The 143,057-nt window shown below is 46.7% G+C and overlaps 2 protein-coding genes and 1 long non-coding RNA gene across 13 annotated transcripts; 2 read left to right on the top strand and 1 right to left on the bottom strand.

Annotated features, from left to right (window-relative positions):
* Positions 1-4,357: 4,357 nt before the first annotated feature.
* Positions 4,358-17,430, bottom strand: LOC140661649 (uncharacterized). Of its 2 annotated transcripts, XR_012045837.1 has the most exons (4): positions 16,598-17,430; positions 8,215-8,383; positions 6,600-6,792; positions 4,358-5,083 (listed from the first exon to the last, which is right to left on the bottom strand). It is a non-coding gene; the product is annotated as an uncharacterized lncRNA (long non-coding RNA). The 2 variants fall into 2 exon arrangements; XR_012045833.1 differs by lacking the exon at positions 4,358-5,083 and having other exon boundaries at positions 6,017-6,792.
* A 15,216-nt stretch (positions 17,431-32,646) lies between these two features.
* On the top strand, positions 32,647-83,094 carry NTN4 (netrin 4). 5 transcript variants are annotated; one of them, XM_072865678.1, is made up of 11 exons: positions 32,680-32,786; positions 35,989-36,143; positions 36,388-36,917; positions 54,877-55,164; positions 65,685-65,811; positions 67,150-67,338; positions 73,615-73,831; positions 74,535-74,647; positions 75,819-75,887; positions 77,697-77,867; positions 81,377-83,093. In XM_072865678.1, the coding sequence occupies exons 3-11, from the start codon at positions 36,444-36,446 to the stop codon at positions 81,511-81,513; spliced, it is 1,785 nt and encodes a 594-aa protein (XP_072721779.1). In that variant the 5' UTR covers positions 32,680-32,786; positions 35,989-36,143; positions 36,388-36,443; the 3' UTR covers positions 81,514-83,093. The 5 variants fall into 5 exon arrangements, with proteins under 5 accessions (XP_072721764.1, XP_072721779.1, XP_072721760.1 ...); XM_072865659.1 differs by lacking the exon at positions 32,680-32,786 and adding an exon at positions 33,266-33,712 and having other exon boundaries at positions 81,351-83,094; XM_072865649.1 differs by lacking the exon at positions 32,680-32,786 and adding an exon at positions 33,273-33,712.
* A 37,073-nt stretch (positions 83,095-120,167) lies between these two features.
* On the top strand, positions 120,168-142,555 carry USP44 (ubiquitin specific peptidase 44). Of its 6 annotated transcripts, none has more exons than XM_072865635.1 (6): positions 120,168-120,276; positions 126,063-127,577; positions 138,967-139,165; positions 139,644-139,752; positions 140,553-140,758; positions 141,154-142,555. In XM_072865635.1, the coding sequence occupies exons 2-6, from the start codon at positions 126,144-126,146 to the stop codon at positions 141,354-141,356; spliced, it is 2,151 nt and encodes a 716-aa protein (XP_072721736.1). In that variant the 5' UTR covers positions 120,168-120,276; positions 126,063-126,143; the 3' UTR covers positions 141,357-142,555. The 6 variants fall into 6 exon arrangements, with proteins under 6 accessions (XP_072721736.1, XP_072721719.1, XP_072721703.1 ...); XM_072865618.1 differs by having other exon boundaries at positions 120,197-120,276; positions 126,069-127,577; XM_072865602.1 differs by lacking the exon at positions 120,168-120,276 and adding an exon at positions 120,499-120,593.
* Positions 142,556-143,057: the final 502 nt, after the last annotated feature.

Here is a 143,057-nt window from a genome sequence, read left to right as displayed (position 1 = left end):
TAGTTTGGGTAATAAAACAATTGAAAAAAACCTGCTTCTCTGCCAACAAACATATTCTGGTGTCTGAGCTGGCTCGCACTGAGCAGCATGTGCAACTACAATAATTTGGAGGATTAGGGTATGTTCAAGGGTTAGACTGTGGCCACATCTCAGCAGATTTTCACAAGCATAGCGAAAGGTATACCCTTAACAAAGACCATTTATTGTGACACGCAAGTCTTTGCTCCCAAGCTCATTATCCTTTTTCCAGGAGAAACGTGTTTTGGTTTTTTTTAAAATAAGGAAAAAGGAACCTATTTTTTTCCCAAGCACCATTCTTGGAAATGACCTTCTTGGCTGAAATTTTCTTGAAAAATATCAGCTTCGTGCAGATATTTCCTGCTTCCAGGAAAGCTTTTCTAGAGAGCTGCCTCCTGTAAATGTTTATACAAACAGTTAAAGGCTGCCAAAGTTATAAGGAGCTAAGAAAGAGGAGCTTAATATGGAAAACAGTGAAACCTTAATAATAGCATTCCCAACTTCACTTATTAAACAGATGCATTTAATATGGATTTTATATAATAAGTGCTAGCTTAGATATGAAACTATTGTACCATTTTTTTGCGACACAATAAACAAAGATCTAGCATATCCATGCACAATGTTGAGTATTTTGTGGCAAATGTTGTATTTCTAAAATTATCTTTAAGGTTGTTTGATCAGTTGTAGGTTGCAATGGACTGATATTGGTGTTCCTTTCATATGATGCTTCATGTAAGGCAAGTGACTACTTGTTTTGACAGATTGTAAAAGGTCTGTAATTAGAAGGGGAAAAGGGCTAGTTCATACCTGTGACACTTTATGGATTTACATGCTTCTGTGAATTGGACATAAAACACTTCAGCTCATCTGTGGTTTTGTGGGTTCTTGCTTTAAATGCTCAAAAAGAAGCTCTTGTCATTTTTTATCTCTGGGAAAGGAGATCTAGAGGATTAAATGATACAATTAAAGATTTATTTAACAACAGACATCAAACCCCCAGCTAAACAGTCTTGTTTAAGTTTAATTCGCACTACTATCATGTTGACACCCCAAGAATTTTAATGGAGCTATGACTTTACATTAAGTCGTTGATAAGATAATTCATGATAGAGTCAAGTGGATGGCAATCCCTGTGCCCCTCTGAACTGGGCTGTGCAAGGAGAAGCACGGTTGCGGCAGTGGGTGACAGTGCTTCTGTCCCAGCGCTGGGACACCAGCTCCCACCAGAAGACCCCAGCAGACACTTAACCCATCCAGAAGATAAGAGTGGCTGGAAACCTGACTGCCATGATATTTGTTCACCATTTAATAATTAGCTGAATTTAGGTCTACGGAGGGGCTTTTCCACAGGCCATGTTGACAATGACCTTTATAATATGGCTCTACTTTTTGTGGTGTTTGGGGAGCAACACTTACCAGACTTAAGAACCTGTATTTTGTGAGGTAAATTTGAGGTTATATATAACTGATCTCCATTCCTCTAATACACTATTTATACAGTAGGTTTTCTTTATGGGTCCATTACTTGCAGTGCTAAACTTGGCAGAATTTCAGGGAGTTTATTCTGAAAATAAAAAGTTCATCTGCATGAAATTGAATTTTTTTTTTCCCCTGAATAGTCAACCTCAGTAAATTAAGTATAGATGGAAAATACTGTAGACCAGTGTTTCTGATGCTGAGCAAATATATGAGTATATAATAGCTTATACAAATGAAAAATACAACCTTCTTCATGTTGCCAAGTTGACTCCAGCCTCAGAAAATGGGCTAAAAGGTGCAAGCTAAGCACATTGATTGGAGCTGTAATGTCTTTAGCAAATGAGGGAAATTGAATACCCTTTGCCTACATAACCTTTGCCTTCACTGGTTTTGCTTTATTCACATCGTCTCCAAGTCTGTTTAAATAGCAGCAGGATTGAAGTAATGACTGCGCTTTCAAGGGCAGAATGCCCCTGAGTTCCATGGGAACTGGATGCTAAATTATACTAAAAATTCGTAGAGCACACATGACTCAGACTGGAGTTGTACATCTGGAATGTTGTTGTAATGAAAAGCATCACTTAATTATTTTTTTATTATTATTTATAGCAAAGGCAAATCCATTTAATATCATTTAAAAATATGTTTTACTTTCCATATTTTCTCTGGTTTAATATTCATATGTGTATTTTATATATATGTGATACCACAAAACAGTGCAGACAATACCATGCATATTAATCTATATTTCTGTGCTACATACGTATATATACTCTATATTATTTACTAAGAACCATTTTATTTCAGACATCAGAAAAATGTGGGATTCTGCTGTGTCTGAGAGCACTGATTACATTCACAATGGTGAACAGATTAACCATTTAGTTGCAGGTATCAAGGTTGTCACTCAAACTGGCAGCACCTCAGAATAGCTAAAGCTTATCAAAAATTGTCTGGATTGGAAATGACAGCCATACATGCATGAATGCGTCTGTATGGCTGGCAGATTGTTGAAGTGTGAAGTGAAGAAGTTCACTTCAGTTTATTTTTTATCATAATTACTGTATTTCATGAGGGAACATTGACTTGCCACATGATAAATACAAGGGGAAACAGAAAGAAACTTCATTCTCTTATCATCTTTGTCTCCCAAAGGTCATCACATTTGAACAAAGCATATTTATTTCATTTCTTATGCATTTACGTAGCCATTTACTGTACTCTGTATAAGTGAAGCAGAATAATTTTTTGCGAGACTAATTAAAAGTTGCATGGTAGAAAATGTTTTTGTGATCACACCACCGTAACGAAATTGAGCTGTCTTTACTGACGTGTGCTCCATTTACTGGGTTTTTAAAACATATTTCCCACACTTCCAGCAGATCGTTGTTTTTTAAGAGCAAAAACATTGTAAAGTTTTTCATCCTAAGCAAAGTAATATCCTTAATGAACATATTTAGAAAAAAAATCATGGCAATTTATCTCATCTTTGTTCTATCTGTTGTGTGGCTTTATACTGCTTCCTAGCTCTAGAGCATCTTAGAAAACTTCCATGCCAAATCAAGAACAACTAAATTGTCTCTGGATTGAGAGAGTCAATGCTTAAAGTTTATTTGGTTCCATCCACATGGTGTTACAGTCGCCTTCAGTCCCAGCGTAAAGTCCCAACCAGACAGTTTTATCAGGGTCTACATTTCTGATCCCATGTGGAATAAACATTTAGTGAATGGAAGAAGCCATTAATTTAGTTACATGATTTCATCAAAGACTGTTAATGGAGTTGAGGGTTGCACTGAGAAAGCCTGGAGGTTTTAGCACAACAAATGGACAAAACCAAGCTTTTATTAAAAAAAAAAAAATCAAATCCCCCAAGTTAGCTCAAACCACAGTCAATTCTTCCCAAAGACTGCCGTAAGTGGGGACAGGACTTAGTTCTGTGGCTGATGTTTTTGAGGACAAAATGGTCTACCAAAGAAAGGGGAAGGTCCAGTTTTAACTGGCACAGCACTCCAAACTGCCCATTTGGCTTCCACAGAGAATTTGGGAAGTTTTCCTTTTCAGGTGTTATGTGCCTAATTAAAATGGAAGAATTAATACTGTCTGGATATATACTCAAAGGCAACTCCTGTATCTGAACTGGCCAGTGGAGAAAGTGTTGGTAATAGCAGAAGTTCATGCTATGCCCCAAAAGACTAAAATGTGGTAGCTGTGATGCACTCTGTCATTATAGGCGTGGGGTCGGGGACCGGTCTTACCCCTACTACTGGTCCAGCAAGTGGCCTTCAGCAAGTTGTGAAACTCCCGTTTGCAAAGCAGGGACATTTTTTATTGTTCTGACCATCATCACGTTATTTTATTGATGTTATGAGGGCACCTAGAAGACTTATGCAGGATTGAGGCTCTGCCATATGGGGCACCCGACAAACATGAAGAGGGTACCCTGCAGAGATATCAAACGATGGGTGGGGAAAAGGAAGCATCATTGAAAAGGTGGAGAGTGGAGGTAAGAAAGATAACGTTTAATACTCTACCTGCCGTTCAGGAAGTGAAAAAGGCATTGGCAGGATATATTCATTTTTGTTGCAAAGCTGTGACTGTCTAAAGCGCAAACGCATACATATATTTTTCCCTTCTTGGTGGCTGACCACAAGAGGGAAGACGAAATGTCTCCCTTTCCAAATGCATGCAAATGGCTCTGAGATATGGATAGATATGGGATTGTCAACTCCAATTAGTTGGTGAAATGACCTACTGTACTTCTCTTCTATAGGTATTACAAAAGCCGTTCCGCCCATGAATTAGGCGTCGGTGAGAAGCTGAATTTAAGCCCACTATTGTATGGGAATGTCCACTCCGCTTTGCCACACTAAAGACATTCAGGCAGGCAGAACACCCTCCGCCGACTCATTAGGGCATACATTAGAGGCAAACTCGCTGCGCTCGCCATGAACCCACAGCGCTCTCTTGAATGGTAGCCCTTGGTGGACGCTTGCAGGGCAGGCCAGTTCCCACAGCACCCCGCTGATCCCCTGTGAACAGATTCGCAGCTCCCCGCTGGCTGCAGAAATGGATTGCTTGCCCCATCCTCACCCGCCACTGACAGCCCTCATAATAATAACCTGCCCGGGAGGCGAGGGACGGGGACGGGTTTCTGACAACTCATTAGCCTGAGATATGGTCGGTTCCTGCCAGGGATCGCCACCACTGCTGCAGAGGGAACGGGACGATGCTGGGCAATGCCAGTCGGACCCTTTCAGGGCCATCGTTTCCCAAAAAAGTTAATTTTGTCCTCAGAAAGGAGTGCCTGCGGAGGGTGGCTCCGTGAAGAATCCCGAGGGGGGAAAAAACAGAAAAATTGGCAGCGCACAAGTGCTGAGGAAAAAAATGAGGCCAGCAGGGGGTCGTATGATACTACAATGAAACCACAGCTGCTCAGAGGGATGGGAGGCTGCCCTGGGCTTAGGCACGCACGCACACATCCTCCGCGCTCCAGGCAGCAGTTCAGTTCTGAGGTCCTGGGTCTGATTTCTGCAGTGCTGTCCCTCCTTTGGCTTCACCAGGATGTCATGGTCAAGGTATCAGTCTGGTAAAAGAAATCAAGAAAAGAACCAGGAAGACTCTATTAAATATTGCTTTTCACTGGTCTCTGCAGTTTGTCTTTTAAAATCCAGGTGCACTGAACTACCCTGTGATTTTTTGGCCCAGTCGAGAACTACGCGTGAGATCCTGCCCGCTCCCCTGTGTTGCTGGAGCGGTAGACGGCACTTCTGAGTCTGGCAGAAATGCTCTTGGGGTGAAACTGGTCTATGAAAACCACCAACTAGCAGTTCCTCAGGCTGGTTCAGCAGGAGGGGATGTGGAGAGCTGTCCATGAAGAGCCATTTTTTTCTGGCTGTCATGGAATATTGTTACCTTACCTCCAGCTTAGAGGGTGATGCTTGCAAAGGAGAGATCTCCACTCAAAGCACCCATCAAGAGCAACGTGGAGTAGATTGGTCACTACAGGCAAGAGATGCCCTTGCTTCTAATGGGATGGAAGCAAGACATGGGGAATCTTGTAGGAGGTCACATATTTTGCCTTTGCTTACGTATGTCTTGTGTGATATCGGAGGCAATTTTCTATGCAAACTGAAATCCTGGACTGCATGTCCTCTAACTGATGTTTTCAAGTTTAATCATTAGACTCAGAAAGAGCAAAACAGTTGATTTATAAGGTCTTTGTCTGGCCGCATACTGGTAGATAATGAAAATTTAATGAGTTTTCTACAAATTTTAGTGCAGAAACAAGAAACAGCTTCACTAAGAGAAGTCATTTTCAGCACTACTGCGGAGAAATGCCATCTACCAGGAATAGTCCCACTTAGTCATGGAAGTAACAACATGTAGTAAATCATATTGAAGGCCAATTAAAGGTTTTTAACAACTTTATTAATGAACTGAAAAGGGAGGAGCATGTCAATGACATTAGTAGAAAATGTTAAATCTGGATGTGCTGCAGGCAGAAAAATTGCTCAAAGACAAATGTGGAGATTAAAATGATCAGGCAGACTTGAGATGAAGTCATTCAGTTTCAGGAACTATAACTGTTGAAAAGGAAGCCAAATATTTAGATCTAGGCTTTACATTGCTCCTCACAACGCATTGCCGTCTGTCCAGAGAGCCAGAGGAACTGATCTCTTGTAAAAATAGAGGCCCAGCAGATGTACATCAAGGTGACATCACCTGCTGGCAAGTGACAGCTGGTACTGTCCCGCTGGCCTAAAACATAGCTATTGATGGAAAAAGGTGAAAAGAGAGAAAAACAAACTAAATTAATCCAAATGAAGAGGCTGGCTGACATGGGCTAAGGCTGTGGTGAGATACTGCTAAGTAAACAAGGCACACGTTGTTCCCAAACTGTCTTGAGAAAGACGTGGAAAAAAACCCCTAGATGCAGTCCTTCATGGGAGACTCAAACAGGAGAGCAAAGAAACGGCTGTGGATGTGGATGTGTGCTTTGTCAAAGGCAAAGAAAGTCAGAGTCTGCTGTTGGGATAAACCACAGAAGCATCTTGTCTTTCCCACCAGGAAGGCTCAGTTGCTAGAGGGAGAAACTCTACCTTTGCGAGGAAGGAATTACGATCAGCGGTGTAGGCAGGAGTGCAGCTGGGGTTTTGTACACAGTAAACTGGTCTTGGGAGGGAGGCAGCCACGTACAGCTGAGAGGCTTTCCTCTGGAAACTTTCCTCCAGGGGATTCACCAATGACACCAGTGTCCAGGTTTCTGGAGCAGATTCATGTTCCTGAATTGCCCTTAAGCACACAGTAAAAAGCAGAGAACAAGCTTTATTATCTATTTCCAAGGAACTCTGGCTTACCAAACTAATCTCAAAGAAGCTTTCTTCAAGTACTAAAAACTTGCTCATGCAGAAAAAAAAAATAGCGTGACTGTGAAAACGCACATTCTGGTGGATTTATTTGTCTTAAAGTGTTTTGTAAATAATGATCTTCTTGGGTGTGGAAATTTCTTCTAGGGTGGAAAATACTGATCTTCCTGGAGATGCCTGTGTATTTCTTAATTGCCTTCCAATGTGAAAGTGGTTGCACTCTTGCTAAAGGCTGTTGTTTGAAGTGGTTGCTGCACTTGCACATGGATGGACTCCGGCTGATGGTGCCGCATCTTCCAACAGTACAGCTGTAACAAGAACAAGGGTGCTTTGCTTCCAAGTTCATCCTCAGCACTGATTTTGAAATGGGCTCAAAAAGACTAAGGAAAAAGGAAATACAAAACTTGACTGGGCCAAAAGAGACATAGTCCAAAGGAGCAAAGATTTCAGCGTTGCAGCTCAGAGCCGCTAACAGAGCTGCGTTGGTTGCAGCCCCCCAGTGACACACACATCTTAAAATCTCAAATAAAAGATCTGCACCAATATTCTCCTCACTGTGATCCAGACCACAGATTCGCAAGTGAGGTGGAGTCCAACGTTTGAAGCCGAAAGTGCCTAGTGAAATAAATGCAGGAGTCTGGAGGGAAGCGAGTCAGCAGGACTCCACAGAGGAGGAGGATCCTTTAGAGGAGACTGATGCTAAGGGCCACCACCTCTGTGAAGGCAACAAACAGCAGCTCATCTGATATTCCTCAGGGCAAAGGAGGGAGCTGATCTTACTTTTCCTAGTGCGTGAACAGCTCCAGTTTCTGGGTGTGTGTTCATATGGAAGTATATAAGACAAGGAAAAAATCGTTTCAGGAGATGAGTCTTCCCACTTTATGACATAGAGGCTATATATAAAATGTATTTTAATAATGTTTGGAAAGCCTTCACAGCTAGCCATTTTGATATGTTCCACTGAAACTACTTTTCAGTGGGAAAACACACATGTAAAGAAAAAAAGAGGATGTTTTTCAAACGCTCCAGGAGATGTTTTTGGCTTTTGTATACTTCCTTCCAAGCCCATTAAACACTCTTTCCCAAAGTCAAAGCACTTCTTTCACTGCAGCAGGCTGAATGAGTCCAGAAAAGCAGCGAGCCCTAAGTTCTCGGTGCCATTTCTGACCTCTTTTATAATATTTTAGATACCTCAGATATTTCTCCGCCAAGCTCTCTGAAGGCAAGAACTGTTAAATCACATCTGTAAACCGAAGCATGGAGAATTCTTTACATGTGTAAAATTCCTTCTTATTACATATAGAGAAATAGTTTACAGACCGCTCTAAGTACAAGGCAAATAACTTACCAGAACAATAGGAATAGTATATACAAGCCCCTTAGCCTTGATGATCTTGTTTGGCAACAAATGTCTGAATGCCTTGACTGGATTACTTGAAAGTAACTAAATTAAATGCTGTCTTTTGTTCATCAGCTGGGAGGTTTCTTCTAAGCACTCTACTGCAGTCCCGAAACATCTGCAAATAAATGAGAAAAAGAAAAGAAGGCAAAATAGCACATAAAGGGGATTTAACTCTCTCTTAAACAGAAATGCAAATGAAGCGATTCTGGCTAGCTTGGGAGATCCCTGCTCTGGGAGATCGATGCTGGAGACTGGACAGGAATGATATGAACATACATTTCTATGAGCATCCATGTCACCCAGAGCTGCAAAACTGAGAGGCATCCATGATGTTATTCAGAAGACATGATAAATTATCATTGAGTACTTACATAGGGAAATGTCAAGATATCAGATCAGAATCTGGATTCTTGTGTGCTAGGCTGATTTACACATATGAAGACACTCTCTTGGAAGGCTACTCCCCTTCTGAAAGCTTGAATTTCTCTCATTAAACTATACTTGAGATATATGGAACATACTAAGCTGTGTACATCCATAGGTGCATGGGTTTGAGTGCTGTCTGACATATTTTCAGACCTATCAAGCTCCACGCATTCTTTGTGCACTCCTGCTGAGTCGGCAAATCCCTGGATAAATGCAACACACCACTGAGTGGAAGGCTCCCGTATTTTATTTCCTCTGGTGCTCCCTGCATCATGTCTGTACCTCGGTCAGAGGCAGTGCCGCTCCGAGCCCTGTGGTTGCGTGGTTCATGATCTCTGAGGTCCAGCAATAGAAGATCTGGATCCAGGGAACAGCCAGAGCGCTGTGTCGCAGACGTGGGGTAAACCTCACAAGGGTTTTTTTCTTCCTGGACACTTCCTTTGTTTTCCACCTGGAAGTTTTGCTCAGGTGGATTTTACCAGCTCCCATACAGGGTTTCCTTGACCTCCTTCTCAGCAGAGCGGTTGGACCATGCTGCACCTTCCCAGGCTGCTCCGTAGCACTGGCTGCTCCAGTCTCTGCAAAAGTGCAACGCCATCCCACGGCCCCGTATTTCTGAAGGGGATGGCCAGGCCCATGCTCAGTGGGGGCTGTCGGCAGTCTCCCTCCCCGCTGCAGCTGAGTGCCACTGCCCTCCCAGGCACGTCATCCCACCTGCAAGTGCTGACGCCCAGCGCGGGACCCCAGGCACACCATGTTCTTACATGCTCAGAGATAGATGTTGAAAGGTGTGTTTTTTAAGAGTTACTAGCCATTTTTGTATGAAGCATCTGCTCTACTGTGTGTTTTCTTGCTGTCTCTTATTCCCTCAAACAAGGAAGAAGCCAAGGTTTTGCAAGCCAAGTCTAATCCCGTTTATGTGATGCTTTTAACTCCTGTATTACTAGTTCAAAGCACGTGTCCAAATTTAGAAGCAAGACTAATACAACCTCAGGCTTAGCACTTATCAGATCTCACTAATTAAGCATGTTCAGGCCTGGTCAGTACTGGATGGAAAGTTGTCAAAAAATTATCTGCCTTAGCTAGGAGTGGTCTCAGAGACTGTAGGTGATGCACTTCTCTCAGTAATCAACTACTGGCCCGGCCACGCTTAGCTTGTCGGTTTTGAACGTCTGGAGCAGACTTTGGTTTAATTACATGCATAGTACTTCACACTCATTTTTCCATGTGGAGAGGGAAAACCAGCCTGATTTTGAAGACCAGGGCAGGGCGACTTGGCATTTAAATCCCCAAATTCCTATCCAGAGGACAGAGAAGGACTTTGATGCTGTAGAACATGTGCTGGCCATCTGCACAGTGCCACCTCCTAGTACCATCCCCTGAATACATAATGAAAATGCTGATGGTTCAGGCTGGGCTGGTGCAGATGCTCATTTATCATCAGTAAAATACTGAAATATTTGTTGCTAGAGGAATGATGTCGATTGAGGTGTCAAGCTCCAAAGAGGAGAATGATTTTCTTTTTTCCTGTGCTCTTTGTCCTGCTTATCCATCTGACCCCTACTCTCATCTGGCCATGCTGCTGTTACACACTTCTCACGTTTGAGTGAAACTCAGCCTCTGCTTAAACGACTAGCATGACACCCATGCATGACCTGTATAGGACTTCAGTATGAACCAGATTTATCGCTTCACACCAGATAGCTGAGTCTAGCCCTAAAGAAGGTTTTGCAAACAGCCTAGCGATGGCCATTACAACACAAGTGGTTGTAATAAACCACTTTACGTAGAAGACACTATTTTGCCAATGACAAATGCTTTACAATTGGAGAAAGGTTAGGGTTACATAGCTATGTAACATAGCACAGCTTTGCTCATGCTTTCCATCATTTACTGGGACTTCTAGGACATCTGATTGAACAAGATCGTGTGCTAGCGGTGGAATGTAATGACAGATCCACCTGCTATGCAGTAGTCCAATATTAATCCGTAATTTCCCTTTCTACTTCTCCCCAGTAAGAAAGTACTCATCCAAAACCTGAGTGCCTTCACAATTGTCAATGACCACTTAACAATTAACAGTTTAAATGCCCAACCTTTCTCAGGGATCATACCTCTGAGAGCAAAGGGCCATTTCAGTGTCTAAGGTAGAGTACTTCCATAGCCCTGGTGGGAAAGCAAGAAAAGGAAGGAGGTCTTAGTGGTATTGGGAGTTTGCCACTGCAGTTGTAAATTAGCTTTGCTATTTCCCTGGCATACCAGGATTTCAGCAATAACCCCTTACAAAGCATGTATGGAAACGTCTTGACTGCTGCAGGGGAAGAAAATCTTGGCTGGGGCAGGTACCATCCACCTTCAGTCTTTCCGAACAGAGACATCATCATGTTTCTGGTAAGGTATCAAACTGTCACCCTTAAAGAGGGTTGGGCTTGGGGGTAACTTTTCTGGTGTGGATTTCTCCTTCTCCTCTGCTCCGGGCATGCACCTTTCGGTAGAAACTGCTTAATCTGACAAGCCTTGCTCTGAATCCTTGCTGCCCTGGGGAAGCAGGAGCTCGTCACTGTGGGATGCCACCAGCACCATGGGATGCCCCGAGCACCGTGGGATGCCCCAGCACCTTTTCACCCCGCAGGAGGGAGGTACGTGTGTGGGAGGGCTCCCGCACCCTGGTGCCCGCTCCATCCCCTCACCCCTCAGGTGGACTTCCCCAGCCTCTCAGCCCACCACACATGCCGTCTCCTTTTGTAGACCTGTCAGTCAGGATAACGTCCTTGACCAGGGAAATCACAGCCACTTTTCAGCTGGAAACAATGCTCGAGCCACAACACGGCATTGTGCTCAAAGTGGATTACACAAGCAGAGCTTTCTGCTTGGCATGATATTATTATATCAATAAGACTTTTCTTTCTCCCGGAAAACGTAAGCTCTGTCATCTTTTAACAAAGAAACCCAATGTCAACCTGCTGCCAGCCAGCACTTTTAGCAAAACACTGCTGCTTTTCTTGGAAAGCGCTAACAACTATGGCTTGTTCGTGACAAAAGCGTCAGAGGCTCCAGCGGGGAGAGCGGGGAGAACTTCATCAGTGGTCTGGATTCCTCTTTCCAAATCCAGTGGTGAGCAAACCAAAATAAGGGTTCATGGGCGCAAAACCCTGCCCTGATGCAAACCCCTGTCTTGATGCAAACCCCTGCCCTGATGCAAAACCCTGCCTTGATGCAAAGCCCCTGCATGTCAGCGGAAAGCCCCCAGCCAGCGGGTGCATGCAGCGGAGGCAGTCCACGGACGGTGGGGTTCATATCCCTGCAGCATCAGCGAGGTCCACGTCTGGTGCTGGTGGTGAGGCAGGAGGAGGAGGCCAGCAGCTTTATCAGCAGAAAAATAGCACTTGCCAAGAAATATCTTTTGCTATTTCAGGGCTGTGTTTCTTGCTGCTCCTGAATGCTGTGGAGACCTTCGCTGCTGGCTGATGGGGGATCAGCAGCAGCCAAAATGTCCCCACAGGTCAGTTTATTCCTCTCAGTCCTTGGGTTTGTTACATTCACAACTTCTAGATGCATTTTTCCCCCCTGAAAAATGTCGCACCGCCATTGCCTTGCACCCTCTGTTATCTCTGGCTCAGTCTGGGCTATTTATTTCTCATGACATAATTCCAGTCAAGTTTCAGAGCGCTTGATTCCTGTAAAGCGGCATGAAAAGGCTGTCGCTGCTGTGCCTACTGATTGTGGATTAAAACAAACATGATTCCATCTGGCTACATCAATCTGTCATGTTTGCCCATCTGCGGTTTTGCCTGCCAGTTAAATTCATTTATCATTAGAATAAATCCCTCTCAAAAAAAGGGAAAGGGAAAGTGAGGCCATTTGTTGGGCTGTGTTTAGTTTAATTTGAGATGCCTGCCTGAATCTACCCGAGGAAATTTGTGAGCAGCATTCCCAGCCCATGCTGGGAAATGTGCCTGTCTTCACAGATACTGGATGTAGCTGCTTGCACAGGAGGGCTGGAAGACAAGCCAGATACGTGCCCAGGTATTGCAGGAAGATTGCCTGAGGGACGGTCTGGTCATATTTGTCTTTGTGCACGTCAAGAGAAACCCTATTGAAATCAGTGCAGGACATTGATATAAATCTAGCATATGCCTCATCAGGAGGCAGCGTGTTAAAAAATGCTAAGTCACCCTAGGTCCCATTTTCAAAAGTGACCCAGTAGAAGGGGCCAAGATTTACTGGTGCCGATCAGCATCTGTAAATACATACATTCACAGTATAGAATCTATGCTCTTTAGCATAGATTTTTCCTGTCCTTCTCTATTGTTCATCTGGGGTTGTATTTCCAGAGAATAATCCTCTTCCCAGTTCGAAATGATCTAATCCTAAATCTTGCAGTCCCTGCTGGCCTGGCTCTCTCCATCTCCTTCACCAACTTTAGTCTTCTCTGCACTGCTCCTTGTACGAGGTGAGGCCACTGACATTTCCTAACTTGATGCTCAGTTGCCGTCTTCTGTGTGGTACCTACTCTCCTCAGTCAGTGTTTGTGAAGCTGCTTGTGCACCTTCCCTTCCAGATATGAAGGGGCTTGGAGCCTTCACACAAGCCAGAAGTCCTGGTTGCCTTGAGATGGAGCATGTGCGTGATGCAGCTGAACACCGGTGCTCCTGTGGGTCCCCGTCCTGCAGCAGTGCTTGTAGCATCCCCAGGCACCCACCACCTTCCAGACATGAAGAGGTGACCCAGCACTGGGCCAGAGATGCTGGATATACACTGGAATAAACTGCTGAGCCTCTGAACATGAACAAGCCAGTCAGCTGTAGTTCATTACCGCCTTAGTCACTACTTTGCAAATATTTGGACTTCTGCCAGAATTCATCAACATATTTCTGGATTCCAGGAGTGTCAAGAATTCATACCAGCTGTTCATTAGTCACTGCTCACCACTCAACTTGCTCATGCTAGGAAACGTCGATGTCTGCTTAGGGAATCAGAAACCGCACTGGCTCACCCACCAGGCACACCGGTCACCAAGGTTCATTAGTGGAACATGGTAGCCAACATTTTGTAGGACACCCATAGCTGGAAAATTATTTGCCCAGATAGTCAGCTAATGTTTAAAAAAAAACCAAATGCTTCAGACTCATTTCCCAAAACAATACACTCTCTGCTGCGTGACTGCCCTGAGTGGCTTTGGCCAGGGGATCTGCAGAAGGCCAGTATTAGGCTCCTGCCTGTCACTTAATTGCTGCTCAAAGCCTTTCTGAGTGGTGACATGGCATTTCAGGGTTACTTCAGGGCCTAAAGTCCACATTGAACAAGGCTCTGGAGCAGCGCCCCAGAATCAGCTCCTGCTTCATTGCACTGCTGCATCTGGCTCTGTCTCATGAGGTGACCTGACAGCCTCACCCAAGTTCAGTTGTCCCTCCTTGAAGATGAGGCTCACACGCTGAGGTGGCTCTGAGCAGGAGCCAGCTGCTTCTCAGCGAGGACTCCCACTTGATCAGACCAGCCTTAAAGCTTACCATCACCCAGTGATGGGGCCAGTGCTCTTTGAAAGGAGACGGGAGAAGAGGTGAAACAGCGCGATCAAAACAGGGTTCTTGGTTCACTGCAGAAGTACATCAAAGTTCCCAGTATGGGACTCGACGTGCAAGCCTTGCACAGACATATTCCCCAAAGACTTGCACACTCCTGTCAGGCTTTTCTTGAAACTGGAGAGGCTGCAGCAGCTGCTCCTTTCATGTTTTGATCCAAAACAAGTAAATGGCCACCTCCCAGCAACTCTGCTGCGTGCAGCTTACCCAAAGCTGCTGCCTGCCTTGAGTCACTGCGGAGTGGTAACATCAGCTGGGGTACAGCCTCTCCCATCAGCTGGTCCTGGACGGGTTCCCTCCTCAAAGATAGCCCTTCGCTGGCTTTGTTTAGTGCCAGCATCTCCTTTCTCCTGTTTCACATGCTCCTTCAGTGTTATGGACCAAAGTGCATGGCCCTGGCTTACCACTGAGCACTGCCCAGGGGAATAAACTTTTGCAAATGGGCATGTGGTCCAGCTCAGCTTCCTTACCTTTGCTCTGGGCATCCTTGTGCCGGAGGGATGGCACCTTCTGCCCTGGGCCGCCCGAGGATATACAAGAGGGAGGGTGACTTCTAGGAGATCTCTTTATGTTAGGAGAATCTGCTCCAATGGGCAGCATTACCTGGTTCTGGTATTTTGTGTTGGATGTTTATAGATGTTGGTCATTCACAGGAGGTGGGTTTGGCTCTGGGCCAAATGTCCCCAGCGTCTAGAAGGCTTTTCCGTAAGCTCACTCATGCCCATCTTTGCTAAAAGATCTCAAGTGGGAAATTACTGAGGAGAAACTAAATGGTAAATGTGGAGTCCAGTGCACTAAATATTTGTGCAGATGAAAGGAAACTGCCTCTATTATAGGGAGATAAAGAAGATACAAACATAGAATTTACCTAAATGGTTGATTTTCTCCAGTCAGTCAAAAAGAAAGCTTTAATTTCCCTAAAAAGGGCAAAAGAAAGAAAAAAGCACGGCCCAAGGGAAGGGAGGAAAGAAAGACATTAAAAACATAAGACAGTATTTCCCATTATGAAAGGGGCTTTTTGGAGACATAATGCTCAGGACTACATTATTACAAGATTTCTTGTGATTTATGACAAATCTTATAGCTGACAGAAAATACTTGACATAATTCAGTTAATATTACAAAAGGTCTTTGGAACAAGCTAGCACACGCTTTAAACTTTTAACTTAAGATAAATTAAAATTCTTACACCAGGAGCCCGTAAAGACAGCGCATGTCCCAGCAACATTATGAATGTTACGGTTGTTATGTGGACCTATGCAAACCGGTTGCTGGGTTTTGAGGATTGTGCTTTAATCGTCTTTTTTAGAATAATCTTGAAAATTAACTAGGGAAAAGAAACCCAAACTGTGTTTCGTATTCATTTTTGCTTTCAAAAATACAAGCAATCATCACTGCTTACTGAACACTAAAATCTGCTGTCAGGCAGTTCAGCGTCAATCCCACCGGACATTGCTTTTCATAAAATACAGAGCTTCTGTGCGTAGGAGGTCACAGACAAACCCACATAATTACTCACTGAAAAAAACATTGTCCCAGGATAGAAAATATAAATCACTGCACTGAAGATGAAGACTGGGGACTAACCCTTCACAACTGCAATCTAATGAGTCACTGTTGACTTTTCTCCAGGGTCTGTTTCGAACCTGTGCTCTTGGTTTTGCCTCTTCCTTCCTTTGCAGGCTGGGATAATTTGATTACTTTCATTGTGTCTGCATTCTTGTTCATAAAATGTATAAAAAATAATGTGTTCCACGTCTCCTTGCCTTTCAAAGAATGGTGAAGTTTGCTCAGATTTAGTGATGTATTGCTGCAGCAAGAGGGAACATGCTGTATGTTAAATAAAGCAGCAGATCAAAATGAGTATTACTTGCTGTTGGAACACTTTAGAACAGAATTTTTAGTGAAATGGCTTAAAAACCATGGTTTCAGACAAGTATAAAACTTTTTTTATTTAAGCCATTATAGAAAAAAGGAAGTGACTTGCATTTTTGCTTCTTCCTTTTCTCTGGCCTTTCTACACTAGAAAGGAGAAATAAAGCCTACAGGGTAAGGGAGATGATACTTCAGTTTAGATCAGCAAACGTGAAGACAATATTGCTTTATACATTGGAGGATGGGAAGAGAAAGAAACATGACCGCTTTAATTCCCTTTAAACCATATCAAACCCCAAAACTTGTTCTGCTTCCATCCAACCTGGAAAGGGAATTCATGGCTTGAAATGTATTTAGAAATTAGAAATTATTTTCTTATTAAAATCAGAGACATTTCAAATGCATCAACCTGTTTTTATCGAACGAAAAATCCTTTTTCATCTGACCTCATTAGACACTAGTGCTGACATGGCAGTCCTCTGCTAGATGCACGTATTGAGCTGGTGGCTTCATGCTTTTTTCCATTCTCCCTTTTATCTCCTTCTTCTCTCCTTTGTTCTTCAGCAGGTTTCTGAACAGCAGCTTGTTTTTCTTGGCTGCCTCTCAGGAACGTCAGTCAACATTGGATCACTGGATCTCATCTTCTTTGATTTTAAACCTATTTTAAACCCATTAAAAATCTAAGCCACTTGTCCTGTGGTGTTCCCACTCCTGCCTGGTTTCCAGAAGCTCAGACATTTTTAGGCAAGGGCAGTAAGATGCCAAAATACCTCCCAGTTTGTGGTCTGAGGTTTGTCCTGGCTGTCCCCTCCCTTGCAGGGTGCAGTGCTACGAGTGCTGCGGTTACACAAGGCTGCTGGAGCCCGTGGCTGGAGATCGGCATGAAAAAGGGACCTGGGGGCACCCCATGTCCCTGCCAGGGTTGTTAGAAACCCCCTCCCCAAAGCAGCAGGGGGGCATCGGGGACGGATGGGGTTCAGAGCTGTTGTTTTAGTCTGTAGACTCTGGTAGGCATTTCTGTGCCAGGTACCTACAGGGGGGTTAGGATATCACTGGCCTAGAGGAGCAGCAGGAACTCATTCCCACCACCCGGATCTGCAGTGGTCCATGTGGGACATGGGGAGAATTTTGTTACCCCCTTGCACTTGGGAAATCCTCCCCTTGCCGATGGCGAGGTAAAGCCCTGGCCTCCAGCCTGGCTGCCAGACTGTTTCCCTGCTGAACTTCTGACAGCTTGCGTCCACAGCTCTGCCCAAGTCTCACAGTCACTCCAGCTGTTAGAAATGTCCAATTTTATCCTTTATGACATGTGAATAAGTTGTTTCTTATCGGCTCATATCTCTCCAGATGTTTGGGGATCTCATCTGTCAGGAATGTATTTAGAATTTTGTCTGATGCCAAAATCGCAAAGCTATAAAAAATATTCCCAGCCTTACTATCTCCTGGATCATTCTGAATTTTCCTCTTAAGCATTGCTTATCTCTCTTCATGCTTTTCCGGTGCTTTCTGTTTTTAAACTGAGGAAGAACATTATCTCAGTCATAATTCAGTCATTCAGTGTCCCATCCCTGAGAATGGCCGAGACCTGGTGAAGAGCCAAGTAAGCCCAGAATGGAAAACTATGAAATTATTTGACCATAGTTAGAGATATTCCCCAGAGTTTTGTGTCTGCTCTGTGTCTTAAAAAGGTTTTTGATCCTGCCTATTGCTACAGACTGTTCATTCATATGCAGCTATGTATGTGTTTATTTGCTCCCCTTAAAAATCCTAGCTCTGCAGATCAGCACATTCTGTTATATGGTCTGTGAAGATACAGAAACTGGAAATGGAAAAAGGAGTCTCTCATCTGTCTCACTCTCTCAGTGCTGTGATATTCCTATATTATCCATTATTATGTTTTTTAATGGAGCTGGAAATTCCCTAAACTTCTTTTGTTTCTTCTTTCATTTCATTTTTCCTGGCATTCACTTATGATTTTCTTTTGCTCAGCTGCACTGCACTCTGTCCTGCCTTGAACAACCATACCATGACTCATATACCGTCAGTATGCTGTCAGTATTTCTCTCCAGTTGTTGTTCAGCCAGATCACGCTTAGTTCTCTGTCCGTCTAGCAGAGGTCTATCCTCCCCCTTTAATTCCTCCTGCTCTTATACGAATCCCTTCAGCACGTCAGCATCTTTCCAACAGTGCTTCCCAAGGCTGTGAACAGCCCTCTAGGTCCTGTCTAAGGAGTTTTTCTGTTACAGAAAAGGTCTTAGGGCATAAGGAACATTAATTCATTGCCTGTGTTGTTGGTGGGCAATGAGCCCAATCCCCCTGGCATCATAAAATTCAAGCCTTTAAGTCCTTTAGGACTAGGGTTGAAGGGCTTAGCGGTGCTTCAGTGTGTAGGAATGCAATTTCCACTGGGACTGGGGCCACAAATAGACAGAAGTGTTGCAAATCTGAGCGTCCTGTCATCTGCTTTTTAGGCATCTTGCCACCTTCTTGTCCGTATTGCCCTGAGTGAGCTGCCTGTGTTCCCTGTAAGGGGATGGAGAGTGCTCGGTGTCCAGGAATGGGACTACAGGGGTCAGGGCATTAGAGATCCAGAACATGAGCAGGTAATTCATCATGCTAGACAGATCAGTAGATCACAGCAGCATCTACCCTACCCACGTCCAAGGGTTTTTCTTTGGACTCTAATGTCCCTATCATGCATGTGGCTTGCTTACAGCTGCCCGAAGGACCGGTCGTTTGTGTGAACCCGTACGTGCCCCTGGGTGCTGGAGTGCTGCTGATGCTCACCTGGAGCAGAGCCTCCGGTTTAGTAGCCTTCGAAGGAAATCTCGTTCTCATGTGCCAGAACCACTCTGCAAATCCAACCAGTGAGCAATAAGTGGAAATTATCAGGGAATTTGTTTACAAACTGCACTACTACTCCTGCAGTGCCGAGACTACTCCCGTGTTTGCCTTTCAGCAATTTTATGGGCATAATGGTGGAAACATGCCACTGCATTGTTGGACTTCATTGTTTTCAGATGCTAAGCACAACAGTTACTTTGTCACTGCAGTACTGTGCTTATCCTGTGAAGGAGGGGTTTCAAGGCCATCAACAGACACTTTCCAAGAGGTCTAGACTCATTTTATAAAGACAGAAAGCACAAAGAGTGATTGTCTCACATTTTTTAGTTCTGCAGATCACTTGGCTTTTGAACTCATGCTTTATAGCACAAAGTCAGGAATGTTATAATGACCCAGAAAAGTACGGTCTGTCATGCTTGAGAATTTCCTTTCTTATTTGATTGTCTATAAAAATATTCTTTAGGGGTAACTTCTTACACACAACCTTATACTAATTTGGTAAAAAAGATACCAGCAGAAGGGGAATGAGGGAAGAGAGAGAGATGGGGATGCAGAGGGCGGGTATGAATGAGAGATCAGGGATGACAAGACAGATAGCAGGTGTAGGCTACAGGGGCAGGACGGGTAGGATTGGGTTTGCGAACAGGAGGGAATTAAAGACCATGATGGCAGGAAGTAAAGGATGGATCTAGGCTGCAACATGGAAAAGCAGAGAAAGTTTGAGACTCAAGAAGAACTGATAGTAAGGAAGAAAACAAGAAGAGGAGATCAAGAAGAGACACAATAGAAATTAAAGTTCATCTATGTTTATTTTCCAGCCCAAACAGACCAATCTTTTTCTTCTTGGAGTATATGGTATGTGTATCAGCTGATCAGTTTAGGACAAAGAGGAAAAAAATCCCTGTCAAAGCTTTCATTCACTGAAAGATGCAGTTTGGAGTAGCTGAAAATATTTGTGGATTAAGCACATAGATTTGGCTATAACAAGAAATAATGATTTGGAAATGCTGGAATAAACCTTTTCATAATATCCACAGCAACTTTTATTACTCATTTGTGGTAAAGGCAAAAGTTATAGTATCAACGCTGACTGCTACTGGGGTCATCCCAGTTGAAATAGCAGTGCATCCAGGATGCAACCTTCAGGATGCAGGAGACGTTGGTTTGAGCCCTTTTTCTACCTGCAGACACTTGCACTCGTTATCTCCTACCACACTGCTCTGGGTTTTGGTGGGTGTTTTGGGGTGTGCTGCTTTTGCCTGCTTGTGCTGACACTGTGCCTCTTTGCGTATACGTTTACTTTGCACTTGGGTATATATCGTTGTAGAGATGGGCCGCTCTTCCTAGTGTGGTGCCCAAAGTACCAGGTGATAAAGCCATCCTCTCATGCACAATCTCTGTGCTGCAACAGGCTGCGAAATTTGCTAAGGAAATCTAAATGAGCAAGAAAAAACATGGAGAACAATTCAGCCTACAATAGCTGGTTGGTGAGGATGCTTCCCTGAGAAGGAGGTTTAATTCTGCCCAGGACTCAAACCAATACTTTACTGTTCATGGGTGAGGGCATCTTTCACTCCTTCAGCTGCTTTGGGAACTTGGCGTTTCAGTATGCTGAAAATGGCAAATAGCAAAATTTTCAGGGACCATAACCAGTAACAACATCTAAGGATATGAAGAAGATGCTCCAAAAATCAATGATGTTCAGATTTTCATTTCAGGAATGAGAAACTAGTATGATTAGCTCTGTTCCTTTTGTTTAATGTGAGGTTGTCCAAGAAGAAAACAACCACATTTCTGATCAGATGATGAACTGAAAAAACAGCTACCGATTCAGGCCTAGGTAGTGGTTTTGATTTTCTTGAAAATGATGCTTCCATGGCCTTGAAGTGCTACAGAAGCACCCTGACCCTCAGTGACTGCAGGGGCCCGCCACTGAGACAGCTTGGAAATCCATGAGGATTGATGGTGTAGTGTATGCCAAGAACCTTCAGCAGTTTCAGTAAATGAATGAGCTGAATCTCCCCAACCTAAGCATCAAAAGCAGTCATACCTTAAAGGGCAGCTGTGCCAGCTGACCCCAAGCAGAGATCCCACCTAAGGCTTAACAGCAAACCTGGCAGGGAACCAAGAGCAACAGCAAAAAGAGAGCAAAGCCCCCCATTTTTGGCATGTCCCAGTCTAAGCATACATAGCAACTCAGACTCCTCCTTCAAAAATACTGTGAAAATGTCCCAGTTCCCCACTGAATTAACATACCCTTGTGAGCAAGAGTGTCAGGGCTGTTTATAGGATGGTCTCATTCATACAATCTAAGTAGCGTCTGGCTGGTATCTGTCCCTTTTTGTGTGCTTTTCCCTCGCCTTCCAAGCACAGTCACAGCATCAAGTAATGCTACTTGAAGGAGGTGCCAGTTGCCCAGCCAAAGTGGTCTTCAGCCACCAGCTATCAAAATTATCTTGCAGGTTTCAGGCAGAGTTTAAAGCAATCGCTTAAAGAAGGCTTGCCTATTGAAATGTCTTTATATGAGTCCACAGGGCCTTGCTGAAAGACCTACATGAACTATTGCACCTGGCTGCATGCAGATGTGGCAGTGCCTTCTTCTCTGATGTAGGACCCAGGCAAAACGGGTGACTTCTCAGTAGTGCCCAAAGCCCATTTTCAGAAGTGACCTGGGCATTTAAGGCCTCCCAGCCCTATAGCAGCTATAGTCTCTGTTCCTCCTGTGAATTTACCAGATCACCCTGGGTCTATGCTGGATGTGAAGAGGCTGTGCAGAGTGAAGCTGCCTCAACTTCTCTTTCTTCTCTAAGAGCTCCTCCTAAACCTCTTGGGTAAAGGCACGTGGCCAGCGTGTCCTCTGGTAACAATCTGTCATTTCACTGGTATGTACTGCAAAATGTTCCTGCTGGATGTTGTGGAATCAGAGGCACACCCACCAGGGCCTGGAAATCTGCTTTGAGGAGGATGGAGATCCCCCAGAGGACTCTCTCAGAGGAGACCGGGCTTCTTTCTGGCCATGCTGATATTTCATGTCTTCACTGCTGCCTGCAGCATTCTTTAGAGGTACCAAAACTAGCTGTAAGCAAGAGCTTAAAAGAGGCTAATTTAGCTTAATTGCTCAATTTTCAACCAGAGCAAAAGTCACGAGGCCCCTGGCATCTTTAACATATGCCGGAATAAAGCAGCTGGGAATAGTGTTATTTAGGCTGGTTCCCTGGCTGTCTTCCCACTCCGTACGTGTCCTACATCCATGGACACACTGAACAACCATGGCTGTCATATTTAACTACCTATAAAAAATGATGTTTAAAACTCCCTAGTGATCCAAGCTTGAAAGCAGCCAAAGGGTGACTAGACTAAATGCAGACTCACTTGGACGAGCTACGTGAATCCGTAGCTCTGCTACGTTGTGCTGCCACGACAGTACAGACACAGCACGTTCCACATTTATGGAACTCTTCTAGTTTAAAGAGCTAAGTGGTCTTCCGTTTCCACTTACAAGAAGCTAATTCATTTGACTATGTGATATACTCCAGATAATTTGCTAGACGCATGTTAGATGTACAGAAGAAGAAATTCCCTTTTTAAGGTGTATTTTCCGCTATAAATTATGCCAGCACTCAGTGATACTCACACCCAGTAACCTGCAGCATGAAGTTCGACTGTAATAAATGCACCTAGACTAGCATGAGCTCTTTCTGGCACCGGGTCTTTCTACTGCACTCCAATGTGATGAGTCTTACTGTACACGTTTTCCTGCATATCAGTCTCATATGGGTCAAGGAATCATAAATATGAAATGGCTTTGTCCTCTGCCTATCAAGAGAGAGGAGATTATTGTCAGAGACCAGAAATAGCCATGATGTAACCCTGTGTGTACATCCAGCAGAAAGCAAAACAATGTCTAGAATGGGTGGAAGGGCTGCCAAGACCCCACAGGAAAAGCAACATCTGAGCTGAGATTTTGATACTAAGGAAAGGGATATGGGGTTAGACAGACTTCTCTAACATGCTGGAGCTCCAGATTTTAAAGACAGACTTGTGGTTTGATCAAGAGTGTCATCTCTTTACCCTGTATATTATTCACACTCTCCTTAGTATATACAAACTATCATCTCAGATGTTTAATTTTCTGGTGGGGATGCTTAAGTCCCCTCAAATGTAAAGACCATAAGAAGCACTGATGATATGACTGCATCACATGCATTATGTTTTGCAGTTTACCTGCACAAATGTTAATAATTTTGTATAAGGAGAAATAGAAGTGTAGCCAAATTCAGTCCCGATTTGTGCCATAAGAGCTCTAGCTCTTAGATAGATAGCATGATTTACCTGAGCCCAAAAAGAGGCATGACCAGCACACCAGGACTTCTCTGTGCCTATGTGCCTGCATGGGTATCCTCGTCTGTGCCCGAGAGATTCCAGTACATCTCCAGGCTGCATTTTTCTGGTTCCCAGTATGCCCACTCTACCTTGCAAATCCATAAATGCTGGCTGTAAAAGCGGCATTTTGGACCCTGAGCTAACAGAGCAAAAGATGATGTTGACCCAGCAGGACAAATTACACCTCTTCTGCATCTTCTGCCAGCACAAAAGGCATAGCCTGAGCCCACTGTCAGATCCAGTGCCTGGTGCTCCACCATATCCGTGCTGCCACATCCCCTTTCTCTTAGCAACACTATGTGACACTTTCACTCGCAAGTGGACAAAAAGACCAAGCTGCACAACAATGAATTAAGACTTTGTGTGTCTGGGGATAATGCAGGGCTTTTTCTTGAGTCTCACAGAAAGGAGCAGCATTAGCAGGAAGCCCTCTAGCAATGGGCACCTTCCACCATGCTGGGGCTCACCAGACTGCACGGGTAACAAGACTGGGACTGGTAAAAGTGACTGTGTGACCAAGCTGATGCCCCAAAGACAGATTCAAAAGCAAAGAAATCATCACACAATTCTCACTAGTAAAAAAGCAAAGCAGGCAAGGAGTGGACAAGGACAAAGGTGAAGGTTTTCCAGCTCCGCTTGACTTTCAGTGCCTGGTTTTTGAATGCCCACCAGAGACACCAAGAGGGTGCATGCAGATTGCGAGTATTCACACTGCATGTGTGAGTTTTAGGTGCCTGAAAATGGGGGCATTGCAGTGTTACTGAAAGCCCTGGTGCCAAAGTGCCACCATCAACCACCATCAAACCTTTCTGCTGTTTCTGGCATGCTGAGATCAGCAATTCATGTGCAATAACTGCTCTTACTGTCATGCCAGGGTCATGTTCAAAGGAGTAGTTTTTAGGCTGTTCTATGTTGCGTCCAGCATATGCCTGCTCCTCGCTGATACTGGGAGACATGAGTGAGGTGCACTGGTCGGGTTGACACTGTGAAAGATGGCCTGGAGGCTTCCTCTGAACCAGATTAACCTGAAATCCATGTTGTGAGCCTGCAAATACAGCCTGAGAAACAGCCAGAACGGGACACCCATAGAGCCCCACTAACCTAGCCATGCTCTGCATCTCCCAGGCAGCTGCCAGGTGCATTCCCAGAGCATCCCTCCATGAAACGGCCACTGGAAAAGACAGTGGCAGGACGCAAAGTCCACTGTGCTTATGGCTACTTAGAAGCCAGACTTTCATGCCAGCATAGGTGCAATCATTAGAAGAAAGGACCTTTGCGTGACAGGGCTGGTATCCTCCTCTGAGCAGGGGGCTGGCTCCTTTGGGTTCTTCCTGATGTCCTAGCTGCAGATCCTTTGTTTTCCAAAGAAAGGAGGGAAAATAGACCTTCTGCAACACACTTCTCTGTCAGGAGAGCTTCCCCACCAGCACATGACAGACACCATTTCTGACGTACTTTTGTGGAGTCTCTGCTACACAGAGGAGAAGGAGGAGGGCAGCCGGTCATGTCCCTGCCCTGTCTGGCCATGCTGTCGCCCTCAGGACCGTGCCTCCTTCCATCTTTGCTGCTGGTTCACCAGCACAAACTCCCCATCGCTTCTGTGTGGGGCTCTGCCCGCCTTTGGAGGATGCACCGCATGCCCTGCAGCAAGTCTGCTGGGCCCGTGCGGCAGGAGCCCTTGCATTCCTTTCTAACGGGGCTCAGGCTCAAGAGGGGACCGCTGCTCACAGTACCTCTTAGACCCAGGGAGGAGCTTTCTATTCCGACAGCTTATTCAATCATAGTGCAATCATTTAGTCAATGTTTTTCCACGTTGTCCGACAGTCATTTCTGTTTGTTTTTCAATTGAGTCCAGTGAGATCACAAAACGATAACCTACTTTCTCTAAATGCTGCCTTAATTGCTATGTTTGATAAAATGTCATTATTTAAATTGACCTGTAATGCCTGAAGGGGGTGATTTACAACCACCTAACCCTCCCCAAGTTTGCCATGGAACCACTGCCAAATGCTTCTTTGAGCATTTCTAAACTCACTTTGTCAGATTTCCATTGCTCATCCTGTTGATCAGGCAGACAGAGGCACATTTTTCCAGTCTTGCTTCCTATTAATACCATCTTTCCTCCACACGAGTAGTGATTGTAACTGAAGGCTATTCAACCTTATTTAATACAAATCTAATGTGTTCTCAAACAGTCCTGCTGGGGAGGCAGGTTCAGCAGTGAGTCACTGTCCTGGAGGAAGCCCTGACCGTCCAGTGCCTACTCCTGACTTAAGAAGTTACGTTTTAAGCCCATTTTCTGAATGAATTCTGTGTTTGCATCTGAGAGTCCCTGCAGCTGTCTCCGCTTAATTACCTTTCTGTAAGGTGCACTGCAATAGGCTTGTGCATGTGCTTCGGCACCAAATTCCCATCAATCAGGTCACCATGGAAGAGCTGGATGCCACGACAGTCCCCAGGGCGCCCAGCCTGCTCGGCAGCCCAGAGGTGAGGAGGATCACGGAAGGGTGACACTCAGGGACTGAACCAAAAGGCAAAGAGCAGATGCCAAAGTGGGTGGCATGGCCCCGCCAACATCTGTATCCCCATACACCCAAGGTCCTGCAAATGGGTCCTGCTGGCAAATGCCCCACTTGAGAAGCGGGAGCAAACGCAGCTGCCTTGCCCTCCTTTACCGCTGGAGCAGGCATGGAGGGGAGCATGGCACGGTGGTTTCTGTCTCCACACACATATTAACGCCAGCTGGCAGAGGACACCTCCCTCGGTTGCCCTGAAGCCCAGCTGTGGGGGTTTGGCTCACCTCACATCAGCGGTGAGGCAGAGCAATGCTGAGAGTCATTCCCCCATCAGGAACTGAGAAACAGGCTGCAGTACGCCATGCCGGACAGGCGTTTCTCAGAGACAAAAGATGTGCTGACCCTGCTGCACTTGGTGGCTTTCCAGCACAGGGCAGCGTCTGGACCAGCTCCCCGTACGGCTTGGAGGGTGGCAGAGAGGCGACAGCAGGTGTCCTTGCCTAACCCCTCTCCCTCTGCCCCCCGGCTCGCTCCTCCCAGCCCCACATCCCACCACTGTGGCTGCTGCTGGCTGCTGGGCCTCCGGCACCCCACTCCCAGCTTTCGGGCCAGGCGCCAGGGCTGAAACAAGAGCCAGCGAGGGCCCCGGAGGGCTGTGCCTGGCCTCGTCCCGCTGCCAGCCCCAACGCTGCTGGCCAGGACGGCTGCCTTGCCGCCCCGGCCGCCTCTCACTGCCCTGGCTGCTCTCCCTAGCTGGTGGGAGCGTTTCCGAGGCTTTCTGCTGGCTAGATGCTGAAGTTGGCAGAGGTGGCATTCAGGAAGCAGTCAGCAGGTTAATCCTCCTAATAATTTGTAGCATGCAGGATGGAGTGGAGAACTGATGTAGAAAGCATCGCTGCTGTGGGTTTCTATGGCATTTAAATTTCATCATTGTCTCTATATCTACATATAAATTAGCCAGAAAAAGAGAGAAGGAGGAGGGGCAGAGGTTATGTGGGAGCTAAGAAAACAGTGACGGCAATAATCCAGCAAGCGCAGGTCCTATTGCAAAAAATTACGCCGACTGCCTACCAACACTCTTCTTTCTTTAGTAAGTCCTCCCCATCTCTTTATCTCTTTTGCTTTGCTTTTTTCCCTCCTGAATCCCCTGTAAATGGAACATGGGCAGATTAGCTGGTTCCCCTTCATTCCTGCTTGTCCAAAATGGATGGTAAGAAGGGAGGGAGAGAGAGAGGGAAAAAACCTCAAAATGCCTGGAGCTATGGCTTGTGGATAAAAACCAGCTGCACGTGAAAAATAATTGATGTGGTTTTTGAGCTACTACAGTTTGGAGAATAAAACACCAACTCACCCCTTACTTCCAGAAAGACAGCAGAACCTTTAAAAAGCATTGTTGAAAATAGGGTTTGGGGTTGGTTTTTTTTAGCAGTGGATGCACAGAATCTAATGCACCTGGATCCAAGGCTGTGTGCTACCAGCACTGTGGCACTGGGCTCAGGGGCTGACCTTCCTTCCTAAAACAAATCCCTGTCAGAAGGCATTTTGGTGCTATTAGTCAGAGAAGTGTGGCAGCTCTCACACGTCCTGGACACCAGAACAAGCCTTAACTCTCTTGTCCCTCCCATGAATCCCAAGAGAGGACTGTAAGTGGAAGCGATACCTGATTTCACGAGCAGGTGATGAACCCTTGCTGGAGAGCAGGGGCCCCTTTGGGTGCTGCGGGAAAACCCTTTTGTGCACTAAAAGGACCAATGCTATAACCAGAGGGAAAAGGATTCAAATCTTTACCAGACAACATAGTAAATGGGTTTGTCTGTGCGCAATAAAGGGATTTATCATTACGTGCAATGTGCAGAAATCTACCCAAAGACTGTGATGGTCTCAGCTTTGCCCCCATATAAAATGAACCACAGTGAGTAACTCCAGGGTTTCTTCTTCCTCTCTTTTTCAGGTTCCCTACTGACCTTTTGCATTTTTCCCCATGGTGGGCAGAAATAGGGTCCTTTCCATCCTCATTACAGGCTTCTGAAGAGCAGCGCTATCATTGCCATAATGCTTCTGTGATTTGACTTCCAATTACTAAATCCCATGAAAGTGCTCTCATTCTTGTATGCACACTGGTCCAGCATGCAAAATACTTGGCTCCAAAAAGTCGATTGCTGGCTAAAGGGAAAAGTAAGGGCACTTTGGTTCCCTCATTTTCTCCAGTTGTCTCTAGGGTGATGCCTGATATCAGAACTCAGCTTTAACAGGAACTTAAACAAGGAAATATGAAGCTTTAATCAGTAATGGTTGCTCTGGATTATCCTTTGGTTTATTTTCATACAGAAAATTTAGGAATCAAGCTGTTTCAAAGTACGAGTCAGTGAAATGTTTTCATTGCTCATTTGATGACAGTAGGAAGATGTTCAGTGATTTGCAAAAAAATGGGACGTTCAAGACTTAGCAACAGGTTTTAATAGAAAGGATTAAAGATGTGGTACCAAAACAGACAAGAGGGAGGTGGCTTCAGACCCCATCCAAAATCCACTGATCAGATGTCAACTTCCATTGACTTCTGTGGACGTTGAATCAAGACCTTATTTTTTCTTGAGGCAAAAAAAATTCTATTCCTTTCAACAAAGCTCTTAACATGTTTAAATGTCTATGTCATACATTAACCTCTGTTCCTGGCTGGAGGGGTGGATCATCTCTTGAAAACAGCAACAGCCACCAGATCTGGATGAGCCAAATTGTCTCTGAAGTCAAAAGGACTGCTAATCCAGTAGATCCCACGTAGAGACAGTAGCATCGCCATCTCCCACACGGTAGAGCAAAGGGCCAGTACCATATCACTTGTGATGTCGGTCACCCAAAACATTGGGAAAAGGCAAAACAGGTCAGTGAAAATGATACGGAGCAAGGCATAGCTGCCATGGAGGAGGACTCCATACAGGAGTGTGGAGGCTCTTGTGCAACACAACACACTGTGCAACAGTGTGAGGGGGGGATCCTTTCGCCCCCATCTCTCCACCAGCAATCTACTGCTGAGCAGTGTGTGAGGTACATTCAGTCCTGCCCAGAGGACACCTGAAAGGGCCCCTGAAAGGGCCCCTCAATGAAAAACAACAAACAGACTAAAAATAAGCATCTCTAGAGCTAAAGCATGTACATAATTGTTCAGCTGGAATTGCTGCCCTGCAGTTATGCTCCATGGCAGAGAGCACTCCAATCCAGCCTCTCATCTTCCCGCCGAAGGGCAATGCTCCGTTTGGATTTCACCTCCACTCCCTGCACAGAACCGAGCGGGCCATGCCCAGTCCATGCAGGAGCAGTGAGTGCACGGGCAGGCAGAAGATGGCACATGTGACACCACTTAAAATAGTCAGACGTGCCTGAAGGACTGCGTTGGCCCCAAGGGCCTCCTGTTAAACTGTAACAGGAGTTCTGCATACACAGATGCCAATAGAGAAAACGGTGATCTTTGAACAAGCTTCTAGTTAAAAAGTAAATCTGATCTTTTGAATTTTTGAGATTTTTATGACAAAAGTCTAAGCCAGACGGCTCTGACTGGGCGGTAGGTGAGGTATTTCCCCCATGGTTTGCTCCTAAAATTAGCTTCACACACTGACTTGAAAATGTTAATCCCGGCTCATCCCTACCCTTGGCAGAGGGCTTGGGGGAAGAGACTCGCAGAGGATCCTCTCTCATGCCCTGATTCAGGGGCCAGGATTTCACCCTGACAGAAAAGGCCTAAGGGCTTCTGCTGCCTCTCCCCAGGGATGGCATCACACCCTTGGGGACCTCTGCCAAAGCAGCAGGCTCCTTCCTCCAGGTTACCTCCTCAGCGTCTCTGAGGAGGCAGAGGCCATCTCCCAGGCCTGTCACCCCTGCTTATTCCCCTCTAACTTACTGGGACACGTATATTCAGGGAACATAATCACTCTTTAAAGACTTCTTAAGTGTAATCAAGAAATGCAAACACCAGACAAAGATAGGTAATCTTCACGTTTCTGGGCCTTTCCATCTACCTGGCTACCTACAACCACATTGCAGGAACGACTGCTGGAAACATCTCTTGCTCTTCCTTAACCAGCAGTACAGTATGAACCCAAAAGCCTATGGTCCTGAAGAAAGTTTGAGGAGAGGTGAACACTCTCCTCCTTGTAACTATGTGATTTTCTCCTCCGGTACCTCAAGAGGCAACACTGACAGACAAAGAAAATAAAACTGTGCTGAAACATCTCTGTGCGCTTCCTACCCTCTGCTGAACTCCCAGCAGCGCTGCAAAGCAGCAGGCAGCCATGCCTGCCCTGGGGAGATGCCCGCAGCTCGTGGCCGTGCACACCTCTACAGGCCACTGGCTTGGGTGCACTCACGGATGCGTGTTTGTGCAGGTCCCATGGGGCGACCAAGAGCCAGGGAGGGGGTGTTGGGAGGATCTGAGCTGCCCATGGCCAGAGTTGCAGAATGTGTGGCCTCCAACAAGTAAAACAAATTCATCTAGGAAGAGCAAACAGGTTTTATCAGGTTGCAGAGCTGCCTGGCAGAAAAGAAAGTGAAACTCAATTATTTGGCTTATGGGGACCAAGGCATGTGAGCCAGCAGCATCTCAAAGGAGCAGGCTTATGCTACCAAGGTGAGGGCAGTTCATCAGCTCTCTCAAATGTTTGGATACTCAGGCTGACTTTTGGATGTCCTACCTGGGGTTATCTGGAAATTGTCCTTTTATTCTCTCCAGTTTTCTATGCAATGGATCTGTTTCAGCAATATCAGACCTCCTGCCCCTGCCACTGCTGTAAGCATGTCCTTACCATGCGCTTTCTCTCTCCTATCCCCGTGATTCCATACCCACCATGTAGCTTCTCTCCTCCCATTTTCCCTCGCTGGCCACTGCTGTTCCCTCTCATTTCTAACTCGAGCCCGAGCCTGGTTGCACTCTCCCTCTCCAGCCGTTGATACCACCATCCATCTCCCTCAAGATTTTGTTCTGCATTTTTTCAGTCCACATCATCTCCTTCCCTCCTGCCCCAGGGGTTTCTCCAGAGCCATACTCTGCTCCAGTCAGCCCTGTCTTCTCCTTTCAAGACAATTACTCCTCCTCCTCATGGACCTCAACCTGCCCTATGTTCCTCACGCCAAATGGGTTGACACAGTAGTGTGAGCTCTTGCTCAGGTCTGCCCAGACTTATCACCCTACGGCAGACTTATCTGGCAATTTTGACGTAGGAGGAACTATGAGTGTTGAGTTACAATGGCGATAAATTCCTCGCCTGTGGCTTGCACTTTTCCTTTCCCAGCCCTGCATGGTGTGACTGCTGCAACAACACAAACCGCCATGTGGTTCCTCAGCAACACATCACCCTTTTGTGAGACGTGAGGCAGAAACCCTTCAGAACATCCTTTTCCTCCATGGCCACTGCCCTGAGGAGCCTCAGAAGCATGGGTGCAGCCTTGGCCGTGGCGGGCAGGCTGCAGGACAAGCCCCCAAGTAGCTCGCGAGCGGCTGTGGGGGTTCAACGGGTGCCCAGGGGCTGGAAGTCCCTGTCTAGACGGGCTCATCTGGAGGGCAGAGAAAATGACAGCGGCAATGCGAGCAAAATGCTTCTCTGTGGTATGTAAGTCAGCACTGAAAAATTAGAAAGATGACAAAGATCAGCCTACCTGTACCTTTTAAGGTATAGATATAGAGCTAACACCGCCTGTGAGTCAGATGTTTGACTGCTATCAGTAGATTATGGACTAAATACCTCTCAGGGAGCATTTTGGTGATGACATAACCCTGAGCAGCCCTGAATACGCAGAATTTTTGAAATGCATTGCAGAAGGCAGCATGGTGGTCTTAAGATACCATCATGCTGTTTTTTGAAACAGAGCGGTTCTTAAGTTATCCCAGTTCAAAGTGCAGAGAAAGAAGCACGAAGCGTTTTGTAACGCTTGCAACACGCCCACCTCCCAGGTTAAATTCAGGTAAGTAGAAAAAGTGACTGCCCAGAAGCGCTCCACCCTCGCTCTCCTCCTGTCCCTCTGCTGAGACAGACCTAAAAAGGTAACGGTCTGGCAGCGAAAGATAGATGTAACTGTGTCTTTTCCTATTTTCGGAGCCCAAAACTTCTGCTGAGGTACGATGACCAGTGAATTGATCAGACTAGATGGGGCTTTATGGCTCTTAAAAATTGTGAGCCCAGCCACAGATTGCCGAGTCCCGGGACAGAAGGGGAAACCGCCTACGTTTACGCGGCTCCGTCGCTCAGCCTGCAGTACCAGCGAGGAGCCACTGAAACGAGAAACGTCTTCAGAGTTCTCAGCGACTCGGGCGTAGTCAGCGGCGAGTTAGGTCGCTCTCTTAAAACCGGGCCGGGCCGGGCCGGACCGGAGGAAGGCCGCGCTTCAAAGCTTAGCGTCCGCCCCCTCCGCCCCGGCAGCGCGCCCGGGCTCGGGAGCCGGCGCCTCCGGGGGCCGGCGCGGGGCAGGCCCCTGTCCCGGGGCGCGGGTCTCTTTCCCGGGCACCAGCCCGCCCCGGGCTGCCGCGGCGGAGCCGCTGGGGCTGCGGGCGGCGGGGCGGGGCGGGGCACCCCCCGCTGCAGTACCGCGCCTGGCCGCGCACCGGCAACCGCCCCCCGCGGCGGGAGGAGGAGGAGGAGGGAGGGCGGGGCGGGGCGGGCGGAGCGGCGGCGGGGCGGGGCGCGGGGGCGGCGGGGCGCTGCGCTGCGCGGCGGGCGGCGGGGCGGCGCGGCGCGCGGCGGGCGGCAGGGCGGCGCGCGCCCGCCCGCCGGTGCCGCGCGGGGCGCTGATGCCGCGCGGGGCCGGTCGCGCCGCGGGGCGGCGGGGCGCGCAGGGCGGGCGGCGGGGCGCTCGGCCATGGGGCGCGGGACGTGGCTGGCGCTGCTGCTGGGCGCCGCCGCCGCTGCAGGTGGGTGGCGACCGTCCGCGCTCGGCGCTTCGCCGCCGCCGCGCTCGGCAGGTGCGGGGCGGGCGTGCGTGCGTGCGTATGGGCGCGTGCCCGCGCGTGTGTCTGGGCGCCGGGGTGTGCGCACGCCTGTGCGCGCGTCTGCGTGGGCGCGCGCGTGCACCGCGTGTCGGATACGCGTGTGCGCACTGTACGCCCAGGCGCGTGTCTGCCTGCGCGCGTACATGCATCCGCGCACGTATGCGTGTGCATACGCACGTACGTCCGTGCATGCTGCGTGTGTGGGGATGCGGCGCGCGTGGATCTCTGTGGAAGGGCGGGAGCGCGGGTGGGGGCCGGGGCTGCGCTCCCAACCCAGCGCCCCTCGCCGCGGACAAAGAGGGGTGCGGGCGCGCCGCGCTGCCCGCCGAGGCTGCGGCGGGGGGAGCCGGGGCCGGGAGAGGTCGGGCCGGGGGCTGAGCGCGGCGGAGCCGGGGGGTGCCACGGGACCGGGGCCCGGCCGCGGAGCGCTGCGGGGGGCAGCGGCGGGACGCGGAGGAAAGGCGCTGCAGGCTCCGCAAGCGCTGTCGGGCGGCGGTGCCCCGAGCCGTCGGGGTGCGGAGGGCGGCAGGCAGGGCGGGCAGGACAGGCAGGGCGGGCAGGGCAGGTTTTCAGAGCCCCTTCCCGCAGCGTAAGCGCTTTGCGCTGAGATCTGCCCGCAGCGGGGTCCTGCCGCGCCGCAGCAGAGACAATTGGGCACAAACAGTTTGCATAACGCTTCCTCGGCCGGTCGCAAGCCGAGTGCCAAATTTCTTCTTTAAAAAGAAGAACAAACCCAGATGGGAAGCAAACATTTAATCGGGCACAAGATACAAATGAAACATCACAAGGCAAGTATTGCTAAAATGGCTTAAGCAGGAAGCATATGATTTTCCATGGATGTTTTACAGGTGAGTCATGGTATTCGCTGCACGCTCTTACTCATTACTGAAGGTCCCGGTCCGGTGGCATGTACAGTATAGAGAATGGGAGTATTTAGTTGGGCAGATTCGTTAAGTGCAAGTAAGGAAAAGCACCTTTTCCAGGGCTGTGGCAGAGCAGTCGTGAGCTTGGGGCTGACGCTGTGGAAATCTTTATGCTCTCATTTGTCCTTTTACTGAAGTCCTGTGGCAGCCAGCATTACACTAGAAAGCTGTCACTTTTCATAACATGCGGTGCTCTGCATCTGTCATGCAACTCTTTCCAATTCAAGTGAAAACAAACACCCTTTCAAGGGGGTTTCCTCTCCCCCTTTCCCCCCCTGGGACGGGAAGCGGGGTCTGCGTGCCAGCAGCATTTCTCAAGTCCTACTGAAGCCAAGGTCTCTGGCTCCAAATCTGGCCCCAGGTGAGGAAGGGACCCTCCGTGCCTGGCCCGAAGACAGCTGCAGTCGGTGACCGTGCATGACCGGGGCCAGAGCATACCAGGAGCTGGGAGCAATCAAATACCCTCAGCTCCCAGGGTCTCACATGGAAATTTGGTATCCGGCCCCTCCCGGCCGGCCGGGCTCAGGCAGAGCCTTGCCTCCCCCCGGGGACAGCTATGCCGAGCCCTGCCACCGCAGCAGTCACCGGGACACCTTCCACTGATCAGGTCCTCCTCTACTGCCTGCCCAGAGACAGTAATCCATGGTGCGCAAAAACCAAAAGGACTCGATGAACACTAGCAATAATCTCGACCTGTCTCAGGGTGCTGACTGAGCCCTGCTCTGTTTACCTCTTCCCAAATCCACCTTTCAATCCCGCAACTGAGGGAACCACAGTAAATGTTCATCTATTTGTTTAGCAGCTAACTGTGCTGTGTTACATGTAGCCAAAGAATCCAGGAAAGCAGCCAAAGACATAAATTACGCCAACTTGTGACAAGCCTAACTGATAATATGATAATAGCACTTACTTACCTACCTCTCAGGAGAGCTGCGTAGGTTAGTTAATGTTTATACAATGCTTTGAAAAGGATGTTCAGGAGATGTAAGTGATATTACATTAATTTTACAGTTATATTTGTTTACTTTTCTAGAGTAAATGTATTCTGCACAGTTAATATAGATCATCTCAGACACAGTTTTACCAGGTCCCTGTAGAAAGATAACTTGGCTGAGCATTTCTTGTTCACTAAAAATTTCCCAAGGCTGCTTACCCGGTGAAATCCAGAGACTGGATTCAGAAGTGCTTTTTAATGGGTGCATAACCAGCAGCGGTCCACATCTGTTCTGAATAATCGGTATAGAAAACCTGTATAGACATTTGGTGGTAGAAATGTTTTCTTTCCAGGGTGTTTCTTGAGGAGCAGAAGGAGTAGGGAACACTGTCAGGCTCTGCAGGCTTAGCCTCTGCTAGAACGTAATACAGCTTAATTGCAACTATGACACTGTAGACAAAAGCTGAATAAACCCCAAATAAAGGATTTATTGGATGCTAAACTGAAATGACCTTTGGACATAACAAAAATGCCAAGAAGAAGCCATAATGATTGGTGCACAAAGCTGAGTGTATGACTGGCCTGGTGATAAAGAAGACATTATGCACCTCAGATGGTTTGGCCTGCCCACATCCAAATCATCAGAGCTCTTTTTTTTTCATCTTAAACACTTTATGGTTCATCAAATACAGCCTTGACCTACTGTTACATTTATTAATAAAGAGGTGGAGAGCCCCTAATCAAACATTCCTGCACCAGGAGGGTTACATTGCAGATGGTTTCACACCAAACCCCATGGTGATTTTATTTTTCTTTGACACTTTAACTGTGGATTTTTAAATTGACAAGGCTTTCAGGGAAACTTGAACAAAAACCACAGAGCCTCAGCTGCGAGGCAGCTTGCCAGCATCATTTCAACCAAGGATTATTTTTTTTTTTACCCCCTTTACACACATCAGTGACAGCCTTCCCAAACTTAACCGGTGCTTCAATTCAACCCTGACCTCAGCAGCAGTTTGTGACTGTGAGGAGATTTGGGGTAGGGATGGAGGGGTGGGAAAGGGGGGGTGAAGATTTGAGGTCATGGGTGGAAGCAGGTATTCCTACCAGCTCTCACGGCCCCAACACCCGATGTGCCGCACGGTGAGCTGGGACACAGCAATGCCGTCCCCTGCAGCCGTCTCCTGGCCTCCCGCCGGCACACCACCTTGGCTTCCCAGGTGTCCCCAGCAGCCCATCTTTCTTGTGCTTTTCTCCCCTTCTCCAGGACCACCTGGATCCTCTTGGATGCCTCTGGGCAGGACCCAGATGGCCACGGCCACTGCCCCCAAAGCCTCAGCCCTGCTCTGCGTCCCTCGGGGCAGGAGGGCAAGGTGGAGGCATCCCTCCTCCTGTGCTGCCTGCTCTGCTCTGCAACTCTTGGTAGGGATTTTCCCAAGCGCAGGGAAGCCTTGAGGGTTTTTGGTTTGTTTTCCTGTTTTAGACACACGGAGCTCCATGGAGGGGAGAGCTGAGCAGCAGTGCCGCACTCTCCCTTGGCCCCTCCTGGGGGTCTCAGCAGGGGCAGCGTCCCCAAAAAGCGTGCCGCGGAGCACGTCTGCTCCCAACGGGGTGGGGTGTGCCCGCCTCAGGAGCCAGCTTCAGCCCCCCGCTCTCTGCTTTGCAGGTCTGGGCAGCGCAGCGGGAGCGGGCAGCCCCTGCGAAAAGGCCTGCAACCCCCGGATGGGCAACCTGGCGCACGGGCGGACGCTGCGGACGGAGACGGCCTGCGGGCGCCATGCCGCCGAGCCTTTCTGCGCCTACGTCGAGGACGCCCAGCGCCGCTGCAAGCGCCCTGCCTGCGGCCGGTGCAGCGGGGCCCACGCAGGGCTGGCCCACCCCCCTGCCGCCATGGCCGACTCCCCCTTCCGCCGGCCCCTCACCTGGTGGCAGGCGGCCCAGGATGCCCCCCGCGAGACCATCCGGCTGGACCTGGAAGCCACCTTCTACTTCACTCACTTGATTTTGGTCTTCAAGTCGCCCAGGCCGGCCGCCATGGTGCTGGAGCGCTCCCAGGACTTCGGCGAGACATGGATGCCTTACAAATACTTTGCTGCTAACTGCTCGGCCACCTTCGGGCTGGAGGATGACGTGAGTCAGAGAGGAGCCATTTGCACTTCCAGATATTCAAGTCCCTTCCCCTGCACTGGAGGAGAGGTAGGTCTGCCGGGGTTGGGAAGAGAAAGCCCTCGCTCCAGCCCTCTTTCCCTCTCCAGTCTCCACTCTGGTGTTTATGCTTCTTATTTTACTGCTCCGGCATCCCTTGTCATGGAATTTATTTCACAGGGTGAATTAACGTAATTCATTCTGAGGTGATGTAGGCGCTGCCCTGCCCCTCGCTTTGCTGCACTCGTAATCCCCCTCTTTCCCAAAAAACTCTTCTCCCCTCACCCAGTGAAACCCCCCCGCACAACTGCAAAGAAGGCGGATGCTGCCGATTCCTCAGGAAAGCCAAAGGGAACGTCGCTCTTGACGGTCTTCTGCAGTCCTTGCAGTTGTGTGGTTTTGGGGTGATGCAAATCGGTATGACTTTGACCAAAATGCAACTATGTTAAAATTAATGGTCACCAGATTCACTTTAAATAGTGAACACCCTCACTGAGAAGTAGGAGTGTCAAAATAGCTATTGACCACACTGAAGTACGGTTCCCATAAGCCAGATTAGCCAGGTAATTAAGAAACCTTATACTTCATCTTTTTTCTTTTTTTTCTGTGCACACTTATTCTCATATGAAAAGAGCATGAAAATAATGACGAAAAAATCACCTTTGCTAAAAGGAAAAATAGATGTGAAAAAATCAGATTATTTTCAATATCAGAAACAGCAGATAATAAATCATGCATTTGGAGGTGCTACCAACAATACTCCTCCCTTTGGTGCCTAAGCCTGTCCCACGGCACAGGAGACCCTCCCCTGGGAGCCACGGCTGCAGGGCTGCCCTCCAGGGTCCCCACTGGTGGGGAGGTGTCCCCAGTGACCAGCCCTGGACTTTAAAGGGCTGCTCCCTCTAGTGGCCTCATTTAATGAGATTCTCTGAAAGTTTAATCAAACTTAAAATTGTCCTCTGACCTAACACAGAGAAAGGAGCAAATTTGATTAGTGAATCAGGTTATATATCATTTTAGATTCTGCTGAGAACATGTTTTGAGGTGAAAGCCTGGTTCTTGGAGACCAGCATTCATGTCTGAGAAAAATCACATGTTCAGACCCCTTTGCAGTCATTTGGGGTCACCTCTAGCCATGCTCTGGCTAGGAAGCCACTCTCTGCAGAAATACCGAGAGCTGTTTGTTCACCGAAGTGCATCTCTTAGCCGCATCTTGGGAGGCAGCCAGTGTCCTGCTCTGGGACAAGCTGCTCCATGCTCTCGTCAGCTCAGAAACAAGGATCTCCAGACCTGCCAGACAGACCCAGGATGGTTATTTCATTAGTCCGGCAAAGGGTTTAAATCAGATGCCTGGTGAGAGAAATTGCTATTTTCCTCTCTTCTCCTGCCTCCCTTTGCTCATGCCCCCAAAAAGCTGCCTGAACTTCCTTTCACAGTGAAATATATAAAGGGGCTTATGAGAAAGATGGAGGAAAGCTTTCACCAGGGCCTGTCCTGACAGGACAAGGGGCAATGGTTTTAAACTGAAACTGATTAAGATTGGGTATAAGGAAGACATGTTTTACGATGCAGGTGGTGAGACACTAGAACAGGTTGCCCAGAGAACCTGTGGATGCCCCGTCCCTGGAAGTGTTCAAGGTCAGGTTGGATGGGGCTTTGAGCAACCTGATCTAGTGGGAGATGTCCCTGCCCATGGCAGGGGGTTGGACTCAATGATCTTTGAAGGTCCCTTCCAACCCAAACCATTCTGAATCGGGGCTAACTACAAAGTGGGACCTACAAAAGAAATGACGGATGTACCCCGCTGGGAATTTTCCAGCCCCTCAGCACTCCTGCCAGCCTCTGCATCCCACCATCTGAATCATAAGGCTATGCCAGCCCGTGATACAGTGCAAGGACTGAAATCTACAGCTCTCAGGCCAGCCAGTGGGACATGTCTGGGGTACTCTGACTTGCACGCTCCTTTTTGAGCTTTCCCAGGGATCGTTGTCAGGGATAAGAAACCCAGAGCATCATTCAGGGCAGTATTTGCCTCGTTTGTGCTGGGTGCCATGTAGCTAGCACCCTGGTACAGTTTTCACTGCGGTCACTGCAGTGATGTACCTGCACACCAGGACAGGGGCTGTGCCAGGCGAGAACCTGTGCAAATCCCGACCTTGGGCCGGCTCCTCTACAGGTTGGTGCAATGCGTGGGGACAGCAGGATCGAGGTCTTGTCTATAGAAACCCATGCCTGTCTCAAGAAGGAAAGGGATTTGGTGGTGTTTGATGCATCTGTGGTAGCATGCTGCAAAAACAGGCTATTTACTGAGCTTGCTCCTGCGGGATCTCTTCTTTTGTCATCGCTTTAGTTTGTGTTAGTGCAAAGAACCTATGAAAGTCAAGATCATTTAATTATTCCAGGTTTTGAACAAATGTTGAGTCCAAGGGGCTGGAGCTTGTAAGATTTTATTTATATGGCACACTTCAGTTCTCTGCACTTAAATACCGCTTTTTACCTGCAAAGTAATAACAGCAGCTCTCTGGTGACCAGATGGCAAGCCTGCATGCTTAGCAAATATCACATTTAATTTATTACAGTGTGCTACATTCCAGCAATTACTTGTAACTGCCAATAGCAACATGTATCTCACCTAAAGAAACATCAGAGTTTTGTGTTCTGTTTGGAGTTATGTTGTGCTTTACTCCCACTTCTGGTAGCACCTAATTTCAGACATATGGGAACAGTAATTTCACTTGAAACAGTGGTTTCAAATATGCAGTTATCTGAAATGTCCAAGTCTGAAGGGTATTATTTAATTGCAGCTCAGTTGCTGCACTTTTCTTTAAAGCACAAACATAAATTCTGCGACTGCTACTGGATTTCTTTTTTAACTTTTTAAGAGTTTTTTAACTGCAATGTAACAACTATAGCCTGTGATCCAAACTGTGTATCACACCGTCTGTATACCACTTTCTCCCACTTCAAACATTTCAACACCACATGTGCATTTCCAGGCACAGAGTCAGGGCTTGTAGGGCTTTGTGGGATGGTGGGGTCTCTGCATGCTGCTGGCAGCTTGGTCACTGCTGCCCGTCCCCCTGGATGAGCAATTTGCAAAGGTCAGGGGAGGCCTCAGGAGATGGTGGCTCACCCCAAATGGCACCAGAGCTGATCTGCCTGTGTTTCTGCTGAGTGTTACGGCACCTGTGAGCCCTGTTTCAAGGCAGCAACATGCAGAAGCTAATAGTACTCAAGGGCTTACGGCCTCTTTTTAATAAATCACATGTGTTAATTTGGAGCAAAGGTGTATCTGCTTCACTTCTTAGGCTTTTTGCATTTCTTCTGCCCTCATCATCATGAGTCATTCCTTAGATGTCATTCCTTAGTTCAACTCTTATAACAAAAATCCTCCCTCATCACAACATGCCATGATGTTGATCTCGAGGAGATTTATGATACCATAGAAAGCAAGCTGCCAAGCTTCTGGGTTCATTTCAAAGATCCAGAGTTCAGAGATGGTGGAGAAATGAGAGATGCTGAATTGGCTCTGGGAGACGCCTTTCATCTTTCTTCTGTAGTAGAGTGGCTCTGGGCTTCCTTTTGTGGTGGTGGGACCGGGGTGGTGGAGGACATTAGGAGAGCGGTCTGCATGAGGGGGCTGCAGGCTGTCACTGTGCTGCAGTCACCCGAGCTGTAGGCCACCACGACAGTGGTAATGTCACACGCCATGTGTGGCACTTGGCAATCTGCTGACAGGGTAGAGTCAGTTCGGCAGGGACTTGGCAGGTCTCTGCTCTTCCTCACGACCTGTCACTGATGCTGCAAAACCGCCAGGCATGGTTATCCTCTGCTTTGGATACATCTGAGTCCTCCACCCCAAAGCAGGCATGAGCTGGAGGATCAGCAGCCCAGTGGTGGGATTAGGAAGGAAAGAGCAGATCTGGACAGAACTGTAGAGGAAAGAGGTTGAAGGGTGCATGGCACAGTACTGATGTCAGGAACATGGCACTGATAACCCTGGGTTTGGTCTTAAAGGCTTTCTCGGTGGAAGTAAGCATGAGTTCACAGGTCAGCACGTGCTCAGAGACTTTGCCGAGCTGAGTCCCGCCCTGGAGCAGCCTGGCTGTAGTCTGGCCTCATGCAAAGAAGAACCACCCTTCCAGCAGCCAGGAAAGCAATGACTTCTCTGCAAGGATCTGGGAGCCAAACAAAACAACTGAGCCCCTCCTTGGTAGGGAACAAAGGAAAAGAGGCAGATGGTGGGCACCCGCCTCCTGCCCTGGCACCCCCGGGCACTCGCTGTGTCCTGTTCAGAAACCCACCCGCAGGCTGGCACTGCTTTCGGGAGCTCTCACCGTTCAACACCTAGGGCCAGGCTGCCCCATCGTGGGGCCCGTCCAGTATGGCGAAGGAGAAGCGGGAAGGAGGAGGAAACCTCAGTACAACCAACCCAGGTTTCCAGCGAGCTTCAAGCATCTGCCAGTTTGAGCGGTCAGATTTGCAACACTGGGAAGGGGACAAGAAACTCCTTCCCTGTCAGGTAATAATTTCAGATGAGCTGCATGCAGAGGGATCACTAAAGACTTTCCCCATGCTTAATTTAGTGAATTAATTGTTTCACTACAGCGGTTTGTTTAGCATAGGCAGAAACCTCTAAATGCTGGCCTTATATCATCAGTGTTTTAAGAGAAAGGCTAAGGCCAAGTTTTAGCCTGGATCATATAAATGTGCTACAAATCCAGAGTATTTCCACTGTTTTCCAGGGTGTAACCCTTCAGTCACATTATTGCAAGGGAAATCAGAACTGGATTCACCAGCCAAACATAATCTGATCTAAGTACAAAAGATGCAGAAATAAACTCTTCCAGCTTCATGCTCAGACAGGAATGCCAGTTTTATTAGTATGCATAAAAGGCTATCTTCCCTTCCATAGTTCAGATCATATTAATATCTCTTCCTTTGCAGCCTAATCTGATTGCTGTTAAGGGCTCATCGACAAGGGGCCCTTAGCAGATGTTAATTCTTTAACTGTGAGCGAGAGTGACTGTCCACTCTGCAATGCAATTATCTCATTCACTGTACATTCCCATCTGTGGTCAATTCAGATTAGCTCGCCTGAGTGTCCCCATTTAGACAAGCTCCAGGATAAAAGGACTTACTGAAGCAGAGTCTCCTTGACAAGATTTTAGTAAATTAGTAATTTATTTGAGTGTTCATCTATTCAGAATACTGCTAATAAATCACTTGGAGACCTCAGCTATTGTTGCTGTTTGCTGTTAATAGGAGAGGTGTATTTGCAGCTTGACTATGTTCCAGCAACAAATTCTAATGTGCTTTTGACTTTTGAAACATCACATACCACTGTTTTACTGTGGGGTGTGTGTCTCACTGAGCACTTTATTGATCTCATGTGCCTTCTGTAGCAGAAAAACCTTCAAATGTTTCGCCTTGCACTGTTACTGCATGCAGCCTGCCTGTGTTCCTTAAGGATTTGGACACCAGTACTACTGGTTCTACCTGAAATTAGCTGTGCAGAGGAGAAGTAAATTGTGTCCTGCTACTCACAAGTTTGGCCCTGATAGACAGTGAGGAATTGTAACACTCGCTGACACAAACAGGAGTTAAAGATGCTCACTGATTTTTGTTTTGGAGACCTAATTTTGGGTTGTGGAAACACTCTGTTGCAGCCTAGAAGCTTTTGCCCATTTTTTTGCCTGTCTTTTAGGCCTGAATAAGCTTGGGTTTTAAGCTTATCATTGCTGTCCTTAACTGAAGCTACACCTCCATTGCTCTGAGATCCTCCAAGGATCTCATGGGTCACAGGAGATTTGAGTTCAGTCACTTGCAGGACTTGGGACTCCACAAAGAACCTGGGCAAATATGCAAGAATAACCTCAAAGCAACCTGGGACGTCAGCCCATTAGAGGGCTGCAAATGGCTTTTTTCATCGTCCTGTGCCACTGGTGTGTGCACAGAGAGAAAACAAAGGCCCAAACTGGCACGAAGGAAAGAGGGATCCTGGCTGGTGTTCAGCAGTGCTCAGGACACGTGAGGACACGGCTAGGGCAGTGTGTTTTCAAGTCCCATCTCTACACTTTGTAGAAGTGCATTTTGTAGGGAAAAAAAAATCTTTAACAGCATCTTCCTGATCATTCCGGCTTTGGGAAAATGCAAATTGTCGGGCTCTGTACAGCAATGCCACATGCAAAAGAGAGTCTGTTTAGCTGGGGGCCAGGGGTGATAGGGGTGATGGCCAGATCCAGCCCAACTCTTTGCATTATATCAGTGAATTTAGCAAGATATGGGGGGCATTATTTCATAAGCACAAGAATAACGATTTCTAGGGGAAAAGTTAATGAGACAAAGTAAACGAAGTCAGGCCAGAGTCAATGAAGTGGTGTAGGGACCTACAAATCCTGGGCTGCAGCAGCTGGCCATTCAGTGCAGGGTGGCTGGGGAGGGTTCATGAGAGCCGAGCGGGATGCGTGCCTGCCAGCCAGCATGGCACAAGGCTTGCTGCTCGCGGCAGCGGCTAGCCAGCAAGACACCGTCCTCCCACCAGCCGCCTTGCCCATGGCTGTGACGAGGTGTGTTTCTTGGCTTGGCCCCCGAGCTTTCCCTCCTGGCAGGGAAGCCCGTCTTCCCAAGCCCTGTGCAGGGTTTCCACTGGCTTTAGCATTGTCGGGTTGTGGGGAGCCTCTCCCTTTAAATAACAGGGCAGCAAAAAGGGGATTCAGGGGAGAAGGGGAAACCTGAGCTTAGTTTTTAATCTGGGCCTGGGAGGACAGGAGACGAGGGCGGTTCTGGGCACATGTGGAGACAAACCTTCGGTCTCCAGGGTATTTTACTGTGAAAGGTACTTTCCCTCCAGAGACTGGGCACCATCAGGGCTGAGCAACACAACTGCTCGTTTCCAGGCACTGGCACCTGCTTTTTAAGTTTTCCATATGTGGCATACCAGGGATGATACTGCCAGGTCTCTGGGCCAGGTTGTGTCAAAACCACCCCTCTGCCGCAGGCAGTGGAGAGCAGTGACATGTCTCTTTGCTGGGCCTCCTGGGTGCTCAGCATCTCTGGAGGACCAGGGCATGCGAGGGGCAAGATGTTTCTCCAACCTGCCTGGTGATCCTCAGCATGACTCCCACTGTTGCAGCTAGCCCACAGGAAGGTCTCATCGTCTCCTTTTCTCCCTGGCTTTCCCAGCGCTTTTGACACTTGGAGGTTGGCCTTCCGCTTGGCCAGCTCTTGAAATGCAGCCATCCCTTGGGATGGAGCATAGCCAGTGTTTAGCTGTGTATCAGCGGTCCTCTGTTTAGAACAGCAAGTTTCTAACAACTGCGGATCAGGGCTTCTGGATCAGCCTCCCATTATGGCTAAAACAAATTATTCCTTGGAGTGAGCTTGACCAGTCTGTGAAAGGGGGTACATTGTAGGCTGCCAACAGCAGGAGGGAGTGAGTCCCAAGGCTCCAGGAGACCCTTTCCAAACTTCTTATGTAGGAAGTGAAGAGCACTGTACCCACATGAAACAAGAGGAATTTGGGTAGGCAGAATTTAATTCTCTAAATTGGCATCTGGCCTTGTTAGTGGGACTATGGCTTCCCTTGAGAAAAATGCCGTGGGATTTTAGTGGTGCAGGCACAGCCTCTCTTCAGGCGCTGCACCCCACTGCTTCATTTCACAGTTCATTTTTGGCATGAAGGGAGGACTGGCTCACTTATTCAGCTCCCAGTTCACTGGCTGGCAAGTAGAGCTGCCATGTTTCTCTTTGGGATTCCTGGATACAACCAGCTACACAGGAAGTGTGTAACCTAAAGCAGTGAATCGACACATCTCAGAAGTTTTGGATCAAAAGCTCATGGGGACTTAATCTGAGATTAATCGCCATGCACAATGGGTGTCAGCGTGAGATATCCGGTCTATCAATATTCAAAATCCTACACAAATGGTGAAGTCCTCAAATTCTCCCTGGGCAACATTTCCAGGAAGAAAAGAAGTTAATGTCCAAAAACAAACTTACTAGACACATATGCCATGACTCTCTATCACCAATCTCTGCACAGCATCCCTCATTGCTATCATCAGAATCTGTAGCCATGAGTTGAAAGGGCAGTGCTGTTTCTCATGGCCTTTTTGACTATGCATATTTATGTATAATTCAGACAGGTGTTCTTTCTTCCCAAAATTAAGTGTAGCTCATGGTAACTGGATGGTTTAAGCAGCCAGCTCTATAGACACAAAGCCTTTTCATTCTAGACAAGAGCAATTGAAAAATATTCATTAAATCGCGTTATTCTTAGACTGAAAGAAATCCCCTTGATCCCTAGTACTGTCACAGGCATTCTTGCCGAAACGCTAACCTGCTGCCTTGCAGGCTTTTGCAGTGGTGCGTCGTGCTCAGAAGCTGTTAAAAGGGTTATTCTGCAGCTCTGGGGAGTGAGCCAGCTTTTCTTACAGCCCTGCCTACGAACAAGCAAATCCAGTTCTCTGTCTGGTTCTTTGGAGGTAGTTCCAGGTTTTCTTGGTCTTCCATACGCACAACAGGTACTGCCGGCAGCCCAAGGCTGAGGACGTAAATCTTTGTGGGGATAGGGAAAGGAGGGGAATTGCTGGAGGGAAGAGTATTTAAATACCATCTTTCTTGCTGATCGGTCAAAGGACTTCTTCATATCATCAGCTGAAATGCGCTGGTTCATTTCCCTATGTGGGATAGTGCAGCCTTGGAAATGGTGATTCTGAAGATGAGAAAAAAGCAATAGTTATTTTCCTTGAGAGTGCCTAGCCAATTCTATCATGCATCTGGAGGGCTTTGTGAGCCAAGAAACTGAGCATTTCTATCTGTTTGATGAGTGAAAGTAGTGATTAGGCAAAATAAAGCCATTGTGTAATAAACTATCAATTCTTGGAGAAGCACTGTTAACTGGAGGTGAAGACATCCAAATGTTTTGAGCTGTTTTGAGCTAGAGAGAGATTTTTCTGGTAAGAATATTACTTCTGTGATCATCGTCTGCATGAAGACAGGCATGACCTAGCAGTGTTTCATTTTCATCTAATGAAATTGTGTGGCGGGATGTTGAAAGGAAGCTGAGAAGGTGGCTCTCATCTGATTGATTATTGCCAGAGAAGTCAAGGATCCTGGAGAAATCCCGAGGCTTTTGCCTAGCTCTCCTCATGCCTTTCCCAGCCCCTCACCAGCGAGCTGCTGCGTGTGAGTAGGAGCTCGTCCCATACAGCTTCTTGCTTTTGAGAATTGCAGAAGAATGCCTTGAGTTTCCCAAAAGATAAAAGTTGCCTTGGTATAAATTAACTTGCCAAGGCCCCCGCCAGGGCCAGTTATTTGAAATAGTTGGATTTTCCTCCTGAAGCCTTTGTAAGATTGCCTAACTTTTGGATGGTGAGACAAGGGATTATTTGCCTTGTTTCATGTGCTGTAAAAGATTGCAGAAAGGCTGTAGGCATGGGCCAGATTGCAGAAGGGCTGTAGGCATGGGCCAAAATGGAGTCCTATTTCTCCAGTGTCTCGAGGAGCTCAGGGGCTACTGTTGGTGGTACACAACGGGTTTCTGTCAACATCGCTTGGGGATATGGACAGAGTACTTCACGCTGTGGCCTGAAAGACAGGCTCCACTGCTCAGTTTGACCTTAATGTCTCTGATGGTCACCTCTCTGCAGTGGTGGGGCAGGTTTCCCAATTTCTCTTGTTGTTTCATCTCATCCGGGTGATGCTGAAGTGTGCACTGTGAATGTGCACGTGCAGCGCATGGTCAGACCGCTCTGTGAGAAAAACAGAGGCTCTTCTTCCCTGCAGCCCACTTGGTCTGACAGGCAGAAAAACAAAGTATATTAGAGGAGCTGGTGGGTGATACCTGCCCAGTTTAGGCTGATGAACTTCCCACACCATGTGAACTATTTACAGCATCTGCCAAAAAGTCTTTTTTTAGCCCAGGGTCACTGCAATGAACATAGCTCAGAGATATGCAGGGGTTTCTCTCTTAAAAGCTCTTTTGCCTGGTGTGGTAACACATCAAACAAGTCTGTTTTGTCAATAGAGGGTACCAGTGTTATGGCTTCTTCACAGGGGGAGGAGTCCACCAGGCTTGATTTTGTGAAGGGATAAATTGTTTTTATAAAACTTTTAGGAGCTTAATGCCTTGAAGATATATCTCCCAAATGTGGTTGAAGTTAGCCAGCAGTTTCAAAAGTTTTTGGGGTGGACTGATGGACAGACACAAAGATACACATGCAGTGCAATGGCATAAGGCCTGTTTCAGTAGGGAACTAACCTAAAAGGTATGGGAAGGCTTTGCAAGTGAAACACTCCTCTGTAGACACAGCTCTCCCCTCCGGGAAGAGCCAAGGAGAGAGCCTGGCAGAAGTTGACCACACTGAAGCAGAAAATCCCTGGAAACTAAAATACTGACTGGGAGAGTAAATGCTAGCATGGGGTTGAGCCCTCAACACTGAAACTGGGAGACAAGAAAAAACTATCTACAGCGTATCTGTCTCTCTCAGAGGACGTATGTGGGCAGGGAATATGTTGGTTGTCGTAGGCACTAGCTCTGGTGGTTAGACCATGCGTCTGACAGACGGGGCACCTGAGCTGCTCCGGCACTGGCAGGGCTGAGGGAGCCCCGTTAAACAAGGCAGCTCCTGTGCCTGAGGCTTCCCGCTGTAAAAAGGGGTCCCCAAAGGCATCAGGGCAGGTAGGACTGTCCCTGCTCCCCGTAGGTACCAAATAGGATTTATTGCTGTGGCATGAGTCTTGCCACTTGGCGCAGCAAACCTTGAAAGTCAAGCCATCCTCACATGTACAGTAAGACAGTTTCACCTCAGTCTTTCTTGCATTGGGTGTTAGGCTTAATTAGGCTTAATTACTCTTTCCTGGGAAGGCACAAGGGGATGAGCATGGAGCAGTCTCAGCTTCAAGGCTCCTCTGCACCACCAAAAGGTGACTGAGCAGGGGTGAACGAAGGAGGTGTGGGGACACCCTCTTTGAGCCAGGAGTGCCTGGCTGGTGCTGGATTTCTGCAGCTAAATTTATATCCAATTCCCTCTGCAACTGAAAAAAAGAAAAGTCTAATCAGGCTTTTGTGGTGATGATGCAGTTTCTTGGGTGGAAGTTGACATTGGACACTGCGGCAGGGTGATGTTATAGAAAGCCTCAGTGGGCACACACATGTCACATCATTGTTACTATTTTTTAAATTACCCATTTCTACAAATCAGCCTTATTTCCCCCTGTGAGCTTTCTGTAAGGCTTACCGAGAGAAATAATTACTTTTAACTTTTACATCTATTGAGAAGGAAAGCTTAATCGGCCCAATAAAATTTCCCAGCTAAGCTTCTCCAAACAAGACCAGCCAAGGCTGAAAGCAGTTGCCACTTTTGGGTAGCCCCTATGGGAGAGGGCCTGCGCTGTTCGACAGGCTGGGCTGGCTGTGGAGGGAGGCACGGGGGGACGGGGCGCAGGCACGCAGTGGCTGGGGGTGGCAGAGGTGTCCTGGGCAGCAGGTACAGCATGGAGCATCTCAGCTTCAGCTGCAGTTGCATGCAGCTGCAAGCAACAGCCAGGGCCTGTGGGACGAGCAGACGTGAGGCGGTGCTGGGCAAGAGCTGGAAATCCCGGGACCGGGAGGTGGGGGATGAGGGCTGCCCTTCGCCTTAGCTCCAGCACCTGGCAAGCAGTGCCTAACCTCGGTTGCTTGCTGGGCTCGAGGGAAATTTTTCAGGAGGCAAAGGGATGAGGTCCCGGATGCGCTGGCAGAGCTCCACCACGCCTTTACTGCCTACATTTTCCGAATGTTGTCCAGGCACTAAATGAACCAGATAGCTTCCAGTGACATGGAGATTCAACAGTGCCCCATAATACAGGTCAGTTAGCCACATTTATTTAGTAACTGCATACCAAGAGACACTGCAGACTCCTAATGCAAACCTTAACTTTTTCATTAAACACTTTCCTAGACATCACATGCCCTTTTGTACGGTGGTACACGCCCCTCATTGCTTTTGCTGTCTCTCTATTTGGAGAAGACAGTAAACCTTACGTTCTTTTTATTCTTATTATTTTGTTCCTGTGTTCCTGTAAAATACATTGAAAGGAATAAAATCACCAGCAAAAATCAAATAAAGCAGTAATGAATTTATCAAACGCCCATGAGCCAAATAAGTGAATCACTAATATAGATAGGTCATTATTATAGAGTGCTTATAGATGCATTCTCATGCATCCAGGTCGGATGACAGAGGGTAGAGTCCATCAATCTCTTTTATCTGGAGATCTTGTTGGAAAGAAACCACGGACCACTTCGTGCAGTGTTACCACCTTGTTTTTCATTTACAACCAAATAAAAATGCGGTTATGTTTTTAAGATTTGTTTATTGCTTTTATTTCTGCCATATTCCTATTTGTTGGCTTGTTCCCATGTGTATATGCTTCTTGAGTCTCCCATCCATTTATTCCCTCTGTCTGTAATTTACTGGTGTTGTCATTTTGTGAACCATCTCCTGATGCCTTCCAGGCTCAGGGGGAGAAACTCTGGCTGAGGCCAGTCTCCCAGTAGGAGGTTGGAGCATTGTGCCTCTAGCCGGGCTCTGGGACCCAGGGAAGGGACATGCACGTGGGGGCTGCAGATCGCTGCCACAGCCTCTGTGGCTGTGCCTATTTCTGAAGGTCTGTGAGGAAGGAGCTTCTTGTGGATCATGTGTGTCTCTTCAATGTCGTGGGCATTTGTGACCCAAAGGGCCCCATTTTATTGCTGTGGACACTTGTGTCTTGACAAAGATCCAGACCCCTGCAGCTGTGGCGGGTGGAGGCTCCAGTGGTCCAAGATGCGCTGTGACTCATCGAGGAGGCTTTGCTGGTGGCAAATCTTTCATTGGTTTTGTTGACTTCCTCAGGCAACTTTGACTTCAGAGCCTGTTTTGTTGCTCCCAGCATCATTCATTAGCATTTTCCTTCCCACTGCAGATATATATAGCGATGTCCTTTCATTGCCTCTTGAGTGTAAACATACTAGGGTACTTCTTGCAAAAGGACTTTTATGGTTTTATAAATGGAGGTCATTGGTGCAAGTGGTTACTTGAGTGCACCATGTTCATGGCTGCTGATTTATTTATATACAGGGCTACATTATTGCATCTGTGGAATGACAAGTAGCTAAGGCTTCTTGCACCACTAAGACAAAATAAAGTGAAGTAATCAACAGAGCAAGAGTTGCTCATGACAGCCCATAAGGAAATTGAAACACTGTGGAAATTTATTAGAGAGTGTCTATGGAACTATGTGCCCAAACCGCAGACAGCCAGAGTGGTCTGGCTGAAGAGCAGAATATTTTTACTCCATGGCATGCGCCAGGCACTGTGGGGCAGCTTCTCTGCTCCCGCTTCCCCAGGAGTGGAGTGGGCTCCCTCTTGCCACTGCTGGGCATCCCACCGGGAGGGTCAGGTGAACCTGACCCTCTTCGAGGCATAGCAATGGCATTCCTCATGCAGGGGCTGCAGTCTACAGTTCCTATTTGGCTGTGTAGAGAGACTTCTCCCCCACCAAAAAATCTTCATGCAAGTTTTAAATCACTTCTCTATTGATGTTGCTTCATGCAGACGTGGCATTTATAGGACGTGGGATCCAACAGCATAATTTGACATGACGTGGAAGTAGCATTACCCCAAGTACTGATATTTTGTTTTAAAGACAGAGGTTCTTTTTATTTGCCTCTTGGTTTATGACATTTACTCCTCAGATATGACATATTGCTAGATACTTAGTTTTAAATGGAAGCTGAGATAAAGATTCAGTTCCTGGGATTGTGTTTAAGAAGAATCTCAAATACCGTAAGATTTATAGTGAGCTAGCAACAATCCCAAATACCATAAGATTTATAGTGAGCTAGCAACACTGGGAATGAAAATATCTTTCTGATAGGATATACTATGGCATGTCTAGCCTAGAAGTGCTGTGGGTTTTCAATTTATTACTTCCTACTTGTTCTACCAAATCGAAAATTTGGATTAGTGCATGCACTGTAGAGCTGCTGATGTAAAGATCCACGCCTCCCACCCTGTGCTATTATACGTGGTGCTGACTACTGGGAGAAGTCACATTGTCTACCCAACATTGCAATGCTGGGCATTGACATATTGTCAGTAAGACACCTGCATGCAGACAGACTTGAGTGGGAAAGCCGGAGGTCTGGCTACCGAGGCATGCTTTCAGGTGAGGCTCGCTGCAGGCGAATGGCCAGATTTTGCTGCCATTGCTCCTTTACCAAGGGGGTGGGTGCGTTCCTCTGCACATGGTGGAGCTTTCTCCTGGCAGAGGCCTTGCTCTGTGAAAACAGGAATGGCATCACCTATCAAAAAAGATGATCTCCTGTACCTCATCGAGCTATTTATCTCCCAGGTGTAATCACAACACAGCTCTTGTTGGCAGGACCGTCGGGCATGACTTCCTCCAGCGCTTATGGGATAGGAAGAGTGATGGACTTGATGGCTCTGCGGGCAGCAACTTCTCTGGGGGGCAGGAGGAAACTGCTGTCCCCTCATCGTGCCTGGCAGAGGGGCTGCCCCAACGGCTAAAAAGCTGACATGACACATGCCAAGACCACGACTGCGGTGGTGGATCCACTGGGGAGAGTTTCTGTCCCTGTGGGTTGAGCTGGGCATGCGTGTTTTCTGTGTAGTTTTTAGCAAGATAAACCCAGAGGGCTTCGGGGAGCTGTTGGGAAGAGGAAATGATGGCTGTGGATTGGGTACGTCACCATGAGAATCCCAGGGCAGCTGCGGATCGCTGGCCCGACAGAGTTGATCAGAGGAAGTCCTGCCAGGTGGCACCAGGGAGATGATGGGCTTGCAAAACCCCATCGTCAGATACACATGCATGTTGGCAGCGCATTCTTCTCAAATCCTGCCTACATGCTTCCCTTGCACCATTAAAAATAAACAGTATTTTGGTTGAGGAGGCCTCCGACTGTGGTGGCCAGGGGCTGCCGGCAGAACTGCAGGTGTGAAAACCCGGTCAGGTTTGCTGTGCAAACCATGGTTCGTTCACAGATGGGATGCTGCAGACCAGGGCCAGGCTTATCAGTAGGACAATTGCATGGAAAAGTCCAAGGAAAGGTAAAAGCAGGAAAGCCGTTACCTGCCCGTGTGTGTTTGTGGGCTGAGGTGCTGGGCAGCACAGGGGTGCAGACCCTTAACAGCTGTATGAAGACGGTGTGGCCCCAGTGAGGTGCTGACTCCCGAGGTAGGCTGGGATAAATCAGCAAGGTTAACAACTGGACAGGGAAATCTTGCTGGGAAACACGTCCTTGACCTTATTATGGAGCCTTGGAGGGCTCCAGCTCAACCTGCCGGGGCAGAGCAGAGAATTGCTATTTGTATGGCGTCCTACATGTTACAATGACTGGTTTGTATTTTATTAAAACAGAACTACTAGCCTCTGGGCTGGAGGGATGAGGGTATTTACTGCGTTGGCAGCACTGAGACCAGGCTCACCCTGTTACGTTGCACTGCTGCAGGGTGCAGCGCGGCTCTGAAGCTGGGGCCGGGGCTGCTGGGCACAGCCCGAGCAATGCAGGGCAGGCAGGGGAAGCGGCTGAGAGCCCGCAGCCCCTGGGAATTACAGATAGGGCTCATGTTTAGCATCACTGTTTTCAAGTAGCCGTAAAAAGAAATGTTTGTAACATTTTAGGGCCTGAGCGGGAATACTGGCTCCATTGAAATCAGCAGCATAACTCCCCCTGAATTCCACAGAGGCAAAATTTAACTCTCTCAGCGCAAAGGCACTCAGGGTTATTGATTTCCTTGCTGCGATTGTCTTTACTAGAGCTACAAGCATTGGTCATGTGCATTAAACAGGGATAGATAAACAAGAAAAACAAGAGAAGAAAGTCTGCAGCTGCATCTAGCATAAATAGTTCCCATTTATGTATTTCCTTCGCCACTCATGCAAATCAGGACGAACAAAGAATTCTCTGAGATGCAATTTATGTAATCACAAGGAACCCAAACTGCTAGTTTTTACTGAAAATTCTCAGCGCGGCATTTTCCATCATCTCCACTAAAAGGAAATCAATGTCTCCAGTTTGGATGTTTCCCAGGGAATTTTCTTTCTATATCTGAAAGCAACTTGTGTTCACAAAGCCACTAACGAGTAAATGTGATCAGAATTACATTGATTTAAATTTGGGTAAATAACAAGCCTTGGGGAGAGGGGCAAGGCCTGATAGTTGGGTTCGCTTGGGTTTCCGTTCATATCTGCTTGATATTTTTATCCTAGGAAAGCAGAAAAAACTCTGAAAGAGTTTGTTCCTGAAAGAGAGGAAAAAAAACCCCACCCTTTTGAAATGTGTTACTATTTATTAATGTCCCTCATCAGACTCAACACTTCCGCACAAGAGGCGTACCGCTCACCAGCCTTGCCCTCTGACCACCTCTCCCGGTTAGCCTTCTCCCTTATCGACGTCTTTCCGGCAGAAGATGCTGGAATACCTTTGGGAGGGTATTCATCTGCAGGACGGCGGCATGGGGCTGCAGCCACAACGTGCTTGCCAGCACGCAGCGTCCGGCACCAGCACGATCGAGCCCCGCTGTTACCGGCACACTGGTAGCGACCAAGCTTGGCAGGCCGATGGGACACGCAAAAGCACACTGCCACCATTCAGCTCCGAAATGAGCTCTAAATCTCCTTCCAGGCCAGGACAGAACTTCCTCGAGCTGGATCCTGGCAGCTCCGGAGAAAAGCCAGGTCCCAGCCAGGAGCGGTGCCAGCAGTGGTGGGGCTGGTGGAGGCAGCAGCCGGCAGGCAAAGCCCATGGGCAGGCGAGCTGGCAGCACCAGCATCATTATTTCCAGGGTACGTGAATCCTGGTGAAATAAAAGGGAAACTTTCATCAGCTGAAGCGTATCAGCAGCATCCTTTGGTAGGGGTGATCCCCATAAGCGGCACCAGCAGGCTCGCCTGCTGCCTCTTGCCAGGCACCCCGCAGCACCTCTTGGCAAGAAATGATGGTCGCCCTTCGCTGCCGCACACCTCTGCTGTCCGTAGGAGGCTGGTCGGTGTTTCAGGTGGCGTGAGCGGTTATGAGCAGGGCAGGGGGGCAGTTTGAGGAGGTTTGAAGCCGCTGGTGGGAGCAGCGTGTCGAGCCATTAGGCTGCATCACACCCTCAAACACTTGTCAAGTAGTTCATCGAGCCTTCGGCGGCTACTCAGTGACGAGCTATTTAACTATTTAGAAAGTGTCACTGTAAGTTAAATGTACCAGTAACTAATACACGTGTTGGAAATGTGTCATTTTATGCCGATGGTAGTTATGTGAATTATATGCTGTTTCTGATGTCACTCTGTAGGCAGCTTGACCAACAAGTTTAAAATAAACCTCTTCAAGAAAATTAGTTATTTTTATCTAGTGCTCTCAATTTTCACCTTGAGCCAATATTTACCTATTCAATCAGACCCAACTTAAAATAAAGACTGACTGATAAGTATTTGTTTAAACTTCAGAAGCGCCCCACTTTTCTTTCTTTCTTATCTCAGTTTTCTGGACTATCAGCTTGCTGTCACTAATTGCCACGCCTAATCACTTTTCCACTAGGAAGCAGCCTGGGACTCACAGGAGCCAAATATTTGGAAATCTGAGCTTTATTTGTTAAAAAATACACCCATTCTGGTGTATGGGAGGGAAGGTTAATGAAGAATCCCGCACCTGAGCATCACCTGCAGGACTGTCGGTCCCTGCGCTGGGCCACGCCACGTACCAGCGGCACCGACCTCTGCTTTAAGTTAAGGGTGAAATGTCGCTTGCAGACTTTGTGTGGAAAGGGGCGTAGGGGATCACAGGGGGTCACTTTGTGCACACCGGGGTGGAGGTGGATTTGCTGCTCCTGCCACTTGCAGAGGGGGAAGAGCCTCATGAGAGCATGGTGTGTGCTCCCGGGGGGATACCCCTGCTGCCATCCCACCTCCCGGCCCGCCACAGGGCTGGCTGACATCCTCCTTTCTGCTTCCCTTGCTGTGTTTCTCTGCCCAGGTGATATACCGAGCCCTGTCACCGCCTTACGCCGTGGAGGACCCGTACAGCGCGGAAGCCCAGGCGCAGCTGAAGATCACCAACCTGCGGGTGCGGCTGCTGGAGCGGCAGGGCTGCCCCTGCCTCCCGGCAGGCCCGGACCCCCAGCCCCTGCAGCCCGCACCGCCCCTGCACTATGCCATCTACGACTTCATCGTGAAGGGCAGCTGCTTCTGCAATGGCCATGCCGACCACTGCGTCCCCGTCGCCGGATTCAAGCCCATCAAAGCAGCCGGCGTTTTCCACGTGGTATGTACACGTGCCCAACAATGTCTGCACTGCAGGAGAGCAGAGTTTTAAAAATAGTAGGGTATGGTATAGAGTATGGTATAGGTCCAAGTATACAGTATTTGACATATAATGCCCTGAATTCTAAGCACAGTGAGCAAAAACGGTCTTTACAAAGGAAGTGGTCTGAGGCTGAGGTGCTGGGCTTCCCTTGTGCCTCGGTGTAGGGTCCACCAGGACTCTCATCCTTCAAGGGTGCTCCACAGTAATTTAAGTTTATTTATTTCAGGTGGATCCTTAAAATAAATTGCTGACTCCCTTCTTCCCCCAAACACTAACTCTCAATAACAGAATATCTAAAAGATAGTAAATGCAGGACATTTTGATGACAGAGAGGGAGGAGAGCTTCCTTGAATGTACTAGGGATCTTATGATTGCCATTGCTTCTGGGGGATCCTCAAATACCGGCTTGGCTCCTGAACTGAGAGGCAGGAGAGCTGGGGTTTGCCTCTCACTCCCAGGCTTTCCCTTGCACTTCACAATACCTTTCTCCAGATAAAAACCCTGTCCTCCAGTTTTGAGGGGACTCCCATCACAAGAGCTCTGAGCTCAAATCCCTTGGGACTGACCAAGACATAAACCCCAGTCCTCCCATATCACAGAGAAGTGAGAGCTGCTAACCCGCTGGGGAGGTGAGGGGCACAGCAGCGGCCGACATGTTGGACGCCTGCGGCATGGCGTGCCTGCACCCTGCCAGCCCGGGGACACCCTGGTCTCACTGCCCCCAACACATCTCGTCCTTTCTGCCTGTCTTGGCTGGCTCTGAAAGTCCTGGCTTTGCTGGCGGAGAAGCGGTGGGGAAAGCCAGGGCAGTCAAACATATTGCACTGAATAATGTTAGAAAGAGAAAGATCATAAAAAAAACATAAGGCAGTTACTCGAGGTAAGGAGGTCTGGCATCTGCCCAGCTCTTTGGGGAACTCTCATTTCACTTAAATTATGGTCTCAGACATGAAGCAGGCAGCATGTTTCCCTTCTAATAGAGCTAGTCTTGCAACATCTTGAAAATATACCCGTTTGAAAGCGTGCAGCGCTATGATTGATAAGGCTGTTTCAAGTAGCACTGCTCTGCTTTCCACAGATGTTCCCTGAGCAAAAGTCTCTGAAAGGAGCTGTTTGCTCAGGATTATTTCTGTGGGATACAATTGCACGGGAGCATGCCCCAGAGCACCGCTGAGAATTGTAACAGAGCCTGCAGCCAAATAGGCTTCCGGTACGGCTATAGCCTGTGGAAACCATAGTGCCAGGTAACAGGCAGTGCTGTGGGAAGGAATCAAGTGCCAAAATCGCACTGAAAACCAAAGCAAGAAATAGCAACAAGCCCCTGCACTGGCCCCGAGGGGACTGGAAATTCAACTCCAGTTATAAACGTGTATGTGGCAGCAGTCCCAAAGGTGACGTTCCTGCAGTGAGGCTGATTCATTTTACTGTGCCTTACAGCTATTCCGCATGTCCCATAAGGGAGTAGGGATGACATAGCCCCATGGTTTGCAGGGAGGGTCAGGGAGTGGTAAGAACTTTCCTCTCCCAATACCACTTTTTCCATCATAGGACTGGGGCAGCTGGGGCTGAGCCTGGTCCGTGCCAGGGTCCTTCCTGGCACGAGGCTGCTGCGATTCAGAGACTGCGGTGGCACCCCACTCGTGCATACCAGGCCAGGGTTTGCCAGTGCGTTGCTTCAAGATGGGAAGAGAGGATTATTTCCGTGATAGCAAGACACGTGTGTGAGAATGAACAGAAAAGGGATGAAAGATTGCGGGGTCTGTGGCTGCTTAGCTGGGAGAAGTCAGAGAAACTTCTGAAAAGAGAGTAGGATTTCAGAGAGGGAGCATTTTTGTACATTTCACCTGAAAAAGTCACATAAAAGATAATTCTGAAGAATACGGTCAGTCCTTCAGGTGTGAGATGGGGACTTCAGTCTTGTCTTTATGTAACTATATCTACATGGGGTTTTAGCAGAACCTTCACTGTAAAACTGAGGACAGCAAAAGCTGGGAAGCATGTTACCATTTCTCAATATGATTATAAAATCTGGCTCTGTTTTTATGCTTGTTTAGACTAGAGCACTCCTGAAGAATATCCCCTAAGTTAGAGAGTTAACATCAACATTTAAGCAAGTTTAAGATCCTTTAAGAAAAAAAAAGCTTTTCCAAAAAAAGTATACACAAGTTTTCTTAACCCCCTACTTGGTCTTAGCCCACAGGCAAAATCCTTGGCCAGTGGAAGACCTGGATGTGATATATTTGTTTTTCTCTTGCACTGCTCTGGGCAGTAAGCTGGGGTGTCCTGGCAGCACTGGGCATAGCTGCCAGGTCTTGGGCAGATCTCACAAAGCAACCGTAAGCATTTCAGCCATCTGACTCAGAGGTTCTGACAAAGCCACGTGGGGATGCAGGGATGCTGGTGGCTGCTGCCCAGGTGGGTTTGGTGCAGGAGCCTGACCCAGGGGGCCAGGATGCTCCACTCAGCCTGGGACATCAGCCCAGCTCGCTGCCACGGGATTCCTACCATTGAATGCATTTTTGCTTGACGGCTGGACCACTGTGTGCTGGGAGTGGCTGAAAGGAAGCTAGAAGTCCAGCTTGGATATGAGATAATGAGACCCAGGATATGAGATAATGAGACCATGAGATAATACTGACCTGGGACATCCTTGGGGCATGGGAGTGAGATGCGAACAGGGTGGCTTTGTGGACAATGAGGGGCTCCTTCCACCCCAGCAGAAGCAGCTCTAGCTCCATTCACTGGGGTGAGATAACCTTCTTTGTGATCCCTCTGAGTCAGATCAGAGCAAAGGTGGACTTTACAGAGTCCAAACATTCGCTGTGAGAAAAAATTGTTTCACATTAGCCTCAACAGCAAAAAACAATAGCCGAGACCTGGTAAGAGAAGAGGTTTGTTTCTGTGCCCTCACCGCCATCCAGCTGCAAAACTCTCCATGATGCTCCTCTCCATGGAGGCCACTGCGTGGGTACCATGGGGCAAAGCTTGCTGGCAATTTCCCTCACCCACCCTTTCTCCTAAAGGAGAAAGGAATTTATATAGGGAAGCTCTGAGTTCTTTTTAGCATCAGAAATGCCATGTCAACCTTTAGGGGAATTCTGAGGTGGATCTCCTGCTCTAGGGGAGTGTATCTCTCCATGATCCGCAGGGGAAGCCTACAGAGAGGACCTGGCTGCCTTCCAACGATAGCAAGGGCTGCTCCTCATGGGTAGTATAATCCTGATTGTTCCTTGTTATACACTTGCGTGCAACAGACAGCTGTCAGGGTGATACAGATATGCTTCTTTCTCTTCCCCACTCCTCCCAAATTTATTCAAAGGATCACTACCCAAATCTCATCATCAACAACCCAATGCATGTCCAGGAAAAATTGTGCGTGGACAAATGCATCTCACACCATACCATGCAAAGCAGTTGGATCGGTTTGTGAGCGGCATTACATGGCAAAACACCCATGTGAGTAGAGAAATGGATTCACAGACACAGGAGATCCCTTCTGATCTTCAGCGGCCATGAGAAGACTGTTTTTTCGGCTGATCTGTGTTGTAGGAACTTCTCACCCCTTGCCAGTACCTCTGCCCATGGAGCTATTGCAGTGGATGCTTGGCCCCTTACCAGCTAAAGCATTCCCATGGCCTGCTTGCAACTACGGCAAGGGTCGTGAAAGAGGAGATCAGCCTGGAGATAAGTAGGATCTTACAATTGAGGACTCCAAAGTGGGGAAAGCAAACCCAGAGATACTTCACCTGGGCTGTGCAGGTCTGTCTCAAGGTGAGGGCAGGAGTTCATCCATCTCAGAGGCTCCTTGGCCCTCCCTGACTGCAGAAACCTGCAACAGCTCAGTGGTTTTCACAGTTGGCCTGAGTTATCAGTGTTAGAGGGCTGTGTCCTTGCTGGGGCTTTCTGCTTTTACCCCTATGAGATGAGATTGTATTATCAACTGATGACTTCATTATGTCATTGATAATCCAATATTATCAACTATCTAATGCTTCCCACTCTATCCTTCCTTTCCTCTCCTGCACTCCCACTAGTGCAGCCCTATTTACACATCTTTCACCTGCATTGAACAGAGTGAGAACAGATGAAGCTGTCTGGGTTTGTTCATCCTCTTGTTCTCTTTTTCCCTCAATGACAGGTTTAATAACATGATACAGCAGCTATCTTTGCTCTGAAGAAGGGAAGTGGGAAACTAGAACTTAGGGATGCAGAAGCTTCAATGGACTTAAGACGTGCCTAAAGTGGTTTGGTGTGGTGCTGCTGCCATACTGAAACAGTACTGCTGCAATTATGCTTATACGCTTCTTTAGTAGCCCAGGGTGCTGTGTCAATGTAAGTCAAGGACTTTTCCAGGAACTGGGCTTTATTTTCTAGGCTGAACAGGCAAACCAGTTCAGGAACCTGATCAGTGAATGCATCTGAATTTGATTTCTGGCAGCTGCCTGACAGTTAGGCACCAAACCCCAGACATACCTCACCTAATTTTAGGCATGTGTTTGATGTACCCAAGTTAGCCAGCTGATCTCCCCAGACTCCTTCCATAGTTATGAAGGGTGGGGGGATACAGTATGGTTGGGGTCCGGGGTTGACTGAGCTACTGTGCTAAAGCACTTCTGTATAGTCGGGCAGGGTGAATATTCCTCCCTCTTCCCACGTGGCCAACCCAGTGGCTGTTATAAATTGCTATTGTGCTACTGACATCAAAAGATGCTGAAGGTCTTCTCCAGCAGCACTGACAGAAGCCTATTGTACACGGAATTAAAAAAACCCCACCAGACAGCCCCCACACCCTGGACAACAAGCTTTGTATTCTTTCACAAGAACGAGATAGGATATGAGAATTTTCTCATGCATAAATTTGGTTGTCTGGTGGTTTGGGAAAGAATACCTCCCTGCATGCTGACAGCAGCCAGTAGGCATCAGTTCTAAAATTGGCACAGTGGCTCAAGTACAACACAATTTAAAAGCTATCGTTAGAGACTCAACGTGAATGCCGTGATTTCCCTTTAGGCTGATATCATGCCCATTTTCCATGAAAACAAAAACAAAACAAAAAAAATAGAGAAAATACAATTTTAGCAGTTCCAAGAAAGGAACTCTATTAAAAGCAGTTGTCCCTCCCAGCTATTTAGCGTATTTAGACTACCAGGTCTTTGGAACATTGATTTTCTTTTAGTGTGCATTTGTGTTGGATTCTATATAATGGGTGAGTTCTGGCAATATAAATCAATTCATAACAGGTGACTGAAAGCATTTTTCCCTCGACGCAGCATTTCTTTCTCACTGTCCAACATTTTGGAACGTGATAAATAGGGAGGAAAGTATTCTATAAGATTCGACTAAAGAAAAAACCCCATGTATTTGCAATCTGAAAGGAAGCGCTGGAAGGTTATAATTCAGCAACAAAAGGCTCTGGAAGGAAGCATGCCCTAGCAACTGTCTTTGTATAGAGAAATCAGTCGCTCGTTTATCTTACAGAAGTCAACTTTTGTAACACTGTTTGCATTGTGCCCTCTAATGACTGACGTTGGGAGGGGACTGTCGAGCTAAGAAGGGAAACAGTGTGAAAGTGAACTGGGATGTAAAGACCCCATGACAAAATGAAAAATGGTATGAGAAGGCTTTGCCGCTTAAATGACTCAAGAGCCGTGTGAATGCTTAAAGCGGTGAGACGTACTGGGAATTGTGTTTGTGTACTTAGCGATGCTCCAGAATGACCCAAGTGGGTACGCCTTACAGTTAAATGTAAATCGAGGTGAACGAAAAGAGAGGAAAAAATGTCCTCTTTCCTTTGTCGATGCGTGGGGGTCACATTCTGCCTTCAGAAAGGTGCTGAGATGCCGGAGAATTCCCCAAGGCCGGGTACATCATTTCCCTGCTCTGCTTTGGGTCTCGGCAGAGCTGCCAGGCTGGTTTCTCAGCCCCGGCTCCCAGCCACTCCCTGGCACGACGGGGAATTTACAGGGCATCGCAGTCTTGCATCTGGCCCTCCTGCAGCTCTTACAGGCATTAATTTCGCCCAGTGTATACAGTCCGTTGGCTGTTTTTCATCTGCCGCCGCTTCTCTCTTCATTCTGTTACCCCTTCTTCTTGTCCTTTCTTTCTCCTATTTTCCGCTGTCACAGGATTTCTTTATAACTAAAAAAAATACCTGTCTGCCTATGGGCTGCAAGAAAGGGCTTGCTAATATTCACCTTCTTTTGTTGTTTCTGATGCATAAACATCTTTTCTGTCATGCTGCAATTATGTAGAAGAAAAAAGAGGTTTTCTTCAATGGGATAAAGCTAGGATGGAGAGATGTTTAAAGCAGAGCTCTCTTGGGGGGTAATCATTATAATGCTATTGAAAGAGAACAAATGCATCAGCCTGAGGCAAGGTTTTTGAAGCACTTAGGTCCGACTTACATTAAATTTCTGGAAAAAAGGAATGGGGCAAAAAAGGTATTAACTAAACAGTTGCACTGAGAAACAAGTTAGTAAAGAGCCTGTTTCCCTCCCCTCACTCGGTTGAGATGGGCCATTTAGCTGTTTAGCTTGTTTGTTAGCAGGTCTGCGCCCCACTCTGCCTGGCTGAGAGGGGCCAGGGCCACCGTGGGACCCGGGGGGACCTTGCAGAGGCAAAGTTTTCTCGGGGTCCAGCCTGTCTGAGTAGCACCACCGTAAAGGCTCGGCACCGCAGGAATTGGGAACCCAGCTGCCTTTTCCAAAGCTTGCTCCCAAAGACCGGAGCCTGAGTGGCTGCATCTGATGCAGAAGCGGGGCCAGCCGGGCCGTCACGTCCTGTGCCCCCACGGGTGCTCACCCCAACACGAGTCCCACAGAGATTATGACTCCCTTGCCCCCTGGCAAGCAGAGGCACACGGGTTTGCAAGGAGCGTATGGCAGGCTGGGCCACCGAACAGCCATCCCAGCCCAGGCCGAGCTGAGCAGCTCCTGCAGAGGGGGTGCAGAACCCACGGCGGGATCTGGGCTTGGGAGGGAGCATCTGATGAAGATGCTAATGCATCTGGTTGTGATAACCCCTGGAGGAGACTGCAAAGCAGCACCCTTGTGATAAGGACCAGGAATGCGTGGCTCCTCCTGACCCAGGCTGCAGCAGCACCCACCAGGTGCTCAGCACTGGCCCCAGGAGCAGGTTTCCAGCCCTGCCGAGTTGGCTGGGGAGCCCGCACCTACAGGCCTCTGTGCTGGTCCTGCACTTGCCCGTATGCAGAAGTCGGAATCGCACTATTCTGTTATTAATCTTTTCAGCCAGACCATTCATTTCCTTCCCTCCTGGGTGCATCGTGCATTTACAAGCAATCAATACAAGGAGCATCATGCCCTGCTCTGCCTTGAGGGCTCTCTAAACACCAGCTGGTTTGAATTGCTTGATTTGATATTGTTTTTTAAGTTTTAAAAAACCACTTTCTTTAGAGTTCATATACAGATTAAGAAGTTTGGCGCACAGCTATTCAGCAGTTTACTTATTAGCTCAGCGTGCCAAATTAATGGCTGCACATCAGGGTCTTGGGATACCCGTCCTCTTCTGTTTTATTTCCACCCACCTCCCCCTATTCTGGCAACGTGGCATGCTCTATTATACAGTACTTGGGCTTTCAGAAAACGCAGGCTCTTATGCCTTGGGACCATGAATGCTCCTCGGCGGGGAGTTTTGCCTCGCTCTCTGCTGGTGTCTTGGGATGCTTAATCCTTTGAGGATTTCTTAGGTGCTGCTGAGTTTCAGAGTCGTATATTATTAATGCTGGGCAGCTGCTGGCTGAACTGATTAAATCCCCACTGATTCCTTGTGGGGCTTTGGCAAGGGGGAAGCTGAATTTGAGGGGTGAGGCTGCAGGCTGTGGGCACAGGCAGGGGGAGCACACGTCCGCACAGTAATCCCAAGAGTCCCCATGTCTGAGACAAACCCCTGTTTGCAAGTCTTCTCCCACGTCTTTCTTACTTTGGCACCACGATCGCCAAAGCACCAAGAGACCACCTGGTTTTGACCATGGCACCCTCTGGCTCCCTCAGGTCACCTTCCACTCCTGATCACATGCATCCTGGGTCTGGTGGGTGCCTCTACCCTAACAGCTTGGGATAGTCTGGTGAGGAACAAGCTGAAGGATTTCTCTGGCCACAGATGTGGTTCAGGCTACTACAGCCTCTTTAGTGCTAACGACTCAATGGCCAAAGGGCTTGCAAGAAACCCCTACCAAAAAATGGCATCAAAGAGTTAGGCCTCCATCAAAACCACCAGAAGATGACCACACGACTAATACGAGTTTAACCGTTTTCTGTTTCCATGTGGGTGGATGCTTTCAAATGTGTGTAAAGTAGCTCTGTAACACTGATTTGTGTGTGGAATTTGCCTAAAAAATATAGAAGAGAGAGAGAAATTTTATTGCAGTGTTGATTTAGGAAAGCAAGGCATCTGAGAGTTTGAAGAATGTTTTGCAGGTGGTAGCAAAAATGAAAATATGAAAACACAAGGCACACTTTGAGAACTAAATATTCCCTCTGCAAATTTGTTTTGTTTTCTACATTTGCTTCTCATTCTTTTCAACCATTAGCACACATTTAAGCATATATCAATATGATAAGCCAGACAGACCAACTAGTATCTGCGGTGAGACCAACTGATATCTGCGATGAGGCCAAAATACCACAGAAAGCGTTGTTATCTCAGTATTTGCACTTTAGCTTAGATGCTTGTGCATTCTGTCTGACTCCGTCTGTATCTGTCCATTGCTTATGCAGTCCAGTTGCTGTACTGTATTTTGCTTATTCCTGCTTTGATGATCCAGACATTTTAATAAGGCAGGAAAGGATCACTTGAAAAGTTTTTGAAAGATTTTGCTATTATTTGCATTGCTGCTGAAAAGTCTTTCAAGGTCAGTTTTGAAGTTTTATCTGTACCGGTTACATCCGACCCCTTGAGATAGCAGCTGAAACCTATTAATTAAAAATAAATAAATCAGAAAGTCATCATTAGCCGAGGGGGTGGTGTGCACCTACGTAACAAGCAGGAGCTGTTTACAACATGTTTAAGCTCCTCTTCTGTTTTGTTTACTGTTCAGGTTTTTCACAGGAACCTTTTTCATGGCAGGTCTTGGCAGCAAGTCATACAGTTAGGAACAGCACACTTGTAAAACCACAAGTTAAAACAGAGTGGAAGGCAGCATTTTCCAGTAGCAGTTAAAGCCATGGCCCAGCTCCGGGCTGGATCACCAGCTACCCCAACCGCCTTGTGTTGCTCCCAATGCCGAAAGCAGCCGGTGCAGCTCCCCAGCCCCATCGGTTTTATGGCCAACCTGTGGCATGAGCATGGGGCAACGCTGGCAGGGCAGGCTGAGGTCTCTGGCTCGTTACTGAGCAGCAGGAGAAGCTGGACCACGCTCAGTTTATTGACTTCCTTTCTCTATCACTTTCCCCGCGACTGGTGAAGGAAGGGGCACCGGGGTGGGGAGGCACCGCTCAGCTTGTGTTTCAGCAAATGCAGGACGCCAGTCGTACCTTCAGCCTGGCCGTGCATCAGGCAGCTGGAGAGACTTGCAGCTGAAATGCTCTAAGTAAATCTGTATTTAAAAACAAAATGTCAAGCAGAGGAAAGCTGCAAGCACAGGCAGCCCCCAAAATAACTACGGTAGGTAGCTGCCTGCCACGCTCCACGGCAAAAGGCAGGGCCTTCAGCCTTGCTGGCAGAGCCGTACTGCTTCAGAGCTTGATTTCATTGCATCTAGGGGCTGCTGGGCTGCTCTTGCCCTCTGGCTACGTCCTGTTTTCTTTGCATTTGCCAACAGCGTGAGTAATGCCAGCGGCTGACACAGCAGCTGGCACCAAGTGTGCTACGCTGGCTTTTCATCTCTAATTACCCTCTTACACTAGGCTGTCTAGCTGTTAAATTACCTATCTGTCATGAGGATATCCAAGTATAGTCACTCACGGTCTTTGTGCTATCCCTGGTTCTTCCTTTGTGGGACAAAAACTCTGCCTAGGATGAGTAGATATCTATGTTTCAGGGGGTTGAATTTCTTTTTTTCTCGTACTTATTTATGTTGTTGATGGCTGGGCACACAGAGCTGGGTGCTGAGGTTGTGAGTGCTATCCCTGCAGTGCTGCAGAGGTATATTTGTGTTTGGGAGGGAGAAAAAGAGAAAGGTTTTACAGTGTGTCCCAAGGATGCTTTGGATCTTCGCTTTTTTTAATCTCTCCTGGAAATTCATGCTGCAGCTGGAAACTCTCTGCTAAACATCCTTTAAGATCTCAAAAAAAAGGTGTGATTATACAGTACCATGACATGCAGATCCACAAATACTAATCTAATTGAAAACGTAACTGCAGACTATTTGTCTAGTTCAAGATACCAAGACAGACATTGTGCTGGCCCTCTTTCTAGTCTATAGCTGGTGCAGTATCTCCTGTACCTGGGCATTGCTCGTGCCCCAGAGACTCTTTGGGCTTTGCTGTGGGTGATCCTTGCTCTCTTTCCCCTACTAGGTCCATGGGAAATGCATGTGCAAGCACAACACAGCAGGGTCCCACTGCCAGCACTGCGCCCCGCTCTACAACGACCAGCCTTGGCAGGCTGCCGATGGCAAAACTGGAGCTCCCAAAGAGTGTCAGTGTAAGTAACCAGCTGGGAACGTGTCTCCAGAGCCTCTGCCAGAGCAAAATGTTTCCTCCTTGCGCACCTTTCTCCTGTGTTTCCAAGAGGCAGCAGATACTGGGGTGATGGGCAGGTGTTTGCTCAGCAAGTGCAGACCCAGTGCCACTCTCCCACCCAGTGCCCACCGCATGTTTATATGGTGGGGACAGCCCTGTTCACAAAGCTTCTTGCTTGGAAATCCTCATGAGACCACGTTGTCTGTTGGTGCAGCCTTTCTGTGGGATTGCATCTCCTTGAGATGTGGTCTTCTGTCGCAGGCAGACTGCAGCCTGCCAGGGTGCCTTGGAGGTGATGGAGGGCCAGCATTGTCCCCTCCATGGGCACCGCTGACAAACACGGGAGGTATGGCCTTCTGTTTGCAGGAGGTATAGCCTTCTGCTGCTGGATGTGGGCTCTGCTCAGCCCCCGGCTGCTGGGGGCAGGAGGAGCTGCAGGCTCTGGGGACGTTTGAGGATTATTTCTGCGGTGCCGGGGAGGGATGCTCGGGGTGAGTGCAGGCTGCAGGGGACCGCAGAGGTCACGAGGTGATCTGCTTTGGTAACAGCAGCAGTCTAGCCAGAAGGGTGCTGAGGATTAACTGCACCACCCCAGGAAGGTTTGCAGGCATGCTAAGCGCCGTCCTGCTGTGACTGCCATGTTGTCAACACTTAAGCTAGCATCAGCCTGCCAGTGTGGGCTGTGTACGGATGTACCTCGCTGCAGTACGGACGTTCCCCAAGGGAGTGACAGTGAGCCCCTGTTTCCACCAGCAGTATATGATGTGCAGGGGTTGGAACAGATCTTACTTGGCCCCTGACTTCAGGTGTGTGGGCATCCAGACTTCCTGCACTGCCAGCGCAGGGAAAGGGGGATGTTCACCCTCTCTCACGCACCTCCCCTCCACCTGCATTTTCCCTCTATCACTTGCAAGGAGCATCCTGACAGCACCCACGTGGCAGATGCTGTACAGGGCACTGCTGATTTCTAAAGCAGGGAGGGAAGGATTCAGCCCCAGCAGGACCAGTGAATGTGGGACGTCTCCCTGCACTGGCCTGACCATGCTGCTGCCCTTGTACTGGGAAAGCCATACTAGAAATGAAAGAGTTAAAGAAGTTATTTTTTTCTTAAATGTCACCTCTAGAGGTTGGGAAACATGGATGAAAATGTGATGATACTTCATGCATTTGAATGAATAACGGATTTATAGGTCAGGTCTCCCGTTCCAAAACGTGGTTTGGGTTTTTGTGTCTCTCTTCTATAGATCAACATCTTTCACTGCTTTAATGAGTCTTTCTGTTCCCTTTGGCTTTGTCTCAGCATGCAAGTGTAATGGGCATGCCGACACTTGTCATTTTGACATGGATGCGTGGCTGGCATCGGGCAATCGCAGCGGTGGCGTCTGCGACAACTGTCAGCACAACACGGAAGGGCAGCACTGCCAGCGCTGCAAGCCAGGCTTCTACCGGGACCTCAGGAAGCCCTTCTCTGCCCCGGATGCCTGCAAACGTAAGTCAGAGACCTTTTATTAGTAAAATGCTTCTGTTAAGTGGGAGGGCGTCAAAGGAAAGGTGAGATCTTCCTGCTTCTCCTTGGAGCAACCTTCTTGCTTCAGGGACAGGAAGTTCTTTGAATTCCCTTATTGATGCTGTTTGCAAAAAGCAATGGTGCGGTTTGCGGGGCAAAAGCCTGCAGATGCTGTTGACAAATCTGTCCTGAGGATGCCTGTAGCCTGGGGGCAGGGGAAGAGAGATGATTCATTGACTTTCTCCTGCTATTTTTGGAGAGCAAAAGCTGCATCATGTTTGCATGTTCTCCTTGTTTGGTGATTGCCACAACCCCAGAAGCAGGGTGCCTCAGCCAACAGGGGTGCAGCTGATAAATAACATCGCCCACCAGTGCGTGTTCGCAGCAGCAGCAGGTGGGTATGGAGGGAGAGACGGGAACACGAGTTAAGTGATATTCCAGAAGGTGTGACACCAAGGAGGCCAGGCCAAAGGCAATGACTTGGACACATGTGAAATTAAATATTTCTCAAGCAAAAGCAGTGATCCAAAAGCCACGCTCCCCAGGGACCACTGTGAGGATGATGACTCACCGTGGGGGACTCCGGATCCCCAAACCGCGCTGAGCACATTACCCTGGTCAGCTAAATACAGGGTGCAGGCATGCTCTCTGCTCTGCGCCTACAGCCACCCACTGGCTTCACCAGATTTCTCCTCACTGACCCAAATCTGGAGGAGGACCTTCATGGGAGGCAGAAAAAAATCTGACTGACACCCTGCTTGTGTCATTTGAGGGGACACTGAGCACATCTCCTGCCTCCAAAGGAGAAGTGCCTGCGTTTAAAGGAAGAGAAACCCTTCTGGGGTGGGGAGCTGCAACCGGGGCTGGGACGGTGTGTGCGGTTTCACTTTCATCTGCGGGGTCAGGAGGGGAATGACCGCTTTTGTCCCTCTCCCTCACTGTGCATCATCCTCGTGAGACTCCCTGTGGCCCCTCCAGGCTGTCACAGAAGTCCTTCTCCTCTTCACCTTTCACTCGTTGCAAGGAGGAACAGTAACAGCTGAACTCCCTGTGTTACAGCCCTGATTCCTTTTACAAAAACAGAATTGACCACAGTTCTCCATTACTTGGGTAAATAATTATTTCACTGCCGTAGTATGTACACAAATTTGTTTTTTAAACAGTGAATGTAATTACTTTTTAAAGTTCTTTTACCTGCTTGTGTACATTGAAGTCCCAAGTCTCATTCTCTGAAACATCAGATACTTTCCCTCCATAATTATTGCCAGAACTTTTGCAACAAACTTTTGCTTTGGAGTCTCATTAGTAAAAAAACAGATTTAAGTCTTGCACTTAGAGCCAAAGCAGGGGCTTGAGGGGTTTTTTCTAACTCTTATGGATTCAGCCTTGCTGATAAAATAACAACTGGGTTAGTTGACTCCTGCTAGATAATGCAGGATGAAAGACTGAAATAAATTCTGTATGGGACCCTCAAGCTCCAAAATGCGCTTTTACTGCAGTTGTGCTACATTCACTAGGATTGTAATTCCTGATGCTCCTTACGTGCCAGCTCCCATCAGGGAAGAGCACCTACTTTTCCGAGGCTATTGAAGCCAAGTCAAGCTTTGGCACTGATCTGAGTGTGGTCTTCTGGACACCTGAAAATAATGCCCTTCACCTTGGAGGTGGTAGGAGTGTCTGCCATCTCCTGCGACATCTCATGCAGCCCATCGAGGAGATGGAGTTTCACAAGGGACCCATTGTGGGGTTTTCCTCATGCCAAAAAACCCAGTCCAAATCCTGCGGCTGTTTGGACGGTCTGAGAGGGAGTCAAATGGCACCTCCTGGGCTGGCCAACATGGAGCCTCCTTCCTTGCAAAACCAGGTGGAAACAGAGGTCTCAGGACATATTGCTGCAAAACTTCCACGGGTCGAAGGGAAGGCTGCCAACAGCGTTCGTGTGCCTGTGTGCAAGTTAGACCAGCACCAATGAAGTCAGGCATTACATCACGTCATTAGCTATATGTTAGCCAAATCCCAGGAGACTTGATTAAAAAGTTTCTCCCAGCCCTTCTGGGCAGAAGGAAGCTGTGGAGATGAGATGATTAATGGGTATTTTTGTTGACGTAACAGCAGGCACAAATGCCGGTGCTCGGTCCTCTCAGCTTTCGGTATTCATCTCTAAATCACTGGCCCGTGGCATTCCACTTTCCACATTTTTCAGCTCCAAAAATGTGTGTCTGACATAAAGACTATAAATTTGTTTCTGTTACTCTTTAATGCAACAGTCCAGCCTCTTTATGGACCACTATGTATTCATGAACTCTGGTATTTAAAAGCGAAAAGTAACATATATTTGACAAGAACTGTAAGATAGCCTTGAGTACAGTGAGAAAAAGTCTACATTTATTTACTTTCTGCATTAAGTATATCTACTCTGTTTCTTTTTTTGGGGGAGGGTATTTATGAATTACAGAGCATGAAGTACTCAAGTATCTCAGGGAGACAACTTGCCCTGGCATAAACTAGGTTCCACAAAAATGTAGGGATTATCTGAATGCTTTCCTTCCAGAGACCCTATTGACACAAACACACAGATTATTTCTCTCTGGGCTTTTCAAACCCTCACAAATGCTCTCCTCCCTAAGACACCTTCACCGTTTCCCTTCTGGTCTCTGCTGCTGGGGCTGCTCCCTGCACCGGGGGACCCAGCATCTCATGGGGAGGCCGGCAGCTTGCAGGGCTGTAGCAAAAGACTAATGACTGTTAAATTAAATTATATAAGACCGATTACAGCCTATGCCTGGCACATTTCCAAGGACTGTGCCATGATCTGCAATAACAACGGGTGTGTGTGGTGCCCTGTTATTCTTTCCGGGGCGGCCATGGCGTTGCCTGCTTGCTTCTGGCTCAAGGCACCATTATTGCTCAACCGCAGGGTAGCATTGGAAATTTAAAAATACCAAGGTCAAAGTAAATAAAGGAGTTGTTAAGCCATAATCTTTAAGGATACTTTAAAGATTCTTGTAGTCGAAGAGCGTATATAATATTTGCTCAGGTGTAGGTGTGTACCCGATAAAATGAGACGTTCTGCCATTTAAAACAGCAATCTGATGACTCTTTCCCCTTGCCATACCTATCGATCCTTTTCTTTACGTCCCTCATGAATTTTTAAGCCTCAGCTACAGTACAATTGCAGACAATAAATCGGGGTTTATAATTGCCGAGGTTATTTTTGCTTTTAAACTGTAGGGTTTTGAGGGTAAATATTTGTCATTTCAAAAGGTTAGCTGGCAGCTGAAGAAACCACAACAGTATCACCAATCCAGGCTGGGGAAATCCAGCTCCACTGGAGTCCCACTCACTGGGTTTTGATCCCAATCAGCACATGCGACGCTGGGACAGGTGACTGTTAATTCATATGTGCGTGGAAGTCACGTGCAAAATATTGCTATGTAGTCCAGAGTGGTAAACTAGCATTTTAATGATGCTGCTTACAAATCAAAAAGAAAGCAACAAAGATCAAGCTTGTGGAAGGTTTCTCTTGGTCCCAGGCTAGTGGTGCCCAGCCAGCCCTTCTCTCACTGGACCTCCCGTGGCCGTGGAAACCCCTAGCCTCCATGGTGGGGTGGCCACGGCACATGAGAAGGCTTCGGCACACCGTCCCAAAGCCTCTCACTGAGAGTCTCACGCTCTGCGCCCATGTATCCACAACAAAGTGCCATCCAACACTATATGTAGCTGCTTTATCTGCTGCTCAGCTGCTCCTCTGACCTTCCTGGAGGTGGGTCTCCTACTACCTGTGCTAAAGTGAGGTGCAGATTGGGTGGAAGGAGGAAAACAGGGTCTAAAACCAACACCCAGCAGCAGCAGCCCATGAGGGAGCAGTAGCTGCAGCTGCCAAATGTTGTATAATTAGTCCTGCAGTCCTTTTCTTCCTGCCATTGCCATAGCATGGAAGCACTCGGTCCTGTTTTCATGCATTTCTTTCAAAGTTGGTACAATGCGCTCACATTTGAGCTCGAGAGTCTCATTTCTGTGCTCGGTGCCTAGTGATGGGCTGCATTTTATGTCTCTGCATTGCTCAGCACGTTCCCACTGCAGCACATCACAAAGGTTTACTGTGTTGTAACTTTGCCACCCAAAGCATCCAGATTAACGGCACTTAGTGTCATCTTGGACCTCCACCCAAGGTGCAAGACCAAAAAGCTTCAATTCACCAGCTGCCAATGGAAAGCAGGTCAGTGCCTTGGTAGCTCATAGGGGAGCAGCCAGGAAAGACGGGGTCCATGGAGGTGGGTGCGCAGCCCTTGTAGAAATGACCAACCTTTACAACACATCTCTTTGCAGCTTTTATTAAAAAGTATAGCCAACTACATTCTCATTTTTAATTGCCATTTTAATTGCCTATGAGCTTGCTGCTGTATTTTTCATAACAGCCTTTGTAAATTTAATATTCTTGCCTCACCATGGTGTTGCCACTGCCATTAAATTTTCCATTAGGAAAAAAATTGTGTGAAAGCATTATCTAAACCATAAAAAGTTCCATCCCCAATAGAGTTGGGCGTAAAACTGAGCTGAAACCCAACTGAAACAGGACGAAATTTCTCTCTGAGCAGTGGGTTTAGCTCACTGACTGCAGGAGAATAGAAGAGCTTTAAGTGCTTGATATTTCCCCCGAAGGGGCTGAAGAATGCCAGAAATACCCACCACATCTAGTAGGAAAAGAGAGCAGTTGGCTACATGCGTCAGGTGTAAAACACTTCACAGACTTCAGGAGAAAGGTATGTGAGTCTCGGCGAGCCCTGTTGAAAACTATGCTATTAAAGGTACTGGAGTTCACTGCCTGCAGCTAGTTATGCAGTTTGTGGAGAGGCTTTCTAATCTTTTAATTTTATATAATTATATTTGTTTGGGAATGGAAAGGGTGGGGAAAATTTGGGGATTACTTTGGCAAAGATTTTGGAATTGTAGTCGCCTCTAAGTTAACTGCCAATATTAATCTATCCTTTAATATTTTGAAACAACACTCCAGGTATGTCAAATCCTTGAAACCACAAAAATGTTGTCAGAGCAAAATTAAATGTATGTGCACAGCAAAAAGTATTTTAAGAAAAAGAAAGGTTGTTTTGCATGCAGTGGCTTTTCTGCTTTATTGCCTTCACAGCTGCAAAAAAAAAATATTCATATTAGAATTCAGTGAAAATTTTCCCTCCAAACAAAATTTTCTCAGGAAATCCAATTTTTGTGTAAAGGGAGTTTTGGACAAAAGTCTTTCAGCAGGTAATTTTTTGCCATAATGCACAAGGCTGACCATAACACGTCCTGGTCAGAGAACCAGACCCTGAGGGAAGGAGAAACTGGTCCCTCAGGGCACCGCGTTGCCTGCTGGCCAGGCCAAATGGTCGGAGGTTTGGTTCACACTTTTGATAACTATATTCCTGATCTTTGAAAAGATTAACATATTTGGGGGGAAAAAGATTGTAGTCTTGCAACAGACACAAATTACATTTATGCAAAAACAAATCCTAAGAACTATGCAAGGAAAACTTCACACCACCTATTTTAGGGCATCCTTTCTGATTTGTGAGAATGGCCATTTTTCCCAGTGTGTCCCAGTACGCTTCCAGTGCATCGTTCTGCTGCAAGGGGCTGTGGGGGAGGAAAAAAGAGCAGCTGGCGTTTCTGACATGCACTCTGCAAACCCATGTCCTGGAGTATATGCAAAAGTATACCTCTGAGCCGTCGGTGCCCTCACTTGGTTTTTTTAAGGTTTTGAAACGATGGCTTTAGAAGAAAATCAGACAGAGACAGAGGGGTACTTTTTGCTCAGCCTCCACTTTAATTAAAATGACTGTTCTGAGGGGTTTTTTTAACCTTCTGGATGCAAGACAGTTGTTACTACTTTAGAAAGCTCTGATTCATTTTTGCAATGAAGCACCCACAGCTGCTTAAACATCATTGTGAGCCAGGCACATCCCTGGGTACTTGGCTGGACTGGGGTCCAGACGCTATAAGGAAAGTAATAAAGGCCTGTTTGGCAAGACATAATGCAAAACCAAGGTAGGCTGACTAATTAAGATACCTCACGGAAGTTAAAGTCATACGGTTTCTAAAGGGAGATTCTGGTCAGATTTATACGGGCAAGAGGAAAAAAAAGCCCAGAAACATCACTGTCCCTAGGCAGAGCAGCAGTTTCGCAGGCATCTCCTGCGCCTTCATCCCGCAGAGCTTTTGCACTTACAGATGCTCTCTCTTCCCCCATGGTGTCCCCTGCAGCCTGCTCCTGCCACCCCCTGGGATCGGCCGCGCTCCCCCTGGGTCCCCGCACCTTCTGCGACCCCAGCACCGGCGACTGCCCCTGCAAGCCCGGTGTGGCGGGGCCCCGCTGCGACCGCTGCCTCCCTGGCTACTGGGGCTTCGGTGCCTACGGCTGCCGCCCCTGCGACTGCGCCCACAGCTGCGACCCCCGCACCGGCGACTGCCGCAGCAGCAGGTGAGTTGGGGGTCCCGGCCACCCCCCCCAGCCTCAGCAATCCCCCCGCGATCTCCATCCCAGGAACGGCACTGCTCCGACCTGATTTATGGATGGCACACGGTCTGAAAAATATCCATTATATAAAATATTTGGGGTTTGGTATGGTCAGGAATTGGGGATGGAGTGGGAGCTGAGGCTGCAGTTCACCTGGGTGCCTGGCACACTGTAGTAGGGCACCAGCAAGGTTGGATTATTGGCTCTCGGTGCTGGTGTTAATGCATGGAGTGTTTTCCATAAGCTTCACCGTTGCTTCCTCTCCATGAGCAAAATGTGAGCCCTGGGGAGATCAGAGCAAGATTAAAGGTTAATCTTGTTCTGTTGCAACTCAGCTTGCATTGACTGCGCTGGACTTAGAGTCAGGCTCTGACTTTTAGAAGACAGCACATTTTAATAATAACCAACTCTCTGGATCTTATATGTTGCTTTTTATTACCATGCTGGGGATATTTATAGCATATAAACCCCTATAAAGCATTTTAAACCCAAAATGGATTCATGACCCACTCTGACAACACCCAACCTGTTCACTTTCCAAAACTGCCCCTTGCGTTTAACACCACCAAGACGTGCAGTCACGTTGCGCCTGGAGGACGGGTTGGTAGTGGCCCTGCTTTCCGCCGGCTCCAGGGGAAGGCTGACCATCTCCCTTTCCCCCCAACAGCTTGGACGTGACCTGGCACCACGAAGCACCTCCTTTCCAGGCAGTGCTCAACGAGAGCGAGCCTGCCTGGGGCTGGGAGGACGAGCAGGGCTTCTCAGCACTCCGGCACTCCGGTAGGACAGCGGTTTCGCATGTGTTTCCCTGCCCCATCCCTCCTGCCAACAGCCGGCACGGATACACTCTTCTCCACTTGCTTGTAATTAGTGCCCTGGCAGTTGCAGGAGGAGATGGACATTCCCCCTTTAATGTCCTGTGCGACCACCTCCTTCCCCGCCATGAGCTGGAGGAGCCTTGTGGCTTGTCCCATCAATGTGAGGACGTGCAAACCCTTTAGGAAGATGCTCCACACTGAAAGCCTGCACCCAGCATTTAGCTGTCGGTAAGGCAAGAGTTGCCTGCCTGAATTTGCAGCCCCAGCTCTGAATTTCAAGGCTGAACACTCTCTTTATTTTGTCCATCATGTTTTAAATGTGTCTTTGTATTCACTAGAACTATTACATGTTGGACAAACCAGCAACTTTATTTAGAGGGTGGTTTTTGCCACTTCACGGGCAGGGAATTGGCAATTTCCAAATAAAAATTTATTTCCCCAATACCCGCAACAATTTTGTCATCAATTGCAGCTTACAGTGCAATTTGAGATTGCCTAGCATTTCAGCTATGTTTTCAGCTGGGGAAGTTGTTTCCCCCCCAGTCTGGAGGAGGCAGGTGCTGTGTGAGGTTGCTGCGAGGCAGTTTGTCCCCATGGTGCAGCGTCAAGCCGTCCTCCCTTGCAATCGCTGCATGCAAGCAGGCAAGCGTCATTTCCTCCACTTTCAGAAAGTGGCATGATAAAATCTCGAAGATACAATAATTGGGTTAATTGAGGGGAAAGCTCCATCATTTGTCTGGGCAACTTCATTTTAAACGTAAATAAGTATATCATGTTATTCTTTGTTCTAAGATCACGGAAGTCATTAATCTGCCTTAACCTCTGCAACATTTCCTTTTAAAATTTTGTCTGGTACATTACAGTGTGGAAAATACCGCGGGGAAAGATATGCGTGTTATTTGCATCCCAAGGCAAAATAATAAGGCCTTTGTTTCCCTTCTCTTCAAATTGTAAACAAGGAATAATTGCCCTTGGACTAAGATTGTATATTCAGCCTGGATCTGAAAATAGGGCTTTTTTTTCACGGGGCATATGGACCACGTGAAAACCTCTGGGAGGTCCCAGGCTCTGCTCACAAAGGCTCCCGTCTTTAAGTACAATCCACAGCTGTTTGCTTCCTTCTCTTTCCCCAGGTAAATGCGAATGTAAAGAGCAAGTCTTAGGGAACCCCAAGGTCTTCTGCGGGATGAAATACACCTACGGTGAGTTTTGGGTGAGGTGGCAGGGGCGTAAAGGGAGGTGCTGCGAGGCCATGCAAGAGCGTGAAGCGTGAGAGGTGCTGCTGTGTGCACCCCTCCATCCCTGCAAACCCATGGGCTACTTAGTCTGGGGGCAGATCTTTGACCTTTCCAAAATGTATAGATATCATGGTGCCAAGTCAAGGTGGGTGAAGCGTCTTCCTCTGTTACCCACCTCTCTTGCTACCAAAATACTCTTGTGCCAAAATCATGGGAGGACAAGAGCTGGAAGGGTCCCTAAGAGGTTGTCTAGGTCGAAGACAGACTGGAAAGCACTGTTACCAAAAACAGGTCACTAAAACTCTGTCTGTAGACTAGGTGCCCCAAGAACAGTCTAGAAATCACTAAATCTGAATTACACTGAATATAAGGAGGGACAGTGATCACCACACAAGCCACTACATGGAGAAAATGGCTCTGGCAGCTACTGGGAGCTTCCCCCTGTCAGCAAAGCTCAGCTGTTGCAATGGGGTGATGTATATCATCTATGTGTTTATTGGATTTAAATGAATGAGAGGAGGCACTTTGTTTCCCAAGACCTCTCCGGTGTGAACCGCCTCCTTCATACCACAGCAGAGCAAGGACTGCTCTGTGTAGCACTCCCTTCCTTCCCAGTCTTCCAAGGGTCTCTTGCACCTGTTTCATCTCACACTGAAGTTGAAAATGCACAGAGAGATAACCCCTGCCTCTGCAGGCTGCGGAGCAACCCACAAAGGGAAGTTCAAGGGGCCGCCCTGAAATATAGCCCTGGCTTAGCGATATTAGGAAAAAATCTGATTCTGCTTTGCTTTGCTCCCTGGCTGTGATAGTGACTGTGTTTAATCTTGCAAAAGATAAGAAATTTTAAAAAAAGTCACAAAAACCCCAAGTTCATAAATCTTATCTAAAGTGCACTCAGGCTTCCCACCCTTTCATCACTCAACGTGCAAAGGTGTCAGCTAAACTGGAGAGACAGATGAATTACGGGGCTCATCAGGAGCTTCAGGAGGCCATACTGTAGGAGGAGAGGTTTCCCTGAGCTTTGAAACCTGCAGCGCTGAATAAAGCACCACGGTATGGCGATACCTACCAGTGTAGGCATCAGCGCAGTCGGGAGGAGGCTCACGCATGGGACCTGAGCCCTGAGCCTCCACCGCACAGGGGCTCAGCAGGTGGGATACCAGGCGGCAGGGGTGTGCCTGTGGGTATCTGTGAGCTCAAAATACTCCACAATTTGCCTCAGCCCCCACCAACATCTCAGTCTCTGCCCCTGCATGTGGATTTGGCAGTTCTGCAAAGCGGGAGGACTGGCAGCAGGAGTGCTCACCAGGGTGGGATGGGTGCAGCCCCTCATGCCCCTGCCTGCTGCCTGGCCTGCCCAGGCCAAGGCCAGCAAAGCCTCCAGGTCCATCCCTAAAAGCAAGACTTTCCACTTGATTTCCAAAAGTGCTAAGGAAGCCAAAGTCTTTGCTGAGCTCCGGGAGAAAATGGGGCCCTCACAAGTTTTGAAAATCAAGTCATTGGACCTCTCCCGCTGCCCACATGGCAGGGCCAGGGCCGTGGCCAAACCAACCGGCAGCGTTTCTGCCCATAGGTATGGGGACGTATGCGCCTTCCCAGCGGCCGCGCTGACCCCGGGCTCCCCAGCAAGGAGCATTGGGCTAACTCCACTGTAGCGAAGTAATTGTCCTCACTGCTTCACCCAGACACCTGCATTAGACCAAAAAAAAAAAAAACCAAAAGAGCACTGTAAATAGTTTATATATTCCTGGTTTTGAATTCATGTCTTCCCAGTGATCAAGACAAAGATATTGTCAGCTCATGACAAAGGCTCCCATGCAGAAGTCAATGTGAAGATCAAGAAAGTCTTGAAATCTACAAAGCTGAAGATCCTCCGGGGCAAGAGGACACTCTACCCTGAATCCTGGACTAACAGAGGCTGCACTTGTCCCATCCTCAATCCCGGTAGGTTTGACTCCCTGAACAGTACATCCCCACCACATTTACACAGATTTCATTCCCACCCCTCCATCCCATCATGGCAATGAGCTGAGATTGCAGCCCAGTGTTGATTAAATTATTGGCTGTTACCTCATTTGGATTCCAACAGCAATCTCCATCAAATTTGAATTTTGTAGAGAAAAACTTGGTTCATTCTATGGACTTTCAAACATGCATTTCTCTTTATGAAGCATAATAACAGTCTTACAGCTTTATCAGTCTCAGTCTGTTCCCAGAGGGAGGGAGGTGCATATCACGCCACAACTACATGACATATCTTTTCAAAACTAATGCTAATTTGAATCCATAAAAACACATTTAAATCTAATTTGAGTCATGACATTGTACTGAAGTTTTAATGTGAACTCAGGGGAAGGTGTCTTTTTGAAAGTAACACTAATTTGCACCTACAAGATTTGGAAGAGATTCTCTTACGCAGTGAGAGGGCAGCTTTGGCTTCACAGTTTTTTTCTCACCTTCTTTCACTGAAATGGAGTATAACCAGTGGTGGCTGAACAGTGCATGCCGTCTCCGGTACGGACGAGGAGATGCAGACTCAGGGTTTTCTTCAATAGAGCAAAACTAAGCTCCAGCTGACACACCTTTCTTTACAACTCCGAGATAAACCAACAGTTACCAACTAATTCAGATAAAGGGGTTTCTTTCCGTAAGGCGCACACATCACTTGGAAATCACCAATCGAAATGTCGACTTCAGTGCTGAAACGTCCCTTACGTGTGCAGCGGTAGGAATTTCCTTTGGGGGGAAAGGGCTGTCTGCAAGGCTGTGTCACGCAGAAAGGTTATTCATTGATGAGGTGTTTGCAGTCTTCTTTCATCTCCACCAGAGTGACCATCTTTGGCTTTGAAGGCAAGCTGCCGTGATAGCACAGCTGTAGTCAGGAAGTCTTGTCAGGTGCAAGGGTCGGATGAATCAGCAGCGTTAGGCAGGACTTTGCTGTTTAAGCACAGTAAGAGTTTAGATACTGGTAAAACACCATAAATCTATAATTAAACAGATACAGGTGTTTTATTTTTCCCTATGCAATGCAAACGCAAGCAAGAAAGCCTTAATATGAACCTGGAGGAATGCTGTGGAAGCTGCCAGACACTGATAGTGCAGGGCAGCTCTGCACCTGACGTGCAGCTTTGAGACTCCACTAACCTCAGAGTAGCTTCACTGATTTTCCCCAGCAGAGGAAAAGACAGCGTTAATCACAGCATCTATGAAGATCTCTTGCACATCAGCAGAAGGGTGGAGGTGCAATTGTCTTTAGGGACAATCCAGGCGTCTGACACATTGGGTGTTACCCCCTTGCCAGCTCTCATGATCTACACTGCAAAGCTTGGTGTTTTCTTGAAGTGCAGCTGCTGGAGTCCCACGAGTATAAATTAATCTCAGATTTCATATTGGAAAGAAGTTGTGAAGTTTCGTCCTAACAGGAAACTTGAAAACATCAACTGAATGCATCTTTACAATTCAGTCATTTCAAAGTGGAAAAAAAGGATCCCAAATATTTTTTAAAATTTCATTATTTTCTTTAGCTACCACATTCATTTCTGGATGGTCAGCAATACTATGTTAGCAGATTTAACCCTCTATCAGCGTAAGAACTTATGACCTCCAGATGAATAAACCAACAACAGACAGATAAAAAGCCAAGCTGACATAAAACAATTTCCTGACATATAGCTATAATGGAAACTCTAAGCATTTGTCAAATCTCCATGCGCTATTTTCAGATTATAAATGTGCTTAAGTTCATACAAGAAGATTTTTCACTACCCTTGCACACCTTCTCCTGTGGACGCACCCACAGAGGCAGGCTGGACTTCTGGTGGGACACCGAGCTGAAAGGTTTAAAGGTCTCAGCTGTCTGCAAGGGAACAGGAGCCCTTCCCCTCCTCGGCTCTGCCAAGCACAGACACAAATAAGCAGAGAGCTGCCTGCCAGCAACACAGGGCAAAACTCGCAGCCTCAAGTCCTGGCTTGCGGCATCTCAGTCATTCGATTCCTTTTATTTTTACACTTCTGTAACGTCTGGTTGAAAATCTAGAAAACCATACTGAATCAGCAACCACAGCAATATTTGCTTGCTCTCTGAGGATGCATGCCACATTTCTCTCTCAAAGGAGATAGATTTAGGAGCCCTTGGAGAATGATGTTTATAACAGCAGGCTTGACATGGCCAAAACGAACGTCTTGCAAAGGGTGATACTGCCATACACGTATCCTGTGTTTACTTGGCAGAAGAGAGGATGTGTGTGCCCAAAAACTCAGATGAAGTAGATAACAAATTGTATTGAATTAAAGAAAAACATGCTTGACCTGTAACTAGGGGACACTCTCCCTTTATTCTGAACTACAAAATGAAAACCCAAGAAAACATGAGCGTACTCCCCGCTGTGGCCAGGATGGAGTGGGGCGACCGAGAGCACTGGGGGACACCCATCTCCCCCAGGCTAGTTCGTACCACTGTGTGGTCCTCCCCAGACCAGTGCGAGGAGGAGGGGGCTACAGGGGGGGTCTCATGCTTGCTGTACCCCAAGCGTGCTGCAGGAGGATGCTGGCCCTGGCAGGGAGCTCCTCCTGCCACGGGAGGAATTATCCTCGTTGTTATCCTGGTTCACAGCACGTTCGTGGTCCATTTAGGCTGTTGGGATCTGTGGCAGTGTTTCTTTAGCTAATTCAAGCCAAAGGCTTCGCCCCGTCCTCCGGCTTAGCAGTTATTGCCTGGCTCCAAGCGCTCTTTGAGTCGTGCCCTGAAAGCCAGGCATGGACCTGGATGCCCGGGGCAAGCCTTGCGGTGGGGTGCTATGGGGCTGCGCTCCAGCCCTTTCTGGCACCTTCTGGACACGAGGCGAAGCTTCGCCAGATGCTGCTGTCATGTCTCTAAAACATCTGGTGGAGGCAGAACTTAATGCAGCTCTTTTCAGCGTGACTGCCATCCCCTCAGGCTCTTCTGGGGTGCTCATGCCAGCAAATCTAGTATTGCCTCTCGGCAGGGTCCAGCGTGCCTTTGCCTGCAAGGGGGCACTGGCCATTTTGAGCAAGACACCAGCACTGGGCCATCCTGTGCTGTCATTGCTGGAATGTGCCAAACCGACTCATTTCCAGGCCCAGGTATATTCAGGGAGGGGTGAGGCAGGTGGCTGCCAAATGAAGGTAATAGCAGTTCCCAAATGAGGTATAAAAACTTGTAGAGGTATTAAAACTTCCATTTATATTTAGAAGCTAACAAAATCAAAGTTTGTACACTGCATCTCACTGACAGATGCTCCACAGGGGTCATTTTTCCATAGATATAGATAGAGTTATACATATACAGATATATGAGAGAATCAACATGTATAAATATTTCTTCATATAAGTGCTTTTTTACATGAGACTAGGTATCCAGGCTGACTTTGCAGTGTCAATAGGCCTCTTAATTGTAGTGCTGTGCAGTCCCTGACTGCTTTGCTGGTTTGCAGGCTTGGAGTACCTCGTGGCAGGACACGAGGATGTCCGAATGGGCAGACTCATCGTCAACATGAAGAGTTTTGTCCATCAGTGGAAGTCGGCTCTCGGAAGAAAGGTCCTGGAGATTTTGAAAAGAGACTGCAACTAGAGGTGCACGACTGGCTAGGGCATTTCTTTATGCACAAAATGCAACAGCCTTCACAGAGAGAAGACCTCTAGGATGAAAACTGGAATGTAAGAAAATAGTGCCAAAACGTGTAGCGAGGCGTTCAGAGTTGTAGGCGCTGTCTAATTTAACCCTTCCTAGCCAATGTTCATTCACTTGCCTGTAGCTTCCTTGCCAGGGGCTTGCCTGAGCCCAGCTCATCATTACATTGAGGGAAACAAAAGGAAGGACGGACGCTTGTCTTGCTCCAGTGCGATGTTGGAGCAACTCCTATGAAGCCACTGATCGCCCCAGACTAAATTGCCACCCTAGAGAGGGAAAGCATGCCCACAAGCTACAGCTGAGAAGCAAAACACCGCTGCCAGTGCCGCCAGCACGGATCCTGAGTGACTTCCAGAGGCTCCCAGAGGATGCTGTGGGGAAGGCGACGGCTGCAGCAGCTCTTTAGATCACTCTTTAGAAACACCCCCTCGGGTTAGGACACAGCACCCGTCAAAGAGAATCGGGCACCGCGTGCTTTTAACCTGGTCACTCTGCTGAAGGTTTCAGGGGCTACATTCTCTGCCAGTGCTGGTGAGGATGGAGCTGCTGGAGTGAATCGAATCCCTCTGCCTTGGCACAAGCGCGGCGCGAGGCGGAGGCCAGCTCTCCACCCACCGCACGGCCGCAGAGAAGAGCTGGGTCTGGAGGATGCAGTGTCTCTGAGCTTTTGTCCTTGAAGTGTTAAAAAACGAACCTAGCCCTAGTGTAAATATTTCATTGTATAAAGCACTTTACTACCTGCCACTTCACAGTGCAGGAAGTCTAATTGTGTTGGGGAAAGAAGAGGTTGAAGGTGGCACGTGCTCCCTGAAACAGAAGCACTCCTGAAGACCCCCCTATTTGGATGGTGTTAACAGTATAAAGGGAATGGCCAGCCTGGCACTGGCCACTCAGAGTATCTGAGGATACAATCTGAAAGATAAAGTATTTGCACTGAAGTCCCAGCTTCAGACCAGCACTTGGGCCCCGTGGGCAGGACTCCAGCAAGACTTCGCAAGCAGTGTGAGAAGAAGAAGAGACTTTGAGACAAAAAAATGCAATTGCCAGAGGAGAAAAACTCTGCCTGCAGGAAAAGGAGTGGATGCGGAGAACGGAAAGGACTCGCATTCACATATCACAACCCAGCAATTCATGGTGGTCCTGGAGTTTATTTTATTTTTATGTTAGTATTTAAAACTGAACATTTTATTTGTTTTCTTTTGTGTTATTGTTTGCAATATATACGGCCATTATACTTCCTCATTAACACCAGTATGGAATATAGCACAGTTTACTGCAGTTTTCAGCACTAAAATATATCTTTCCTGTAAAGCATCTTTAAACCACATTGCATAGAGTGTATTTTGTTCATGAGTGTGAGGGGAAAAAAAAGGAAGACGTACAATACCAGAAAAGTCACGAGTCTACCAATCTGCTTTACATATGTATTTTTCTTTCAAGGTCCTGTGGACTCACAAAAAAAATGATACTATTTTGGTAATTTGTTTTTATATCTCATGTATGTAATAAATATAATATGATTTCAACATCTTCATCTCCTGTTACTGCTTATGCCACTGGCAATGCACTCTTCGTGCCTGCACTAGAGAGCACAGCGAAGATGGAGCTGGGTAGGGAGAAGCTGCCATGAGGGATATTTTCCTCTCTGGAGGATAATATTCACCATGTGGTAAAAAGCCAAGTAGCATGGATGGCTCACAGAAATCCCATTTCACCTCTGTTTTGGGAAGTTTATAAGCTTTTCTGGTGAGAAGGGGAATTGTACCTAAATATTTCCAAAGCTGGCCAGATCCTTGCATCCACACAGGCCTGATGGCTGAGCTGCAGAGGAGTTACCCATAAAAAGCAAGCCAGGGATGGTGGAAATCAGGCTCACTCCCTACATTTGAAACATTTGAAACTGTAAAGGGAAAAAAAAAAGGCTGTGGGAAATGAGTGCTGTGGCAAAAGGTCTATAAAAACACCGCAGAGTGAAGTCAATCATCAGAAATGAGCAGCCAGGGGGTCAAGGCGTAACCCGCAGCGTGGGCAGCACCTCCCCGGGTGGGCGGTTAATCAGTGACTGCCGGGGCACCACGCTGCCGTAGCACCCATCTCCCCGGCGGCTGGACGAGAGGGCAGGGAAAGGCTCCTCCTGTAGTGATACTTGGAGACTAAAAGCCTCCAGTATCTCCATTTCGATTTAAAACTTTGCAGTTCAACCTGCTTGACGTATCTCTTGCTTAATTTTATTTTAATGCAATTAAAACTACATTTGCAATGGCTAGTTGGTTAATGCGGCATCGTGAAAGCTGGAGGGTGTGGGCGGAGAGGCTTGCAGTCCCAGCCAGCTCAAGCGCTGCTAGGATCTGGGATGGCTCCAGCAGTGGATGCTGCTTATGGCACCATGTCTGACCCCATTCCTAGCCTTGGGTCTGGGCACTGATGGTTTTACAAAGGAAAGGGATTAGCTTCCGTGGGGCAAATCTGCCCATGAGAGATTTCTGTGAGGGGATTTTGGGTGGAAGGAGAAATGTCCCTTTACTGTGAGCAGGCAAGCTGGATATCCCTCCATCCATATGAGCTCACTTCACAGCGACAAGATGGCCAGTCAAGCCCTTCTCAGCGAGAAAAGCTTGTTTGGACAGTAAATCTTTGCAACTGAGTCAGTTCATGGAAGCAGCCTGCCTGGTTTATCTGTTTAATCCCATCTGTTACAAGAATAGGATCTTTCCCTGCCCACCTGAAGAGTAGATTTATTGCTTGATGACTCCAGGAGTAGCAATGCCTTGACCAGTCCTGCTGTGTGACAAAAATCAGTGGCAGGAAAACCAACCCGGTAATAATCAGAGTTGGGAGCAGCATCCACAAAAGGGTCTTTTCTTCCAGAAATACCCCTCTGGCCTTACAGACAAGAGTTGCTGATGGAGGCAAAGCTGGCAACTTCACCAGAGGCCAAGCTGCCCCGCTCTGGACCGTGTTGCTCCTGGCGAGAGAAAAGCAGAAGTGTGTGCCGGGGTTTTGGGGACCAAAGTGATGACAGCAGCACCAGGAGCTGCAGCAGCTCTGCCCAGAGAATCCCCATGCTGTCCCCATGCCTCACCTGCACCTAAAAGAGCAAGCACCTCCCTGCCACTGAAGGAAGCATGGTGGAGTCTTCAACCATCCCTGTTTCCAATGCAGGAGGCTAGGTCTAAGCAGTGGCCAGGGGTCAGCGACAGGGGCTAGGGCTCGCTGCCAGAGACCCCGTGCTCCTGGCTGTGTGTCAGCATGGCAGGAGTGACTCTCAGCTGGTGACACGCACTTGGGTTGGAGGAGGTGAAGCGGGTGTGTTAGAGCCAGCCGCCACCACAGCACAGACCCAAAGCAGACGTGGCAAATACAACCACTCCGGTGTGTCTGCATATGATCCAAACCTGTAGCAGATGCTACAGCGCAGAGAAGGGGAACACCCAGCCCCAACAACAAGTTTTCAGTCCCTCCTTCCACCGTGTGTTTCTCCAAGCCCAAATCCTGTGCCATGAGGGTTGTCAGAGCCAGGCACTAAACTACATCCATATGCTGCTGTGCAAGTGAAGCTTTCTCCACCGTCCTCTGCCACTACTGCTACTCATGGAAGAAAGCAGGACGAGCCACCCAGATCTGCCCACCAGTTTTCCCTAACCTGAAGCCAGGTGCTTGGAGGAGGCTGTACTCAGCGGTGTCCCACATCCTCCTTCAGGAAGGTCACCTCACACACCCGATAGCTTGCTAGTAAATATCTGCAAATGGGGTGAACACTCCCTGGCTGTGCAGGGCCTGTGGGGTGGGTACCTCTGCCCAGCCCATTCAGCAGGAAGCACAAGGTGATGGGACAGAGGTCTTTAGGTGAAACATCTGCTTTTATTCTGTTAAAGAGCATTTTTCTCTTCAGACACCATCCATGCCTACAGGCTGCGAGTGCAAGGAGGGATGGCAGAGAAGCTGCCTGCAGCCCTGGCTGCATCCTTCCCTGCAGCAGCAGCTGGCCGTAGGGCGACTGGGCAGCCCATGGACCCCAACAGCATGACCCATCACCTCCCAGGAGCTCCTGCTGATGGGGGCCTTCTTCGGCCTCGGCACCTCCCAGACCAAGCCCCAGCGAGCTGCAGAAGTGGTGTCCCCTCCTGCCACCGCGAGAGTCGGGAGAGGGCTCGGGGCTGTGCCAGCTGCACGTTCATGGGGCCCGTCTGGTCAGCCGTCACTCGCCCCAGAGGAACACGATCTTCCAGTCACAGTGGAAAATTACCGGCATGTTTAATATAGTTGCTCCGGCGGGCTAAATCTTCTGGGATATGACCATGTTGCTGAAAATGACTGAACATCTGGTACTAGCAGCCTGCCTAAATGGAAAGCCAGGCTGGTATGGGTAAACATAACAACTCAGGAACAAATAGCTGCAGTGTATTTTTTTTTTAATCTTTATTTTTAGTTATCATATTGACTTCAGTATCAACACTGGATAGAATAAACATCTCAAAAATGTCCGGTGGCTGCTGCCCCAGCATCCAGACGAGCCCTCTCTCCGATAAGGCAGGAGGAGATTGGCTGCCTGTGGGCCTTCTGGGCTAATGTGTTGATTTTTCGATGACAGTGTTTCCAAAGCATGCCCTTGCCCAGGGGTCACAGCTTCTTGCCGCTCTTTTCCCACAGTTCAGCACAGAAACATCACGAATGCCTTTTGTTGCTTCAAGGGAAGGCAATGAGGCATCGGCAAGGCTCACAGGCTGGGAAATATACTATATATGGGAAACTTGTTGGCGTATTGAAAATGTTAGCATGGCCGAGAGGCCAACGTGCCGCAGCAGGCATTGGGAGAGCCACACTGTGTGCCCAGCCCAGCTCCAGGCCATGCCCATCTCCTCACTTCTCCATCACTCCGGTGGCTCCTTTGGAGCAAAAATAATGCTGGGCTGCTCACAGACGTGGTGTGCTCATGGGTGTGATGTGCTCATGGGTGTGATGTGCTCATGGATACGCTTAAGCCCCACCAATGCACATAGAGCAGGGAAGATTTTGTCATGCCCAAGTCCTGTTCCCCGCTATGTGATCCGCAGTTCAAGGCATCTCCAAGCTCTACCTGGACGCTTTCTCAGCAGTAGAAGATGTGTAAAAGAAGTTTATCAGGCTGCTGAGAGGTCTGGGGGGTGTAGGTGTGGGTGCGGGTATGTGCCTCCCCATAGGACTGCTCACTGCTTCATTTCCCAGATGGGGATTTCTCTGCTCATGTCTCTGAGCTCCCCCTGACCAGGCAGGTTGCTCACACTGCCGGCATTTCTTTCTTTGGCCTCTTCTCTGAGTCGTATACATGCAAGTCATACAGACTTATTGAGCACAGGACCTGGATTCTAAGTCGTCTGGAAAACAGGGCTGCCAAAAGGCCCTTGGATCTGTATGAAAATTGCTGAGAAGAATAAAATTGTTCCTAAACCAAACATTAGTGAAGTTTCCCTGAACTGACTTGCTGTGGACATGGATATGTACCCCTTTCAGCAGGTACAAAATGCAGTTCAGCTCCAGGCTCAGGACACACGCTGAGGTACGGAAACACAGGAAAAACAGATCAAAACCAAGCAACTGTCCATTAGGCTGGCGTTAACCGGGAGTAAAGAACACTCGTCACTGTATTTCCCATGCCTGATTCACAAATGTCATCCCTACCTGGTTCAGTAGGAGATATTTCTAACATTATAACCTTAAAACATATAGCTGTAAAAAACCGCAGTTGCTCTCTGTCTCTGCTCTTCGTAGGAGCTGGTTCTCCTCTCCTTTGTTTGCATCAGGTGCAACTTGTGTCTGGACCTCGAGCATTTGTGCAGCCTCTGGGTGGTCAAATCTGCTGCGTCATCTCTACTTGGGCTTTATCGGAATAACACCTGTAGGAGATAAGGAAACATTATTTCAGGTACACAAACAAGGACTGGAGCTTCGCCCCACCTAACGTGAGGTGTCGGTGGCAGGTGGCAGTTGTGCAAGGATCCCCTGATCCCCCCGGGGTTGCAGAATAGACCCCGGAGCACCCCGAGGGGGCCATTACAGCTGCCCAGCTGCCCCACAGGGGCAGGTCAGGGGGCAGGAAGATGGGCACAAGTGCTTTTGTGGCCCAAAGAACATCACCAAGATGCTCTTGGCAGAAGAGCAGGGGATTAAACCCACCCTCTGTAGGGGTAGGGAAGTTAAACAGAGCAGAGGCCCAAGCAGGGACATCAGCAGCATCCTTGCCGCCTTTGCAGCTGTGGGCAAACACAGGGACAAGGACTCCAGCAGTGGGAGACGAGGAAGCCTCAGCCATCGCTGCCATCGCCCCTTGCTCGGCATGGCTGCCCAGACCTGACCAGCCCCTTCCCCCAGAAAGCTGCAACGGGGGGTTGTTTCTTGACTTGCAAAGCGGGTCCTCGAAAAGGCCACCAGAGACACTGGGGTGACTGGAACAGGGAGGCTGACTCGAGGGAGCTTGAGCCTGGTCACTGTAATGCATGCAGCTGGCAGCCACCTAAGGAGTTTGAAAATGTTCACACGGAGCTGTGTGTGCAAAGTAAACATGCCCAGAGCCACTCTGCAGTGCAAACAACCCCCGTCTGTGCCACGAAACACCTCTGAAACAGACATTTTGGGAGGGACCCTGGCCCTTGGCAGCCCCAGGCCAGGGAGTCAGAGGGGACGAAGTGGTGCGGGCCAGAGCTGTGCCAGGAGCCATGCTAACAACTTGGCGGTACGGATGATCACCTTCCAGTGCCCGGAAAAGTTCCTGAAAACTGTGTAATTTATTCGCATGTCCGTACCTCCGGAGAAGCAGCACATCCTGCCCCGTGACTTGGCCCTGGCCGCGGCCAGCAGCTACAAAGGCAGGAGGAAAAAAACAACTAGAACACAGAAGCCAAGTTATGCAGCGAAGGGGCAAAAAAAATATTTCTCTGGTCACAGTGGGTGACCAACAGAAACCCCGAAGGGTGCTGTAAATACAGTTCGATGCAGCATGGACAAGCAGCCCAGCCTCGGCGCTCCGAGGAGCCCAATGCCCTGCGGCAGCGCTGCGGGGAGCAGGGACGGTGCCGGTGGGACGGGCCAGCACTCCCAGTCCTGCTCGGGGACGTAAACAGGACACCCCACCCCGGGCTGATACCGATCAGCTGGACAGGGCAGAAGAGGGAAGAGGCCGGGCCCCCGCTGCGCCCCGGTCACCTCTGAAATGACAAAGCAATATTGCAAATGAGAAAATACAAGCAATATGGCAAAGAGCTTCGAGACCGAACGGCGAAAGGAGGAGAAGGCCCAGGGGACTTCTGCCGCAGGCTGCAGCGGGGTCTGCTCCCTTGCCTGCACTCCGCTCTGGTGACTATTTAACTTTGACACATTAAAAGCGATAGCGACCGAATTCTTCTGAGCAAAAAAGCACTTATAATTGGATAATGGCCACTGAGCATCAGTAGCTGGGTTGCCTAACGCCTGAAGGAAAGCACGGGAAATTTTTTTCCACCCACAGACCTATTATGATGCTGACAAGGTCCTGCTCTCTGCAATTCCCATTAATTTTACTGCTGGGCTTGAAGATTTATGACAGCTTTGTCTGACATTCATGAGGCAGACAGGTATTGTTACATGCCGACACAACCCAGGTAGCAGCCATGGGTTGTTCTCCACAAATGACTGCACTCCAGTCAGCTTTGGAAAACTCCCGGCTTTTGTACAGGGAAATACTAAATAAATGAGAATCACTTTAAATTCCAGTCTCCCTTTCCACCCTCAGGGAAGCCCTACACATGCCAGAGAACAGGGATCACTGCTCGTCCTGTATTCAAACAGCAAGCAAGCTTAAATCCTTAGAAATCCTTGAATACCCAGTAGATGATGACATACACCGAGGACATACCATACCTGTCATTTAAACCCTCTGTGATTTGGAAAAAGTCAAACACGCAGCAGTTACATTAGCCAGGAGCAAAGGAGGAGTGACCAGCTGGCATCCTCATTCTTCTCTTTCCAGGACTCCGTTTTCTCTAGCTGTGCAGTCTTTTTTTTTCTCTATATAATGTCCAAAATAGAGAGAAAACAAATAGAACTAAAATAGCAACAGTACAAGAGAAATACCATCAGGAGTTCCTGTTCACAAGGCTATCCTGGCATTTATCTGGGGCTGTTGACATATTTAATAGCCATAGGGTCTCTGCCAGCTGGATGCCAGCTGCAAGCTCGAATCCACAACTGAGATAATGTCTTGCTTCATGCTACAATTTCTGCACTGTTATTTTTCCTGTAGTATGAGTTAGCAGCGTAGCATATTCTGGGGGACAGCTTATCCGAAGGCATCCTGAAAAATAAACCTACATGACTAATCCCTGAGTTTCCCTCACCTGGGGAAGCAAGGATTTTGCTTTCGTGTTATGTTAAGGATGTTTTTTTCTGAGTGAATTGCAAGGAAAAAAGCCTGTTGCTTTGCTGGTAAAGGACTGTGAGTGTTACCATGATTTTAGTAGTTTCTGAAATCTTCTGAATGTTTCTTCATTATACTGTAGAAATATTTTCATTTTAATTATCTGTAGTCCATGGAGATACATCCGTAGAAAAAGGCTGGGGAGGAACAGGGCTATAGTCTTCCCTGTTTCCCCCTCCCCAGTCAGTGCAGCAATTGCACCCAGTTTGTTGGTGGAGGCTGGTGCTGGGTTATACTAGGTGCTGCCCAAAGACATTTTCCCCAAAAGACTGCAGGGTCTGAGGGGTCCAGGGAGACCAGGGCTTGGGGGAGAAGCATTGTCCCCCTTGTCTTGCCTGGAGGATTTCGTTTTCCTTCCCTGGCATTACTCAGGAGCGGAGCAGGGCTGGGCTTTCATCACCAGCAGCACTCTCATGGTGAGACCACCACAACTCTCACTTGCTGCAGTCCCGACACAGATTTTGCAGAAGGTTGGACAGCCCGTCCCCTCCACCAGCAGGCCACCATCAAGCACCAGACGCCACAGGGACAGAGGCAGAGCCCACCGTGTGGCTGTGGGAACCCAGGTCCCGGGGAGCACATGTGCTAGCACCCAGCCTGCTGCTGACAGCTTACATGCCGTGAAATGAGCCTACTAAGAACCAGTAATATATGGTAGTAAGGCACTTCAAACTCTATGGTTTTTAAATCCACCCACCTTCTGTTTTCCAGAGCACGTGCAAGCCGTGACAAAAGGTAAAGTGTGGATTTGGACCCCACCACAGCCCACTTCTTACAGGCTTGGGGCAGGGGGGATCCCTCACTGAGAGAGCGTGGAGGTTTGAGAGCCAGCAAGGGTCACCTGTCGCAAACCAGAGGTGCTACAGGTCTTACTCGCTGCGGCCAAGTGGGTTTATCCTAATGACTCGCAAACTGCTGAGCACTGACCTCCACTCCAATTCTCTCCTTGCCACTCCTTGAATAAACACTATTTTAATAATAATGAGCTTAATAATAAAGGTTACTGACCCATCCTTTCTCATCCAGTTAAGGAAATGAATTGGTCAATTATCTTAAGCATCACATGACTCAAAAAACCAAAGATTCTAGTCAAGGGATCCACTGTGCTGCCTGTTATAAACTGAGAGACAACCTTCAGGTATCAGTTCCCAGCCAACACAACCTTTGTATGTGTTATAATTAGATGTTGGTTTTGTTGCTGCACAGTCCTGTGGTTACGGTGCTTTCCACTGTAAACCCACTCGAACTGTGTGACTTGGCCAATGACTCTGACCTTTCTCATCAAAGAAATACAATGTAAGTTATTTTTGAGAGAGCTGGTGCCTCTGCATGCTTTTTTTCCCTTGATGCTGTTGTGCAACCATGATTAGTTATTAAGCAGAGGGGGAAAACAATACTGGCCTATTGTAGTATATACTGGGAAAGAATTTTTTTAATGCAAGTGGTACACAATAAAATCCATTTTGACTTTGTATCACATTATGTGACAACAAGAGAGTGAACAGAGATAGCTATCCTTCCTGTGCAAACAGACACAAAATAACACAGTTAAGAAAATTTTTCCTTGACTTTGCCTCCCTCACGTTCACGGCCTTGGAACCCTCCGGTATCTTTAGCTGCTGATATGGTGGCAGCTCTGACCGGGACAACGGTGAATTGCAGGTCCCTTTGCCATGCCGTCCCTTCAACACTTGCTGCCCTGGGAAGGTCCCTCCTGGCACTGGTCGCTGTCATATCCTTCATGCGGGAGCACCACGGTGGGTCCTTAGAGCTGGGTATCTGCCACATCCGCAGCGGCTTGGCGCATGTTTCAAGGCACCCTTGCACAGGCAGCAGGGGCTGCTGGCAGCCACGGCCCTCAGGTGCAAGGGCAGTGCTGGTGCTGAGGGTGAGCATGGGATCATAGAATCAAAGAATACCAGGTTGGAAGGGACCTCAAGGATTATCTGGTCCAACCTTTCTCGGCAAAAGCACTGTCTAGACAAGATGGCCCAGCACCCTGTCCAGCTGAATCTTAGAAGTGTCCAATGTTGGGGAATCCACCACTTCCATGGGGAGATTATTCCAATAGCAGATTATTCTCATTGTGAAAAATCTTCCTCTTGTGTCCAGCTGGAACTTCCCCAGGAGTAACTTGTACCCATTACCCCTTGTCTTTTCCATGTGACGCCTTGTAAAAAGGGAGTCTCCATCTTCTTTGTAGCCACCCTTTAAATACTGGAACATGGTGACAAGGTCTCCCCTAAGCCTTCTTTTCTCAAGGTTGAACAAACACAGTTCTCTCAGCCTTTCCTCATATGGCAAGCTTCCCAGTCCTTTGATCATCTTTGTGGCCCTTCTGTGGACCCTCTCCAGCCTGTCCACATCTTTTTTGTATAGCGGGGACCAAACCTGAACACAGTATTCCAGGTGTGGCCTGCCAAGCGCTGAGTAGAGTGGAATAATGACTGCTTTATCTCTGCTGGTGATGCCCTTGTTGATGCACCCCAGCATCCTGTTGGCTTTCTTTGCCGCAGCAGCACACTCTTCACTCATATTGAGCTTGTTGTCCACCAGGACCCCCAGGTCCCTTTCCACAGAGCTGCTTCCCAGCTGGGTAGATCCCAGCCTGTGCTGCACTCCTGGATTATGTTTTCTCAGGTGCAAGACCTTACACTTGTCCTTGTTGAACTTTATAAGGTTCTTGTTAGCCCACTCATCCAGCCTATCCAGGTCTTCCTGCAGGGTGGCTCTCCCTTCCGAAGTGTCCACTTCCCCACTCAGTTTGGTATCATCAGCAAACTTCATCAGGGTACGCTTGATCCCATCATCCAGACCACTTATGACGATATTAAACAGAGCTGGGCCCAATATTGATCCCTGGGGGACCCCACTTGTGACAGGTTGCCAGTTTGAAAAGGAGCTATTTACCACCACCCTCTGGGTGTGGCCTGTCAGCCCATTCCCACACCACCCCACAGACCACTTGTCTAGACCGTAACGCATCAGTTTCTCTAGGAGGAGGCTGTGGGAAACCGTATCAAAAACCCTGGAGAAATCCAGGTAGACAATGTCCACCGCTCGCCCCACATCAACCAAGCAGGTTACTTTGTCATAGAAGGTGATCAGGTTTGTCAATGCTCTGCTTTTGCTGGGTGTTGGGGTGCTGGGGCAATTCTCCAAACCTGTGACTGCAAGGAACAGAGACAGGGAAGGAGATGAACTGATAATAATGTCCAAATGGGACAGAGCTGACTGCTGCAGGCAGAAATGCCCCCGCTATGCATGAGTACCATGCATGGGCATTGTGAGCTTCTCAGAAGAGAGCATCTAAAAACATCCTTTTAAAAAGAGAAGAAAAGTGGCAGACATTGGTTGGTGGCAAGGAAGAACCATGTCTTCCTGACATGAAGTATGGCAAAAAACCTGGAAGTGGGCAAAAAAGACAACTGCTCAAAAAACCGCCTCTAATAATCTAGCAGGAGCTGGTACCCAAGGGCTTGAACAATTAAAAGAGCTGGATATCCGTAAGTCCTGTTTTGCTTTCCATTACAAATCATCCAGCCACGTTACAAAACGGTGAAAGCTGGCAGTTCATGTTTAGTAAGCACTTCCCTTGGCGGGTCTGAGAGGTGCACACGTGTAGGGGAAACTGAGCAGCAGTCTCAGCACAGGTGCCCAAAGACTTGTCTTTTTTTCGGCTATCCCTCTCAGTTTAGTGAAAAGTGTCACTCCTTGATGTGTATCTTCTTTCACCTCTTCCCTTAGACCCCCACAGACACAACGTTGACATGACAGCGCTCCAAACCACAGCTCCCCAAAGGCAGAAATGGGTTCGCCCCCTCCACGATCTGACCCCCCTTGGGTCGGGGGCCAGTTCCTGCCTGCCGTCAGCCGGGCGCAAGCTGGGAGCGATGCCCGCAAAGGGAACAGCGGCCTGGCTGGCGTCTCGCCAGCCTTGCTCCCGGGCAGCCGAGGGCAGAGCTCGGCTCCTCGGGTTGAGCACCGTGCCGAAGGTCTGCAGGGCGAATTGCACCGTTGCTACCTGGTGCTCAGCAGGAGGCATGGATGTGCAGCCGTGGGCCTGCAATTTACATTTAAAGAATTAATAAAAATTCCAGGCCAGAGAGCTTCTGTGGGGTTTATAACCTTGACATTTTTTTATCACCCCCTGGCTTGTTTCTTTTTCCCTTTATAACCAAACAAACCCATACAAATTAGTATTTGAAAGTATGCAATTAGCAAGCTGCTCCTGCAGCTATGCAGTTCTCCTGCCACCCAGTTTCCCAATGGGGTGAAATCAACAATAAAGAACAAAGAAAAGAATTTGCTGCCTCATATTAATGACTGCTGTTTGAGGACAGCATTTGTATTTTAAATGAATAGCTTGCTGAGGACAAAAAGGTCAGAACTGCATTTTATGGTAGCGATAGAATAGCAGGAGGACAGAAGAAAGGCGAAAGCTCCGAGCAGAGAGGCAGAACAACACGCTCTGCTTGCTGGAGAGGCTGGGACCAGCACCCGGCCACGCTGAGGCCACGCGTTCCGGAGTCAAAATATGGGCACAGTCCTGCAAGGTGGTGAGGACAGCGGTGGGAGGGGAGGACACTCACCTCCCAGCCAAGTCAATGAGCTCTGTGGCACACAGTGTGTTTCGGGAATGATCAGCTCAGCCCAGCGATCCCCCCCCCCCAAATCCTTCTGTTCTGCAAAGCCATATAGATCCATCTCCTTGCATGTGGAATTTTTTTCATCAGCTCTGATGTCCTGAACACACTCTGTCCCCCAAGACACTGCCTGTGGACGTGCAATAAGACCCTGCCAACATCCAGCAAGAAAACCTGTACCTACGTGTTGAGTGCAGCTACCTGGGAATGTGCCCTTTGCTACCTTAACATCTTCAAATTGCCTGAAGTTAAATCTAAATTGAGAAACCCAAATGAAGCCTGATGCTGGTTCAAGTTATACTGCAAAACTCCAGCCCTTATCCATGAGTGTTGATCAATACCTTCAGGAGAACTCAGCCTGCTGGCTCTCTGAGGCTTCAAGATAAAGATGAGCCAATATGGGACTATTTTAACCAATAATATGCAATGAGAATGAAATAGCCGCACCACAACTGATGACAAACCTAGCCAGAAAAGAAAGCCAAAGTCTCCAAAAGGGCCCTGGGATCCCTGAGGTGGACACCCCATCGGGGTATTACCTGAGCAGAGCAGAGCAGCCAGCTTATAGCCAACTTCTGCAAAGCCGTCGAGAGGAGTAAGAGGCTTCTCCAAGCACAAGGGCTTGTGCCATTAACCTTTCCTGTTGTGAAGTGGGCTCAGGACCCCCTTGGGCCACAGGGACCGACTGGATCCCCCCAGGGCTGTGTCTGTGAGGTATGGCTCACTGCCGGGGTTCCAGACCCCCGGGCGAGAGGTGCCACGGCCGGCACCTGCAGGCCGTCTGCCCTCCCGTGCGTGTTTTGCTGCCAGCCTTCACCCAGGGACACCCCAGACCTCCCGGGAAGCCTCCTTGCTTTGGACTGCGGCACCGGGTCTGCGCAGCTTTAGCAGGACCAGGCCATCAGTGAAATCACGCTGGTACGCTGACAGAGAGAGGGTGAAAACTGGCACCTTGCCCCCACCGTCCCTTTCTATTTCCAGAGGTTTTATTCCTGGCACTCTTCAGTGTTCTCTCCTCCTCCTTCTTGGGCTCCTTCCCATTGCTGCTGTCACCTCCGGCTGGCTGCACATCTCCTGGCCGCTTTCCCAGGTGCCCACAGCAGCCGGTGGGGTTCTGGCGTGTTTGCACCCATTTAGGGCCTTCCTCAGGGGACAGATGTCCCTCTTGCCCCAGCTCTGACTCCAAGGCAAAGATTTTGAGGAAAAAGTAGGCTACGTTAAAGCTGAGTGACTGCTGAGCTCTCTTATTGCCTATAATAAGATGGAGAATAACATTTCATTAAATGCATGTTTCTGCCAGTGTAACAAGCCCTTACCTGCAATCGTGTGTGAAGCACAAATGGCCTGAAGGCATCACACCTGAAGGAAAAATTCCAGTCCCTTCAATAATGTATTAACATTTTTAGCATACATTCAAAATGTTTAATGCAGTAGGAAAAACACATGTTCTAGTCTCAGCAGCACTGATAACGTGTAAGAGACAAGAAGGAAGGCTGCAGCTTTCCAGCAGTGACTTCCCGGCGTGCATCCTTTTTTGAAATGGTCAAGCCAGGACAGAAATCAGAAAATCAGCTGGAAAATGAGGATGGCCAAGCAAAGAAATGCACCTTTTGAACCAGAGTGGTTCTGAACATATTCCTGGAAAGAGTGACTGTAAATCTGTGACCCAGATAAAACCGGTCCTCTGCCACCCTAACCCCCACACCCCAGTGCTTCTGCTACAGCTGAATTACCCAGCGGCTCAGAGATGCCAGAGAATGACTCTTGGCTTCTCTCCAGGCACTTTGGCTATGAAAAGGAGTAGCTAAAAACGTATCTCTTTAAATAGGTGTTCCCACGGAACAGGTTAGTCCTTGTGTTGAGTAGAGCTGGCAAATAACCCTGCTGCAGGCAGGGAGGAGTGGGAAAAGGTGTTATTTCAGGAATCCTCATCCAGTAGGACTGGCAGGCTGTTAATAGTGTATTTTTGGCTGTGATGGAGCTGGAGGGAAAGGGGTGCTGGTGTTGGACAGGGTGCAGGAGCGGGAAAGGTGATGGTCCTTTACTGCTTTGTCCTCCCACGGTGGCATCCGACGTGCTGTGCAGAGTCCTGGCTCAAGCGTACCCAGCGCCAGTGGCTGAGCACGGCTGGGACACCTTGCTCTGGGCCTCCACATGGACCGGTGCTGGCTGCGTGGAGCACCAGATACACCTGCAAGAGCAGCTGGATGGCTGTCACAGCTTCAGCAGCATTTGCTGGGTGTCCCCAGGTGCTGGGGGGGACTGGTGACAGCCAGGCGTGACCCACGGGCAGGGTCCCCGTGTCCCTTCCAGCTGCTGGACCCTCCTGAGAATAGGTGGCATCCTGTCACGCAGCACTCCTCCCCCAGCCCTGCCACAGGCTTCTGGAACCAGAACAGCTATTTTGGCCTTGAGTTTTCAATTCTTCTTATCTTAAAATCCCAGTTCGTTTCTGACTTACAGGTACCAATAGGAGAAAGGTGCATGGGTACAGTTAAACCACTTCAGGGTTGCAACTTGCAAAGATGACTTGGGTTTTTGCCTTTTTTCTGTGCTTGTACCAAGGTTTCACCAACGTACAGCCCAAAGGTCTGCCTGTAACACCTTGAAATATTCTGCATAAACTGTGCCGAAGTTCAGCAAAACCAATTTGCCTGGCACAAGCAAGAGACTGGAAGCAGGAATTCTTGAAAAATGCTAATAATGTCTCAAACTTGAACTGTTTTTCCCTTAGCTGGGAAATCATTCTGCTTAAAATAGAACAGGCAGAGAGATGATAGAGAATTTTTTTAGAAGTCCCTGAGCCACAGGACATGAGCAAATTTTGTTCTGTTTTGGGGTGGCTTAGAAAACCCTTTCAGCCCTTGCACATAGGTGAGCTTTCCATTTTGCAGAAGGGAAAATATAAAGATTGCTGGCCTCTGGTTGCACTTTCAGCCTCTGTACTGCCGTGGAGATGGAAACACACGATTTGCATCCATTTTCCTCCACATTGCATTAATGTGAATGAAATACATTGGCAGTGTGTAAATAGTGGACTTAGCACAGCAGCCCTGCTTGCATGAATAAGTCTTTTAAGCTCCTCTGCCCTTTCTGCCCCACGGCTGCATAGATAAATAAAGAAAAGGCCTTACTATATTTGCGGTGGCTAAAATTAAAGGTCTGTGCTAAACCAAGTAAACTAAGCCTTCACACTTGTCCCCTATCACTTGCTGCTCCTTAAATCCCTTGGCTTAGGCTCTATAACCTGGTGGGAGAACACTATTCTGGGAGAGTGTTGAAGCTGGAGACGCGGTTACGTACTGACAACGGTGGGGTCTTTGCCAGATATGAAGCCCAAAATCTCACAGCTGATGTGCTGCAGCCCCCTCATTCATATAAATAGACAGAGAGTGCTTTATCCAGAGTTTTTTTATAGTTGCTGAGATGTTGTTAAAAGGGAGAGAGAATCTGTGACAAATTTTCACAGGAAAGCACTTGGAAGCCTGTCTGGTTTGAACATGGTCGGGTGGGATATAATTGTTTGGGGGCTAATCCTGGAAGAGGATGAACCAGTCAGCCCTTGCCAATTACCCATCCATCCATCCATCCATCCAGGTGAGGGCTGCCATGTTTTTTGGAAAGAAAAAAAGAGAGGAGAGGGGAAGGAAAGACTACTCCACCCCACCACTGACTTCTTCCTCCTGAATCCCACATCCTTCTTGCCCCAAAGCCCCCAGTCCCTATCGCACGTGCTGCAGAGCTCAGGCTTGCCCCTCACATGCATCCCCGTTCCCCCCAAGGTATCATCCCAGTCTTGTCCACAGCCACCAGTGCTTCCCAGCTGGGGCACTGCACTGTGCACCCCCCCTTTCCCAGAGCCCTCCTATCTCCTGCATCCACGTCAGAGTTACCCTCCACCCCAGAGCTCCCCACCTCTCCTCCGACAGGTCCCAATAGTCTCTCCCCCTTCTCCACCCAAGCCCCTTCAGTCCTCCTGCCCTCTCTGCCAGCCCTGCTCCCCAGGGGCTTGGGGAGCATGGCTGTTGTCCCCTCCTTCGCTTGTTGTCCCCTAATGGCGTTTCCTCCACGGCTGGTGGAGTCATCTGGCCTGTCCCTTGGTGGGATCACAGATCCTGTGTCAGTGGGTGAAATCCCAATCTACGGCACCATGCATCCTTCAGGCAGCTCCACAAGACCGTGGTCTCACCTAAGTGGAGTCAGAGTTTCCACAGGACGCAGACCTAGAGCTGGGACGTCAAAAGTCCCAAGTTGCTGACACCTGCCTACACGAGAGACCTTGCCTCTCACTTGTCCTGACCTCCCTGCCACTGTCTGGACTCCTTTGCACTGTACCGGTCCTCTCCTCGGGAAAGTGTTTTGCTTTCCTTTAAGGAGTGGGAGAAACTGCAGGGCCCGGACCTCCAGCCCTGTGCCCTCAGCCACCCGTAAATTGTTTAGGAATCAAAATTAGGGGCTGAAGGGCACGGCAGAGAACATGTTGGGGATGGGTGGGATGAACACCCTTAGCATCCCTTGGAAACTCTCTGAGAAACTTGCAGGTTCCCTGGGATGCTTCAAACACCACTCTTCAAAGCGATTTAGATACCTAATGGCTAAATCGAGCTCTTGGTGTTTTCGGCAGAAGGTAGGTGCCCGGTGCCACCCCCAGGCAGCAATCAGCATCTTTCTCTCCTCAGTCCTGGTGCCTTTCAGCTTAGTGCCTGCTCCCAGCAAATCCTCCTACCTGGCAAACCTTTGGGTTTGCAGACTCAGAGCAACTAAAATTTACTGTTCACACTTGGCTCGTATCACAGCCCTCCTCACAGAAATACCCCTGTGGCCACAAGCCTTACCATGCCTTCAAGGTGCTTGGCTCCCCATCAGACCAGAGCGTGCAGTGCAAAATAAATTCAGTCCATTTTTTTATATCATTCCAGTAATTCCTTAGAGGATGAGACCGTCTTCAGTGTGCAGGCAAAGAGCCAGCACTAATGCAGGGCTTCATCCTTTCTGTGCTCGCTGTCCTTACAGCAGAAATATTCCCCGTGCTAATGGGATTTAAAAGATGGGTATCCAGGCACTAAGAATTAAGAGAATTTGGGTTCAAAATGCTGTTGAGTTTTCTTTTGAAATGGCTGTGTAAACACATGAATGATTAGCAGATAGAGATCAAAACTTCCATGTTAGTAAATACAAAAATGGTCTTGGCACTTTTTCTTAAACTAAAATGTTATGAATGTAGTGAAGTTTATTTGTAGGCCAAGGCATTATCATAACAGAAATAAACTTTTAGGGCAGCCAGTTATCTGGCATAATAATTCTGTCTTTACTCATTAACAAACATCAGCAAATGCATGCTGTAGACACCAATATTGGGAAGTGTCGGGTACAGTGGCTTCTTTGTGAATGAATGGTCTTTCTCTGAGAACTGGACCACCGATAATTAATTATCTCAATGTCTTTGATCTGTTTACTTCGCGCATATTTCATCTGTTTTGGTTTGTTACTTGCATTTCAATGATCTCTCACATTACGGAGCAATTCCTTCGGTTGGGAAAATTGCCTTTCCCTTTCCCATGGGAGCGTAGCAGTGAACTAACTGCTCCTCAGAGATGACAGGTCCATTTTTTTACTTCTGTGAGCATGACTGCACTGATTTAAGGAATCTGCCCGTATACAGCTGAGGAATTCAGTTTGCTCTTACGAAGCCTCTGTGTGTATTTATAGAAAACTGCAAACTCTCTTTGGGCTGCGAAGCTATTTGCCTTCTCTCTCAGTTTTAAAGGTAAAATGGTAGAGATAGCAAAGGATCACGGTCATTAAAGATCTGTCTCTTACTCATCAAAAGCAAGATCATCTCTCTTTCCAACTACTGGTTAAACACTTAATTGTATTTAACACAATAATTACAGTAAGACTGAGTGTGTATTTGATTGACCTCAGATTTTCCCAAGAACAATTTTATTAACTATTACATGTTGTCAACTTGAGCTCAAAATAAAAAGATTGCTCTTTCATTTTTTTGCCATGACAGACAATAAACCCATGCTGATAGCATGGGGGTCAAATATCTTATTCCTTCTGTCTCCCCCCCAAAAAACCTTGAAATTGGTGTGGGGTTTTTTCAGATTATTGGGGTTGGAACAGGTTGGGAACTTTTCAATTCCTTCCTCCCACAGGCTGTTATTTCTGAGTATCTGGTGTTTTATCTTTAACACTTTATGTTATTGCAGTATACATGATAGTAAAAGCAGACTTGAGGAGGGAATAGCAAATATTTTATGTATTTTTGGTTTCCGTTCTTGAAAAACAACACTGAAAAAGGCACAGCAAACAACCTTTAACTGGAACTACTAAAATCAAATCAGAGCTAATTTTGCATCTGAAAGCTAGAGTCCAGTTTTAGCTTGCTATAACCCTGCCCATTCCCGTACAAATCAGTACCTCATCTCAGACAAAATTAGCTCTAGGTTGACCTATACTGGAGAGATTGAGCTCAAGACAAGGAGAAGCTAAAGGCATATTACCAGAAGACAAGTTTTGTCACCTCGTTGCTGCAGGAGAGGGACAGCAGGGCTCTGCTGAGGACGCCGAAGTTCAGGGTCAGCGAGCACGGGGAGCAACATGCTCGCCCAAGCATGTGTGCCCTGTGTGGGAAACACGATGGGGCTTCACTCCCTCCCCATGCCGGAGCAGGGGGGAACTCATGCAGCCCAGAGGTTCATCACCAAATATTGGTAAAATAGGACCAACCCAGAATCAGCAACTTAAACTAGAATGAGCCCTGACTCAAAGCTCCCTTCTGATTTTCATGATGCGTGAAGCCAGATTTTGCTGCCCTGGCTAAAGCACACCTAATTTATGCAGGCACTTATCTAGCAAACCCCTAACACTTTAGTGATTGTGGGAGGTTCACAAGAACTTTATTTTCTCAAAACCTGAACTATACCCGAAGAGAGTCTGCAGTACATTAGGTGCACAGATATTTTTCTCCAACACCAGGGGACAAATCTTCCCAGAGCACGTTTGAACCTCCTTGCTTGGTAGCTTCAATAACATCAGAAAGAGCTTCTGAAGCTTTCTCAGTCTGATGCTCTGTTGTACCACAGCCGGGAGAGGACATCTCTTTGATTTATATGAGAGCAATTCACACCCTATGGCTGGAGGCCAGGGGTTTGGTCTCCTGCCCTTAGCGCTGCTGTGGTTTGAACATGAGCCTGCTTCTGTGCTCCGGCGTCACGCTGTCACCGGCTGCCTCTGGTGTTTGTCCCTGTCTGTGGTTCTTCTTCCAGGAGAAGCTGCAACTGACTATTTTTGCCCTTCAGGGTGATACTGGGACACAAACAACATTTGCCTTCTCTTCAGTTTTTATTGACTGAACAGCTGCCCTTGAGCTGCGTCATGAAGCAAATGTGTTTCTCCGAGTTAATGAAAGCGTGAAATGTACCCTGTATTGGATAAAGAGCATAGCAAAAGGATGTTTTCACAAAAAGATGTTTTGGGCTTGCTTTGAGCCACCATGATGCCCAAGCAAAGGAGGGAAGAAGAGGTGGCATCCCACCAGCTCTGGAGCTGAAGCTCGCAGCCAGCTTTGGGGTTGTCCTCTCCCCAGCTGCCCCACCAGTCCCTCACCAGTACCTTGGGAGGCAGCAGCCTCCACAGCTCTAACTCTCTTCTTCCCTTGGGCCTACCTTTTGTGCCAGGGGATGGCCAAGAACAGCAGGCAGGGGCTGGAGTGATAGTGCATTATATATCTGACGTGGAAGAGCAGCAGCAGCATTTTAAGGCACTCTGCAAGAGGTAGCCAGTGAACGACGCTGTGGGAAGTATCCTGCATCCATTCATCAGTGGCTTATGCTTAGGGGACACAAGTGCCTTGGCCAGCACCACAGGAAGACAAGTTGGGGCTTAAAGAGGATGAGATTTTTCTCTTCCAGACCCCAACAATCAGACTAGCAGCAGGCAACCTTTCAAAGCCCTGCGCCAGGCTGGCTTTTTCAACATTAGAGATTACACGCACTGGGAAAAACTCAGCAGGAGCTAGGAGGGTCGTGGTTGCCAGTCCCCTTTTGGCAGGACCTAGCCTCCTCAACAGGGAGCAAGACCTGAGAGCTCCTTATAAACGCTTCTCTGAAGATGCCATAGTGCCCCATCCCTGCCTTGCGGTAGCTCTGCTCTTTCACATGAGCATGTGCTGCCGTGGTCCACTTCCCACGTTAGACCACGTAGTTTTTCTGCTGAAGGGAAAATTCAAAACCCACATTCCTAGTAGGAGAATACAGCTGTACAAAGCTGAATCTCACCCCTCTGACTCCTCAGTTCGGGACTCAGACATCATTTTATGTCTTTTCCAGGAAAGCAAAAATTTAATTGTGTTTACTGTAAATGCTCCTGTTTTACAGTCATTCTATGTCACCAATTGCAAAAATCCCTTCTAAAGTTAAATATAAGACTTTGGTTTGAGACAAGTAATTTATTCCTGTCAGTCTTCTTTTTTTTGCTACGAAAAACTCAGGTCTGTGCAAGACAACTTACTTATGTGGTTATCTCAGACTGCCCTCTTATGGCAAAATTTTAAACTGTAGGTTTTCTTAGGCTTTTCAAAGGTTTTGCAAGGTCAGTGACTGAAAATTTCAGTCTTAAAAATTACTGAACAACGAGACAGAAGAAGTCATGGTTGCCTGATTCATTTCTGCCCCATACAGGTCCTGTCACCGATTTGCCCTGCCGTGCCCAAGCGCTGCCAACCCCCTGGTCAGCAGCTTGGCCACCACCTGGTACCCTTGTGCTTGCCCACCCTTCCTCCTCCTCCGGCAGAAGTGTGCTGAGCTGGGTGTGTGTGTTTGGGAAGTTTTCTAACACGCTTGTGCATGTACGCACATATACACACTGCTCTTTGTATATGTTAGAGAAGGCCCGGCTTCATGAAAGCATGTCTTTCATGTAGGATGAAGGCTGTTGATGGTCTCCAAACCCTGGCAAACTGGAGGAGTTTCTCAAACTCAGGGGCCAGCTGCTGACAAGGCTTTGCTGAAGCCACAGGTGAGCTCTCCCCTGCTGCAGAAAGCTCCAGAAAACCAGGGCAGCAAAATTGCTGGCCACTGAAATGATCCTAGAAGCCATCTCAGCTGGCTGTGGACAAGCGTGTGGATGTGGGAGGGCTCTGCACAGGTCAGCAACCCCAGCCGTGGGTGGAAATGAGCAAGCGGGCAGGGCAATCTGCAGCCTCCTCCCCAGCCCTCCAAAGCCGCTCTGCCCACTGGCGGCTCGTCCCCAGGGAACTCATCTCACCCCACGCACGGTGGCCAGCATGGGGCCGTGAGTGAAGAGGGTCACATGCAAAGGAGTTTCTCACCATTTTAGAGCTGGGTTGGTGAGGAATCGATCTAATATGTGTATTCACGATGTCCATTCAATGTGCAAATGCTTTAAAAAAAACAGCAGTCACTTACTTTAGACATGCAGTCTACACAAATGGTAGAGAGAGGACCGGAGAGTGCACTAAGCCTTCACGGTCCACGCTGCGGTGGCCACCTGGACACTTCAAGCCTTGCAGTGGTGGCACTGACACCTCGTGTCCCTCAGCTCCCAGGGCTGTTACTCTTGACTTCAAGCTGGACTTAAAGCATTTCCACCAGAGATGGGGCCTTGCAGCATGCCTGAGCTCTTCTGAATCCACCCGCTCGAGGACAGCAGGAGGGTGTCATGTAGCCAGCTGTTCATCACAGCTACGCAGGCATGGTGAATGCATTCACGTGTGTATAAACACATCAAAAATATCAGAAAATAGTTTGTGTGCACGACTGCGAGGAACTGGTGGCTGGAGTTACATTTTGGTAGTAAGGTCTGGCTCAGGAAGGAAGCCAAGAAAAGAGCCTCTGCCCCAAAGTGGTGCCAGCGCAACCCACCACTGGTTTCTTTTAAGACAGTGCCCTGGGTCTTCTGTAGGTGTGTGACCAGGAAAAAGGCCAAGGACGTTACCTGCAGCATACAGACCCTTGCAAAATGCTCAAATGCCCAGGCAGAGAAAGGAAACTATAGTGGCAGCATTACTTGTACTAGCAGTGACCTGGAGAAAAACTCTCCAGCCATGCAGAGGCAGAGATTATTTAATCCAAGATATGTTTACATCCTCCTAACCAGCACCAGCCCATCTGAGGTACAGCCCTCTCCTGACTCCAACCACTTACAGGCTGGTGAAGGGACATACATTGCCTGCATGACAGTACAGCCCTCTGGAAGGAGTTATTTCCTCTTACAGCTGATTTACAGATAGCTAGGTAGGTGGAGAAGGTGAACACATACTTGACTCATCAACACGTTTTTCAGTCCCATTTGGCTCCCAGCTCTTAGTGTATGTTACCCTGCCTGAGTTATGAAGTCTCGACGTGACCTCTTGTATTTAGATACTCAATCTGGAAAAGCAATACCCTACACTTTTGATATCTAAACCAGGAGTCACACCTGGTTTATGCATTACAGTCCTGCATGGAGTGAGAGGGAGCCCGCTTTTAGCCCCCTCAAACAGCAACTTTAAAACTTTTCTAAGGATTTAACATGAGAAACGGTTATATTGTATAAATGTCAGCAAAACACCTTCCTTTGAAATTAGAAGAATATAAACAAGAAATAACTGAGTTGCCAGAAGACCAAAATTCAAAGCATGAAACCAATGAGGAAGCAAAATAAATAAAGGTCTGGTTCCTTTCTAATGAGCGGGTGCCCCTGCTGTGAAAACGCTCACCCCCAGGAGACACCCGCTTACCTGCTAACTCCTCAGCTTGGGAAACGGGGCTGCACTCCCTGCGGGGACTTAGAAGAAGTCATTTCTCTCCCTCAGCCATCTGCTTTCCTGTGTATAAAGTGGAGATGATCATCATTACTTTTACTGCCTTATTCATCTTGGATGATGGATTGCATGAGCACGAGGACTTTTATAGGCTCTGTTCCGCTTGTGCAGGGAATGTAACGTTTGAGCCTTTACTTTCCAGGCTGCCGGCTTCGGCACACGAAGCCCAGACTCCAGCCCCCACCGCACACCCCCCAAACAGGAGTAGTGTTGAACATGAGACGTGAAAGCGCAGCTCTGCCTGTGCAGAAGGAAGCTCTGCAGGGTCCCCTGTGGTTCCCCTTCCAGCTGTTTCCTCCAGAGCCACTGGGAGCAGAGTTTGTTTCCTGGCTCTTGTCCTCAGATGCCCTGACATCCAGCAAACCCTGACAGTTTGCACACAGGACCCACAGTTTTGTCCCAGTCCCTGAGCCAGGCATCCCTCCCAGGCCACGGCTGCTCCTCTGAACCTTTAAAAAGGTTCAATATTGCCCTGGGGATGCTGCAGGCAGAGGCGCAGGCTGTGTGTTTTGGCTTTTCCCAGCTGTTTTCCCCCACGTGTAGTTGCAGGTAGGCAGCATGATGTCTCTCCTCCCTCACCCTTGAGTGGCTTGGAGCCTCTGGCAGCCCTCAGTGGAGGGCAGGCAGCATCCCACACCTGCCTGCTTCTTCAGAGAGGGAGGGAAGCTGTGCCCAAGAGGTCCTGGGTAAAGAAAGTTTAAAAAAGGGCTTTTAGATCGTCGAAAATATGAAATATGTGGCACAATTCCTTCGTCTCCATTCTCTCCCAAGCATAAAGCGGATATGGGGCAAGCAGGAAAGCCCCATGCAAAATTCCTACATTCAGGGCAGGCCAATTCAGCACAGTGCAATTGCCGTTCGCAGTGAGGATGAGGAGCTGCCTTCGCTCCAGGTTAACCTCTCATCTGGACCGGCTAGGTCCAAACCTGGCTTTGCCCAGCCTCACCCAGCAACGTGTGGGTATGTTCAACTTTCTCATACGTGCTGACATCCAAGACATCTGAGTCATTAATATTTCTCAGATGTTTTGAGAGCCCCGAATGAAAACACAACAGAAAGATAGCATCCTTTCCCCATGAGGTAAGAGTAAAATCTCTGCTTGAGCTGTCCCGGAGGGAGCCTGCACGGATCTGGCCCTGGGGCATGTACCAGCGAGCAGCAGTGGTAGCTACTGCTGTGGACCCATAGGGGTCAGTTTATACCCAAAAAAAAGCAAAGTCAGGATTTCCTAAAGAATGTTGGTCAGTGTTTAGCAAAATTGCATGAAAAAAAAAAAAAGAATAATCACAAGTATTTTTAGTTTTAAAAATAGTTCTGTTAACTGAGGACACTGGCAAAAAATGGGCACTTTCTGCAGCCACAGTGACTGCTTTGTTTCCCATACAACAGCCTGGATGTCTTTGCAAATGCCCACAGACTCCTGCTGGTTTACCTTTCACTTTAAATGACAATTTGAAAGCTCTTCGCTGTGGTTGCCATCCTTCCGACCACAAAATACCTACAGTGGTCACCACTGGAAAGCCCCAGTGCTTATCGCCAGTGACCACACCATTTAAGGCCTGTACACTGCAATTTACTGCACGGCAGCAGGCTGGCAAGTCCATGCAATGCCCCTCGTGTCATGCCCAAGATACCACAACATCTATAATTAGAGCAGGAAATGCCTGTGGCATTGTGGTGAACACTACCAACAATTTCCCTTCTGCTGCTGCCTGCAAGAGGTTGCTGCTGACATACCCAAGGAATTATAAGCCTAGTTGAGTTGCAAGAGCAGTGGTATTTTCTCCATCTTTCTTCCTACTTCCCTGCCTGTACTGATGGTTTTTTTTCCTTGCTTTTCATTTACCTTAAGTGTGTCAGTGGACGGACCACCTTTTCATCCTACGGTTACAGCATCCATGACTGTGAGACCCCAATCCCTGATGGACGCAATGGCAAGATAACTGTTCTGTGTTAGCGACGTGCATCCTGCCTGTGAGGCTGAAGAACAAGCACTAACCATCCAACACAGCACAGCAAATCTGCTCTGCCAGTAACTCAGATTAAAACTGACTTCTATAGAGGCCTCCGGTGCATGTTGATGGACCCTGGGTGGATTGCAATGGTGTGGAAGGAATAGGTTATACAGGAGCACAACCTCATAGTATAAGGGTTATCCCTTGATTTCCTAGTTTAACATCTAGAAAAAGAAGAATTTTAAAAATATCTCAGAATATACCTTTTTCATAAAGATTAAGGCCCTACAGTGTGAGAGGAGCACTGTCTTGTTCTTTTACTTCACTTGAATGTTCTTCCCTATGTATAACCTACATCATCTGTGTTGAAAATTGCACGTAATTTCTATTTGCTTACTCCCAATGGCTATCAAGGACAAGTGACCACCACCTGCAATATAACAAACCTCTACCCATCAGAAGACCTTTGTTACCATTTCCCCTCGCTCCTGCTCTACACATACTCCATTCGTTTCCAGCTTAAGTAAATCCAGTTCCTTCAACCTTTCCTCACAGACCAGTTTTCACCCTTTTTGTTGCTCTCTGTCCACCACATTTCCTAAATGACAGTGCCCACAGCTGGATGTAGTGGCCAGGCAAGGCCCTTGCTGGCAGCAGGGAGCATGGGACAAGCGCCACATCACACCTCCCCAGTTCCTGCTGGTCAGGCCAGCCTGGAGGGAGGCACAGTATCTGCCCCAGGAGGACAGGCTGAGGGACGGCGGCTGGCTCAGCCTGGAGCTGAGACAGCTTTGGGGGGACCTAACAGCAGCCCCTAACAAGAGGGTTATGGAGAAGGAGCCAGGCTGCTCGCAGGCTGCTGCGAGGACGAGAGGCAATGGGCATTAGGTGAAAGACAAGAGTTTCAGACAGGATGTAGGGACATATTCTTTCCCCATGAGGACACTCAAACAGTGGGATGGGCTGCCTAGAGAGGCTGTCCGGCCTCCGTCCCTGGAGGCTTTCAAGTCCCAACTGGATGAAATCCTGAGCAACCTGGTCTGGTCTCACAGCTGCTCCTGCTTTGAGCCAGAGGTTGGACCAGAGACTTCCTCACGTCCCTTCCAACATGAAGTAACCTGTGGTTCTGTGATCCTATCATCTTCCAGATTACAAAATCAGATACATATGCTGTATAAGCCACTCCCCATAGAGAATATACATTTAAACCTAAAGCAGAAAGATGTTTTAAATAGGGCTCATGAAGTGTATAGGAGGACCTAGTTCAGTGCTGTATTCCCAGGTCAGTGTATGCTTGAAAGCAAAGGTTAATTCTGGTGAAAAGCCTGGGAAGTCAGAGAGATCTCATCGCTTTGAAATCTAGTCAATTAAAAAAATCAAAGTGGTTTCAAAGGTCGTGCCTGCCAAATGCCCTTTGCCACCATCAGTGGTTTCACAATCTTGTCCTCCCATTTTATTGCAGTATTTTCTCACCTTTATTGCATAAAAGACTTACTCGTGTGGTGGAGCACCAAAAAACCCTAAACAGCTAGAGAAAGGAGACAAGCAGTGAATCTCATTAAGCCCACAATGTTGTCGAGGGTTTGAAGTAAACAAACAGGAAAGATGTTTCCTTGAATTGCTTCAAGTTCTAGTACACTAAGGAGGCAGTTTTACCCATATTAGGTGAAATATTTTCAACTGGTGTTTCTTAAAGTGACATCTTGAACCTCTCACTGCCTACAAAGAGCACATCAGAGTCTGCAACAAGCCCTGGTTCCTGACTATCTTGGCAGTAGACCATGAAAATTACACCACCGCCTCTTCTACATAAACCAGAGTGTCTCATCTGTTTTGTAATTGCAGCTTTTATGAAACTTCACCACAACAGCACTGAGTGACTGCGCAGTAAACTGCTAAATGTCAGCATTGGATAACTGGAAGTTGTCAAAATCCTAGGTTAGGCTCAAAAGTCGATGCTTTCTTTTTACATTTTTCCCTGTGAGCAACAAACAGTGGAGGAAAGGGAAGCATCCAAAAAGTTTACAAAAAGTGAAACATAAATGTAAAATATTCTAGCGTCAATATTATTAAAATAGCATTAGGCTTGTATTTAAAAAAGAAAGTTGTTACAGGCGGGAAGCGGCGTGCCTTCATGCATGTATAAAACAGTGGGAGCAGGCATTACATTTCCCTCCTCCAGGGGCTGCCTTTGGGGGCTGAGGGAGCACCCCTGCTCCTGGATCTGGCCATGCTTCCTCTTCCCCCCTCTTGTTTGCAGCCAAGGCTTGGATGACCAAAGAGGCCGACTCCTGAGCTCTTTCCACGGGAGAGTCCAGCCTTCACTCTGCTCCCCCGGCCCCTCACTGTCATCTGGGGTTGGAACTTCCACCCTCTGGAGAAAACATCATTAGCTTTCCAGCATGTTTCCAGATGTTCATTATTTTTCTTTTTCTTTGTTTTTCTTTATGTAAGGGCTTTCTGAAAGGCACCTCAAGTTTTGGGAAGCCAGCTGTCACCCAGAAGAACTTACTGGTACTTAGCCCCATGCAGGTGAAGCAGCCCAAGAAGCATGACAACTACAATAAATTAATACCATACACTTCCTCTCCTATCCCCTGTGTCTATATCATCAACTTAAAACGCAGTCTCTTCACTGTACGAACTTCCTCTTGCTACACATTTGTACCATGCCTAAAGGAGCAGGATGCTGCCATCAGTCTGTCACATCTTGTGGGAGATGAACTTACATGGCTGCTTCCTCACGCTCTTCTGCCGTGGAGCTGCCCCTCACGCTCTTTGCAGGGCTACGCTGCAGCTCCCCACCTACCCTGTGCATCCACCTGTGAGCCCTGCCGTCCAGACATAGCATTGATATACCAACTTCTTGGAGCTGGTAGGGGAGATCCGAAAGGCAGTGGCAAAAGCACCTGAGCATGCGTCTCCTCGTGGGCCTCACAAGTGGCGTTGGAGGAGCCTGGATGAGAGGCACGCACAGAGGCACAGCTGCAGCCCCCCCTCCCGCTCTTTGGGCACCCCCCTCTGGGATCTGCCAGCAGCTGCCCACTCCTGGCATAGAGCTGGTGCAGAGACTCAGACACCAGGCCATGCCATGGTCAGTGTGGGAGGCTCTGGCACAATTTGTACTGGTACAAATTGTACAAATTAATTGTACAAATTACAAATTAATTTGTACTGGTACAAATTAAATGTCATGATTATCTGTTGCATGGATTACATACCATCTTACTTCCATATGTATAGATGTACACGTATGTGGGCATGCACCAATCTTCCATTCAAATCTCTGAATGTTTTGAAATACATGAATACCATGGAAAAATAAATATATGAAGCATAAATCATCCTTCAAGACCAGGTCTGTGGTTTTGCATATCCTCAAGCTCCCACTGGAGTCAAGGGAAGTTCAGCAAGCACAAAGATTGTACATTGTTCAGTAGATATTTATTTCTTTGCCTTCATTGCTGCGTGATGGGCTCATGTGAGGCAGCTGTTGGCTCTCCACTCCCAGTGTTTAGGCAGTAACAGAAGGGAAGCAAAACAAAATGTGGCCTAAACCCCTGGAAACACACAAGTAGATATAAACAGCTGGGATGGAAGAAACTCTTCTTTTCCGTGCCCCCACTGAGGTTTTATGGTCTTTGCTTCTCCCACAGAGGGATTGCTGGGTGAGAGAGATTGTGACCACCAGAGGATATATTTGAATTATTTGGAAGTCTTGCGAGGTTTGTATGCAAAACTGTTTGTCTAATTGCTGCAATTTGGAAAGCTGAAACTTTCCACGGCTTTATTTTTTCTTCTTCTAATGCAACTTCTTTTTCCTGACTTGAAGCCCTCATTTAAACATGCACGAGGAGCATTTTCTGCAGAGAGTCAACCGAGCACGCTGCAAATGTAGCACCAGGTTTCCAACAGTTCATTCTGGGGGACAGTATCTATGCCAGTAGCAGATCTCTTCCTGTCTCACATGAGCAGAATTTCTGTCTGACCCTACTCTGGGAAGGGACCAGGGGAAGCAGAGGGCCCCCATTCACACCTTAATCCACCCCACATGACAAATGCACTATTGCATGTGGCCTCTCCTCATCTCTACCATCCTCCTGATACGTCTATCTCACCATCTCCAAATTGGGGATAACGAACAGCAACCATTTAAACTGCTGCTCTACAGTCAGGCAAATTACAGCAAATTTTGGTTTTACAGGCAGTTATCAAAAAGCAACCGCTTTTACAGCAAAACTGTTCTTATTTTATGTGCCACTTTCACATTCTGGTTTTGTTTCCTCTCTCTGTAATTTACTCAGCAGGGGAGAAGCGTATAAATTTCCTGTGCATGCTCCCAGCAGTTTTTGCCCTTGAAAGCTCAGATCAGCAGGTAGCGACCTGGGGCTCCTCGGGATCAACACGGGAGCGGCAAAATCAGCGCCGGGATCTGTAGGAAGCAATGAAATAGCATTCACTTGGTAGGGGTGTAATTTAGGAAATCTCTCGTTGTCACATAACTTGGAAAATAACAACCACAAGACCTGCAATAAGCAAGAGTGATAGCAGCAGTAGATAGTGGTAGATTTACAATTCAAGTTCAAAAAAAAAAGGGGGGGGGGGTGCAAAAAAAAAGCGAAAAAAAAGCCCAAAACAGCCTTTCATTGTTTCCCAGGGCTGGTCTCTTGCAACTTGAAATAAAGTACTGGAGCAATATACTGTTCTCTAGGGGTTAATGTTACATTAATCAGAACTGACAAGCATGAAAATCATTCTTTGTTGTCTTTAAATTGCTAATTTAAGATTGAAATCTAAAACGCTTGAGCACTGATCGTTAACACTGCCGCTCAGACAAAACCCAAGTACAATCTTCTCTCCTATGGGCCACAACACAATTGTTTTACATTTGGTTGAGAAAACAAATGCAAAGTCTGTAACTAAATCCTAATGTATCGTTTAAGTGTTTCCATTCACAGGCTTTCTTTGGCTAAACTTCAACGAATTGTACTACAGTTTAATTGAAAAGCAGCATTTGCACAGGCATTTACATCTGAAGGCAGAAATACTGGCATTGTACCATGCGGTGCAATGGCAGCAATAATTCCCCAAAATCCAAATCATTTTTTGGCAGGTATTATTTTTTTCCAGTTGCAGAGGTATTTCAATGAGCTGATTCTCAGTTGAGGTGTCAAGCAAAGTCTGACATATTCGGTAACAAAAAGGTTATTTAATAAGCTTATTAAGGTTTAAAAAAAGCTATTAAAGGGTACAGTCCGAACTCAGCTCAGTGAAGACAGGCACCAGATAAAATCAAGGGGAATAACGCGCCATCAAATGTGTGGCTACAAAACAACAAAAAAAGTACGTAGTAGCAAAACAAATGGGACAAGCGTGTCCTCCTTCTGCCTCTTTAATGGAATTAGAGGTTGTGTTAGGGGCCAAATCAAGTCCAGTTTCTCTTGCCAGCTTGAATATTTGCAGGTTCAGGTCTATTCGCCGACACAGCTCCCACTGAAGTCCATGGACATATGCACTTGCAGATGAAATAAGCTGAAGCTGAATCTTCAGCTGGCTGAAGCAAACTCTGTGACCTTAACTCCAAACCCATCAGCGGATCTGAGTTGATGTGGTCCCTTGTGACAAGGAAGGAGGAACGAGGACAACTGTGACAGAGTCACACTCTATGTGACTGCATGGGTGCTCCAAGGGATGCTTGGGAGGGTGAGAGTAGGATGGGGGCAAAGCATGCTGTGCCCTTATTCTTCCCGCTGAGGAGCCAGTGAGCTACAGTAGCTGTGATAGCCAGCATCCAGAGCAAAGAATGACACATTTATCACATCCAAGCACTTCGCCTTTCTTTGCAATTACAGTAAAGCAGGGTTGAGCTATGCAGACGTACTTACCACATCCATTGACCTCGATGGGAGATCCATAGCAAATCTTAGGGCAGAACTTGCCACACAAAAGACGTGTTAAAGACACAAGCACTGTCATGCAGAACAAGCTCTTAGAGCAGAAGAAAAGGACTCAGCATTTGGCCAAGGAGTGGGGTCATGCACTGAGGGTGCTTTGTATTCTAGGGAGGACGTGGGACGATGGCTCTCCAGGCTCATGCAGAGCAAAGGCAGAAGAATATAGGGCTTAGGGAAAGAGAAAATTAATATAGGGTTTAGGGAAAGAGAAAATGTGAGAGATTCTGAGCACTCTCTCATCTGGCAGCTGGATCCAGAATATGGAGGTGCCTGCAGAGGAGGGCACTTATCTTTCCTTCTGCTTGATAGAACAGGAGTGTAAAACTGCCCTTGAATTAAGAGTTAATCAGAGCAACATTCCTTTGTTTGTTAACCCCAAAATCACTAAGAAATCTCCTTCTGGTGCCTAGACTCAAAGTCAGATCTAATGTAAGTATAACAAAATCAGATGTGCATCACGTTGCATGCTCCTTTGCAGCACCCCTTGTGTATAGTAGTAGAGCGGGTCCCAGTAGAGCAGGTGAAGAAAATATTGACAAGCGTGTTTTCACCAGGATATGTTGGATTCAGAGTCATAGGGGATGACTCCCAAATTTGAAAATGAAAAACATTTTTCACTGTACACTTGTCCTTACAAGGCGCAGTAGCAAGATTTGATTGACACACTTTTGTTGCATTAAATTCTGTCTCTTGACACTTCCAGTGCATGTTTAGTTGGTTTCTATGAAAGACTGGCAGGAATTTAGTCTAACAGTGGGACAAGAGGAAGAGGACCTGTCTGAATATTTTTAGTAACAATATTATTTTTAGTAACAATATTTGTGTTAGAGCTGGGACTCAGAAGCTCACCAGCAGCACAAGGAGAGCAAGCCAAATGCCTAATAATGAAAAGGAACCTTAAAGCCTCAGACCTTTCAGTTAAAATCAATAGCACCTGCCTAAACAACTGTCTGTTAAATTTTCACTTCTATTTCAAGCTATTCAAAAATGAGAAATAGTAAGGAAACAAACCCGAAGTGTCATTAAGCATTTTGGTGTATTTAACATTGTCAATAGGCCTTCAAAGCCCTGGGCCCAAATACTTCCTTACTGTTAAACCATTTTAGCCATGGGGATGGGTTTGTCTGCATTTGCCTGGCAAAGCCGATGTGAAGAAGTGAAGGGAAGTCGAATGGGAGGAAAAGGAGTGGAATAAGCATGGCATTAACCTTGACAATGACAATTTTCCCTCAAATCAGCATTAAAATGAGTATTTTCTGTTTTCTTTATTCTTATGCAGAAAAGTAGGGAAATGCTTGGAAAAATATCTAGTGATTCGTAATGTCATAGGTACACTTTACATTTCTGTTTTGTTTTTAAACCTGCAGATCATTTAAAGGCTCAGGAATCCTCCCAAACTTTCATCCCGTTTGTGAAAAATACATATTTGCAAAATATATCTTCTATGTTCAGACCCAGTCAAAGTTCAGTGAAGTGAGTAGGGGTGGGATCCAGTGCACCAGGCAGACACCCAAACCTAAGTATCCGCTCACAAGCTAAGTGCAGGATTCAACTGCCTAAGGATAAGTCATCTGTCACCACTGAGGGACCTGGGCTGGGGAGAGGTGCCCAGCCCCACAGGCAGCTCCAGGAAGGTTTGGTTCTTCTGCAGACCCTCCATCATGCCAGTCAGCCTCCGAGGATGCCTTTGGTGCCCATGGCCATCTCTAGGGACTATATTCAGGCAACTAAACATGTCTGCATTCCTGTTACAGCCAATGGAGATCCAAGGCTTGATTCAGTTGCCTACACGTTGGCATCTAAAGCAATACAAGAACCCCTAAGGCATCTGAGACATCTCCTTGGAGCTAGCAGATATGGCACAGGACATATAGGAACTGATGCCTTTCCAGAGGGGTAGCCTGAGACCAGGTAGGACATCCCACAGCCTCTCAAGTGGCATTAGATGTTCACAGAATTGCTTGAGCTCTTGGTCAGTGTATTCAAAGGAATCTAGAGATTGATTCATTTAACCAGCCATCAGCTATCTGCTTAGGGTCAACCCAAGGAGATCTCCAGTACTCAGTTCAGCTGTCTTGGCACCCAATACCTTTTGAGAGGCTATAGGCTACCCCATCTCGTCTCCAGCTGCTGCTCCAGAAGGGCACTACAGTCCTGTAGGTTGTGTGCCAGATTGGCCAGCCCTGTCTGAATGTCTCACACACCAGAAGTACCTCAGATATAACTGATGCAAGCCCCCGCCTCCAACTCGACTAGGAATTAAAACACCTAGCTTGTATGTAGACACCAACATGTACATGTCTTCATCTTGAATTGAACTGCAGCCCAAACTGAACTGCAGCACAGGCGCTGGAGAAAATCCTGTGTTATTTTCAGGGTCACACACACACAGAATTTCTCTTTGAGTCCTGAATCCGTTTATAGATAAATTGAAGTATTTTCTTTGTATCAAGAAACATGGCAACACAACAAATGCCCAGTGCAGATGTTGCATGAAGGTATGCATGCAAACATTCCCAAAACATGCAAATACTGGTGCGTATGTGTATCAAGCTTTTAGATTAGCTTTCCAATATTCTCCTTTTTATATGCTGTTTTAAAATGCTCCCACTGTTTTAGAAAAAAAAAGTTTCTATTTATCATCTAGGGCTAAACTGGAAACCATCTGGGTGCTCATATTAATCTATGCAACTTTGTGATTTATTATCATTCCCCTCATCCCATCTATTTTCTGTGCCTCAGACGTGCAATTAACTCCATATTGTCAGCCCCATCTGCTTATGTCTACACAGGACATGTCTGTACTGTCGTAAAAGCAAAAGAACAATTTCCTGATCACCAATATTGTCTTGCACTTTGAGGAAGCCAGTGAGCCTCCAGGAGGAGAAATTTCATATAGAAGCAGCTTGAACTCAAAACAGTTCCTGGTGCAAGCAGTGTGGATGCAGGCAGCTTGAGCCCAGAGCAGTGACAAATGTGACCTCACATCCGAGCAGTGTGGCTGCCAGGGTGACATCATACCCTGCAAGCGCCATGGGCATGCAGGGGCACCACTCCTAACTGGAGTGCTGCAAACAAGTAACAGCGGTCACATCAGCAAGAGCAAAAGGTGGCCCTGTATTTGTTTAAAGCTTGCTTTTCATTTCTTTAACTTATGTAAAGCTTTCTCTTTGTCTCTCCCTTTTCACCACTTCTGAACATTCAAACCACAAAACCAGACCCAAGGCAACACAAACCTAGTGGAAACACAGATGCACATGCATCCAGTCTTTACTGCTATGCTGTGCCATGTCAACTCTCTTTTCAGATCATAGAACCAGAGAATGGTTTGGGTTGGAAGGGACCTTTAAAGGTCATCTAGTCCAAGCCCCTGCAATGAGCAGGGACATCTTCAAATAGATCAGGTTGCTCAGAGCCCTGTCCAACCTGACCTTGAATGTTTCCAGGGGTGGAGATCTACCACCTCTCTGGGCAACCTGTTCCAGATAGACTCAGAAGGTTTGGTTAACCTACCCCTTTGTTGTTCTGGAGTATCAAAACCTATTACTATTTTACAAATCTGTTTATATTTGACAGAAATTTAAGATTTCAGACATTTGTAGAAGTTTAGATGCCTCATTCGAAATAACAGCTTATGATGCCTCCATCCATCAAATGGACTAAGTAAATATTTTTTCAGTTTTACTAATGCAGTAAGTGCACACAGTGTATATAATGCTAGGGACCATTTAAAAAATACATTAAAACTATTTGCCATATTGGAAAGGTTTTAACATTTCCCCTCCAGAGAATGTTTTTACACATAATAGGAAGATATGAGGTTACATTATGTTTAGGGATTTATTACATTTGCTTGCTTCTTGACAACATATTATATATCTGGCATCCATTTTCATAAATGCCCAATGAATTTAAAATTAAATTACATTTGGGAAATCAATTTCTGGCTGTCTCAATAAATCACAAACATTCTAGCTGTAATGTCTGGATGGTGGAAAGGAGCTGGGTCTTATATGTGTCCCTAAGGCTCAGGAATTCTCTTACCAGCCTTGAACATTTTTCATGTGGCCATTATTTAGGAGAATAAATACATGACTGTGAGAAAGGTTAAAGGAAGGTGAAAAATTTTAAGCGGGATGTCACTAAAGGCACACATGGAGCAGGATAGATATGATAAGAGCAGCACATGGTAATTCAGTGATTTACCTGTTATGCGAGAGCCAAATCCCAATTCCAAATCAATACTTTGCAATGGATTAGCTAACATCCAGGAAGAGAGATTGAAGGCTGCCATCATTCAATAAGGGTATGAAGTGTGCTTAGTGAAAATCAGCTGAAATGTTGTCCATTAACACAGGGAACACACACACACACCAAAAAAAAAAAAAAAAGAGGAACTTTATCTATTCTGTGTTAAATCAGACACTGTAGATATAGCAGAGACATGGCAAATCTCTGTTATCACTAGAACAGGGTTTTGAAAGATAGATGCTATTTGGTGAAAGAGAAAGGAGTAGCACTGGGCATTAGAGGGATGGTAGGCTACCAAGATATAAAAATAGCATAAATAAATAAGAATTTTTGAGGATCAAAATCACTTTGGGAATGGCTGCTAGAAGCAGCCATTTAGGGCATAAAGAGAGTTGGTGACAAGGCCTCAGGCTGTGTCTGAATGAGTAATCGGCTCTGGAGTGAGGTTAAAAATATGCATGGCTGAGAGCCACCATTTCCCATTTACGTTGCTGCCCCTAGCCTTCCTGTGAGCAGCCCAGGATCAAAGTCTCCCCTGGATGCTTAGGAAAACCAGGATTTGGGATTATTTTTCAGTGCCTTGAATGGTAATACCCTGAGCCTCACCTAGACTTCATCCACCCGGACCACATGGACGAGACCTCCAGTGTGTGTGGAGGCATCGGGAGCTTGGGCTCTCCCCCTCTAGAGACTTACAGAGTCTGAGGAGCTCAGGTGAAAGCAGCCTGCAAATGCAGCTGAAGAGGTTACAGCAGGGATGGCGAGTCAGTCTGGTCTTGAGAGAAAATCCAACATCCACCTAACCAACAGACAGACATATACACAGAACTGGGTTTAGAAACTGAGTGTGAGAATACTGTAAGAGGATTCCAACGACATATCACTATGGGAGGGTTAGTTTGCCAACTATTGACTGAAGAAGAGACTGCTACTGTTAGAGATGGAGGTAGTAACTTGACAAAAATACAGTTATTTGAAAATTGTGAAAGTTGTCTTAAAAACGCCTAAGAGGGATGTGCAAATACGTGGAATCACTGTGCATGAACAGTTTTCATAAATAGTTTGATTAGGCAACAGTATTCCTCACTTTTGCAAGTTAGCAACACATTGGAATCATAAGAGAAGCCTGGTGAGTTTATTTTATCCGTATACTCTTTTTATGACCTTCTGAAAGCACCATGATAAAGTGACCCTGCAGAAAAATTGAATTGTGTCTCTTGGCCACATCCTGCTAACGCCATCCCAGCAGTCTCATTAGAAACAGCAAGAACTGGAAAGCACTACTGGAGGAGAACTGAGACAACCGGGGCCTATAGATTTCAAGTTTTAAACTGAAACACATTTTCTGTGATGACACAATTAGAAACACAGAAACAGATGTGCACCATTTTGATGCCGTCATGAAAACATCCTGACGCATAATGGATCCAAAACAAGAGGGGGGATCTGAAGTGCTCGTTCTTGTTTATCACGGCTAAGAAGCAGCACGAACGCCATGAACACATTCTGCAATCGCTGGCAGCACCATGCACCATCTTTCTGGGCAGGTTCTTATAAACCAAAAGCCAACCTGCTTGAGCATGGATGCAAAGAACGACATCAGCCCAGTCAGGGGGGAGTTTTCACCAGATGCCTCTTGCCCCAAACACAGGCAGCCTGTGCACAGCTGCCCAGTACATCCCGGGGAAGAGCTCAGGCAGAGCTCAGAACTCAGCTCAGGACAAGCAGAACTGCAAAGCAGCTAAAAAGAGCTGGCTGCATTTCAGAAACTTTAGAGTTAAAAGGACCAGTGTAAAGACACTTCAAGTTTACAAAATAGGACATCTGCAGGATGTGAGTTTACAACGTTTTGCCTATTTAAGGTTCTGTAATGAAACCCGAGACTGAAAAAGTACTCGATGGATGGGTAACAGGAGCCTGATAAGAGCTTTTTTTTATTCCGTGTGAGCTGCCTTGCAGAAGGTTCCACAAGCAATACGCACAGAGAGACGTGAAGGAGTTTCACCGGCTGAAATCCCCTGTAAAGTGTGTTTGACGGCCACGTCTCGGCACACAGAGCCCAGGCGGCGGCGAGGCCAGAAGTGGCCCCGGGCAGCACCTGCGAGCCCGCGGTGCTGCCGGGCGAGACCAGGGGTGCAGCGCTGTGCTTAGCCCGCGTGGGGAAACGCAGACAGAGGTCTTACGCTGCCCGAACAAGGACGATGCCACCGAAGACAAAACACGAGTGAAACGCAGGAAGGAAAATAAGGAAACCCACTGCGGGGAAGCCCGCGATCCCTCTTCTTCCCGGTTGGGTACAGACCCGCCTCAGGGAAAACAGGTGCCCTGCGGGCACAGGCCGGGGGCAGAAGCAGCTCCTCGGTGCCTCGGGAACCGGCTCCCAACACCCGCCCGCCCCGCCCGCCTCAGCCCCCCTACCAGGGCACCGGCCCCGCCGCTCCCCGCCCGCCTTCCTGCGCCCAGGCCCGCGGGACCGGCCCGCTCGGCCCGGCCGCGGGCCGGCGGCGGCGGCGGCGTACGGGGGAGGCCGGGGGAGGTGGGAGGAGACGTGGGAAGGACTTCGGTTGCCACTACAAATCTGGTGACAGACCCGCCGCCGGCACATGGCGATCGGCGCTTCCCGCCCCACGCTCGGCAGGTGGGTGCGGGGCGGCGGCCCGGCCCGGCCCGGCCCGGGGGTGTGGGTGGGTGATTGAGGTGGGTGCCTAGCGGCGCTCCCCCGCGGGCTCGACGCCGCTTGCTTCCCTGCGGGCCCCCCCGACGCCCGCTCCCCGCCCGTGGGCGGCCGGCCGCGGCTGAGGGGAGGCGGGCGCGGCGGGAGCGGGGATCCCCGCGGCGGGCGGGGGGGGCGTGGGGTGGGGGGGCGGCCTCCGCGCGGCGCTGACGTCGCCGAGGGGCCGCTCCGAGGAGGCTGCGGCTCGGGGCGCCCAAGATGGCGGCAGCGGCGGGTGACGGGTGCGTGCGGGGGCGGCCGGAGGGAGCGGGACGGCGGCTCTGCGACCCCGCCGCCCGGGGGCGGCCGGCGGGAGCCCCGCGGGGGGCAGGTGCCCGGCGGAGGGGAGCGGGGGGCGGCGGCACCCTTTCCCCCGGGGAGAGGCGGTAGCGGCGGCGCGGTGCCCGCAGAGGGGCACCAGAGGAGCGGGCGCTCGTTGCCGCGGGGGCGAGCCGGGCACGGCGTGGGGCCGGGGGAGCCGCCGGGGCGGGAGCGAGGGGGCTGCGGCCGTGCCGACGGCGCTGGCGGGGGAGCGGGGCCCCCGGGACCGTCCTCCGCCGCCGGCCGCGGACAGGAGGCGTCCTGCCGCCTCCCCGCCGCGCTCGGTGTGTGGCGGGGAGCCCGCCGGGCCCCTGCGTGGGGCCCGGTCCCTCACGCGTCCCGGAGGGGCGTCGAGGTGAGGGAGACCGGAGGGAGGAGGAGAAGGAGGAGAGGGTGGCGGTGAGCCGTGGGGCGGGCAGCCGGGCTGCCGCTCGGCTCTCGTACGTGCCGCTTGTCGTCGGCGAGCGGCGAAGAGTCGCGCCATGTCGCGGGGCGCTGGGAAGCGCTGGACCCCGAGCCGTGGGGGAACTTATCTGGAGTGTCTTTGCTTGCAAGGGCTGTCAGAACAGGAGCCAGGCGTTGTCCGAGGAGCTGTCAGAGCAGTCAGAGATGCCTGTTTTTCTAAATGGGAAGAGCTGTCAAGTGTAAATCCAGACTAGTAAGAAATGCTGTGTTTTTCATGCTTCTGTGGAAGTGCTTCAGGCTGAACTATTTGTTTACCTTGAACTCTCAACTGCAGGAAATGCGCCGTTATTTGCAATGAGAGACATTGAATGTAGTGCTGTACCGGTGTCTGGTGTCCTGGTGTAAATGGCTACTTTCAGGCAGCATACTGTATATATATACATTCCTTAGGTGGCGAAGAAAGAAGAGGAAAAAAGTTAAATCTGTATGGCTCCGAAGAAGGGAGGCTGGGGGGGGGTTCTTGTCAAAGGCTGTACTGTTAAAAATGGGAAATAATTTACAAAACTGCTTTTTGAAGTGCTGCTTTGATTTTTAAGTCTTACTGTTATGCCTGCAGGACTGTCGTGCAGGTTGAAGTTATGCACATCGATCTTTGGTTGGGTTGTTTTCTTTAAAAAAAAAGGAAAATTGTTTAAGAAAGCAGTAAAGCAGTACATCTGCATTCTAGTTAGCATACTTGTTATCTAAAACTTTCAGTTGTTAAGGTACCCATGATTCCTTTTTTTTCAGATACTAAACAGGTACTCTGAATCTGATGAAAATCAGTTGGTAAACTGTCATCTGATTTAAAAGCCAGAATATTAATGGCACACACGAGCCATTAATCGTTTTGTTACATTAAATTTGTGTGTCTGTGCATATGTATTAGTAAAACTATGTAGTGCATTTCTAGTCTAACGCTTGAGATAGACTGTTTGATTTTTTTCATTTATGTGCGAAGCAATTAATTACGAAAGTAGTGACTAAGGGAAAAAGATTTCCTTTTGTTTATATTTAGAGTTGCAATTTTAAAATTTATCAGCTGCGAAGATGAATCTTAATGTCTTGTTTACATGGAATACAAACGGAAGGAAAACATATATTTTATTGACTTCTAAGTTGTTGGTTTTTGACATCGAGTACTTTTCAGCTCATGAGTTACCCCAAAGTGTACATTTTGCCAGCCATTCTTTAGTGAAGCTAAAGAAACGGGCATGTCAATAAGGTTGAAATACGGTTCAATTAAAAAAAAAAATCCTATTCTTTTATCTTTATGTCTTGCTTGTGAAACTTTGGTGCAAGAAAAGACTTTTGCCTAGTTCTCTTTTCCTAGACAACTTAATGCTTTCAGCTTTCAGTAGTGCTATTCTGTATGTTAGTACTTGTTATTTTGCTTACTACTTCAGCTCAGGTCTGTGCTAAGAACACAGGGGGGCTTGATCTCTGAAGTGCTGATCAACTAATTCACAGTTTCTTTGTGTGTGTGCACAGAACTGAACCTCGGGAGAGAGGAATGCAGAAACTAGCGCTGAATAACTTTCTTTAGGGAATTTTAACGTCGTAGCATTTGCTTGTACTATTTTATTCCAGCTGCAGCTTCCTAGTAGGCGTGGGAATGAGTATGCAGTATTTTTTAGGTTTCTTCCACCATTATCTGTCACTTCACTCCTGTTTTTCCCTGAGCTATTCTGTCTTGCCACGTCTTGGTTCTAAGGTAAAGTTTTTAAATTTTGTGACTTGGTGTAGTCTCAGTACTTCAGTGCTCCACATCTTAAAACCTTCATGCTGTCAGTGTGCTGCCTGACATTCAGCTGAACTTTCTTGGTCTCAGTTTTGTACTTTCAGCTTTTTCACACTCTTTTCAGATATTTCTGTCTTTTCGACCAAACTCTGCATTTTGATTTCTTCACGTTTTCTTCACAGACAGACTTCTCCCATGCCAAGATGTTTCCTCCCCCTCCCCCCTTCCACCCCCATCTCCTTTCTCCACACATCGACGTAGGTGGGAAAATGTCATGCTGGCTTGGTTGCTGGTGGGGGAGCTGGGGCTTTAGGGTTTGCTCTTCGAGGCGCTGATCTTGCGCTTTCGTAGAATCGCCTTGCTTTTGCATGAAGAGCTTGATTGTGCAACCCTGGTTTACACAGTGGTCGTCCTGAAATCAGCGGACTGCTTTTGTCCTCGGTCCAATATCTGCTTACGTTGTAGCTGTAAGTAGTTTCACTCTTGCTGATGTTTTTAAAATGGAGAAAACCGAATTTTCTGACCGTATAATATTAAAAAGAAGGAAAAAATAAGGCACAGTGTTTGCACCGTGACTTTAACAAAACCAGAAAGGGTCGACCTGTCAGATGACTGACTGACAGCATTGCTGTATGTGACAGCCCTGTGGGAAGGCAGGGTTTACTGTTATTTTCTGGCCTGCTGGAAAGGACCGTTACTAATATGTTATGCAGGAGAATCTATTTCTGTTAGCCCAAAAACACAAAGATGAGTCTTGTCTCTTAAAATCCTGTCTACCGTATTTAATTCTTGCAGCACACTTTACATAGATATTACTTTAATATTGCAGAAAGAATTAACATACATAGTCCAACTCTGAAATTTATGTGAATTTTATCAGTGTTAGAAAAGCTCAGTTTTGTTGGGAAAAACAGGTTGTCAGACTAGGAGAAGAGATGCGATAGCACTAGTGGTCTTATTTATAAAGACAGTATAAAAAGCAAACTTAGTATGCACAACTATTTGTAAAAGAATCTCATTAGCAGCCTGTGAATAGACTGCCTTTTAGAAGGAATGAAAATTATGGATGCTAGCAAGCTGAAAAAGTTCAGCAAGCCATTATTTTTGTGATCTGTTGACCACAGCGCACATGGGATCTCAACCTCTGGTCATACACTATGGCTGGTACTTAATCTGGGAATTACTGAACGGGTACCCAGAGGTCACTGCGCCTGAAATTCCTTGGTGTGGTTTGTATGGACTGGAGACAACTCTTAAATAAATTGAATGATGATGATTAATATGGGCGTGTAAAACTGTGTTCACTTTATTAGTTTCACTACAGCTGGCTCAACCTTTTTTGTATTACAGGATGAGACCTACACAACACATCCAATGCTGGATGCTGGCTGTGGACTTAGAGAGTTATTATAGCTCTGATGCTGGTGTCTGTATTGTAACACTTTAAAAGGCACTAGCCGTGGGCCAGTTAACCAAAGTCATTTTTTGTTAAAACTTTTAACTACAGTTTTTATCTAAGTACCAGATGAAAAGTAAAGCTTCTTTCCTATCCAGCTGCAACTTTTTACCCGTTTCCCTTCCTTAGCGGTGTCATGTCATTGTATGTTAGGGTTCCCTCAATCTAATGCTTATTCTAGCCTAGACATCTGTTCTAAATTGAGTAACCTATTCTTGTGTATTTCAGAACTGTAAAAATGGAGAAATACTAGCATGTTCAAGGATAATAGCTGGAACATAATCTTTTGGGTTCTTTCCAGAGTTGTCTAAATCACTCAGTATTTTTATTGCATGGTTTGCTTATCTGTAAAACGTAGAATCCTGGACCTTGATATTGCACAGTCTAGGCCAGGTCTACAGCATGCATGCATTTGTAATGGCATAACTTGTCTCTCTTGGCATAGCCTGGATATTTGACAAACCCTTGGTACTCCTCAGATGAATTAACCGTTTAATCTGGCAAGTACTGTGCATAATGATGCTGGTGCTGTGTGCTATGTAGCACTTCCAGTCAGTGACATCATGGGCATGAACACCCCAGATCAAATGTAATCACTTCCTGACACATTGTTTGTCTCTAGATGATCTCTCTCAACTAGAGATGGTCGAAAGAAAGATGGTAAAAGCTTAAAGAAAGAATGAATCACTGTCTCTTTAATTTTTGTTAGTCAGAGCCTGCCTGTTTGTTTTAGGTAAATGCACCTTATAGGAGAAAGCAAATACATCAGCTTTGAACAAATACATGCTACCACATAAACTTATTAAAGAATGTAAGCCAACACTAGCCAAATTTTTAAATTATTTTTTTGAAGACATGGATTAGAAAGATCTGTTCAAAATGCAGTTTTTCTATGAAGTTTGCAGCAACTGAGGTAGATATCTGATGGTATTTCTGACTTACGAAGAAATCAAGTTCTGCTTTTCCAGGTCACACTTTTTCTTTCAGAGGTGTTAGGATGACATGTTAAAATGTACTTATTGAAGATACATTATTGTAGAAAGCACTGGTATAATGGGCTTGCCTGAGCACAAAGGAGCAGTGATTTAATTAAAGGTGCGGTTTAATTAAGGGTTTGAATTGCATAAAGCCTCATTTATCTGAACTGTTGGCACTGTGTAAACATAATAAATTTAAGTGAACTTTGCACTTCTGCACCTGTATGCTTAGGAATAGAAATAATAGGAGCATTTTAGAATCACAGAGTCACGGAATGGTTTGGGTTGGGAGGGACCTTCAAAGGTCATCTAGTCCAAGCCCCCTGCCACGGGCAGGGACATCTTCAACTAGATCAGGTTGTTCAAAGCCCCATCCAGCCTGACCACGAACACTTCCAATGATGGGGCATCCACAGCTTCTCTGGCAACCTGTCCCATTTTGAGTTATGTTTGTATCCAAACTCTGTAACTGTCTTAACTAAATCAGTGCTCCTTTGAAAAAAACAGGCCCAAGCTAAAGTGTAGCTAGTATACCTCAGGCCTGAGCCAGAAGGTACTGGGAATATAAACAGTGGTATTCTGTCGAACTGCTGTTCATGATGTTGATTGTGGCTCCACAATCACATGACTGCCTGCCTTTGTATGTTTGGTGGGACTTGGTTGGATGGAGATCATGATCTTAACCTCAAGTATGAGTTTGGTATACTGACACCTGTAAAAGTGATACAGTTGGGTATTTATGAACTGTGACTTATAACTTTTTTTTTTTAAGTTGCAGATTGAAATATCATGGACAGAAAATAGTTTGGATGATGTGTTTTGCCAGCGTATCTCTGCAATTTCAGTTTTAACAATGGATAAGTGTAAGCACATAGGACGTCTGCGACTGGCCCAAGATCACTCCATTCTCAATCCTCAGAAATGGCATTGCGTGGACTGCAATACTACCGAATCTGTGTGGGCGTGCCTCAGCTGCTCACACGTGGCGTGTGGAAGATACATTGAAGAACATGCACTAAAGCACTTTCAGGAAAGCAGTCACCCAGTGGCACTGGAAGTAAATGAGCTGTATGTTTTCTGTTATCTCTGCGATGATTATGTTCTTAATGATAACGCAACTGGTGATTTAAAACTGTTGCGAAGTACATTAAGTGCAATCAAGAGTCAAAACTATGAGTGTACTACTCGAAGTGGGAGGACTTTGCGTTCTATGGGTACAAGTGATGATTCTTACCTTTCACATGGTGGTGCCCAAGCCTTGCTTCGGAATGAAGATCGCATGTTTACAGCTCTCTGGCACCGACGGCGTGCGCTCCTGGGCAAAATATTCAGATCATGGCTTGAGTTGACACCTACTGGAAAAAAGATTTTGGAAGAAGAAAGGCGTCGGGAAGAAGCAGAGGAAAGAAGGGACAAAGCTAGGAAGAGAAGACAAGAACGAAAGCGTGAGTTGAAAGCAGAGATGGAAAAGATGCCTCCAAGAAAGAGCAGTCGTTTACAAAATCAGATTAGAATGTCCTCAGAAACAGCACCCTGCCTGCAAAAAACGTCACAGAACATGGAATCTGTGTCAGAGTTGAAAAAAACGTATACCTCAGATGAAGTAAGATTGAAAAAAATAAGTGACTCTCCAATTAAACGAAGGCCCACGGTGACTCCTGGGGTAACAGGACTAAGAAACCTGGGAAATACATGCTATATGAATTCTATCCTGCAGGTATTAAGTCACTTACTTATTTTTCGAGAATGCTTTTTAAAGCTTGATCTCAACCAAACTCAGGAACTGCTGGCAACAGCAAGCAATGGTAAAACCAGATCTTCAACTAAACACCTGTCAATAGCTGCCTCAACATTACATGTGAATGAGAACCAAGAGAAAGTAAAGGGATCGTCTTCTGTGAGGCGGCCTAGCTTATCCTCTGGATTAAGTGGAGGAGCATCAAAAAGCAGAAATATGGAACTTATTCAGCCCAGGGAGCCCAGTTCAAAGCATATTTCTCTCTGTCATGAGCTGCATACTCTGTTCCAAGTTATGTGGTCTGGTAAATGGGCGCTGGTGTCTCCTTTTGCCATGCTTCATTCTGTGTGGAGACTAATTCCAGCCTTCAGAGGATATGCCCAACAAGATGCTCAGGAATTTCTCTGTGAACTTTTGGATAAAGTGCAGCAGGAACTGGAGACTACAGGGACCAGATACCCAGCTCTCATCCCTGCTTCTCAAAGAAAACTTATAAAACAGGTTTTGAATGTGGTTAACAACATTTTTCATGGACAGCTATTAAGTCAGGTATGTTTTATAATTTTTTTTTAAGGTGTGTAATGATTTGTAGTTATGGATTTATACTGGTCAGTGGTGGGCATACTTCAAAGGTTAATACATTTATAACTACCGAGGAGGGATGGGGAGGATATAATACTCACAATTTCAGAGGGAAGGTCATTTGAGTACTCCTAAAACTTTCAATAGAAGAGTCACCTGATAAACATAAAAGTGTTAAATTTGGTACTTTAAAGCACACCTTTGCAACTACTGAGAAATATCTGACTTTGCTGTTAAGCACAAACTAATTTGCAGGAATAAAGAATTTACAATTTTAAGCATCTAGCATATCACTATAGTGATACTAGATAAAAGATGTTAAGGAAGGTGTTAATCTCATTGAAGTGGAAACTGATTAGGTAATGGATGCCAAGCAGGGAACTATTTCAGTAAATAGCTTGAATTTGAGATTCATTACTACAGAGTAATTGCCTGTCATGATGCTATGTACAGGAATACTACTTTTCTGTTACAACAGAAAGATATAGAAGGTTCCGTCAACACAGGAACCAAATTTGTGGCGTGGAGGCAGCCGTTGTTTTCCTTTTTTCTGCCTGACTACTCTCCTTTTTTCTTCTTCTCTGCTTCCTCTTAAGTACTTCGATGTGTCCACTTACTATTATGCATATCCCCATATACATATCCACATAATAATATATTATGTGTGTGTGTACAAACGTCTGAGACCTGACTGAACAAATAAATGCTGGGTTCTGTTGAATTAATCTAAAAACCAACCACATTGCAGCAGGAACAGAGGTTGAGAAAGTCTTGGCTCCCTGGAATTGGTCTTTAGTATGCATGCACATGTTACTGAGGGAGTGCAGAAGCATTTAATGGATATGTTGTGTAAAGGAGTAGAGGTTTAACACAAATTAACAAAAATGTGTTCTGATTGTTCTGACTATTTGATTGATGGTTTAATGTTCTAGTATGGGAAGCTAGAAATCCAAGTGTTTTTTGACTAAAGTAGGATTGTTTACTGCTATGATATCTTTAAACTTTATAATAAGATAACAGGACTTTTAAAATTAGGATTGTTTGCAGCATATGTTAGCTTTTAGGTCATCTTAGGTTTTGCGTAACTGCTAGAAACTGTTGTATCTACTAATAAAACCAGATCATCCTCTACCTTCCGTTTGGCCCAGTGTAAGAACATTTCTGTTGGCATACTTCCTTTCCTCGGGGTAGTCAATGTATCTTGTGTCAGGGTTGTGCTAATATAAGTGTCTAGTATATTATGTAATTAAAGCTTTCTATTTAAAAATCACATTCCTCTCCAAAATAGTAACTTTGTTAGTAAAACAAAGTAATCACTTAAGTATACTGAGAATACATGGTTGCATTCCAAGCCTTGTAACAGGACTCATTGTTTGGAAGAATTTTCAAGACTCTGAAGGCACTAAGCATTGTTTCAGCAGTACCACTTCTTTTACATGTTTTTAGCTTTGTTATGTGAAGAGGCTTGTGGCTAGAAGCCCTCCCACCTTCCTGAAACCAGGGAGGGGAATAGTGAGAATTCACTCAAGTGTCATTGAGTAAGACTGAAAGGGAATTAAACAGTTTTGAGCTATCCTGTGACTTCTGTGACTACAACACACAGCTCTTTTACTGCTGCTGGTCAACGTCTGTGTACAAAATACAGCCTTGATGAACTTCAGAGTGCCTCAAGTGAGAGGAGCAAAGAAAAGAGTATTGAGGCTGTTACCTGTAGTAATTTCTCCTTGGCTCATTAGGCAGTCCTAAAGGCAGTGTCCAACACTTTACCTCCTAATGTTCCCTTTGTCTTCTGCCACTCCTTTGTTCCAGTTTAGTCTTCACTAGCACTTTTGAACATGATAAATATTAAAAGCAAAAGGTAACTCCTGAAAATTTACATTTCCTCCTTGATAAAATTTCTTCAGGTCATCTTAATGATGCAGACCCTGGTGTTTGCACATGGAAGGATGAGCTTTAAAAACTCTATTAGGCAGTTACTTTCCTCAGTAAGAGTCGTGCATCATGATTTCGCTAGGCGTTTGTCAGAAATGGCACAAACTGCTATAATGAAGTTAAAAAGACATGAAAACATCCATGCAGGGCTGAAGAAAAATATGCAAGATTTCTTGCTATATCACCACATCTTTGACAATGTTAGCTCTTAAAAGCAAGAAGTGTATGCTTTGTCCTTGTATGCTTAACTTTACCTCAAGCTGTAACAGTATTACAATTTCTCTCTAGAAGATAGTTGGAGCCATAGCCTGCTGCATTAATTGAAAATAGGATGGGATTTTAGTCTAGAGTATTTTATAAACTACATCTTAATTCAGTGAAGTAAGGGGAACTGAGAAGCTTGTTTCTGTGCAGCAGTTGCCTTCTGGTTTAGGATCACTAAAAAGTTACTATATTTACTATCCCTTTGTACTAAAAATATTAGTTAAAGATATTTGATTCTGTGAGATACTCAAGTGCAGTAAAGTCAATCTTCTTGACCTTCAAACCTCAGGAATACTATGAACTACTCTTGATACAGTACACAGAAGATCACTTACAATGCAGATAAGCTGTATGTTTACTTAGGTTTCACATTACTTTCACATGTGCAATAAAACATTTTCCCCTCTTCTTCTAGCTGTTCTGTTTTAACTTGAAGGGACGTCATAATCCTGAGTTTGCCATCAGTCTCTTGCTATTGAAATGGCTGCCTGGTTCAGCACTGCAACAGAATTTAGAATGTAAGATTAAGAAAGGAGAAAATTGTGTGTGTGAGATTTTATGCAGATTACTTTGTGATAACTAGCAAAAGCTTTAGGTGATGTCAAAACAATTGCACCTTTTGTATGAGTTAGTTGTTTCTGTTTTATGTTCTCAGCTGATTTAAAGTAAGTCTTCCTCATCTACTACTTGAAATCTTTTAGTATTTTATGGAATACTAAACTAGGTAATGAGTAACTCCGGGAATAGCATGAGTGCATTGCCTCTTCTTTTTTTTTTTTATTCCAGTATCCTTTTTAGGATTACAGCCTCTTACTCTGCAGTACAGACTGTGAAACTTCAATACCCGATACATCTAAGGGAAGTAAAGATAGGATATAGAGCTACAAACCCCTTCCTCTCTTACAAACCCCTTTCTCTGTATTCTTTCCTTTGTCACAGGCTAGTCTTCCTCCAGTGACTGCCTGGAGAAAGTTGTGCTATAGCACTTACTGGGTGAAGGAGTCTGTGTCTTGTAAACCTATGCTTTCAGAGGCAGATCTACTGGAACAGTGGCTCATCCCTCTCAGCCCAATTGGACTGTAAGCAGATGCCAGTATGTCTATTAAAATCCCAGTTGTTTTCAGTCCCTCAGTGCTTGTACTCTTGTGGAAGGTACCCACTGTCTTCTGTCCTCGATCCTTCAGTGGGAAAGGAGGAAATACTGCAGTATGAAGTTATGTGCCAGTGGTAAACTGACTCATACTGATCCACAGACCTTTGAAGTACACTTCAAGAGCTCAAGTAGGTTAGCTACCGTCTGTCTCTAGTGTTTTGGCTTGTATTTTTTAAAACGGTCCCAGCTAAATAGCACAGTATGCAACAATTTTTAAAGTATCTTTATTTCCAACTTTGTCCATATTAAGCAAGGAAGTGGGCAGGTCTATTTTTAAAAATCCAGAAATTGAAATAGCAGATTTTAGCTTCCAAAGTAAATTTATATTTTCAGCACTGCTTTGGGAAAATTGTGTCCCACGTGTCCACAGAAATCATACTAGCAGAAACTCTGGTGTGTGTAGTTATACCAGTATTAAAATTTTTGTCAGGATGATTTATACCAGGGGTAAGGGAGACAGGGAAACTAGTATGAAGTATTTGTGAAAGCTGATCTAGATAATCTAGCTGATCTCGGAAGCTAGCCTAGCAGATCTAGGAAATTTGCAGATATTTATGCTGGCAAAATCTTATGTGTAGACACAGCTTTTACCCCTTGAACTTCAGCTTTTTAACTAAATTGGTTTACCCTCCTGATAACGTTGAGTACACAGGTTTTGATTGCTTGAAAGTTAGAGGGCCATTTTGGATCGTATTTTTGAAGATTTTAATATTCACAAAAAGTCTGAGTCAAGACTACCAAGACATCAAAAATGGTGAAAGAATAGAAATGTGTTTCTGATACAGCTGATTTGGAGGCACTCTTGACATTGGAGTATAGCACATACAGATCCCAAATGAATTGCCCAATGTAACTGTCCCCCAGTTTAACCCATATAGTACGAAGCTTTCTGGAAGTAAGAAGCAGTAGTTACTAAGGAAAAGACATACTGGATGTTTGATATATCTTGTGCTTTTTGGCCACTACGTTGGTAAAACTTCTACCACTGTGTTGGCAAAGCTTTAAAAACGTCCTAAAGTTAAAAATAAGCCTCTTGTCATGAGAATTACCAGGAAAAAAATGCCTTTTCTGTAAGCCAGACAGGATGATTCTAAATATTTTTACCTACTCTTAAATAATGCCAAAATAATAATTCAGATTATTGAATTTCTTAGTATTATTAATTTTGTGTGTGAAGAGATGTAAAGGTATATTTGAGTCTAATAATAACAAAATAACTTGTCAAAATAGTCACTAAAGATCAAATTATTATTTTAGAAAACTTTTTTGTTACCAAACATTGTGTGTCTTCCCTCAGTTGCTCGGCTTTCATTCTTCATTTTTATGATAACTTCCTGACAGTTAACGTGCACTTGTGCGCATGCACATACACACATGCGTGCACACACAGAATTGTTGAGGGTGGAAAGGACCTCTGGAAATGATCTTGTCCCACTCTGCTCAAAACAGGGTCAACTAGAACAGGTTGCTCAGGGCTGTGTGCAGTCAGGTTTTCAACAGCACCAAGCACGGAGACACCACAACCTCTCATGGCAGCCTGCGTCAGTGCTAGACCATCCTCACAGTAGAAACAGTTTCTTCTTATGTCTAAACAGAACCTCCTGTGTTTCAGTCTGTGCCTGTTTCCTCTTGTCCTGTCACTGGCACCACTGCGAAGAACCTGGCTCAGTCTTCTCTACTCCCCCCCCATCAGGTGTATATACACAAGGATAAAACCCACCCTGACCTTCCCTCCTCCAGGCTGAACACTCCCAGCTCTCTCAGCCTCTCCTTGTATGTCAGATGCTCCAAGCCCTTTCATCATCAGTCTGAAGTCCCAGTAAGTCTGTATCTTGTACTGGGAAATGCAGCCCTGGACCCAGCACTTCAGCCGTGTCCCACCAGGGCTGAGGAGAGGGGAGGGATCCCCTCCCTCGACCTGCTGGCGATGCTCTGCCTAATGCAGCCCCGGAGGCTGTTGGCCCGCTTTGCCACAAGAGCACGTTGGTGGCTCATGGTCAGCTTGTCCCCCAGTCCCTTCTGTGGGGAGCTGCTTCCCAGCCTGTACTGGTGCCTGGGGTCATTCCTGCCCAGGCGCAGGACGTGGCATTTCCCTTTGTTGAGCTGCATGAGGTTCCTGTTGGCCCACTTCCCCAGCCTGTCCAGCTCCCTCTGGGTGGCAGCAAGACCCTCTGGTCTATCAGCCACTCTGCCTAGGTTTGTGTCATCTGCAAACTTGCCAGGAGTTTAAAAGAATTGGCTCCAGTATCGACCCCTGGGGTACACCACTAGTGGTTAGGCTCCAGCAACATTTCATGTCGCTGACCACAACCCACTGAACCTGGCAGGTCATTCAGTTTTCAGTCCACCTTGCTGTCCATTTATCTAGCCTGTGCTTCATTTTTTTCTGTGAGAATGTTACGGGATACAGTGTTGAAAGCCTCACTGAAGTCAAGATAAACAATATCCACTGTTTTCCACTCATCCACTGGTTATCTGTACCATTCATCTCATTGTAGGAAGAGGGCTATCAGGTTGGTCAAGCATGATTTTCCCATCATAAATCCATGGTGGCTGCTCCCAATCATCATCTTATTCTTAATACCTTTGGAAATGGTTTCCAGGTTTTGCTCCATCAGCCTTTCCAGAGATCAAGGTGATGCTGTCTGGCTTGTAGTTCCCCAGATCCTCCTCCTTGAAGACAGGAGTGTCACTTGCTTTCTTCCTGTCCTCTCCTGATTGCCATGACCTTGCCAGGACCTTTCAAAGATGAAGAATGGCCTTGCAACATCATCAGCCAGCTCCCTCTATTCTTACAGTTTAATCAGGGATGACTTCTAATTCAAGGCAGGTGGAAGGAGAAGGGCAATCAGTACTTTTTGTGGCTAAAAAAGACCCAGTAAGGGAGGGGGAAAAATAAGGTTTGTGCTGATTTATGTGAAAGCTTCCTAATTCAAGGAAGAAAATTAATTTTGAATTGTGAATGTAGTGTTTTACTGAACTGGCGCATGTTGCAAAGCAGTAAGTAGTTGTTGATGATTTCTTTATAGAGTGCTGTTGAGTAAATTCAAATTTAATGTAAGTGATCAAAGAAATACCTAGCCAATATAATTTTAGCATCTTTTTGGAGTGGTGAGGAACCCTTTAGAAACTATTTGGAGTGGGTTTTGAAAGTCTCTTGTGAGGATTCCAGAGCTTTTGAATCTGGTGCCTTAGGTAAAAGCTCTTTGCCTAGATTTCTGTTGCAGCAACACCAAACATAGCAGTGACAGTGAAGAGCAATGGCTATGCCGATTTAGTAATGAGTTTCCTCTACAGCAAAGTTGTGATTATTTACCATTTCTTCTTTGGACAAACCTATCTTGGGCTGTGAGGTTTTTTTCCCAATAATTCACCATTTATTATAGCAATGCCTAGTAAGAACTAGCTTTTGGTATCTCTAGGCATACAAAAAAAAACCCCAAACGGTTTGATTATTTCCTGATCATGTTTAAGATGGAATCTGAGCAAAATGCCTCCCCCCGGCCCTGCTCAGCATGGCAGAATAACAGTATGCAGTGCTCAGAGAAATGACTATGCCAAGACCCAGCAAGTGAAGTAGGTTCTAACCAACATAGTATATAAACTGTGTTTAAAGTTTGAAAAGGCAGTGCCTCTCCTTGCAAGTCTTGCGCCATTTACTTGCTCAACTGGCGCATTTCAGGACAGACTGTCTGAGAGAAGGGGAAATGTGCAATCTTTGGGTTGTTTGAAGCCCTGCAGTTTTGGGTAGTATGCTGTGAGTTAAAGTTTGGGGAAGGACGCTGAGGGTGACTCGTGCAGTGCTGGGTATTAAGTCTCCCACTGAATAGACTATTAAAAACTATGAGAACTTCAGGTAGGTCATAGGAGGATTTGCACTTAAACCAATCCATGACGTCTGTACTGATTTCTATATTCCGATATTAGTCTCTGTGCTTTTATGTGTAGCCGGAATCACAAAATGGTTGTCAAGTTGCTTTCCGACTAGACAAAGGTGACGTTTTAAGTTAATCTATAGGAGGCCATTGAATCACTGACCACGGTTCGCTGTGGTTATGCTTATGTTATTCTTTTAAATAGATACAGATCATTTTGATGATGCTGTATGCTCATCACTACAAAGTTCAGGTTTTTTTATAACAAGAAATACAGTGTGTTCTGCCATGTGGAATTCCATATTATAGCAGTATCCTAGAAATCCCCTTCTACTTTTATTACTTCACTGTGGAAAAATTCAATTACTACTCTTTGTATATATGTCTCATATAGTGAAAAATTCAGTAGTGAAAGCACAGAAATGGGACTGGCCATCTTGCTGTTCTTAAAAACCAAAAAAGAATTTGAGCAGAGATGGTAACAGTTGTCTTTCTCCCATGCAAGTGCAGGGTACATAGGCAAAACAGCTGATGATGGAGTTGGCTTCTTCTGCAGCAATATATTAACTATTCTCTTTGGCTGCATTTAGGCTGAATGCCATGCGGGGCAGTGGCTGTCCATCAAATTATTGTGGACACAATGATGCTTGTCTGAGTGGCCTCCATGCTTAGCTTGAATCAAGCAATTTGATCGAGCTCTTTTCAGCCTGGCCTTTGGCCCATGATTGAATACTGAGCTTTAACCAAACAATTGTATATAGTACCCCTGTTTCAAGGCATGAGAGTGTGGTCAGGGCAGAACATAAGGTAGAGTTTTCAGACTAGCTAAAACCAGTAATTTAGTTTCTTTGCTCTAATGTAAACTTCTCAGGTACCTTTGTTATACATGACAGCATTCAGGCTCCTTAAAATAGCAATTATGGAATATAATGAGGAGGTGAAATCAAACTCTGAATTTGTAAAATATAGTCATAAAAAGATACACATCACTAACCAGATTGCTAGAGCAGACTCACTTCCCTATTACTGTCGTGCATACTCATACCATAAACAGTTACATTGGACAAATACATAAAGTTTTTGCCAGCTCTTTGAGTTCACGTCTGGGAGGTTTTTGTTTTGTTTTGTTTTTTATAAAAACCTCACATCTTGTTCAACTTTTGAGCAGTTTATACAATTTCAGTGCTTTTCATGAAAAAAGAAAATCTAGGTTGTACTGTGCGAATGGTAGTGGAGTGCAAGATAAAAGAGTCCCGTTTAGGACAGAGAGAGAAGTGATGGGAGTGTTGTGAAGCCCGTGCTGATGGACAGGCCAGTGCAGATGGATTCCACAGAAGGGTAGGGATCCTCCTACTTGTTGAGTAATCCAATTTGTAAGCTCAGGCCTGGCTAAGAAAAATAATTCCAGCCTTTGTTCCAGCCCTGACTTACCTCTCATTTACCATTTAGTGAGAGTGTGTACAGGAGCAGTTAGCGCACTGCGGCCGATATGATTGGGTGTATGCTTATCCAAATACATCAGGTTACTTGGCTGTTGGCAAGTACGCAGATAACTCTGAAGAGTTTAACTCTGCTGCAGCGTCGTGGTGAGGAGGAGTGTCTTGCATTTGAGGAAATAAGTGCAGCTCTGTATCGGTACAGGATTTTGTCAACACAAATCAGCTTTGCTCACAGTTGCATGACGAGATGAGAAGCAGCACTATGGCATCAGTTAATCTTTTTTTGTTTTTTTGAGAGGCAAAAACTGGAAGCTGGATCGATTGTTTTTTTTTCTTTGGGATAGTACTTATTAACTAGTTGGGAAAGAGGATTGTAAAATAACTTAGATTGTTAACATTACACAATAAATTTAACTTGTTAAAATTATCTGTACTGAGTTCATGTATGTACTTCATCCTGAGCCCGTTAATCTTCAGTGTGCATTCACGTGCAACAAATTCTTAAGTAACTTGTCAATTAAATAAACTTTTGGCCCGACAAAATCACCCATTTGTACAGCAGAAATCTATTAGTCATTCTGTGTTTATGCTGGAGTTAGCTTGAACTGTGGCCAAACATATAATTTTGTCTCCAAGTCCAGATTCCAGCTCTGAATTACTAATAGTTTGTGGCTTTGAAACTTTGCCAGATGTTAGCACTTCAAAAGAAGCTCCTGTCAGTGTAAATTAAAACAGAAGATTCTCCTCTTTTCTGCCATGTAAGTTCGAAGTTTTGTTTTCTAAGAACAAGGCAGTGGCATTTTCTTCTTAGAACTAACAGCTTTCAGCTTTCAGCTGACAGCTTTCCTAACTCCACTGCTAAACATGTATGCTGGTACACAAATACACATGCACATTAGGTAGCTAATGCACAGATCATGTATAAGCTGTTGTAGCTAATGAATGCATTAAATAATTACTCACAAGACCACCAGGGAGGAAGTAGCATAAGGTGACAGATCTGTCCTTATATAAACGGTCATGAAATAACAGACAAAGCAGGGTGAGTAATTACATAACGGCAAATCTTCAGAGGAAAATAAAGGAGCTCTTGAACAAAACTGAGGGTATTTTTACACTTGTGTAGGCTTACTAACCTAACTGAAGAGAACGACACTGAATTTATGTAGGACAGGAACACAAAGGCATGCCTGTGAAATAACAATATTTGGATCCCTCATCATTCCTTTATTACTACATCTTTGTATTAGTTGTTCCAGACAACTTGTGGTATTTTCATAAATAGAAAGCATACTTACAGAGATTTAATTTGGCAATTATTTACCTTTGTGGTGCAAGCCTAAGGAGATATTTGATATTCCATTTACTGTAAAACATGAATGGTGGTGTCTCATCACACCTGGCTGTTATTCTGAGCTGATAAATAACAGTATCTTAACAGTCGGTCCAATGAAAATTTTGAGTTCCTTTAATTTTTTTGGTGGGAAAGTTTAATTGTTGGGGAAGGGGGTAGGAACATGTTGAATGCTTATGGAAGTTCTATGAAAGCTATCTATCTGAGTCCAATTAAAATTCAACTTATTTTCCGAATACATCTTTTCTAGAGCAGTGAGGTTAGAGCCGCTTCAGTTAGTGATCAACTGCAACTTATAAGCCCATAAATACATTAACAGTAGAAAATTCAGATAATTACTGTTCAGGATTGTATTGTACTTTGTTGCATTCAGCATACCAAGGTGAACATATCTTCAGTTTCACACACACACTTGATATTTACTGGTATTTCTTTACAGCCTTTATGAACTAGGCTTGTTACAGCCTAAATGGAGTTCCACTACTGCATAGGTTCAGCTGCTAATAGAAGTTACTCATCTGCATGGATCATGGAAGGGTGGAGATCCTTTGGAGGAAGACTCAAATGATGTGACGCTCTTCTATAAACAGCTTGAGCTGGCTTCTAGAAGACTGCATTGCAAATCAACACCTAATGTGTTGCCATTCCAGCGTAGAAGAGCTACTGCTTTTAACTTACTTTCCAAAATATTGAATGTTATCATAAATTAATTGTCCCCTGCTGTATTATCTGCATTTTCCAGGTTGACTCATTTCACTTCTTGACACTTTATTTATGTTGTCTTACTGCTTGTCCTTTCCCTAGTGTGACGATGGATCTACTTACTGAAAGAAGAAATAAATTATTTTTACCTGTTAATTTTTCTTTGAAGAAGTGTGCTTCCTAATCCAGGCTTCCCTGGAAGACTTACAAAGTAAGAAGGATATGACTTTAAAATCCCCAGCTGTTTTTTTTTTTAATTAACCTAAACTATAGTTTCTCTCTTTCATGTAAATTTTCCTTTTGGAGTGTTTCTTTTTGGAGAAAAGACTCCCGAGACTCCACCAGCTGCTTTCCTCTTGGACAGTCCCAGACAGACCATTTTGACACTGCTTTTGTTTCTCAGTATAACATAAGAACACATACCTATTTGTGATATCAGTATTGGACATGTTACTTCAGAGAAAAGAAATTAGGTGTATCATTTCATTTGTTAAATGACCATGTCTTGTCTTTGGTTGCATCAGTTATCTATCTCTAGGGAAATTTTTTTTTTTTTTTTTTGGAGAGCTATGTTATGGTACGCTTTTAGCAAAGTAAGTTTTTGAGTATAAGCAACTGGTGAAATATTGTTTTACAGGTTACATGTCTTGCCTGTGACAATAAATCAAATACCATAGAACCTTTCTGGGACCTGTCCCTGGAGTTTCCTGAGAGGTATCACTGCAACGGCAAGGAGATGTCGACTCAGTATCCATGTCTGCTGACAGAAATGCTGGCCAAGTTTACAGAAACTGAAGCTTTGGAAGGAAAGATATATGCATGTGATCAGTGCAACAGTGAGTAAAGGCAGTATGTACTCATGCATATGTTCTCTGTGTAAAATATAAAGTAAACTGACTGTGAAAGCATGGAAGGAAAATACTAGAAGTCTTAAAAGTATGTTGCAAACGAAGTCCTGGTGCGGTCACTTGATAGCTATTACTTACCATCTAGAAGATGGAACTGTTCAAAGGATGTTTTAAAGTGTGATGCTTCTCTTAGATAAAGTCTGATCACACACCAATGGGGATTCTGATACTCCCAGCTGAAGAACCCATCAGCTTTTTAAATTAAGGTGACTAACCTAAGTGACCACAAGTATTTTATACTTGCATCATAAAATAATCCTTGCAAAATGGCTCTCAGAGTGTATCCTTTTTAAGGAGGCATATACAGTGGCTATTTAGGTCCACATAAATTTGGTGGATAAATCTTAAACTGAAATACAAGGCTGTTATCAAGATTTGTATTGTGTAACTGTGTGTTTGGCCTCAGCAAAACGGAGGAAGTTTTCTTCTAAACCAGTTATACTCACAGAAGCTCAGAAGCAGCTTATGGTGTGTCGACTACCTCAGGTTCTCAGATTACACCTTAAACGGTTTAGGTAAGTAGTACCACCACAAACAGTGTTGCAAACTGACCAGTTCAGTCCTGCTCTTCCATTGTTTGGGATCAATGTTTTTCAGCATCAGTTTCATTTCCCTTTACTAGTATGATGAGAAATAGTTATTAGGAACTTCTTTTTCTTGTTTAATTTAAACATCAATAAGATAGCTGTAAGGAGAGAATTGACCTTTTTGATTCCAACTACTTGCTACTTTAATACCAAAATTACTTCATCCTTCTTTTCAGTCAAAGCCTACTAACCTTGCTGTGAACTCTGTTGGTAAAAATTAATCTTGTGTTATCTTCAGGTAGAGTAAATGCTCATATTCACTATGTACAAACTGAGATTGTATTCAGTGGAAGTCCCACATAACCTTCAAATAACCAAATACATTAATGCATTAGCCTGAGAGTAAGGAAGTGGAGACTGCATCTCTGTGAACTCTTAGTCCACACATTAGTACAGAGTCTGTCCCGAATACAAAGGAAGCTGAAAATGAGATAGAATAAATGAGAAATACCAATGAGATATAATACGTGGGAAGTACTTCCCACTAACCATTACACAGATCTTAAGATGGATATTTCAGAAGATGAGAATAGTAGGTACCATAGACATTTTAAAAGGCTTTGAAATAAAGGAGAAGCGAAAGAGGAAGCCTAGAAAGAAGTGTGCAAATTAGCATTTATTTTGTGCACAAAGACAACAGTGAAGACAACTTACGTTAAAACATAATTCAGAATGCCGTGTTCTTTCTTTGAAAACAATGTCAGTTTTCATTTGACTTAACTTTCCAGGTGGTCAGGACGCAATCATCGTGAGAAGATTGGCGTACATGTTAATTTTGATCAAATGCTGAACATGGAGCCTTACTGCTGCAGAGAATCCCTCAAGTCCCTCCTACCTGACTGCTTTATCTATGACTTGTCTGCTGTGGTAATGCATCACGGGAAAGGATTTGGCTCAGGGCACTACACTGCCTACTGCTACAATTCAGAAGGAGGTAGGGACCAGCTGTGAACTAAGGAGTGGGGGAGAAAGGGGTGTTTGTAATTCTAAACTAAGCTTGCTTACTTCGAAGCTTACTGTCTTTTCTCAAACGTAAAAGGGAGTCACTTGTAGCTGAACTGCCTGGAATGAGAATTGCAGTTCTGTAGACCAAAACAATCCAATTTTTGTATTGGCTTGTTAAACGTGTTCTGGCTATAAACAGTCATAAATCTGAGGAAGCTAAGCTGGGCTTTTAAAATGTAGAGGCAAATATACTAGATCAATTGAAACAGTATACTGTTTCTACACAACTTGTTAAATGGGACTCACTAATTAATTATTAAATACAATGCAATTACCTCAAATCAGTGTCCTGATGACTTTTTTGGGTGTATTTCTTCACTGCAGGATTTTGGGTACACTGCAATGATTCGAAACTCAACATGTGCACTATGGAAGAAGTATGCAAGGCTCAAGCTTACATTTTGTTTTACAGCCAACGACTTACTCAGGCAAATGGACATGGTAAAATACCATGTCCTAGCACAGCTGAAAGTCAGCAGCACACAGAATTAGCTGACTGTTCCATGGACAACGGTAGCAGCAGCTAATCCAAAGCCAGTTAACTGTGTGTATGGTAAAAGTTTGAATTGTCATAACTATATATTTTTAAATGAAATTTAAGTACAATATTGTACTTTTTTACTTTGAATCTGTGTACAATGTTTATATACTTTTGTATTAGTGAAAGTACTCCTTACGATTGTTAGTAAAAGTTTTTATTGACAGTAAGTAACTTTCTAAGTACCTAGAATTTCAATACAGCTATTTTTTTAAGAAAAAGATTGCTATTTGCATTTAACTCTTACCTCAGGCTGTTTTTTTAAGCTGGTTTTGTATTTTGATAATCTTTTTGAATTGGTTTAGAAAAATGACTTTCAATGGGCAACTGGTTAATTTTTCTATCTATGCTTGTGTACATTTTATAGTATAGTTCTAATGATATCACGATTCTTACTGTCTGCAGGAATTGCTACTAGGTCTTAGAATATTAACATTCACCAGCAAGGAATGTTTTACATGTCAAATAGTAACGGAACTTTTTGTAGGAAACTTTCTGTATATTCTTTATGACTGAAGTGAAATTATTTTACAAGCTTCAAAGGAGCCTTCAGGGGAGCTACACTAAAGATACATTGATAGAATTTCTTAATCTGAAATTAAGGAAATGGAGCTTGTACTTATGTAAGTATGTAAGAGAAGCATTTAATAGCACAAGAATGTATCATCTTGACCAACACTTCCATGTTTTAGCCTTAAGAAGTCTAACAACTTAAAACTCACGTGCCAAATTCAAAATACCAACTTGGACAGCAAGGGACTTTTTATTCCAATAACTTAAAAAGCTTTCTTTAAAAAACCCAACAACAAAACCACACTCACCCACCCCACTGTCGTTGCTAGCACCCCCTTTCTTGCGTTGGACAAGCTTGTTTTAAATTGTAGCAAGCATTGTCTGTTTCGGTAATCTCTAATACAAACCACAGAAAAGAAGCTGTAAAATTTGTATGAAAGCATTTTCAATCTGACTGGTTCCATTAGCTACAACTGCTGTACCTTCTCCACGGTCCTACCACTAGCATTAACAGAACTGTGCATTGAGGAGAATCTAACAAGCAGGAATTATCAGTCGTTCTCCATGTATGGTAGTTAATGCCAAGTAAATTTTAATTGTGAAGTTGTTTTGCATAAGTCCTATGCAAATTGTTACCTCATCTGCAAAATTTATACCTCAATAAAATGCCTTGATGTGGACAGAAAGCCATGTGTGTACTGGAATTAGTTCCTACAGTAGCATTACAATTTTTTTTTTTATTGTTTTTAAACTTTATCTAATGTGGGTTACGGCATTATCTATAAGACTGCTGCGGCCATCTGTCACTGATTTAACAGCTGGTTTTATTCATGACTTTCCCTACCATTTCTATCTATGTTTCTGAAAGATGCCATATTATAGTGAGCACATAATGGCCTCAGATCTCAAACTTTCTTCACCTTGTGCTCATCCTAAATAAGGGTGCAAAAGCAGTTTGGTCCTTTTCTTTTTAAGCCAAGGGCCACCTACTGAAGTGAGATGATCTGACAAATCTACTCATTATGGCTGTGCAGTCTTTCAAATACTGTCCTTCTCTGCTGTCCTTTCTGGTGAGGAAATGAATGTAGTTTAAAAGCTTCTTTCTACTGATAGGTAGTTCAGGGGAAGAGAAAGGAAGGGGAAAGTTGTGCTAATTGCCTTTCAGAATTCTGATACT

Source organism: Ciconia boyciana, chromosome 1, assembly GCF_034638445.1.
Source record: "Ciconia boyciana chromosome 1, ASM3463844v1, whole genome shotgun sequence".
NCBI lineage: Eukaryota > Metazoa > Chordata > Aves > Ciconiiformes > Ciconiidae > Ciconia > Ciconia boyciana.
The sequence above is the reverse complement of the archived record's forward strand: the minus strand, read 5'-3'. Positions and strand labels throughout refer to the sequence as shown.

Bases quoted from the DNA above. Each gene is read 5' to 3' on its own strand.
- NTN4 (XM_072865649.1), top strand. The intron at 36,144-36,387 runs GTAGGGATTTTC...TCTGCTTTGCAG, and splicing joins GCTCTGCTCTGCAACTCTTG to GTCTGGGCAGCGCAGCGGGA. The intron at 65,812-67,149 runs GTAAGTAACCAG...GCTTTGTCTCAG, and splicing joins AGCTCCCAAAGAGTGTCAGT to CATGCAAGTGTAATGGGCAT.
- USP44 (XM_072865593.1), top strand. From the start codon at position 121,298: ATGGGAAGAGCTGTCAAGTGTAAATCCAGACTA. The intron at 127,578-138,966 runs GTATGTTTTATA...ATTGTTTTACAG, and splicing joins ATGGACAGCTATTAAGTCAG to GTTACATGTCTTGCCTGTGA. The intron at 140,759-141,153 runs GTAGGGACCAGC...TCTTCACTGCAG, and splicing joins CTGCTACAATTCAGAAGGAG to GATTTTGGGTACACTGCAAT.